The sequence below is a fragment of the Nomascus leucogenys genome, chromosome 2, assembly GCF_006542625.1.
Source record: "Nomascus leucogenys isolate Asia chromosome 2, Asia_NLE_v1, whole genome shotgun sequence".
Lineage (NCBI taxonomy): Eukaryota > Metazoa > Chordata > Mammalia > Primates > Hylobatidae > Nomascus > Nomascus leucogenys.
In genome coordinates this window covers 123,044,774-123,182,584 of record NC_044382.1, presented here as the reverse complement: position 1 = coordinate 123,182,584, position 137,811 = coordinate 123,044,774, and the positions used below count along the sequence as shown (strand labels likewise).

General features: G+C 40.5%; 1 protein-coding gene across 5 annotated transcripts; it reads left to right on the top strand.

The window, feature by feature from the left end:
* Positions 1-17,174: 17,174 nt before the first annotated feature.
* On the top strand, positions 17,175-73,973 carry TRIM36 (tripartite motif containing 36). 5 transcript variants are annotated; one of them, XM_003259846.2, is made up of 10 exons: positions 17,620-17,734; positions 34,124-34,358; positions 51,565-51,890; positions 54,316-54,462; positions 57,672-57,767; positions 61,426-61,679; positions 61,918-62,042; positions 64,910-65,197; positions 68,164-68,461; positions 71,877-73,973. In XM_003259846.2, the coding sequence occupies exons 1-10, from the start codon at positions 17,672-17,674 to the stop codon at positions 72,226-72,228; spliced, it is 2,184 nt and encodes a 727-aa protein (XP_003259894.1). In that variant the 5' UTR covers positions 17,620-17,671; the 3' UTR covers positions 72,229-73,973. The 5 variants fall into 5 exon arrangements, with proteins under 5 accessions (XP_012361034.1, XP_012361035.1, XP_003259894.1 ...); XM_003259845.3 differs by lacking the exon at positions 17,620-17,734 and adding an exon at positions 27,893-28,252; XM_030817830.1 differs by lacking the exon at positions 17,620-17,734 and adding an exon at positions 28,788-28,903.
* The last annotated feature ends 63,838 nt before the right edge of the window (positions 73,974-137,811 follow it).

Genomic DNA, 137,811 nt, shown 5'->3' with positions numbered 1-137,811 from the left:
ATTTGTTTCAAGATTTAGAGCTCCTTTTTGCAGTTCTTTTAGTGGTGGCTTGGTAGTGGCAAATTCTCTCAGCATTTGTTTGTCTAAAAAAGACTGTATCTTTCCATCATATATGATGTTTAGTTTAGTTCGCTGGATACAAAATTCTTGGCTGATAATTGTTATGTTCGAGGAGGCTGAAGATAGGGCCCCAATCCCTTCTAGCTTGCAGGGTTTCTGCTGAGAAATCTGCTATTAATCTGATAGGTTTTCCTTTGTAGGTTACCTGATACTTTTGTCTCATAGCTCTTAAGATTCTTTCCTTCATTTTAACTTTGGATAACTTGATGACAACATGCCTAGGCAATGATCTTTTGCAATGAATTTCCCAGGTCTTCTTTGTGCTGCTTATATTTGGATGTCTAGGTCTCTAGCAAGGCTGGGGAAGTTTTCCTCAATTATTCCCCCAAATATGTTTTCCCAAATTTTAGATTTCTCTTCTTCCTCAGGAACACCAATTATTCTTAGGTTTAGTCATTTAACATAATCCCAGACTTCTTGGGAGCCTTGTTCATATTTTCTTATTCTTTTCTTCTGTGTCTTTGTTGGATTGGGTTAATTCTAAGATCTTGTCTTCAAGCTCTGAATTTGTTTCTTCTTCTTTTTCAATTCTATTGCTGAGACTTTTTAGAGCATTTTGCATTTTTATGTGTGTCCAACATTTCCTAAAGTTTTTATTACATTTTTCTTTATGCTGAGTATTTCCTTGAACATTTCTTCCTTCACTTCTTGTATCGTTTTTTGGATTTCCTTGCATTGGGCTTTGCCTTTATCTCATGACTCCCTGATTAGCTTAATAACTAAGCTCCTGAATTCTTTTTCAGGTAAATTTTTGGTTTGGAGCCATTGCTGATGAGCTAGTGTTATTTTGGGGGGATATTAAAAAGCCTTGTTTTGCCATATTACCAGAGTTGGTTTTCTGGTTCCTTCTAATTTTGATAGGCTCTGTCAGAGGGAAAGTCTAGAACTGAAGGCTGTTCAGATTCTTTTGTCCCATGGGGTGTTCCCTTGATGTAGTACTCTTCCCCTTTTCCTATGGATGCAGCTTCCTGTGAGCTGAGCTGCAGTGATTGTTATCTCTCTTCTGAGTCTAGCCATGCCGCAAGTGTACCTGGCTCCCGGCTGGTACTTCAGGTTGTCTTCACAGAGTCCTGCGATGTGAACCGTCTAGAGGTCTCTCAGCCATGGATTCCAGCACAGTATTTGGGTGTCTCCTGGGTCCTGCAGTAGCAGTCCACTTTCTTCAGATGTTTTGTGGGTCCTCTCTGGATTGCTGGTTTGTTCTTGCAGTCGTTCTGGAGCAAAATTCACGATGAGAGCCTCTGCATGCTGCTCTGAGTTGGAGATGCAATTTAGTCCTACCTCCCGTGTGCCATCTATTTTCACTGCAATTTATTAAGATGAAATTTTATGTAAGTCATAGGAGATTGCAGACTGGGTTATGACTGTTGAATGTTTAATACTCAGTATTTGTGGAAGATAATGCTTCTATGCTTATAAATTTATAATAGCATAATGGAAGTTATCCATTAAATGTTGCTAGTCTATACAACATGTATCTGGAATGTGCTTTCTTTCAGCATTCTATGATACTATAGTTGGCGGGAGAGAGAAGGTGGAGAGAGGGGCATCAATGAAGATGCTTGACTGCATTAAAAACAAATGTTTTTCCCTCCAATTCTTTTCGTTTTGTAGTGCTGCATCTCATTTTATGTTTCACCATTGTCTGAAGAGAGGGCAAAAATCATCAACTGAGAAAACAATTGAAAAAAATTCTTGCGGGGAATTTTTTTATTTCAAAATTTGGTTTCCTTACTAACAAACTTTAGGTAATTTAGTTTAAACTGGGCTTAAACTGCAGGACCTAAAGGCATTAATCTTTTCTCCTTAAACACCGTACAAAAAGAGTTGCAATACTAGATGACCCAGACCTGCAAGACTTTACTACATGGCGTATACGCAAACCTGCAAGTATTATCATACTTTTCAGTCATTGAGACAGTTCCTTCTTTTGTATTTTTAAGCGATCATATTAGAAAAAAATTTAAAACAGAATAAAAGAAGTACTATTGCCCAAAAGATCTCACAGAGCTGACCCTTCTCCCATTCCCCACTTCTCTCCAGAGGCAACACCTGTGAACAGTTGCTTTTCTAGAAATTGACCTGCAGGTACAATCTCATATGCGTGACTATGTTCCTACACACATACTTATATACAATGTTAACCTAAAGAACAACTGACTCCACAGAAATTCACATTTCTTTCATTTGATACAGTCTGACATTTTCCTATTCCAAATATCTACTATAGGTTATTAGGAAAAGTGACCAAGTTAATAATTGTTGTCACAGTTTGAAAAAGGGCTAAGGAGTGACTTGGCAAAATTACTGATAATCTCATAAAAATAATTAAGCAATAATAACTGAAAGGTCATAGAACAAGAGTTTTATGTTTTAATTCTACTCCTCGTTTGTTGCCACTGCATGACAGAATCTTTGGACTTTGAGCCTTGGCAGAGTTGGGCTGCTGCAGAAACCACCACAGTCTGGCATGAATTAAGTCCCACTGCAGAGGTGAACTGGAGCCAAGATTTCAATCTCCAAATGATTACTGCTGGGGGAAAAAGGCCCTGGGCCATGCTGACAATGAATATCAGCTGCTTTGGGTAACTGGGACTGTTCGAACTCCTCTCCCCACAGCCAAAAAAGCCAAATTGTGGTTCTTATAGTACTGACTGGATTATTTGTGCTACCTTGCTTCCCCACTGTCTTCACATCATAGAACATGTAGAAAAAAATTATTGCATTTGTAGGGCACCCGCAGTAAACCTAGGAGGTATCTTATAGGCAGAATTCACCATCCTGGAAGCTCTAGTTGAATCATGTCCCAGTTCCTCTCAAGGGCTGAAGGTATGTCTTAGTACATAGAATTCATTCCAGGTAATAGAATTTGTAATTTGTAAATATTTGCTACTTAACACATGGTCTGTAGACCAACTTTATTGTAGCAGCACATCATCTGGGGCATTTTAGAAAAGCTGACGCTCAGGCCCCACCTGAGACCTATCTATGCTACCCAGGCTGGAGTGCAGTGGCTGTTCACAGGCATGATCATAGTGTAATAGGGCCTTGAACTCCTGGGCTCAAGCACTCCTCCTGCCTCAGCCTCCTGAGTAGCTGGGACTACAGGAGCAAGCCACTGTGCCCAGCTAGCATCTATATTTTAACAAGGTCCCCAAATGAGTCCTATGAGCATTAAAATTTAAGAAGTGTGGGTCTACAGGGTAATGTCTACCTCCGTGGCATGCTTTCAAAGGCCTTGGAGATCTACTCCCTACCTACTCTTCCAGCCTGGTCTTTGGTAACTGCCTCTCTCCAACCCAATGATAGTAAACTATCTAACACCTGAAGGCACTGTACTCTCTACCCTCGTGCCTTTGCACAGGTGGTTCTTAGCCTAGAATTAATTCTGTTTACCTGCCCTTTTGAACTCTTACTTATCGTTCAACTCTCAATTTAAAAGCCAAGCTTCACCTGCCCCAGCAGATCTAGGCAGAGAGAGCGACCAGCCTATTATAAAGCCTTCCTTCGTCTTGCTTCCTAGTTCTGACTACGTGCTTTTATTACGGTACTTACCACATTGTACCATAATTCTGTTTATTCTCTATTTTCCCAAGCAGTCTCTGAGCTCTTGGTGTCAGTATCTTTGATTTACTCATTTTTTAATTTCTAGGAGGTAAACACAGCACATGATAGGTAGGCAATTCATGCTTATTGGAGAAATCAGGTAATATTGTTGGCCATTTCTGCTGGAAAATTACTTCCTCTTAAAAACAATAATGTATATAATATTTATAAGTCATTTCAAAATAATTGTTGGTAGTCCTCTGATTTGTGGCCAGTTTCACAGAATGCCGGAGAGCATATAAATCCATTTCTTATCACTCAGACCAGATATAAAATCAAGGTCCATCTTTTCAAGGTTTAATGTATTTTAACGGTCAGTTTATATAATAAAGTGATAGCAATGAGGAACTAAACCATGTCAAAATAAGTTATGGAAGAAGTCATCTTCTGATGTGAACACCGTCTAATAAATTGTTGTTCACTGCTTTTTACCCGCCAAAAATGTAGATATTGGTCACTGTCTTTTTTTTTTTTTAGATACCAAGAAGTTCTTTCTAATTCCTAGCTGGTCTATGTCCACTTTAAAAATCATGTTCTTGGCCGGGCACGGTGGCTCACACCTGTAATCCCAGCACTTTGGGAGGCCGAGGCAGGCAGATCACCTGAGGTCGGGGGTTCGAGACCAGCCTGACCAACATGGAGAAACCCCATTTCTACTAAAAATACAAAAAAATTAACCAGGTGTGGTGGCACATGTCTGTAATCCCAGCTACTCGGGAGGCTGAGGCAGGATAATCGCTTGATCCCGGGAGGCGGAGGTTGCAGTGAGCCGAGATTGTGCCATTGCACTCCAGCCTGGGCAACAAGAGCAAAACTCCATCTCAAAAAAGAAAAAAGAGGGGCATCCTACAAAATACCTGACCAGTACTCCTTAAAACTGTCACAGTCATCAAGAACAAGGAAAGCCTGAGAAAGTGTCACCGCCAAGAAGAGATATGAGAATTACTTGTAACGTAGTATCCTGGATGGGATCCTGGAAAGAAAAAGGACACCAGGTAAAACCTAAGGAAATCAGAATATAGTTAATAATAATGCATCAGTATTGGCTCATTAACTGTGGGAAATTTACCATGCTAATGTAAGATGTCAACGAAAGGGGAAACTGGTGCAGAATAGTTGGGAACTCTGTACTATATTTGCAATTTTTCTGTAAATCTAAAACTTTTCTAAAGATGATTTTTTTTTAAAAAGTATACACCATGTAGTAAAGTCCTGTCCTATTTGTGAGATTCTACTGGGCTGGCTAATATACCGTCTTCTTTATAGAAACCTTGAACCAAACACATCCTTCCCTCCTTTGAAGAGCTTAGGGCACTTTATAGACAGGGATATATGTTTTTATTGTTTATACTTATCCAGGTGGCAACTTTTATGATTCCTGGGTTATACAGTAATGATATCTGCCATAGGGAAGGGCTTACTAAAGGTCACCAGAATGGCAGCACAGCTGGGAGTGGAGCCTTGTATGGTACTTGTTCCAGTGCCATTCCAGGCTGGGCAGGAAAACTGGCCAGATGAATTCAATTCCATTCAATTCAACAAATATTAACTAGCACCTACTATGTATTGTAAGCACTGGGAAGCTATTAAGTTGGTGCAAAAGTAATTGCAGTGCAAAACCGCAATTACTTTTGCACCAACCTAATAAAACTGAAAAAGATTCTGTTTCCTGCTTAAGGACAGTGTGGTGTAATTGGGGAAAGACTAAATGTATCAACAGACAATTTCAGTACAAGGAGTTATGTATCATGGCAGATGTGTAAAAGGTGTTGAGGGAGCTTGGGAGGAAAGATACCTCACCAGGCAGGAGGTGAGTATTGAGCCCTAGGAAAAAAGTCTCAGCCTGAAGTGCAGGTGAATCCTGGTTATGGTGAAATGTGTTTTAGTTCTGTAGGGGCTCTGCTATGTCTGATTTCTTAAGCCTTGAGGGCTCTTCTGAAGGGTTTAGTCAATAGCAGTAGTGGGACTACTTTAAAGCCAGTTTTCCTGGCAGGGCATAAATCTTACTTTCGGGGACTCAAGTTTTGTGAGAACATGAAAGCGCTTTGATATATACGAATAGCAAAATCATAGTTCAAATAGCTTGGCTTACTCTTGTGTCTCTGAAGCATGAATGGGGAAGGGAGAATTGCGCCGGATTTTGTGGACTGTAAAATATGCTGGCACTCCTAGGAGGGTGGTAACTTACCTGAATTTTATGTTTATACCTTTAGGAGTGATTAATCAGGACAATGGAGATTAATGCTATTTTCTTCTACCCTTTGATAGTAAGGCATAGGCATTTTTTCCTTAGGCTGTGAACCAGATCTGGGAGACACTTCCTGGGCCCCTTTCCTCCCTGTGAGAAATTTAATAAGCCACATTCTCATTAGACCTCTAGGTCTCAGTGTGAGGCACTGTACAAAGCCCGTTCTGCAAACATGAGAGACTTTTTTCTTTCTTTTCAGTAGTAAGTCAGTGCAATAGAGAAGCACTGTTTGTGCCTCAGGGTGATTACCTCTAAAAGGCAAATACAATAGTACCTTGCAGAGTTTTGTGAGGATTAAGTAGGATGATATGAGTAAGCACTTAAAATGGTGCCTCACCTATAATGAGTGCTTAAAAAATATTAGCTATTATCATTATTATATTAAGATGTGAACGGAGCTCACTGGGGAGTCATCCTAAAGTTAAGACCCAAAGGCTCAGAAGGCTTTTAAGTAAATTACCTGGGGGAAAAAATAGATTTCTTGAAAAAATTCAGGAAATTTCCCTTTAAAAAAACAAACAAAAAGGCTTAGTTACAACCCCCACACACCTGCTGGCAGGTGGAGCCAGTCACAGCAGGAGAAGGAAGATGCCTGGAGTTTCTCAGGAGCATAGCTCAGACCTCCTCATGTCTTCTCCCACACAATTTAAATTTAGAATCCTATTCACAGGACAATTAACCAAAGCTAAGTATACTGTAGTGTCTAGGGTCATGAACTAGAACCAAGCCAACTTGGCCTTTATTGGAACAGTGAACTTGGGGCTCCAGCTCTTGAGCCAGCAAGCAAATGACCTGTTGACTCAAGCAAGTTTCAACTTTCACCCTCATCTCAGAGCTCTGGTAAGGATTAGAACAACTGGAGTATCTTTACAGAATGACTTGTAATCTGCAAAGTGTTTTTTTTTTTTTTTTTTTTTTGAGACGGAGTCTCGCTCTGTCGCCCAGGCTGGAGTGCAGTGGCGCAGTCTCAGCTCACTGCAAGCTCCGCCTCCCAGGTTCACGCCATTCTCCTGCCTCAGCCTCTCTGAGTAGCTGGGACTACAGGCGCCTGCCACCACGCCCGGCTAATTTTTTGTATTTTTAGTAGAGACGGGGTTTCACTGTGGTCTCGATCTCCTGACCTCGTGATCTGCCCGCCTCGGCCTCCCGAAGTGCTGGGATTACAAGCGTGAGCCACCGCGCCCGGCCCAAAGTGTTTTTAATTGAGAAGTATGATGTATTATGTGTTCCGTTATGCTCTTTACCCAGGTCTTTCATCTCTGAAGAAGACGGTGGGAAACAAATGTGATTTCTCCTCTTCATACTCCTTTTCTCATTTATTCTTCAGGTATTATATTACAGGTGGTACAAGTGAATAATAACAATAGAGGATTCATTGAGCCTTTAGTCTGTGTGGGCTACAATTCTAAGCTCTTTACATATATTAACTCATTTAATCCTTATAACAGTCCTCCAAGTCAATACTGTTATTGGGTCCATTTTTACAGATGAGTAAACTGAGGTATAGAGAAATGAGTTGCTAAAAGTCTCATAGCTATAACATGGCTATATTGGTTGTGACTAGGCTTGGTTGTATGTAAGAGAAAACTCAAGTAACATGGTTTAATCAATTAATCAAGTTATAGTTTAATTGTCTCTGGAGTAAATGAAGATAGAAGGTACGTGGTCAACAGTTGGAATGGAAGCTCCACCATCCTTAGATTCAGGCTCCTCCCTCTTTCCTCTCCAGCCATTTTAGTGAATGACTTCTATCCTCAGGTTCTCCTCAGTAGTCCAAGATGGTGGTTGGATGCCAGGTATCAGAACTGTATTTCAGTTAGAAGGAAAGGAAAGAGAGGGCAAAAGGGCTCTCCCAGAAGCTGGACATAAAAACTCCGATTGATACCTCATTGGTCAACCCATTCTGCAAAGAAAGCTGCAAAATGAGTTTTCCTTTTTTTTTTTTTTTTAAGTTGGGCACATTTCTCAAAGTTCTGTTACAAAGAAGGAGGAAAAGTGAATATTGAACCCATATACCATAAAATACAGTTTCTTGGACTATAACTGTGGTGTTGGTTGGCAGGTGAAGGCATAACTGTATCACTGTGTTTATTTCCCACTTGGAATAGTCATTTAGAAAATATAAATAAGGTGGTGCACATAATTTTAAAAATTAGAACCTTACTAAAGCTCCCAGGTTTCCCTTAAGCACAATTTATTTATAATTAAGAAAATTCTCTAACTTCGTAGTATTTAAATGGTTATTTGAGACTCTTGAATTTAAGAGTAAAGGAAAGGCAAAGTGGTGTTGGGGTAAAATTATTTTTCTCCTTATTTTTATTCTGAAATTTTAATCTGAAGCTTTTCTCCCCACAAGGCATTATTCTCGGGTTTGTTTCTCTTTCAAAATGTTCCGTACTAAAACTTTCATTTGTCTTCTAGATAAAACAAGGGAAAACAATATTCGAAGTAGATGGTTAGATAGTTTTTAGTTGGATTATAGTATACTAGACTGTGGCTAACACTTTTCTTTTGACCTCAGTTTCTCCCATTGTAAAGTAAGTATATTTATTCATTTGCTCATTTATTCATTGAGTAAACACTTTTTGGACTCAAATATGTGTTAGATATTAATACTTTATATATTTGATAGTCATTTTTGTTTCATTATTAACCAAAAAATGGGATAATATGTAACAAATTATTTAAAGCTTGTTACTCTTACTCAGTGAGTACTTTTACAGTTAAATAAAAAGTGTTTCTTTTCATTAGGGTAAACCAAATTTGTCTTAATAGAATACTGAAAAAGAAAGGTAAAATTCCTTTTGGAATTATAGGAAATTCAAATAGTTCAAATAAATACTTATCACACAGAGAATATTTTATATTATAAATCTTTAAAGATAAGCATATTGGAAAGAAAATGTCAACAATTTTCCTTTTGAAGAGTAAACAAATGCCTTGTGAAACACAAAGTTCTCCCCTAGCAAGCTGGTGAAATGCTGAAATAGATATATTTGCAGAAAATATGCTTCTCACTTATGTTAATGTATCCATATCATTTCTCTAAGGAAATATTTATAAATATTGCTACTGCATTCCAGAAATGTGTTGAGAAGAAAATCATACTAGAAGATTCTTCTGCAATGGAAAATATAATAAAAATGTTTCCCCTGATAGCGTTCAAAACCATGCATGTCACAGTAAATGAAGAGGTATATATTCAGAAAAAGAGCCTCAGGCTGTGGCTGGGCTGTTGTGGGTTATATTCAGTCTGTTATTAATTCCGATTACCTTCTGACCCTAGACAAGCCATTCAAACTATTGAGCTCTTCATCTTTGTTCGCCAGAGTGCACAGCCGACAGAGCTTCAGAACACCTAGGAGCTGCAGAGCACCAGTCAGAGATGTGCTTAAATGTTGTGGACATTGGGGAAACGAGCCACAAAAGTGGTTTGAGTCTTTAAAATAGAGTATATTCACTTAAAATTACAAAAGACACAGAAGCCTCCATTTCAAATATGGATTCAGAAAAGAAATTAATGAAGTAAAGCAGAGTCTGTGAGAAGGGAAGCATCAAGAACAGCAAGACTTGGAAAAAGATAGTTCTCTAGGAGGACCATATGGTGGTTATTTTTTTTAGGCAGAAAATCAGTTAATAAATACAATTCCCAACATACTTTCCCCTTTGTGCCCTTGATTTTACTCAGAAAAAAAGTGATTTAAAAACAAACAAATGGCCGGGCGCGGTGGCTCACGCTTGTAATCCCAGCACTTTGGGAGGCTGAGGTGGGCAGATCACGAGGTCAGGAGTTCGAGACCAGCCTCACCAACATGGTGAAACCCTGTCGCTACTAAAAATACAAAAATTAGCCAGGCATGGTGGCATGCACCTGTAATCCCAGCTACTCAGGAGGCTGAGACAGGAGAATCTCTTGAACCTGGGAGGCAGAGTTTGCAGTGAGCTGAGTTCACGCCACTGCACTCCAGCCCAGGTGACACAGTGAGACTCCATTTCAAAAAAACAAAAATCATAGCTCCCCACCTTACATTGGCTGATCAGTGTGTAATTTAGGGACAGATGAAAAGACGCCGGCCTCTCTGCCAAGAACTTGTCCTTCCTGCTTCTCAAAGTCAATGTTATTTTGATGGTGTGATGTGTATAGAATCTTTTCTTAGCACTTTTTTTCTATTCTGTGAATTTCTTCCCAGATATTTTCCTCTTTTTGGTAGAGCTAGAACAACAATGCTCAAGCTCTACCAAATACTCAGTTTAATCAATAAGTCAGTAGCATATACTGGTGTTATTAACATTTTAAATTTCAATTTAATGGAGATAAGAGCTGTGCCTTTTATTGAGGAACCCTGGCACAACAAGAAGATTTTTAAAATATGTGTGAGTGGCAAAATAGAAAAATAGACATGATTTATCATTTTGCTGGAGCCAATGAACTCCGTGTTTGTCCATCAGACAGTAGCCAACCGTATACTAATTACTACCTCCTAATATACCTATCTCCTCACTCATTGCCCCTAAAAGGAATACTCGAACTGAATCTGAGATCCTATAAATTATCCGTCTTCCTCTCTCTAGCTTGCCTCCGTCTACACCCACATAACAAGCAATCTCCTAAAATAAATAAAGAACAACAGGATGATAGCTCTTAGGGTTAGCCTGATAAGAAACTTCATTTATTTCTGGTTTAGAACATTTCAAAGCCACGCCCGGGAAGCTTCAGAATGGTAAAAAACATTGATGCTTAGCTATGAGGCATGAGGGAGGAGGAGTAATACAAAGTGGGCCTTTGCCCCAGGATGATGACTGAGGTATGACTAGAAGGTTCTTCATCCTCTCAAAGAGCAAACTTTTGTGGCAGTAACACAACCAGGTATGATGAGAGAAGCAGATCAAAGAAACTAAAAACAGAGTAAGTGGTTAAATTATTTATGATGATGCCGCAACTGTATTGATCAGAGGCAGATTTCTCTCTTAACCCTACTTTCCTTGTACTTGTAGAAGTTGTCATCGCCCAAAGAATTTTTAACCTAATGTGAAAGTGTGGGGGTTGATGGAGAGAGAAGTGGAGGGAGGGAGTGGGTGAATAGCTAGTCAGGACCTTAGTTAAGAGAACACTAGTTATCCAATATAGTTCTACCATATCTAATGACAAACAACCTGATGATCTCCACATATCTCATTTCCTAGGAAAGAAATGGTATATCATTTCACTGTGTACCCTGCAGGGAAATAAAGGTTCTGCCCTACCTACCAAGATCATATTGCCTTAGCATCAAAAAGCCCAATACAAAATAAAAGCTTTCAAAACACAGCATGGTATTAAAAGCACATTTGTATTTTAAAAGTCTCCTTTATTTTGTTTACTGCTGAATCTCCATTGCCAGACACTGCCAGGCACACAGTAGGTGGTGACTTATATTTAATGGACTATTTAATGAATGAATACTATTGGCACATTGGGATTCCATAGATCTAGTTGAGATTCAGGCACAGAGGGCCATTAAGGCCATGTGCTCAACAGCATGTATTAGGAGGCCACTGGCTCCTGTGATAGCCTGGGCTGGCCATCCTAGGCTTCTTCCTGGGCAAAGTCTTGCTTGCTAGAGAAGTATCATCCCCTGAGAATGAGGATAGCTTTAGGATATATGCACACTGTTCTAATTCTACCATTTGAGCAACTCTACGACAAGGAGTGATCCATTGTTGTGACACAAACAATCCCAAGGAATTTTGTTGCTCTCTTTGGGCCACAGATTGTGTGTAATAAATTTCTGGAGAAAACACACTGTTAAGGCTGGGCATGGAGGCTCATGCCTTTGATCCCAGCACTTTGGGAGGCCAAGGCTGGAGGATTGCTTGAGCCCAGGGGTTCAAGACCGGCCTAAGCACTATAGTGAGACCCCCTATGTCTACAAAAAAAAAAAGAAAAACTAGCTGGGTGTGGTGGCATGCACCTGTAGTCCCAGCTACTCAGGAAGCTGAGGTGGGAGGATGGCTTGAGCCCAGGAAGTGGAGGTTACAGTAAGCTGTTATTGCACCACCACACTCAACCTGGGCAATAGAGCAAGACCCTGTCACAAAAAGAGAGAGAGAAATAATCAGCTTTACCTGACATTTGTAGAATACTTCATCCAACAACAGCAGAATATATACTCTTTTTAAGCACACATGGAATATCATCCAAAATAGGTGATATTCCAGGCCATGGGTTAGTAAATTACAGCCCAAGGGCCAGCTGCCTAGTTTTTTGTTAAACCATTTTTAAGTGTTCAATTGAGTGACATTAATTATATTCAAAACTTTGTACAACCATTACCACTATCTATACCCAAAACTTTTTCGTCACTCTCAATGTAAACTCTGTCCATTAAATAATCCATTCCAGACTCTCTCCAGCTCCTCTACTTTCTGTCTCTATGAGTTTGTCTATTCTAGATATTTCATATAAGTGAAACTATATAATAATTATCCTTTTATTTCTGGCTTATTTCACTTAGCATAATGTTTTCAATGTTCATCCATATTGTAGCATATGTTAAAACTTCATTACCTGTTATGGCTGAAAAATATTCCATTACATGTATATATATTTTGTTTATCCATCTGTTGACAGATACTTGAGTTGTTTCTACCTTTTGGTTATTGTGAAAAATGTAGCAATGAACCCTGGTGTACCAGTATCTGTTTGAGTCCCTGTTACCAAGTTGTTTGGGTATATAACTAGGAGTGGAATTGCTGAGTCATAAGTTAATTCTAACTTCTAAGAATTCTAAGAGCGTTCCAATTTCTCCACATTGTCATTAATACTTGTTATTCTCTCTGTTTTTGATTCTAGCCATTCTAGTGAGTATGAGGTAGTATCTTATTGTGGTTTTGATTTGCATTTTCCTCATGACTAGTAACGTTGAGCATCTTTTCATGTGCTTATTCAGCTGCCTATTTTCATAAATAAACGTTTATTGAAACATGTCCACATTCATTTGTGTACCTATTTGTGGACCTATTGTCATTTGTGGACCTATTGTCAATGGTCCCTTTCATCCTGTAACAGCAGAGTTGAGCGGTGATATAGTTTGGATATATGTCCCCAGCAAATTTACTGTTAAAATTTGATCCCCAGTGTTGGAGGTGGGGTCTAGTGGGAGCTATTCTGGTAATGGAGGTTGATCCTTCATTAATATCTTGGTATTGTCCTTGTGGTAATGAGTTAAGTTCTTGTTCTATTAGTTCTCATGAGAACGGATTGTTAAAATGAGCATGACACCCCCCTCCTTTCTTTCTTGCTCCCTCTTGCCATGTGACATGCCAGCTTCCCTTCACCTTCTGCCATAAGTGGAATCTTCTTGAAGCCTTACTGGAAGCATATGCTGGCACCATGCTTCCTGTAAAGTCTGCAGAACCATGAACCAAATAAACCTCTTTTCCTTATAAATTATCCAGTCCCAGGTAATCTTTTGTAGCAAAACAGACTAAGACAAGTAGTAATAGAAATTATATGGCTTCAAGTCTAAAATGTTCATTAATATCTTACCCTTTAAGAAAAAGTTGCTGACTTCCACATTAGACCATTAACAAGCCTGAATATATTTAAAAACATTAAAATCATTCAAAGGATGATCTTTGCTCAAAACAGAATTGGATTAGAAATCAACACACACAAAAATAGAAAATCTACACTATTTGGAAATTTGAAATAATTTGGAAATTAACACATTTGTAAATAACCCATGGGTCAAAAAAATCACAATAGGAAATTTTAAAAATATTTCTAATTTAATTTAAAAAATTATCAAAAGTCATGAAATGTAGCCAAACCAATCAGTACTTAATGGTGAAAGAATGAATGCTTTTTCCCCAAGAATGGGAATAAGGCAAGGATGCCCACACTTGCTGCATGCATTCAATGGAGGTTTTACTGGAGGTTCTAACCAGAGCAATAAGGCAAGAAAAATAAAGGCATACAGACTGGAAAGGAAGAAATAAAATTGTCTTTAATTACAGATGATATTATAAGGAATCTGAAAATAAAATCTGGAATTGATAAGTGAATTTTGCCCCCTTGTAAAACACAACCTTATGCAAAAATCAGTTGTGTTTCTATATAACAGTAATTAACAATCCAAAAAATGACACTAAGAAATCAATTTTATTCACAATAATATTAAAAGGAGTACCTTGCAATATGTAATACAATAAGTACAGTATCTGAACACTAAAAGTGATAGAACTTTGCTTGGAAAAATTAAAGAAAATCTCAATAAATGAATATTCCAATATTGTAAAACCAGATTATGAGATGGTTTTACAAATCCATAATTTAATAAAAATAACTAAGCAGTACACTGACAATTAGTGAATTTTATGGTATATAAATTGTACCTCAATAAAGCTTATTCAAAAAATAAGATTTTTTTTTAAATGACCTTTTTGAGTACAGGTATCAGTCAAATTTTAGGTTTACATTTTTGAAATAAAAACTAAGAAAATGTGAGTTTCTTAAAAGTAAGATATTTTAGGTTTCTTCAGTCTCTAACTCTTAAAAAGCTGAACATTCTTCACAGATTTTAAATTCAAAACCTTCAAAAATCCAACTTATGTGTCACCATTAAAAAGAAAACTTGGGATTGTGTATCTTGTTGATGTTATTTGTTAAAGCTATTGTGTATTATGCTGGTTACCATCAGAAGGAGAAAATAGAATGTTGTAAATCTCTATAAGTTATACTTATTTCAATAATTGGCATGGCAATAGAGCAGTTGAAGAATCTTCTCCATTTGATGAAAGTTGGCAATTAGCAGATTTTCCACAAGAAGGGACCCTTTAATATTGCTGGTCTTCTCAGTGTGAAAAATTCACATGTCATATAATCCCTCTATTAAATATCTTCCTCTTAGGTGGGGAAGTCCCCTGTGAAGCAGCGTCTGTCATTAATTTCATTCTTATTTTTAGAGAAATATGAATTAACATTTTTCTTAATTTTGGTTCTTTTAGGGAGTGAAGTTTTAAATTTATGTGATTTTAATCTTTTTTTTCAGCAGAAAGGGAAATAATAAAGCAACTTTTATTTGGTACCTATTGACAGTCTGACCCTGTGTCTTTGAAGTGCATGCATAGAATTTAAGAAGAAATTTCAATGTGGTCTTCACTTTTGTATGCCTATCTTCTTTGAAAGGTCTTTAATGTTCCAGAGTGTTCTTCACACAAGGAAAATAAAGACTGGTAAATACCACCAGGCATTGGAGTAAATAAATCCTCAGGACCCAACTTATGTTCTCTAAAACTCTTGCCTCCACCACTTTCTTGGTCTTGGGTAGGAATCTAGGCAAACTGATAAGGATATTTTGCCTGTAGTATTTTCTAGTAGCAAGTGATCAGGTGGACCGCCCTTTTTTAACAGCAATTTTTTCAGGAAGGAGAATGGCAGCTAATGCTGCCAAACGGCAAAGGGATCCTCAGATCAGAGATCTTAGGGTTAAGAACAGGAAGGGGTTAGAGACCATTTAGTCAAAACCAGTCATTTTATAGAAGAGAAAACTGAAACTCTGAAAGTTGAATGGACTTACTCAATGTTAATAGAAACTAACAACTTTCTACCCGATACCTGTCTCCTCTTCTTCCTTACTAACAAATCCTTGATTTTGTTTAGAGTGGCAATCTTCCCAGAACAAAATAATCACCTCCCCAGCCTTCCTTGGAGCTAGGGGATGCATATTACCCGTTTCTCACAAAGGTGTAAGTGGAGGTCACTGCATGGGGTTGAGGGAAGCTTTTTAAGGGGAAACAAATGCCCTGTGTGCTTTTTTGTCTCTACCTTCCTCCCTCCTGCTTGTAATGCAGACATAAGATTAGTTGTTCAGCTCTAACACTGTGGTTTTTAATCAGGTGCCAGAATCCATTCTGGGTGTGAAAAAACTGTTCACTTTTAGAGCAATATGTCTTTCTGGTAATCCATCAAGTGTTGCTAATAGTAGGCAAGAACCCATTTATGGATGCTACAGACCTTAGTTGAATTCTACTAGCTTTCCTATGGACGCAAAGAGTATACATGAAGTTCTACAGAACTTAAGAGGGACAAGAAGCTTCTAGCTGTACATCCAAGAAGCATTATGATTGTGTCTTGCCTCCTACAGACCCCTAACTGTGAACATCAGCATGTTAACTTTTGCTGCTTGTTCTAAGAGGTTTTCAGCACCAGCACATACAGGAAAGTAAAACACTGAAGAAGCAAAGTTCTGGTAGAACAACAGTTACAGAGCAACACTATTGGAGCTTTACGGAGAGGTGTGCTGAAAAAAGAAAGAAATGTGTATGCTTCTGGATTTCTGGACCAAAGTGGAGAAATTAGAAAATGACAAAAGGAAGAGGCAAAGAAGGAAAATCCCCACGTCTCATTAAGCCTGCAAAACTCTTATACACCTGTAAAATAGGTCATTTCGACACATCACCCTGCCCACTGGTGCTGAGCGCAACGCAAACTCCGCCAACTTGCTTAAGGAAAGTGGTTTCACGAACCTTGTAGTAAATCTTATTCGTGTCTAATCTAGTGATTGCTGGCAGCTTTTTTCTTTTCTTTTTTTTTTTTTAATAAAAGAAAAAACATCAAGCCTTTAATCGCAAAGACTGCGTAGAGCAGAGTGATGGCCTGGGACTGACTTTGTTCAGCCAAGTTTTCTTTTGAAGAGAAGCAAAGATTGTCAGGTATGGTCTGAGGCCACTTCAGCTGTAGCCTCCTAGGGAAGCTGCTGTTATAAAAAGAAGTATAGAAATGTGAGAAGCCTGCACTGAATGCTTTAACTCAACAAACGAAACAAATAATTAGAAAAGTGGACTTGTGGTAACTAACGGTGAGAGTGTCCAGGAACCTGGCTGGCATTTTTTTTTTATTTTCTTTTCTCTTCTTTTTTTTTTTTTTTTGTTGTTGTTAAAGGAAAGTTGAGTATCAAAAGGATATGGAGATACAATAGACCTTACACAACTAAGAGTGTTTAAAATACAATCCCTGTATTTGTTCTCATCTCCGAAGCGCGGGGCTTGGTCTTTATTACCTATTGGATTTCAGGAAGGCTGACTTGAGATGCGCCGTTGCCATTTCCTGGCCTTCGCTTATGTATTTATTTATTTATTTTCCGGCTCTGGCAGCCAGCCCCTTTGTTGCGCCTCCTCTGTATTCATTTCTGTCTGCCCTCGCACCTCCAGACAGTGCGATGGGGCTTTTTTCCAGATCTTCGCGCCGAGAGCCGGGGACGGCCAACCTGCCGGCATGCGATAAAGGCCGGGGAATGTCCAGCTGAGGCTGCGCCGCACTCGGCGGACCCGCTTTGTGTGCGCGTTTGTTTGTCTCCGCTGCGGTCCGACCGCGGCCGCGACCCCCGAGGAGGCGGAGCCTCCGCGCGCCCGGCTCCGCCTGGTGAGGGTTTCACGGCCGCCGCCGCCGCCCTCGTTTGTTCCGTTAGATCGCGCAGCCCGGACCGCTGCACCCAGATCCTAGCAAGCCGGGCGAGGCTGCCCGGGAGCCCTCGATGGCCTTCATTCCACCCAAGCCCGCTTCTTGCTTTCCTCGGCGCTTCCTCACTTTTCCTGGTTAACAGCTTATGGGCGGGGAGCTCGGCAAAACTCAGACTAAAAACAGAAAAAGAGAAAAGAAAGGACAAATTCGATACACCCCCGTCGGTCCTCCAGAGTTTGTGAAGGGGCGTAAACATGTCGGAGTCTGGGGAGATGAGTGAATTTGGCTACATCATGGAATTGCTAGCTAAAGGCAAGGTAAGTGATGAGGCGCGGGGCGCCGCGGCCTGGGTCCCCGACTCCGGCACTACCTGGCCCGCCACTGTGGGCGTCCGTGTCCATTCCAGCGCCAGGGAAGGGCGGGAGGCTGGAATCCAGGAGCCGCGCTCGCAGCCCGGGCGTCCCAGCAGCTGCGGAATGCAAAGTAGCCGCCTTTTCTTTATTGCGTGGCATCTCCGAAACAAGCCAAGAGGGGACTTTCGGACGCTTTTGGGGCCAGCTGGGCAGCAATAGGGTCTCCCGGACACCGAAGGGCGAGAGCCCAGCGTCCGAAGATGGAGAGGAGGGCGGGGCGTTGGCCAAGGGGGCGCTCCCCCACCAACCAGGGCTACTCCAGCGTGGTGACTTCGAGTGGGTGACCTCTTTCTGCCTGGGCGCGGAGCGTGGAGGCAGGGTCCGCCCAGCGAGTGAATAGGCTCGGAGTGTGGGATTGGGGTCAGCCGGCAGTCAGAGCATGTGGCGGGTAAATAGGGACAGCACCTCCGTTCGCCCTGCCCTGGCCTTTTCAGGCCTCTTTCCACGTCCTTAGCTGCTGCTGCTCCAGGCCGGGAATATTTAAAGCAGCCTTATTTGGTAGGGAGGGGAAGATGCTGGAGGAGCGGGATTTCTGCCCCACACCTGTCCCGGAGCCTTTAGGAACCCAGGCTGGCGCCGTCGGTGGCGCCCGCGACCACGCCCTCAGCGGGCGGGGTGGTGCCGGGCCTGAGTCAGTGCGGGAGGCTGGGCTCCGCGCTGTATCCGAGAAATTGCCGGCAGAAGCTCCTAAGTGGTTTGCAGGCGGAACGTGTCGGGAAATACGGAGGCTGCACAGTGCACTGCCCTCCGGGACTCACAGACGGAGAGAAGGCGGGAAAGGGCGTCAGCGTTTGCCCTCTGCGCCTGGAGCTTCGAGAAGAGGTGATGGCACAAAGGAACACTCGACTCCCTGTGTGCGGTTAACAGGAAGGAGGATGATTCTGTAGCTCTAATGTGAGCACCTGAAACCCTGCAGTCCCACACCCCACTAACTCCAACGCCGCCGATATAGCATATAGAGTAGTTCTAGCTTCATGCCCGACAGTCCTATGGCCCCAGGGCTGGGGAGCTGGTTTAATGCACTCTTAGCCTACAAAGTCCCAAATGAACCAACCCTACGCCTCTCTGAATTCTCTTGTTCTACAGGCACTGAATACATTCATCAGAAACAGAATATTCATTAACGTTTCGAAAGTGGAGCTGTGTCTTGGGCCTCCCCTACCATTTACAACCCCGGGCCAGAAGTACAAATGGAGAACCCTCCTTCCACTTTTCTTCCAAGCCCAGGCACCATCCTGAACCTCAAGGGGCCTTCAGCACCCACTGTCCAGTATATCCGAGCTCTTTGTCGCCCCAGCAGCAGCCCCTTGACCACCCTTCGGGCCTAGGGTGCATATTGCGGCCCACCCTTCCCTCTGAAGAATGGACCCTGGGGAGAGAAGACCCCGAGAAAGGGCTGGCTCTGAGCAAAGAGGCAGGCAACCAGAGGAGGGCCAGAACCACGGCCTCTAAAGAGCAAGAGGTGCAGCAGCACCCCGACTGCTCAGGTCTAGGGGAATGCCTAACAGGGGCATCTATTTGGGAACGATGAGGGGCTAGGGGGGCAGGGAGGAAAAAGAATGCCTTTGGTTGAACAAAAGAAATGGACTACTCTTGATAGGATGGAGAATAAGATGATTGATAGGTCAATTTTGTCCTATGGCGCTCAGATATTCTTCAAAGTAAGCCAGAATTGTATTAGTTGGCTATGTTTTCCTTCAATAGCAGACAAATCCTGAAATTCTGAGGGAATAATTTCGGGGTAGGACCCAGGGATTTGCATGTGAAGAACAGCCCAGGTGACCATGAAGCCGACTGATGGATGTCCCATGAACATGAAATGGGGAAGTAGGGCAGAACCATTAAAACTCCTTATAATCAAGTCAGGTAAACAAAAACAAAACCCTCAGAATAGCAATGGGTTCATCACAGTATGCTCACTATAATGAAAAAACACTTTCTGGCTTCATTTACTGGATTTCTCTGCTCTCTCTCTCTCTGTCTCTCTCTTCACTAGGCTTCAGCAATGGGCCTGCAGCAAACCCATGAGCATTCCCGGTTGACTTCTAAAGATGGAGAGGCCTGCTGTCCCTTTGAAATCTCTGAGGTTGGAAAGCAGTCTCTCCCAAGAAGAACTTAGGACAGTTCCTCTCTCTGTTTTGTGGGGGTTGGAGGGGGAGAGTTGGTCAGGAGTAGCCTCCTAACCATTTCAACGTAAGCTTATTTCCTACCCACTCTCCTCAGGCTCAAATCCTGCTCCGCCCCGCAGCCCCAGCACTAGCCCATTTAAGACCCCTGTTTTGTGTGTGATTATACAGGATTTGAACACTGAATATTAACTATGGAATAGCAGACCTTTGAGACTGACTTGCTTTATTTTCCTCTGTGGGGTTAGGTTCCACTTTGTAGTTGGGGTTTGTAATGTAAAGAATAATGGGAAACTGGTCTAATTATGAGAGTTAAGAGAGCAGAGGCCTGTAGTTGGCCTGCCCTCCGCCCCACCATCCCTCAAAGTTGAGACCACTGAGTTCACCATCTTCTTAATTTCTCTCACTTTTCTCCCAGATTTGTTTCATCCTTGTACTGGACTTCTCAAACTCTGTACATAATTAAAAATACATAGGTTTATATTTTTACAAACTTAATACCTGAATATATGCTTGTTGTAAAATATTCAAACTTCACAGAAAGTTTTACAGAGTAAAAAGTCTAAGTTCATGCCTACCTCCAATCTCACTCCTTCCCCAGTGGCAGCAGTTTGTGTGGCTATTTCAAATTAAGTTAGCATACCACATGTTCTCTGAAATGTGGGAAGTGAGCCTTTTTTCTTAGGGTAACCTAAAACCTGCAGGACAAACTGGATCAGCTTATTTACTCTATTGTGATGGCTACTTTAATATTTAAAGTACACAGTGATATCTGCCATTGTGACCTTTCTGCTCATCAAACAGTACTGCGAAAGTGTAGTTAATACTTACGATCATTCTCGAGGCTTAAAAATGAAAATGTATTTCCTTATATTTCACTAGCAGTGAAACTTTTACCATTTCTGAAAGCTGTCTTTTTGTTTCTTTTGCAGCTAATCTCTTTGGATTAAAAGAGAGGTTTCCAAATCTGTGGTCAATATCTAAGGTTACTCAAAGCAGTATTTTCCAACTGTTTTGGTCTCTTGGAAGATTTGCCTCACTAATTTTTTTATCACCATCATACACTCTTCTGGAATCATATTAATGAAGATTTGATGACAAGGAATATAGAATACAAATTTTAGTATATCTCTTTGTATTTTGTGTATTTAGCATATTTACATTTATGTGTAAATAGCCAGAAGTTACATTCAGTTCCCATAATTTAATAATTACTGTTCAGGCACATCTAAGGAGTATAATGGTTTCAGCAAAATGAGAGGCTTTGTAAATCTTTAATTTTGATAGATAAATAGGCAATGATACCATTACTTGGTGAATTATTTTAACTGTGAACATCTTTGAGGCACAAAAAATTCAAGAATTTTTACAAACACAAACTTTACCTTAAAAAAAGAAGACACTGAGGCAGGAGAATGGCATGAACCCGGGAGGCGGAGCTTGCAGTGAGCCGAGATTGCGCCACTGCACTCCAGCCTGGGCGACGGAGCGAGACTCCGTCTCAAAAAAAAAAGAAGACACACTCTGAAAGAATTAGTCTTGGAAAGTCCTCAAATCTAGACTAATAAAAGGTCTTAAACATCTCCTGGGACCGAAACAAAAATACCACCAAATGATCTGTTTCAGAAGGATGAATAGATAGTTGCTCACATGACTAAAATCTAAACTGGGGTGATAATGGTAAGGTTGTGCCCACTGCATAAGTATTTTTATTTTTATTTTTATTTTTTCTGAGACACAGTTTTACTCTGTTGCCCAGGCTGGCGTGCAGTGGTGCAATCTCAGGCTCACTGCAACCTTCACTTCCGAGCTCAGGCAATTCTCCTACCTCAGCCTCCCTAGTAGCTGGGACTACAGGCACACGCCACCATGCCCGGCTAATTTTTTGTATTATTAGTAGAGACAGGGTTTCGCCCTGTTGGCCAGGCTGGTCTCGAGCTCTGACCTCAAGTGATCTACCCGCCTTAGCCTCCCAAAGTGCTGGGATTACAGGGGTGAGCCACCGCGTCTGGCTTACAAAGTATTTTTTAAAGGTTTTTAAAATATATATATTGAAATTGGGTGAAATGTATGTGCTGTGGGGAGTAGGGAAGGCAGGCAGAAGATTTAGATTTTTGTAATATCATTTGAAAAGAGCTACTTTCATAAATATCATAATTTTCCTCTGATTTTTTACTATATTGTGCTAAAGATAATTTGAAAAAAAAAAAGGTGTCTCCTAAACTACTTTGTAAAAGGATGTTTAAATCAGATTTTTAGTGAAATTATAAATTCTGTATTGTATACTTACCTGTGGGCAGTGCAATAAGGATGCTAGACTGAGACCCAGGTTTGAATCCTGGCTTTTTAGTATATAGCTATGTAGTACATAGCCTATAGATTAAGCATATTACTTAATCTATGGGCGGAGGTGGAGAGGAATTTTAGTTGTTACATGTCTTCTCTGAAAAGAATTATACCTATTTCACAGGGTTACTGCAAGGGTTAAATGAATCTTTTATGCAGGTTTCCTAATACTGACACATTATCAGTGTTATCGATATGATGTTATCGACACATCATAGGCCATAAATAAATGAAAGCTATTACTTCTAGCTTTTATGACAACAGGGTTGGGCCTTAAGGCACCTTATATCCACATTGTGATCATTAAGAAGTGGAGGTAAGGCTGACAGATAAAATACAGGACGTAGAGTTGAATTTGAATTTGAGACAAATACTTTTTTTTTTTAGAATATGTACAATGTGATATTTGGAACATATACTAAAAAATTATCATGTATCTGAAATTCCAATTTAACTGGGTGTATTGTGTTCTTATTTACTAAATCTAGTAACCCTACGGGGACGAACAATAAGATGTGGTCAACAGAGAGGGACCTGCTAGAGTGCCTCAAAATATTACCAATTTTGTTTACCTCAAGTTGGCCAGAAAACTTCTTTGCCCACTGGTTATGCAGCCAATACGCTCATCATTAATGGAAAAATGTCCGTGAGAGCAACACTGGGTTCCTCTTATCTTCCTAATTGCAAATTGTTGCTCTGGTGCTACTGTTTAGTAGATAGATGCTTACTAGATTTTGTCTTAAAAAAAAAGCTTAAATGGTGGAGAAGACAAAACATCAAACATCAGTGTACAAAGACTAGGTAGTTGTGTTAAACTGAGTGCTAAAAGAGTTCAGAATAAAGGGAGATAATCAATGAAATCAAAACTAATAAAGGAGGCTCCAGAAGTGCAACTTGAAAGATGAGGAGGATTTGGCCAGGTAGTGGAAATCCAAACTTGCTGGCTCTCTGGACTCCTCTCCCCTGACTTTGTTCCCACAGAAACACTTTATGACTGGTAAGCTTGGCCTGTCAGTAGCTTGAGTCAATAATTGATAGACAATGCCATTCATTATCCCTTCACTGGTAACCTCCTCATACCCAGTAGTATAGGTGGTCTGTGTGCCAATCTACTGGAAAACCCTGTAATTTACTTTATTTCCATACTTTTTATTTTCTATAAGTCCAGGGGCTCTCTTGATTTTATACCTATGGTTGCTTAATTATTAGGGGTTCCCAAAAGGGGGCAGAGTTTAGGGAATACGTGGCCATATTACCTTGTTTCTATTTCTTGTTTAGTATATACTAATAGAATGGTGGTACCCTGCCTGTCTGATCTCAGAGCAAACCAATTAATATGCACCATAGTCATTAGGACTTGACCCAGCCAGGAATTAAATCTCTTGTTGGGTATTAGGAATCAATATGGAAAGAGACCAAGTCAGCTTATGGAGTAGTATATGATTTATAGGGTAAGGGGTTTATATTTTAAATATCAAGCAATGAACATTGATTGAGACTCTGTTTTATCAAAGCCTGAATTGTGTGTGTTTGGAGAGGGGAAACTTGACCTTTTGGACTACATGAAGTAGATGGATGTGAAAAAGCTCATGCCCCTGTGATAGAAGAGCAATTAAGTAATACCAGAAGTAGAAAATTAGATATCACAATGAAGGCAAGAGTATTGAAGGTCTGTGGACTTAGGGGGATAAGAATGGGATAGGTTTTCTTGTTTTGCATTTTAACCCAGATTTTAAAATAAACTATTGAAAAAGGAGGTGCTAGGATACTCCAGACTGGGGAGGAGTAGGCACCAAGGGATAGCATATACAATGTAAAATAGGGGAATAATGATTTTTTTAAAGTTCAGATATTTCATGCCATTCCTGCTAAAAAGCCTTCAAAAGCTGCTCAACATCTACAAAACCATAGAGGCCTTCCATACTTTACCAAACTTATTTTGTTACCACAAGTTTACCACCCTCTAACTCCTGCTCTCCAACACATGCGCGCGCACACACACATACACGCACTCAAATACACATGTCCACACACCCCCTACCCCCTTATGTTCCAATACCAAGCCGCCTGTGGTCCAGGACTGTAGCTTATTCTGCTCCTTGTGCAAACAGAGGCATGAGGACAGGGCTACACATATGGAAAGTCATCTGTAAATACTGAATTTATAGGCTACTGTTGTAATCTAGGTATGTGGAGAGGGGGCTTAGAGTGGGCACGGGAATTGGCTGTGAGGATGAGAAAGAACAGAATCTGACAACAAACTATGATTTAAGGCTGACCAGAGATAGACAGGGAAGAAGAAAGGAAGATAAAAAGGAAGCAAACAAAACCCACCAGGATTTTAACTTGAGGAACTGGGAAGGGTCTTGGTATCCTGGGAGGCTGGAATATTTGGATGTGGAAACAGAGAAGTTGATGACTTGACACAAAGCACGGCAGCCCAGGGAGACAGAAATGATCAGGGAACTGGGAAAGCAGTGGTTTAAAATGGCAGTTTTCCTATTTGTCTTCTTCCCCTCACCTTTTGTTCTTAAAAGTTTATGGATAGAAAGGATTTTTAACATTAAAACGTTTTAGAAGTATAACATGTACGTATAAGATGCAAAGATAATACAGTGTGTGTGAAGAGTTAAATCTTGTTTACCTGACTCCATCCCTTACTTCTCCACAAACTTCTCCACAAACTTCTCCACAATGGTTATCATTTTTTGTGCTATATTCCAGATGCTTATTTTTGTTTGCCTATAATCAGATATACCTAGTCTTTTGGCCAGAGTGGCAGCATTCAGAATCCATATGGTTTTGTACTTTTTTTTTTTTGAGACAGTCTCGCTCTGTCGCCAAGGCTGGAGTGCAGTGGCACGATCTTGGCTCACTGCAACCTCTGCCTCCTGGTTTCAAGTGATTCTCCTGCCTCAGCCTCCTGAGTAGGCGTGTGACACCACGCTGGGCTAATTTTTGTATTTTTAGTAAAGAGGGGGTTTCACCATGTTGGCCAGGCTGGTCTCGAACTCCCGACCTCAGGTGATCCACCCGCCTCAGCCTCCCAAAGTGCTGGGATTACAGGTGTGGGCCACTGCACACATTATATTTTAGAAATCCTTTTTCATCAGTATATTGATTTTAACTGCTGCATAGTATTCCATGGTATGAATGTGTATTATGGATGATGTTTAGTTATAAATAAGGTCTCAATAACCTCTTTGTACATGTTTTTGTGCACACATGCAAGTATTACAGTAGGAACATTCTTTGATGTGGAATTGGTTAGTCAAAAGGTAAAAATATTTAAAATTTTTGATAGGATTTGTAAAATGTCCCTTCAGATAAGCTGTACCAACATACGATATCACAAAAAGGTTTGACCAAAATAAGAGAGGCTTTGTAAATCTTATATTTTTGATAGAGAACTAGGCAATGATACCATTACTTGGTGAATTATTATTTTAACTTTGAACATCTTTGAGGCACAAAAATACTCAAAAATTTTTACAAACACAAAATTAAAACAAGAAGACACTTATACTCTGAAAGAGTATAATTCTGAAAGAATTAGGCTTAGAAAGTCCTCAAATCTAGACTAATATAAGGTCTTAAACATCTCACGGGACCAAAACAAAAATACCACCAAATGATCTGCTTCAGAAGGATGAATAGACAGTTGCTCACACAACTAAAACCTATGCTGGGGTGATAATGGTAAGGTTGTGCCCACTGCATAAGTATTTTTATTTTTTTGGAGACACAGTTTTGCCAAGTGTATTAACACTTGCCAAGTGTATTAACATCATGTTTGAATTTTGTGGATCAGGTAGAAAATGATAGCTCAGTGAAGTCTGACTTGCAAAATGGAAGGCCATAGCAATGTATTTTCACCAAAATATTGTCTATACAGATTTTATCTTTAATTCCTGTTAATGGAGCCTTCTAATCGCTTTTACTGTGTCAACTAATAAGTTTTGGATCAAAGCAGGTGTGCTCATATGAAATTACACACCAAGGGGAATTATTTAGCTCAAAGGCCAGTATGAGAAAGACTTATAATGCTTTCTAATGGTTGAGCCGTTAAAGATATATATATAGGCACCTAATTCACGCAGGCATTTGTTAGTCTCCTCCTGATTAGCACTTTTCAGAACCTGTGGAAAGGAAGCCTTCGCAAGTCTAGCACCTGCGGCCACGCAACGGGCATTAATCCGGATCAGAACAGCCCAGGCATTATTACCTGGCAAAGCTTTCGTCCTCTGTTCACCTCATCTGTAAATGGAGGGTATTCCATTAGAGAAAATTGCTATAGTCCCTCAACGTTCTTAATTCTACACTCCTTATTTAGATGCCGGAATGGAGACGAGGCTACCGCTGCAGACAGGGCTGTGGGAAGACGGCGGAACTTGCCACAGCGAGCGACTTCTCCCAAACAGGAAATAAAAGTGGGAAGCATTTTAAAACCTAAACGAGACGTCTTGCTACAGCTCTGTAGTCCCTACTTAACCAGCAATTTAGGGCATCTGTTCCTAAAGCCTAATACATAGGAATGAATTGTTTAGCTAGCCAGGAAGGCAGTGGCGTGATCTAATAATCCTAAGTTAATTTGTTCTCCGTGTGTCCTGAAAACAACACAAGAAACACACTTGCGCCGTGGCAGGTGAAATGTACGCCGCCAGTCCTTGAGCTGGCGCGCGCCTTAACGTTCAGCAGCACTCCCCGCGGGGGTGCGGGGATGCCGGAGCCGCTCAGGACCCTCTGTCCTGGTCCTCAGGAAGGAAAGCGTAGGCCCGGGTGGCGGGGGGTCGCTCCCTTGCCGCGGCCTTTTAATTTCTGTCCCTGGCCAGCATCCAGCAGAGGAATCCCCACCCTGGAGGCGGTCCCCGCGCCACTGGGCAAGAACGTGCGGTGACATCGCGACTTGAGGGTATAGAAGCAGAAAGCGGGATACGACTGCTCGGTGCCCAGTCAGGGACTATTGAGTTCACCCAGCAAGTGAAGCCAGGAGAGAACGGGGACCAGCCGGGCGGGGACAGGGAACCCCAGGCCGCGCCTGGCTGGGGACGGCGGAGGGGGCGGGCGGGGTCTCACTCTGGTCGCCTCGCGCAGCTCTGCCGTGCTCGCCGCGGCCATTCAGGGAAGGTGGCTTAGGCTCGCCCTCGTCCGCACCGTCCTGTGCTGAGCCTGGAAGCGGGGCTTCGAACCGCGAGTGAAGAAAGCGCAGTGAGAGCAAACTGAAGGGCGGAGTGGCAGCGCGGGGGCCAGGGGCCAGGGCTGCAGCCGGCTGCTCTGCCGCAGCGGAGACTCCCCGCCCCGGCGCCGCCCTCGGCACCCGCCCACCGCTCCCCGCTGCCCTCACTTCCGCTCCTCAGAGACCCCTCCCAGCCTGGCATAGGGCGGCGGGCGGCTACCCGGGTGGGAGTGAGGGGCTGATGCGTAGGGGGAAGGTGGCGGCTGAGGGCGCCGAGTCCCAGCAGCGTGCCACACCCACGCCCAGCCGAGTCCCGCTCAGCCCACCGCTTAGACACCGGGCCTACCAGCCCCAGGCGGCCCCGCCTCTTTTGTGCGGCTGGCGCTGTTGCCTGGGCAACGCCCAGGCCACGCCCTGGCCACGCCCGGCGGTGCCCCGCCTAGGTCTCTGCGAGGCGCCCTTCCCAGCCGCAGTCCGCGGGAGCCGCTGCCGCAGCCGGCAGCTGGGGGGGATTCCCGGGGCAGTCGCTGGGAGCAAAGCTCGCTTCTCCCGCGCCTGTGCTTTTGCCTGCCCCGGCTTACTTCTCCCCGCGTCGGTCCGCTGGCCAGGTACAGCTGACCAGCTCGTCTTCCAGCTTCGGACCCAGGCTCCACGGCCGCCGCAGGGACCCGCCCACCAGACCCTGCGCGAGGTAGCCGGTGTGTTTGAGTGGAACGTGCCGCTGATGACACCTGGCAGAAGGCAGCCATGGAGGGCGATGGCTCAGACTCGCCGGTGAGTGCGGAGGTGACCGCCGCCCCCACCTCGAGGGCGGTGTGCCGACCGCGGCTCTTTCTCTTTCCTCGACAAGGAGCTCGGAGGGAGCCTCCTCCCGGGAGAGCAAAGGCAGGCGTGTGGGGATCCCGCTTCCTCTTCGCCTTCTCCCGCCCGGGGCTAGGTTCTGCAACCCGGGGCGTCCCCTTTCTATCCCCGAGAGCCGGACGTGGGTCCCCTGGGCCGGAGAAGAGCGCATATCCGATGGTTGCCCACCTGAGCACCTCGGGGAATCATGTAGGGTCTCTCTAATGAAGCTTAGGCTGTAGAATTAATTAGCGTTAGGGAGTTGGGTGCGGGCAGAAAGCTGGGGCGCGTGCCTCGCGCTTGCGGGGCCGCCCTTTGTCTAGGCGTCTTGACCCCCGCGGGCCCGGCCGGCTGCCACCGCCTGGGCCAGAGGCTCCTCCCCGGCTTCGCCTGCCTGCGGGGGGCGGGCCGGGGCGCCCCCCCCCTCCACCCCCGGCAGCTGTCAGCCTGCAAGTGTTTTTGTTTAAAGGTGTCGAATGTGCAATTCTTCCGAAGTTTCCTGAGGAACTGCTTAATTGAGGGAGCCGCCACATCACACTTAATCAGTTTGTCCCTCAATGACAGATGAACTAAATTTTCTCTTGGGTAAGAAATACTTTATGTCCGTTGTGATTAAAAAGTCAGATTCAAGACACTGCTTTATGTACAAGAAAATGGAAATGATTTTAGATCCTTCCCCAGTGAGAAGTAAACTTTAACTGACCATATTTATACATAAAATGGACTGTAAGAACCTATTTTGGATATCCTGGACTGGATTTTATTTTGAATTAGGTGCCAAACCCTTTGTGAAATGAGATAGGATGTGAATATTCTGTATTCTTTGATGTGAATTGTGAGGTTTGGTTATCTTATTTCCAAATCTGTGAACAGTTGGGAGGTGATATGGCTCTTCATCACGTATTTGAGTGATGCAGCAAGAGACTGCATCGAAACACCCACTGACAATGATAAAACCAGTTGGCTCTAATGCAGTTAAATTGTCCGATTATTGAAGCACTTTGTGTCACTTTAGAGAGAATAGGTTAGCATACATTTTAAAATTTCATTACATTTAGTTAAGTTAATTTTAATTTTCTATGTATTTCTAGTAGCTGAAATGATTGTCCAAGGTTATAAGTACTTTGAAGTTGGGCTGTCTTTAAAATTGCAGGGTTGCTGACTATAGGATTCATAGATATGAAGTCTGGGATACATGGAAAAAACTACATAGAGAAATGATGGGGAAACTAGTATGAGGTCATCAAACTTTTTTAGTTGTGATGAGTCTAAAATGCTTCTCACTTAAAATAATGAAAGCCTGTAGTATTGAGAGCATTTGTAGTGGTGCTTATACACCTTTTTAAAGGGTCCCCTACACTCTTTTAATATTCTGTTAGGCTTTGTGTCCACACCCAAATCTCATCTTGAATTGTAATCCGCACGTGTTGAGGGAGAGACCTGGTGGGAGGTGATTGGATCATGGGAGTGGTTTCCCCCATGCTGTTTTCGTGATAATGAATTCTCCCAATATCTGATGGTTTTATAAGGTAGTGTTCTCTGTTCTTACTCTCTCTCGCCTGCTGCCATGTAAAACGTGCTTGCTTCCCTTTCTGCCATGTTTTAAGTTTCCTGAGGCCTCTACAGCCATGCAGAACTGAGTCAATTAAATCTCTTTTGTTTGTAAATTAGCCACTCTTGGGTATTTCTTTGTAACACTGTGAAAATGGACTAACACAGAGAATTGGTACCAAGGTAGTGGGCACTGCTGTAAAGATACCCAACAATGTGGAAGCAACTTTGGAACTGAATCACAGGCAGAGGTTGGAACAGTTTGGAGGGCTCAGAAGAAGATAGGAAGATGTGGGAAAGTTTGGAACTTCCTAGAGACTTGTTGAATGGTTTTGACTGAAATTCTACTGGTGATATGGACAAAGAAGTCCAGGCCAAGGTGGTCTCAGATGGAGATGAGGAACTTGTTGGAAACTGGAGTAAAGGTGACTCTTGCTATGCTTTAGCAAAGAGACTGGCAGTGTTTTGCCCCTGTCCTAGAGATTTCTGAAGCTTTGAACTTGAGAGAGATGATCTGAAATTGCAACTTACGTTTAAAAGGGAAGCGGAGCATTAAAGTTTGGAAAATTTGCAGACTTACCATGGAGTAGAAAAGAAAAACCTATTTCCTAGGGAGGGATTCAAGCTAGCTGCAGAAATTTGCTTAAGTAAAAAAGACTCAAATGTTAATCACCAAGACTATGGGTAAAATGTCTCCAGGACATGTCAGAGATCTTGGCAGCAGTCCCTCCATTTGGCAGGGCCAAACGAATGCATTAATGAAGAGAGCCCCATCACAGGCCTGGAGGCCTAGGAGAGAAAAATGGTTTAGTGGAGTGGGCCCAGGGCCCTGCTACTGTATGCAGCCTTGGTATCACAGGATCCTTAGGGTGTCGCTTCGCCAGCCAGAAACCTCTGTGGCAAGTGTTGCCTTTGCCCAAGTTTTGCTCAGGCCCACTGGGCTTGTTCTGCCCACTTGGCCCGGCAGGCTGTGCTTGGCTTTCGCTACTGGCCCAGATCCCATGGCTGCCAAGGGCAAGCCAGGTGCAGAGCAGCAAGGGGTCCATGAGTGAGCGAGCATGGGGTACGGTGTGCACAGCCAGGCATGCTGGCTGTGGCGGGGCAGGCAGGTCCAGGTGCCAGTATGGGCGCCGGCTCCTTGCTGTGGCTGCAACAGCTGTACCACAAGTGGCTCCCACTACAAGCACTGTGGAACATGGTGGCACCCAGAAACTTGGAGATGCCAGGAACTGCAGAGCCACAAAGAGGATGTCACAGCCCTGGCTTGGGGAGCTCCTAAGTCCAGGCTCCCTGAAGGGCTGCAGTTCTTCTCTCCTCTCTTGTCTCCTCCTCGTCACCCACAACATGGTGAGCAGCAGGGTGTATTTTAGCCCTGTTTGTGTTGCAGCTTGTTTAGTCCTGCCGTTTGGCAGGTCCAGAGTTCCTGTACTGTGTCCAGGAAGAATGAGCTATATGGACAACTGGAGGGGGAACAAGGTGAAGCGGTGCTTTATTGAGCAAAAGAATAGCTCTCAGGAGACCCGTAGTGGGTAGCTGCTTTCTGCAGGCATTTCCTCCCAACGACTGCAGCTCTCAGCAGAGAAGAGACCCGGAGTGGGTACCTCCTCTCTACAGGCAGGTCATTTTGTCGAGTGTGCAGCCCTCAGTGGAGAGGAGACCCGAGTGGGTAGCTCTTATCTGTCGGCAGGTCGTCCCATCATCTGCCAGAGTCTGGCTGAGTTTGTGGTTTTTATGGGCTTCAGAGGGGAGGAAGTGTATGCTGATTGGCCCATGGGTGGCCATGGGTGGGCCTGGAAAATTCACTGTAAGTTCTCACTCCAGTCAGTGGAACTGGCAGCCTGGACCCTAGATTCAGGCTATCCCTGGCTTGAAGGTGGAGTTTCAGCAGGGACCTGTCGTTTTCCTCCCAGGAGCCTATCTCCCTCCCTCTGCCGTTCATGGTGCCCAGAGTGTTTTAGCTGAGGGATGCCTGCAGTACCACGTTGAGTCACCCTCAGCCCTGCCCTTGGCCTCCCTCCCACATTCATCAGCACCCAAAGTCCAGAGGGGGCTGAAGTGGCAGGGGGCTGGTGTGTCAGCATCTCCTCAAGCACACACACACCTGGCCAGGTCATGTCAGTGCCTGGGATTGGCCACAGCTTTTCTCCAAAATCAGAGTGGGCACTGGGAATGGGGAGAGGCCAAGCGGTAGGAGCAGGCACTTCTGAGCATGTGGGGGAAGATGGGCATCCTGGGCCCCCGAGAGCATAGGAATGCCCTAGTCCACAGCTGGGTGGCTGCAATTGCACCCAGGAGCATGGGGCTCCCTCCACACCAACTCTGAAGGGAGAAGGGCTCCTGCCTGTTGCTGCGTCCTGCTGGCTCTGTAGAGCAAGCAGGTCCGCCTGTGCCTTCCCAACTGCAGCCAGCATCTTTGCTGCAGCTGTGATCACTGGGACTTGGTGCCTTATGTCCCAGCTGTTCCAGTACCAGTTGTGGCTAAAAGGAGCCAAGGTACAGTTCAGACCATTGCCTCAGAGGGTGAAAGCCTTGGTGGCTTACACATGGTGTTGGGCCTACCAGTGCACAAAAGTCAAGAGTTGAGGTTTGGAAACCTCTGCCTAGATTTCAGAGGATGTACAGAAACACCTGGATGTCCAAGCAGAAGTCTGCTGCAGGGGCGAAGCTCTCATGGAGAACCTCTGCTAGGGCAGTGCAAAGGGGAAATGTGAGGTATAAGCTGCCACACAGAGTCCCCACTGGGGTACTCCCTAGTGGAGCTCTGAGAAGAGGGCCATGGTCCTCCAGACCCCAGAATGGTAGATCCACCAACAGCTTTCATCATGCGCCTGGGAAACCTGCAGACACTCAACGCGAGCCATGAAAGCAGGTGGTGTGGGGGCTGTACCCTGCAAAGCCACGGGGGTGGGGCTGCCCAAGGCCATGGCGGCCCACCCTTTGGATCAGTATACCCTGAATGAGAGACATAGAGTCAAAGGAGATCTCACTTGTAAGCTTTATGACTTAATAACTGCCCTTTTTGGTTTCAGACTTTCCTGGGGCCTGTAACCCCTTTGTTTTGGCCAATTTTTCCCATTTAGAATGGGAGCATTTATCCAATGCCTGTACCCCCGTTGCATCCTGGAAGTAACTAACTTGCTTTTGAGTCTCCAGGCTCCTAGGCAGAAGGGACTTGCCTTGTCTCGGATGAGACTTTGGACTTGGACTTTTGAGTTAATGCTGAAATGAGTTAAGACTTCAGGGGACTGTTTGGAAGGCATGATTGGTTTTGAAATGTGAGGACATGAGATTTGGGAGAGGCCAGGGCCAGAATGATTTGATTAGGTTCAAATCTTATCTTGAATTGTAATCCCAAGGTGTTGAGGGAGAGACCTGGTGGGAGGCGATTGAATCACAGGGGTAGATTTTCCCCATGCTGTTCTTGTGATAGTGAATTCTCATAAGATCCGATGGTTTTATAAGGCAGTTTCCCTTCTCTTGCTCTCTCTCACCTGCCACCACGTAACACAGATCTGCTTCCCCTTCTGCCATGATTGTAAGTTTCTTGAGGACTCCCTAGCCATGTGGAACTGTGAGTCAGTTAAATCTCTTTTCTTTATAAATTAACCAGCCTCAGGTATTTCTTTATAGCAGTGTGAAAATGGACTAATACATATTCATAACGTGCTTTTAAGATAATTGCTTTGATATACAGCATGAGAACCTCAGGCATTAATGAAAAATGGTCGCATTTAATGTAGAAAATTGCTGATAATTCAGCTTGTAAATAGATACCAACTAGGGTTCCATGAACATACCGACTCAGCTAGTGTTTAATAGCTCCTGTTATTTGTCAGTCACGGTGTTAATTCACTAAATAAGAATATAGTCTTACCCTTAGTGCTATATTCAAAATTTGTATTGACATGATCTACTTTTAGGATTTCACCGAAGTCCTAAATCAGTGCACTGGTGATGGAGATTCGAATGATGGCTTTATAATTTTTGATAAAATATCATGGTCCCCTAATATTTTACGTAATGTTTCTCTTCATTTTTGCCTTTTACTATCTCATGTTCCTTCAGTTCTGGGTTATGGGTGTTGAGGGCAGTTGATGGTATCGAATTTTATTGCAGAAAAGAAATTTAAAATTTAAAAAATCATTTTCTTAATTCTTTTTGGAAAAATAAACACATGTACTTATTCAAGAGGTATAAGAATGTTAATATATTTACCCACTAAGAGCCTTTAACTTGGATTCTTTTACTCTCAAGGTTACCATTAAGAATATCGAAAGGGAGCTCATTTGCCCAGCATGCAAGGAGCTGTTTACCCACCCATTGATTCTCCCTTGCCAACATAGTATCTGTCATAAATGTGTAAAAGAACTCCTGCTGACTCTTGATGATTCATTCAACGATGTGGGATCAGACAACTCCAATCAAAGCAGTCCTCGACTTCGGCTCCCCTCCCCTAGTATGGATAAAATTGACCGAATTAACAGACCAGGTATGTGTTAGAACTGTGGGCTGGGATGGTAGTGGGGGTAAGCTTATAGATATATATTCAGTGGTAGCTGGAAGGAAAATTATTTTTGTCATCTTGACAGTTAATTTTTCCAGGTGAATAAATTAAAACTATAGTTATAAAGGGTCCTCCCCCACTGTTAAAATGTCAAAATGAAGTCTCGTCTTTTGATACATACTGGAAGTAGATATTGGATATTGAACATAAACTATGTGTTAAACTCCTTATTAACTGTGTTTGTAAAGCTGGGCACAGTGGCTCACACCTGTAATCCCAGCACTTTGGGAGGCCGAGTCGGGTGGATCACCTGAGGTCAGGAGTTCAAGACCAGCCTGACCAACATGGAGAAACCCCATCTCTACTAAAAATACAAAATGAGCTGGGCATGGTGCTTCATGCCTGTAATCCCAGCTACTTGGGAGGCTGAGTCAGGAGAATTGCTTGAACCTGGGTGGTGGAGGTTACGGTGAGACGAGATCGCACTATTGCATTCCAGCCTAGGCAACAAGAGTGAAACTCTGTCTCAAACAAACAAACAAACAAAAACCTATGTTTGTCTTTAGGAATTATTCTGACTGTGCGATGTACTTGATACATAAAATAATAGACTCCTGAAATACTAACTAGGAAAACATTCATATATGGTAATAGGTAAATAAATACTGCAGAGTTAAGGAGTGGGACTACCTAATGGCTAGTCCTAGATAACTTTTAAGGGAATTATTTTTTGTCATTTTGTCCCATCTGGTCCCATTTGAGGGTTTTATTTTCTTTATCCCTCATCTTTTTTTTTTTTTTTTTTTGAGACAGAGTCTCTCCCTGTCTCTCAGGCTGAAGTGCAGTGGTCCAATACTGGCTTACTGCAGCCTCCCTCTCCTGGGCTCAAGTGATCCTCCCACCTCAGCCTCCTGAGTAGCTGCGACTACAAGTGGGTGCCACCATGCCCAGTTAATTTTTGTATATTTTTGTTTCATTATGTTGTCCAGGCTGGTCTTAAACTCCTGGGCTGAAGCAGTCTGCCCACCTTGGCTCCCTAAAGTGCCGGGATTATGGGCATGAGCCACTGCGTCCATCTTCTGTCCATTTTTGTCTGTTTTTAAAAGAAGGATTTTGAACATCATAAATAGTAGTAGAATTCTGTGGTAATGTATAGAAAATGAAATTGATGTACAACACATATATCTTTATTACATGGCCAATGTTTAAATTGTTTCTTGTTGAGATAATGTTACTTTTTCTTCTGGACAGACATTGCAGGATTCATGTAGAACAAAATTAATTTGAAATCACTGGAGACACTGAAATTCAGGGCCAAATACTAGTACAGAAGTCAGCTGCAAGGACCAAAGTGAGTGGAAGCAACACAGTCTCATGTTAGCCATGTCCTTATGGAGGAGAGTCAGTGGTGGTCCTAAGTATCACACTTCAGCGTGGTGCTTCCCATTTTGGGCTTTGAGGTTTCAAGTTTAATCTTTTTGTCCACTCTGTCAGTTTCTCCCTCTTAAAGTATAGGAGTAAGTTTTTAATCTTGTAAAAAAAAACTTTTCAGAAAGAAATCTAAGTTATATTTTAGAAAATGTTATCTTCTTTTGGTCTGTCTGTAACAGGGAGACTCCTTGGGTGATGCTTATGTGGACTCCATCAGAGAGTGGAGAAGAGTAGATATGCTGTTTTTAAAACATGGTTTTTTTTTTCTTTAAATGGCAAAATGGCAATCACTAGTTACATGGATGATGTTTGCACATATGGAAATTGTATGTATATACGAAAAAACAAGCAGCATCACATCAGGCAAATAGAAAGCTCAGAGAGTATGAAGTTATAAAGGGTCATGATCATTGTGAAGTCATCACCTTTATGTTTCCTCCCTTGCTACCAATCTGGTGCATTGACTAGGGAAAGACAGCATCGCTTGAAATCAGTCCTACTAGGTAAAACTTGGTATTCTGTTGGTAGATCTTCATTGGCTAATTGGGAACCCCTGCTTGATTGACCAAAGAAAACTTTTTGTATATTAATATTTAGCACAAACAAATAAAATTTTAGTTATGTACTAGATATTTCTCCTTAGAATTAGATTGCACTTATATACATATTTCACAAAATTCTGTGGGCTTTTAATGTTAAGATTTGGCTAGTTTTTTATGTGATTCATATGAAGAACAAGATGAATGATTTTCTGTTTTCAGGAATTTACCTAGCATGGTACTCTGTAGATGCTTAATATTTGTTGAATGGATGTTGAATGAGAAACCTCTGCCACAGGATTTGTACAGGGCGTGCCACAATGGCTTATATTCAGTAATAATGGCATTTGTCTTTTGCAATATGAGCTCCATTACACCATACATTTCACTGTCTAGATCTGAAATAGAATTACTGTGATGTTTCTCCCTCTTCTTTCGGAAGAACCCTATGAAGTTAGTTTATGTCCTGAGAGGGGAAACTTAGAATGGTGGAGTGTGAAAACTTTTCTCTGTAAAGAACAATTACAGGAGATGAGAAGGGATGACTGCAGAATATGATAGCTTTCTTATGGATAGAACGAGTATGCTGGATATCTCTAGCAGAGGTTCCAGGTCAATGAGTAGATGGAATAGGAAAGCAGATTTAACTTAGCATGAAAGAAGACACACACACACACACACACACCCCACTAAGGCTGTCCAGAAATGAAATGGGCTAAGTATATCAGACTCCTGCCACTCAAAGTGTTTACATCAGGTGTCAAATTTAGATGCTGCAGGGCCAAACGGGTGCATTAATGAAGAGAGCCCCGGGCATAATAAATATAGGACTCTCCTTCATTTTAGTTTTTTGCTGTAAATATGGAGACAATAAATATTTGATTTTCCCTTTAGCTCAACTACTATAAGAAAACCATCAGCCCAAAGTGACGGCAGCCAGCTGATTTTAGGACTCCCTATTGGAGAAGTAGGGTGTGGTTTGGGACAGTGGAGACTGAAACGGATGCCTTGTTAAAGGGGGCAGTAACCACTTGGCGCTATCAGGGTTGAAGATGCCAGATTGTCAGAGTTACTGGTTTTTCACAAAAACTTGATAGTGGTTTCCATGTGAAATCTGTTTTTTTAAATATTTTCAATTCAGATTATTTAAAAATACTACACCAGCTCAATAGGGCAGGACAGCCAAAACATATCTTTGGCTGTGACCCATGCAGCATTTGGCCATCAGTATCTGAAGACTTTGTTTAAAACAATGGGTGGGTGGCCACTGTCTGCAGTATTGTGGAGGGTATTTCTGCTATGGGTGGTAGGTGGGGCCAGTTCTGTCACATGCCTTATCTCCAGCACTGAAGTTCTATGCCTTATTAAATACCAGTGACATTCATTCATTCAACAAATATTTGAGCACCTTCTGGCTACCAGATATGGCTAAATGGTTAAGAACAATGAACAAGATAGACCTACCTTTTTTTTTTTAAAGACACACACCCCTTAGCATTGTGCAAAGCTTTATAACAGATGTAATTACTAGAGCATAGTCCTTTATCAAGAACACATACAGAGCAAGTTAACAGAGAGAGCACCCAAAGGGTGAGAATGCTGCAAGTATGGAAATCATTCGTGGAGGTTTTAATGCAAATTTTAGGATTGTCCTTTACCAGTTTTAAACTAGTAGAAGTCACTGCAGTGCAAATGTGATGTTACTTGCCATCTATTTATTGGGCATTTGCGTATAATTCTTTTTTTGGTAGATTCATGAGTACTATTCCTTTTTTTCTGACAGCTTTCTTTTTAAATTTTTATCCTTTAGACATTTATTTGAGACAGGGTCTCACTCTGTTACCTGGGCTGGAGTGCAATGGCTTGATCATAGCTCACTGGGTAACTCTGAGGCTCAAGTGATCCTCTTGCCTCAGCCTCCTAAGTACCTGAGACTAGAGGTGCGTGCCACTCACTCACACCCTGCTAATTAAAAAATTTTTTTTGTGGAGATGAAGGTCTCACTTTGTTGCCTAGGCTGGTTTCAGACTCCTGGCTTCAAGCAGTCTTTGTGCCTTGGCCTTCCAAAGTGCTTGGATTACAGTCTTTAGTCACTGCACCCATTCTAGTTTTGCCACTGGTCTAATAAAGAGATTAATTAAACCTGGATTGTCCAGTATAGTAGCCACTAGCCACATGTGGCTATTGAGTGGTTGAAATGTGGCTAGTATGAATTGAGATATGCTGTGAGTTAAAATACACAGAATAAAAAAGACTGTGAAATGATCTTTAATAATTGTTATATTGTTTATATTTTGAAATCATAGTATTTTGGATATAGTGGGTTAAATAACGTTATTAAAATTAATTTCAATTTTTTTAATATGGCTACTGGAAAATTTAAACTTAAGTATATTGTAGTTTTGGCTCATATATTTCTTTTGGATTATTTTGCATTAGATTTTTGACAGTTTTTTTTAAAGGGTAACTTGAAAGGAGAGTAAGATTTGTGTGCATAACACAGTAGCATATTAAATTATGTACAAACAAAAGCCATATTACTGTATACTTTTGATCATATATATGTAAGCTTTCCCCGCATTTTGTATTTTCTGGTTGTCTAAACTGAATATGTTCAGTTTTAGGTTTTTTTTTTTTTTTTTTTTTTTTTAACAGTTATTAGGTCAGTAAAAAGTCAAAAGATGTTTGATTTCAGTTTGTATTTGCAACATTTACTGTAAGTATGATTGTTTAAAAATACCAATCTATATAGGACAAAGTATTGTCTCTTAAGTGCTATACCCACAATGATTATAATAAGATTGCTTGATGGATGTTTTATACTACTGGCTTCATAAATACTATGTGTACCAGGAAAAACACATTTTTACTGTTAATTCAATAATTGTATTATTTTCAGGACACAGTTACCGCTTTCTCTTTTGTTAACAAGTTGTGAATCTTCTCTTTGAAATTAAATTCTAAATCCAGCTTTCTGTTCATTGTTCACAGCATCACAACGGAGATCTGTGGGGTGGAGAGGTAGAAAATGTTTTATTGCTTTTGTGGCCGCAGGCAATATAGTGTTAGATTTAAATTAAATAATCTTGTGTAAGGTTCTTAAACATCAGTGGTCAAGTCTTCAAAATTGTGTAGAGAGTGAACAAATTGGGTTGAAACGACTTAAAGGTCAACAGGACTAAATTTCCAAGCAAGTTCTGATGTTTTTAAAAGAAAACACTGATTACTGGTGCTTGCATTTTGTCAATATACATGACAAGATATTTTTGAAGAAAATGATTTATACTGCTTTTGTTTTTTTGTGTAAGATATCTTTAAAAATCCTTTGCATTTACTTAGTGAACAGGGCTTGATATTGCTACATTTAAATGGTTAAATAAGCTAATGCTTTCTTATGTATTGAAAAATTTGATTAAAGGTATTGATTATTTTTCTATTTAATGATATCTTTGCTCGTTTTGTACATATAGAGTCTTTTCTTTGTTGATGTTTTAAAGTACTTGGCATCAGAGTTTTAGCATTGAGGTCTTACCGACTTGTGGTTAAATGTACACTCCTTTTTTAGACTTTCTGAAATATTTGATTCTATGTAAAAGGTGGGGCGACCTATCTTACTAAATTTATTTTTACTCCAGTTGACCTTTAAAAATAACATTGACTGCTTTTTAATGGAATGCTGGTGATACCACCATCTATTTCATGGGAGAATACTTAACACCTGAAATTTATCCCCTTTCTGTCTTTCTCTCTTTCTTCTGCATTTCTTGATTTAAAAATCTTATAGCCACGATTAGAAGCCACGTATAATTCTTTTTCTTACAGGCTTTTGAGAATATAAATTTTAAGTGTTGAAATTTAGTAATTAGAAAGAGAGATAGGAGCAGTTTGCTTTAAAAAAGCTACTACCCATTTTTGATTCAGAGGATAGTTGAGAGCAATAAATTTTACAGGGTGAAGAATGCCGATATAATACCCAAAAGGTAAATATAACTCATAGGCATCAAATAGTCAGAATGTACCAAAAGAAGCATTAAGGTGGCAGCATAAGGTATCAGGCCACTGCCAAACACCAAAGCCCAACAGTAGTGTCCACCATTGGGATAGGTAGTTCATGAACTGTCCAGGGATAGCGATGGGGGAAGTCGCAGCCAGAATATGGGAGAGGATGCAACGGGCAGAGGTTTGGAACCTGTTAGTTATGAACTGACTCTCTTCTCTTTGTTTTGAAATACTTTATTTTCTCTTTGATCTTTAAATGGTTAAACGAATGACTGAAAGCTGACTTTTTTAGGGGATTTGCTATAAACTGATTTGAAAATTTTTAGAGTATTTTAAAATTATGCTGACTTTTTAATCTACCTTCGAAGGAAAGATTTGTGGGAAAAAGAATAGATTCTGTAAGGTGCTGGTATTCACATAATTTGCAAATATTATTGTCTCCACAGATTCAGTTTGATATATAAAATTGCATTTCTTGGTCTGCATTACTTCCTTACCTTTCCAAGCCATCGTTACTTTTCTTTCTTTCTTTTATTTTTTAAATTTTTTATGTCCATAGTTTATTGGGGTACAGGTGGTGTTTGGTTACATGAGTAAGTTCTTCAGTGGTGATTTGTGAGATTTTGGTGCACCCCTCACCCGAGCAGTATGCACTGCACTCTATTTGTAGTCTTTTGTCCCTCACCCCCTTCCCACCCTTTCTGCCTGAGTCCCCAGAGTCCATTGTGTTATTCTTATGCCTTTGCATCCTCATAGCTTAGCTCCCACTTATGAGTGAGACCATATGATGTTTGGTTTTCCATTCCTGAGTTACTTCACTAAGAATAATAGTGTCCAATCTCATTGAGGTCACTGTGAATGTCGTTAATTCATTCCGTTTTATGGCTGAGTAGTATTCCGTCTTGTATATATACCACAGTTTCTTTATCCAGTCAATTGATAGGCATTTGGGTTTTTTCCACGTTTTTGCAACTGCTAACTGTGCTGCCATAAACATATGTATGCAAGTATCTTTTTTTGTATAATGACTTCTTTTCCTCTGGGTAGTACCCACTAGTGGGATTGCTGGATCAAATGGTAGTTCCATTTTTGGTACTTTTTTTTTTTGAGATAGAGTTTTGCTGTTGTCGCTCAGGCTGGAGTGCGATGGCATGATCTCGGCTCACTGCAACCTCCGCCCACCAGATTCAAGCAATTCTCCTGCCTCAGCCACTTAAGTAGCTGGGATTACAAGTGAGCACCACCACACCTGGCTAATTTTTCTATTTTTAGTAGAGACGGGGGTTTCACCATGTCAGTCAGGCTGGTCTCGAACTCCTGACCTCAGGTGATCCACCCACCCTGGCCTCCCAAAATGTTGGGATTACAAGTGTGATCCGCCGTGCCTGGTCTCTACTTTTAGTTCTTTAAGGAATCTCCACACTCTTTTCTGTAGTGGTTGTACTAGTTTACAGTCCCACCAGCAGTGTAGAAGTGTTCCCTGTTCACTGCATCTACGCCAACATCTACTTTTTTTTTTTTTTTTTTTTTTTTTTTTTTTTTTTTTTTATGGCCATTCTTGCAGGAGTAAGGTGGTATCACATTGTGGTTTGGATTTGCATCTCCTTGATCATATAGTGATATTGAGCATTTTGAAATATGTTTGTTGACCATTTGTATATCTTCTTTTGAGAATTGTCTATTCATGTCCTTAGCCCACTTTTTGATGGGATTGTTTTTTCTTGTTGATTTGTTTGAGTTCATTGTAGATTCTGGATATTAGTCCTTTGTCAGATGTATAGATTTTGAAGATTTTTTCCCACTCTGTGGGTTGTCTGTTTACTCTGCTGACTATTCCTTTTGCCATGGAAAAGCTCTTTAGTTTAATTAAGTCGCAGCAATTTATCTTTGTTTTTATTGCATTTGCTTTTGGCTTCTTGGTCATGAACTCCTTGCCTAAGCCAAAGTCAGGAGTGGTTTCTTCAGTGTTATCTTTAGAATTTTTATAGTTTCAGGTCTTAGGTTTAAGTCTTTAATCCGTCTTGAGTTGATTTTTGTATGAGGTGAGAGATGAGGATCCAGTTTCATTCTCCTACATGCGGCTAGCCAATTATCCCAGCACCATTTGTTGAAAAAGATGTCTTTTACCCACTTTTATGTTTTTGTTTGCTTTGTTGAAGATCAGTTGGCTGTAAGTATTTGGGTTATTTCTGGGTTCTCTATTCTGTTCCATTGGTCTATGTGCCTATTTTTATACCAGTACCATACTGTTTCAGTGACTGTGGCCTTACAGTATAGTTTGAAATTAGGTAATGTGATGCCTTCAGATTTGTTCTTTTTGCTTATTAATCTTGCTTTGGGTATGTGGGCTCTTTTTTGGTTCCATATGAATTTTAGAAATTTTTTTTTTAATCTGTGATGAATGATGGTGGTATTTTGATGGGGATTGCATGGAATTTGTAGATTGCTCATGGCAGTATGGTCATTTTCACAATATTGATTCTACCTATCCATGAGCATAGGATGTGTTTCCATTTTTTTGTGTCTTCTATGATTTCTTTCAGCAGTGTTTTGTAGTTTTCCTTCTAGAGGTCCTTCACTTCCTTGGTTGAGTACATTCCTAAGTTTCTTGGTTCTTTTTTTGGTTTTTGGGTTTTTTTTGCAGCTATTGTAAAAGTGGTTATTGATTTGATTCTCAGCTTGGTCGCTGTTGGTGTACAGAAGAGCTACTGATTTGTGTACATTAATATTGTATCCTGAAACTTTCCTGAATTTTTTAAATCCGTTTTAGGAGCTTTCTGGAGGAGTCTTTAGGGTTTTCGAGGTAAACAATCATATCATCAGCAAACAGTGATAGTTTGACTTCCTCTTTACCAATTTGGTTGCCCTTTATGTCTGATTGCTCCGGCTAGGACTTCCAGTACTATGCTGAAGAAGGGTGGTGAGAGTGGGCATCCTTGTCTTGTTTCAGTTATCAGAGGAAATGCTTTCAATTCTTCCCCATTCAGTATTATATTGGCTGTGGGTTTGTCATAGATGGGTTTTATTATATTGAGGCATGTTCCCTGTATGCTGATTTTGCTGAGAGTTTTAATCATAAAGGGATGCTAGATTTTGTCAAATGCCTTTTTAGCATCTATTGAGATGATCATGTGATTTTTGTTTTTAATTCTGTTTATGTGGTGTGTCATATTTATTGACTTGCATATGTTAAACCATCCCTGCATCCCTGGTATGAAACCCACTTGATCATGGTGGATTGATTATCTTTTTGATATGTTGTTGGATTTAGTTAGCTAGTATTTTGTTAAGGATTTTAGCTTCTGTGTTCATCAGGGATATTGGTCTGTAGTTTATTTTTATTTTTGAGACAGAGTTTCGCTCTTTGTTGCCCAGGCTGGGGTGCAGTGGTGCGATCTCGGCTCACTGCAACCTGTGCCTCCCCGGTTCAAGCGATTCTCCTGTCTCAGCCTCCTGAGTAGCTGAGATTACAGGTTCACGCCACCACACCTGCTAATTATTTTTTTAAACAGTGTTTTTCTCTCGTTGCCCAGGCTGAATTGCAACGGCACGATCTTGGCTCACCGCAACCTTCGCCTCCCAGGTTCAAGCGATCCTCCTGCCTCAGCCTCCCGAGTAGCTGGGATTACAGGCGTGCACTACCATGCCTGGCTAATTTTTTTTTTGTATTTTTAGTAGAGACGATTTTTCTTCCATGTTGGTCAGGCTGGTGTCCAACTCCTGACCTCAGGTGATCTGCCCGCCTCAGCCTTCCAAAGTGTTGGGATTACAATCGTGAGCCACCACGCCCAGCCTGGTCTGTAGTTTTCTTTTGTTATGTCCTTTCCTGGTTTTGGTATTAGGGTGATAGTGGCTTCATAGAATGAGTTCGGGAGGGTTCCTCTTTCTCTGTCTCAATGAATAGTGTTAATATGATTAGTACCAGTTGTTCTTTGAATGTCTGGTCGAATTCTGCTGTGAATCCATCTGGTCCTGGACTTTTTTTGTTGATAATTTTTAAATTACCATTTCAATCTTGGTGCTTGTTACTAGCCTGTTCAGGGTATCTAATTCTTCCTGATTTAAGCTAAGAAGGTTGTATCTTTCCAATAATTTATCTGTCTCTTCTAGGTTTTCTAGTTTATGCACGTAAAGGTAGTCATAGCAGCCTTGAATGATCTTTTGTATTTCTGTGGTGTCAGTTGTAATATCTCCTGATTCATTTCTTATTGAGCTTATTTGGATTATCTCTCCTCTTAGTTAATTTTGCTAATGGTGTATCAATTTTATTTATCTTCGAAGAATCAGCTTTTTGTTTGATTTATCTTTTGTGGGTTTTTTTTCATTTGTTTCAATTTCATTTAGTTCTGCTCTGATCTTGCTTATTTCCTTTCTTCTGCTAGGTTTGGGTATGGTTTGTACTTGTTTTTCTGGTTTCTAGAGGGGTGTCGTTAGATTGTCTCTTGGTGCTCTTTCAGACTTTTTGATGTAGGTGTTTGGGGCTGTGAACTTTCCTCTTATCACTGTCTTTGCTGTGTTCCAGAAGTTTTGATAGGTTGTGTCACTATTGTCATGCAGCTTGAAGAATTTTTAAATTTCATCTTGATTTCATTTTTTTTTTGACACTGTGCTCATTCAGGAGCAGGTTATTTAATTTCCATGTATTTGCACGGTTTTGAAGGTTCCTTGTGGAGTTGATTTCCAGTTTTATTCCACTGTGGTCTCAGAGAGTGCTTGATATAATTTCAATATTTTTAAATTTATTGAGGCTCATTTTGTGGCCTGTCATATGGTCTATCTTGGAGAAAGTTCCATGTGCTGTTGAATAGAATGTATATTCTGTGGTTGTTGGATGGAATGTTGTGCATGTAACTGTTAGGTCCATTTGTTCCAAGGAATAGTTTAAATCCATTGTTTCTGGCCGGGTATGGTGGCCTGGCACTTTGGGAGGCCAAGGTGGGAGGGTCACCTGAGGTCAGGAGTTCGAGACCAGCCTGGATAACATCGTGAAACCCTGTCTCTGCTAAAAGTACAAAAATTAGCTGGGCCTGGTGTCACCCACCTGTAATCCCAGCTACTCGGGAGGCTGAGGCAGGAGAATCTCTTGAACCCACGAGGTGGAGATTGCAGTGAGCTGAGATCATGCCCCTGCACTCCAGCCTGGGTGATAGAGCATAACTCCATCTCAAAGAAAAAAAATTCATTGTTTCTTTGTTGGCTTTCTGTCTTGATGACATGTGTAGGGCTGTCAGTGGTGTATTGACACCTCCCACTATTACTGTGTTGCTGTCTATCTCATTTCTTAGGTCTGTTAGTAATTGTTTTATACATTTGGGAGCCCCTGTGTTAGGTGTGTATATGTTTAGGATTGTGATATTTTCCTGTTGGGCAAGGCCTTTTATCATTATATAATGTCCTTCTTTGTCTTTTTAAACTGCTTTAAAGTTTGTTTTGTCTGGTATAAGAATAGCTACTTCTGCTGGCTTTTGGTGTCCATTCACATGAAATGTCTTTTTCCACCACTTTACCTTAAGTTTTTGTGAATCCTTATGTGTTAGGTGAGTCTCTTGAAGTTGGTTGGTGAATTCTTACCTGTTCTGCAATTCTTTATCTTTTTTTAAGTGGAGCATTTAAGCCATTTACATTCAGTTGGTATTGAGAATATGAGGTACCATTTCATTCATTGTGCTATTTTTTGCCTGTATACATTGTTTTTTTTTTTAATCTTATTTTTGTTTTATAGGTCCTGTGTGTTTTATGCTTTAAAGAGGTTCTGTTTTGATGTGTTTCCAGGATTTGTTTCAAGATATAGAGCTCCTTTTAGCAGTTGTTTTAGAAGAGGCTTGGTAGTGGTGACTTCTCTCAGCATTTGTTTGTCTGAAAAAGACTTATCTTTCCTTCATAAATGAAGCTTAGTTTCGCTGCATATAAAATTCTTGGCTGATGATTTTTTTTAGGAGGCTGAAGATAGGGCCCCAGTCCTTTCTAGCCTATAGGGTATCTGCTGAGAAATCTGCTGTTAATCTGATAGGTTTTCCCTAGGTTACCTGGTATTTGGTGTCACGGCTCTTAAGATTCTTTCCTTTATCTTAACTGATAACCTGACGACAGTGTTCCTAGGCAGTGATCTTTTTGCGATGAATTTCCCAGGTGTTCTTTGTGCTTTTTGTATTTGGATATCTAGGTCTCTAGCAAGGCTGGGGAAGTTTTCCTCGATTATTCCCCCAAATATGTTTTCCAAACTTTTAGATTTCTCTTCTTCCTCAGGAACACTGATTATTCTTAGGGTGGGTCATTTAACGTAGTTGCAGGCTTCTTGGAGGCTTTGTTCATATTTTCTTATTCTTTCTTCTTTGTCTTTGTTGGATTGGGTTAGTTTGAAGACTTTGTCTTCGAGCTCTGAATTTCTTTCTTCTGCTTGTTCAATTCTGTTACTAAGACTTGCCAGAGCATTTTGCATTTCTATTAGTGTGTCCATTGTTTCTTGAAGTTTTCATTGTTTTTTATGTACGCTATCTATTTCCTTGAACATTTCTTCCTTCACTTGTATCATTTTTTTGGATTGCCTTACACTGGGCTTTGCCTTTTTCTGGCATCTCCTTGATTAGCTTAGTAACCTCCTGGATTCTTTTTCAGGTAAATCAAGGATTTCTTCTTGTTTGGGTCCCTTGCTGGTGAGCTAGTGTGATTTTTGCTGGTGTTAACCTTGTTTTGTCATATTACCAGAGGTGATTTCCCAGTTTCTTCTCATTTCGGTAGGCTCGGTCAGAGGAAATGTTAGGGCTCAAGGTTGCTGTTCAGTTCCTTTTGTCCCACGGGTTGTTTTTGATGTAGTACTCTTCACCATTTCCTATGGATGTGCCTTCCTGGGAGCCGAGTTGTAGTGATTGTTCTCTCTTCTGGATCTATCCACCCAGCAGGTATACCAGGCTCTGGGCTGGTATTGGGTGTTGTCTGCCAGAGTCCTGTGATGTGAACCATCTTTGGGTCTTTCAGCCATGGATACCACCAGCACCTGTTCTGATGGAGGTGGCAGGTAGTGAAATGGACTCTTTGAGGCTTCTTAGCTTTGGTGGTTTAATGTACTATTTTTGTGCTGGTTGGCCTCCTACCAGGAGGTGGCACTTTCCAGAGAGTATGGGGAGGAACAGGCAGGGGGCAGGGCCCTAGAACTCCCAAGATTATATGCCCTTTGTCTTCAGTTACCAGGGTAGGTAGGGAAAGACCACTGGGTGGGGGCAGGGCTAGGCGTGTCTGAGCTCCGACTCTCCTTGAGCAGCTCTTGCTGCAGCTGCTGTGGGGATTGGGGGATGAGGTTTCCAGGTCAGTGGAGTTATGTTCCTAGGAGGATTATGGCCACCTCTCCTGTGTCATGCAGGTTGTCAGCGAAGTGAGGGAAAGCCGGCAGTCACAGGCCTCACCTAGCTCCCACACAGTCCGAAGGGCCAGTCCCACTTCCACTGTGCCCCCAACAACAGTACCAAGTTTGTTTCCAGGCAGTGGGTGAGCAGGGCTGAGAACTTGCCCCAGTCTACCCGCCTCCCAGCTGCAAAAGCAAGTATGGCTTTCCTTCTCCCACCTGTGGAGTCTGCACACTGGATTTACACCCTCCCCCAAGTTCTGGCCAGGAGGCTTCTCCATCAGTTCAAATTGTTACAAACTTCATCTGGAGGTTTCCTTCTCCCTGTGGCCATTTCCCAGAGCCTCTGGCCATTCTCCGGAAGGACCCCTGTGAGTTCAGGCAAAAACGACTTGATGGAGGCCCAGTGAGCTTCCAGGGGTTTTCCCACTGCTTCCTCTACGCTTGTATTTCACTCAGCTCTCTAAATTGACTCAGCTCCAGGTAAGGTCAAAATCTCCCGTTATCCAGGCCTTCAGTTTCCCCAGTAGAGGTGTGTTCGGGGGCAGACAATCTCCCTTTCCCACTTCCACAGTTTGGGCCCTTGCAGTATTTAGGGTGTCTCCCAGGTCCTGTAGGAGCAATCTGCTACCTTCAGGGGGTCTGTGGGTCCTCTCAGCTTTCCTAATTTATTTCTGTAGTCGTTCTGGAGCAAAATTTCACAATGCTAGCCTCCACATGCTGCTCTGTCAGAGCTGCAATCTAGTCCTTCCTCTAGTTATAGTCCTTCAGTCTAGTTTGTGATGATGCCTCTATTTTTCTTTTTCATTGTCTAATGCAATTGAGCAATACTATGCGATAGAACTTTCTACTATAATAGAAATGTTCAACCCTCTGTCATATAATATGGTAGCCATTAGCTACATGTGTCTCTTGAGAATTTGAAATATGGCTATGGTAACCAAATAAGTGAATATTAAATTTTATTTAATTTTAATTAAATTTTAAAAGTCACATGTGGCTAATGGGTACTGTATCAGATGGCACAGCCATGGAAAGTAGAAAGTTGACTCTTCCATTTTGTTCTTAATTCCATTGCCTTGATTTTTTCATTAAAGATATTATTTCCCAGAATATCCTAAGATTCTCATTTTCTTTATTGCTCTGAACATCTACTGTTTGTTTTTATGAAAACAATGAAAGAAGTATGATACAGATGAAATAAAAGTTCTTTAGCATTTGTAAGAAATATATAAGAGCATTCGGCCAGGCGCGGTGGCTCACGCCTGTAATCCCAGACTTTGGCAGGCCGAGGCAGGTGGATCACGAGGTCAGGAGATCGAGACTATCCTGGCTAACATGGTGAAACCCCATCTCTACTAAAAAATACAAAAAATTAGCTGGGCGTGGTGGCGGGCGTCTGTAGTTCCATTTTCTCGGGAGGCTGAGGCAGGAGAATGGTGTGAACCCAGGAGGCGGAGCTTGGAGTGAGCCGAGATCACGCCACTGCAATCCAGCCTGGGTGACAGAGCGAGACTCCCCCTCAAAAAAAAAGAGCTTTCAAGATCTGTTTAGAAAGATAGCCAAGATATCTATTTGAATGAGTTGTGAAAAATTACATGTCTTAATTTAATGTCTGATTTAAGAAGTTTAGTGTTTCACACCTTTTTTTTTTTTAACTGTGAAAATACATTAGCAGAGGTATACAGAAAAGGGATGAAACTTTTTTTTTTTTTTTCTCAAATTTCTGAGGACCCAATTCTGGGTGTCACCAGCATACATGTTAAAGCTTGATTTTGTTGTCATTATTTACTTTTCATTATCCCATTACTTTAATTGGTCATAATCTTCATAAAACCAAAAATAACTCATTTTTTAACATTTTTGAGATTATTTTTCTATTTATCTAAATTTTCATCACCTATTTCATGTGTGGAAACCTGCAATTATATATGAATTTCCATCTGTTTAAACTTGACCACTGCGCCATACCATTTCCAGAATTGTTTGGCTTGTTTTCTTTCCTAAATGAAATTTTCATTGGCATGTGATTTAAAAGTAGCTTTGCTGCTTATTTCATGATATGCCTGCTGTGGTGTGAAAGATTTTGGATTGTATTGCATGTTTTTAGAATTATTACCTGAATATATTTTAGGATTTTCAAATTTTTATGGGGCAGCTTTTTTGTATGCATTAATGTTTAAAAATGTAAAGGTGTTAAAATTTCTTTAAATGAAGGTATTAAAAATATTCTGCATGTTTGTTGTATAAGTAGATTTTGGGGCCCAATGCCATATAGCATGCTATTAACATCACTTCCAATAAGTAATATTATGGGCTGATTGCTAAATTTTACCTGAACTGATATCATGTCAGACATCTTTTAAGATATTCTTTTGAGTGATGACAGTTATATGCAAAGGGTATATTGATGTAGCTGTTTAAAGACCTTTTGTAATGTGGTATACCAAATTCAGCCATTCATTTTTGGTGTTGGATACATGGTGGTATGAAAGAAGGTGTAGGTTAGGAAGTTATGTTAAGGGAGTTATTTTTTGGGCAACTAAGACTACGTACTCTTAAGAACAGATTTACGGCCGGGTGCGGTGGCTCACGCCTGTAATCCCAGCACTTTGGGAGGCTGAGGCAGGTAGATCACGAGGTCAGGAGTTCCAGAACAGCCTGGCCAAGGTGGTGAAACCCCATCTGTACTAAAAATATAAAAATTAGCTAGGCGTGGTGGTGGGCGCCTGTAATCCCAGCTACTCGGCAGGCTGAGGCAGAGAATTGCTTGAACCCGGGAGGCGGAGGTTGCAGTGAGCTGAGATCACACTCCAGCCTGGGCGACAGAGTGAGACTCCGTCTAAAAAAAAAAAGAACAGATTTACAAATGGGGGAATGTGGTATGCATGGTATGCATGCACCTGTGGTAAATGGACAACCTGGATTCTTGTGAACCAGTGGGTAAGGACTGTCATGCATTGGTTTCTTGATTTATTAAAATTGGGATAATACTGAACAAAAATGTGATGTTTAAGGTCATTCATTGTTTTATATATGTTGTAAAATTATTTGTAGTGTTTTTGGGGTAACTTTTGGCTTACTGAATTAAGTAATCTTAATGATTCTTTGTTTCAGGTCATAAGAAGATATTAAATGGTTGGTCCCTCTTAAAAATCACTAAATTATAGGTCTATGAATGAATTTTTCACTCTTCTATAGATTGCACTCAATTAACTAATGATCTTCCCTGCTGAATTTTTCCAGATAAAACAATACTACGTGGGAAACCTTCTGTTGTAGTGTTGTTAAAAATTTTGTGGTCACATCACATATTCTTTTGAAAATCTGATAAAAGCTGCGGATTTTTAGCAGTAAATATGCGTATGTATATAGATGGAATATTTTGTGCAGAATTTCAAATAGTTCATGAATCTGCCTGGGTCTCTTCATGGGCTTTGTGCTAGGGACCCCTGCTCTTTTATGTATCGATTCATTTCCTGTCAGTCAGCAAAGATTGTTCTTTTAAATGCCTTTGGATATGGTATATAATACTAACTATAAATGCTAATTATATAATTTTAAAAGATCTTAACCCCATGTAGTATTGTATTATGTGTTTTATCTTTATATCTATGTTTGATTTAATGTGGGTTTTATGTGGGTTTACTATAGAATATTTTCCTTTTTGATTTGATAACTATTTAATAACTTGGGCTTGTCTTTTGTATACTAAGGAAAAATTTTTAAAAACATTTTCACAATACAAGTTTCACGTGGAGCCACTTCGGATACTATTTTTGTGATACATTTGTAGATGTGTCTCTAAGGCGTGACTCCTCTTTTCTTCATTCTAATCATTTTCCCACAGCTGTAACTAAACAAAGACTTACTAATTACACAGGCTGGAAGCGCAATTCATTGACCCCGAGGACAACTATTTTCCCTTGCCCTGGCTGTGAGCATGATGTGGATCTTGGAGAACGAGGAATCAATGGTCTGTTTCGAAACTTCACTTTGGAAACTATTGTGGAAAGATATCGTCAGGCAGCTAGGGCAGCCACAGCCATTATGTGTGACCTTTGTAAACCACCACCTCAAGAATCCACAAAAAGCTGCATGGACTGTAGTGCAAGTTACTGCAATGAATGCTTCAAAATTCATCATCCTTGGGGTACTATAAAAGCTCAACATGAGTATGTTGGTCCAACGACTAACTTTAGACCCAAGGTAAGTGACGTTTTTATTAAGTTAGAATATTATTTTAACTTAATGTTATGAAACTTATGTACTTAATGTTATGAAATAAATTATTAAGTCTAGAACTTGACAGAAAGGAAATAACTTTAAAAGCAGGTATAAGAACTTAAGGCCTAGTTGGCTGGAGTTACTATGGGGCTAAACATCCCCACCAAAGGAGGGCAATATTGTGGTTTATTCTATTACAATCCAGTGTGATATAATACAATAAATGAATGTTTGTAATGATAACTGTGATTAAAGAAAGGTTATCTCAGATATACTCTTTAAGATTGAAATGATTAAAGTTAAAAAGCATTTTTGTGCTTCAGTTTCATAAATCCATAATTGCTTAAAAGGTTTGACTGCGAAACATATTTTTGTTTTAGTTAGCTAAAATTGTACAGTGAATAAAAGTAATTGCAGCCTAATATTTTGTAGCTTGTGATATAATGGTTATATGTTATCTAAAGTAGAGTTTGCATTTCTTAAACATTCTGAGTAATTTCTTTAATATTGCTCAAAAGAAGTTTATGTATTGTTTTCCCTGCTGTGTGCCTGGAAAGAAACTGATCTTTTGATATCTTCACTTCCTTCTGATGTATATAGATTTTAAAAACCTATGGTTGAGTTTTTCAAAGTTCTTACTGCTTATAACTTAGTGACTTGTGTATGAAAATCTACTTGCATTCTTAAGTGTAAAACCTTTAATTTGTAATAAAAAATGGGGAAAAAAATCTCAAAAGTGTTTTTGAAACTATGAGCTATTTCTTATATTAAATAGTGAAGGATTGGTAGATTAAGGCAAAAGCAATCTATGCTATCACATTTTGAATGTCCTTTCTCAAACTGTGTCAGTCTGGCAGTAGATTCATCAGATAGCTTTTAATCCTATATTATGTTCCTCATTTTAAATGCTCAAGGCCATCAATTTTTAAAAATTTGTGACTTCAACCTCATGTTTTAATGTTTCTTTTAAATGATTACATTGATTTCTACCATGAGATAACCTTTGATTAAATGAATTTTATTAGGCTTGGGTCTTTGTGAATTAAAGATTTAAGGAAATTTTGAGCATAGCCTTACAGTTTCTATTTATAAATATAATAAAAGATTGATAAGAGAAGACCAAAGAAAGATGGATAGGTTATACTGAGAAACATTTCATTTTTCCGGTAGTTAGTGCTACTCAATATAGTAAAATTTTAAAACGGTGTCCAAAATGGTGTCCCTTATTGCTATGGAATATTTGCCTATAACTTTGAGTTCTTTTGATCATTTCTTGCAGATGGACAAACTTTGTATTTTATTTTAAATGTAATGGCTTTGGGGATGTAGAAACTTGGACATGCTGAAAACCTTGAAACCTTTTCCAATTGTTTTTCTCCTGAACTTATATATTGGTATTAGGACTTTCTATATTGTACTTTTTGTTTGTTCCTTTTAAATGTCTATAAGTTACAAAAATAGCTGGGCATGGTGGCACATGCCTGTGATCCCAGCTTCTTGGGAGGCTGAGGCAGGAAAATTGCTTGAACCCAGGAGGTGGAGGTTGCAGTGAGCGGAGGTTGCAGTGAGCCAAGATCGCACCACTGCACTCTAGCCTGGGCGACAGAGCGAAACTCTGTCTCATAAAGAAAGAAAGAAAAAAATGTCTATAAGTTATCAGACAAGTTACAATTGCTTAAAATCTAATCTATTGGAATCTTTAACAACTTTTGATTTTATTAACATACTAACTTAAAGGAATCTCCCCTTTCTTTCAAATGAAAAGTTATTTTACATAAAATTTTATGTTATTCGATAGATTTTAATCCTCTATGATAATAGTTTACAAAGTAAATAAAAAGGTAGACAATCAAATCAGGAAAACAGTTCCAAATTTGGTCAGTGCATTTGTAATTAATTTGTAAAAGGAAACACATCTAGAAGCTTATAAAGTTTTCAGAGACTCTTTTAGCAACAGATTTCTGTTACTGAGGCCATGAGTCTCATAAATTGCTATGGTACTTCATTAAAAATATTGACTATGATCATTAAGAATTGCCTTATCAGTGTGGTCAGATGGCCTTTCTAACTTGGTTAAGTGTTCATTCCATTTGAATCTGATAGGAATGAAACTCTTAACAAGTTTTGGAGAAATAACATCTACATATTATGACGAGATCGGGCATGTTCAGAGGGGTATGGCCGTAGACAACATCTACATATTAATCATTTGAACCCTCAACTGAAAAATAGTAATTCCGATATAGAGAATTTTCATGTGGTATATCAACCATTCTTCTTTTTACATTCATATTCATTTAAATGGCTTTATTTAGTGATTTTATAAAGCAAATCTTTGTATTTTGATAATTTGTCAGATTACTCGAAACCTAGATCTTTAATCACACTTTTATTCTTTACTCAATAGATTTTAATGTGCCCAGAACATGAAACAGAGAGAATAAACATGTACTGTGAATTATGTAGGAGGCCAGTTTGCCATCTGTGTAAGTTGGGTGGTAATCATGCCAACCACCGTGTAACCACTATGAGCAGTGCCTACAAAACCTTAAAGGTAGGACTTATTTTTGGAACAGAATTTTGATTCTTCGTAACTTTACTTTATGCCTTTAACTTTTCATTTATAAAATCATGGTGTGTTATATGGTGTCTTTTGTACTAAAATGAGTTAAAGTGTTACTTAGTGACCTACTAATAGTAGGTTGTTAGTATTTCTGATCAACAATTATTTGTGGTACTGATAAGGCCCAGCATATATTGACACGTACGTTGTATTAGCTCTGAATTCTGGGGGAAGAGAGAACGATGAAGGACACTTCATCATGATACCCAAATGAGCCCAATGTCTATGATAATGGATGTATACGTAGGATTGACATACTTTAAAGGGTTGTGGCTGTATTAAGACACTTGATTCTTATTTCTTGCCTATAGAATTAGTATTTTGTTCATTCTGGTGGCACGCTTACCATTTAAAACTGAATTACTTCCGTGGCTCACACCTGTAATCCCAGCTCTTTGGGAGGCTGAGGCCAGCGGATCACGAGGTCAGGAGATCGAGACCATCCTGGCTAACACGGTGAAACCCCATCTCTACTAAAAATACACACAAAAAAATTAGCTGGGCATGGTGGCGGGCGCCTGTAGTCCCAGCTACTCAAGAGGCTGAGGCAGGAGAATGGTGTGAACCCAGGAGGCGGAGCTTGCAGTGAGCCGAGATTGCGCCACTGCACTCCAGCCTGGGCAACAGTGTGACTCTGTCTCAAAAAAAAAAAAAAAAAAAAGAAACCTGAATTACTTCCTTTGTGTTAGCTTTATTGATGATGTTTAAAACTTGCAAATTTCATAATCAACAGCAAAGCAGGCAGCGGTACACTACTATCTTTTTGTTTTATTCTTTTTCCGTTTAAACAATATTTTTAAAAGAAATCATCTATGTACCTACTACCCATTTTGTTTCTTTCCTCTCTTTAACAATATGTGTATGCATTTTTTGCCTCTGCCTTATTGCATATATGGAAACTGTTTTGTGTTTTGCATTTTATTTTTATGTTGTGCTCTACTCTGCACATACAGAATACAGGTATAATTATATAATTGTTCTTAGCTACTAATTCTTTCATCTGTTTCACTACTAGGTCAGTTTTGATTTTTTTTTTTTAATTAGAGTTTATATTTCTCTGCTACCTTGCATGCCTGGTAATTTTTGATTGACTGCCAGTTATTGGATAGTTTTGTATTCCTACAAATGCTATCTTCTTTGAGTATGTGATTAAGTTACTTGGAAATGTTTGGGTCTTTTGTGAGGCAGGACAGAACTGCATTTAATTCTAAGGGCTAATTTTATCTGATTATTGAAGTTAAAGCCTTTGATTACTCTTTTCAATGCCCTGTGAATTTTGAGATTTTTTTTTTTTTTTTTTTTTTTTTTTGTCTGGCTGATGGGGAACAGGCACTCTTCCCAGCCTTGTGTAAGCTCCTAGGATTGTTTCCTTGAACCTTAGGGTGATTCTTTGCCTGGGCTTGGACAGTTTCCTCACACACAAGAGTTGATGAGGACTGCTGAATATATAAGGGAGACTGTGTCTCTGGAGTTCTTTCTCTTTACAACAGTGTCAGGGACATGCCTTACAACCTATGGTACATGCCTTACAACTGGCCTCCTTGGACTCAGCTGCGTCTCCTCAGGGTTCTTGGTTTGCCCTCAGGAGACTCTGATATACACTAGTGTTTGAGAGCCACTGATCCAGAGGAAAGCTTCTGAGCAGTTTTGAAGTCCCTGAGAAATTAGCTTCTGATTAGTTCCTAAAGAACTGGGGTCGTGATTTATCTAAAGGAGTTAGAGGTAGCCTTGTCTTTTTACATTTTAATTTCAGTGCCTGTTTTCAGTGTGTGGTACATATACTTTTTGGAGACCTGTGAATAAATGGACATTCTGATTCTTGGTTAAAACTGATCTAGTCTTTTAAAACAAACTGGCTAGATTTGAGGGGACTATTATGACTGGAGCTGTCTCAGAGAAAAGCTATTCTCTGATAAACGTATAGTTGGCCAGATACTTTGAGCATTAAAACTCAGAGTGTGTGGTGCTTTTACATCATGCGCCTGAATTCTGCCATCTATTCTTCTCTGGTCCTTACCTCTTTGAGTCAACTAACTTATCTTTTCCTATCTTGTAGTTCTAATTTAAGCTGCTATCATACAGCTAAGCCTTACTTCAATTTAAATGGCCAAATTTATCTTATTGCTACCCTAGTTAAAAAAGAGTACCCCCACGTTGCACCTAGTACTTCTGATCTCCACATAGGCCTGTTAGGGATGGTATTATCAGAATTGCCATTTTGCTTTCAGCTTGGTGCTGAGACATACCTCTCAGCCTGTGGAATAGTGTTTAGTGTTTAATAGTGCCCTCTTGTTGAGCACCCTTTTCGTTTCAAGTCATCGGTGGTAACTGAGCCTGAAATGCTGAGATTGGCCTTTAAGGGCTACAGCTTGAAAGGCGTTTTCTGGATGTTCTTATTCTTATTTAGACTCTCAATACATTTTTCTGTTACAACTTTTTACCCCATGGTGTTTCGGGGCTTTTGTGTTTTGGTTTTTGTGTATTTCAGAGTAGGTTTTCTGGGCAAGACCAGGGATCTCACCAAAACCTCTGATGGTATTTCTGTGGGAAAGAAACTATACTTATTTAAAAAGGTCTGCCTTACAGAGAGATTATTCAATGAGCTCTGGAAATTGCCTATTTTTATAAAACTGTATTTTCATTATTGTGTAATTATTTAATAGGCTGGGATGGACTGTCAGTATTATTTTGGAAGTCTCTTTGTTGCTACTATTGTGTATAGGTGTGTGTGTGTGTGCACGTGGGTGTTTGTGAGAGTAAATTATAAAATCTGAAGACAAAACTATTTGAATTGCTGCTCTTCCATTTACTTAGAAGCCTTAGGAGCAGGAGCTCTAGGAATGATAACGAAACAATAAAAATGTACTATTTTTATATTCAGAAGTTTTGACTAATTTAACCATTATTGCCTTGTTCTTTTTTCCAACTGATTCTAATCTTTCATACATCCTTTGACCCTCTGTGCCTAAGGCCATTAACTGTTTACTCTGGGTTAATAATGATAATTGCCATAGTTGATTTTATTATCTGTTTATCAGAGGCTGTAGAAGAGGAGTCCTGTGTAATTAAAAAAAAAAATTCTGCAAAGTCTTTGCTAAACTCCCATTTTGTCCATTTGTGTTATGAATATGTTTCAACAGGAAAAGCTTTCAAAGGATATTGATTACCTTATTGGTAAGGAAAGCCAGGTGAAGAGTCAAATATCTGAACTAAACTTGTTAATGAAAGAAACAGAGGTAAGTGATAAACTAGCTTGCATATTTTAAATTATTGTTATTTTATCTAGACATTCATTTATTTGTTCATAAAATCCTGAGTGTATTATATGAGCTGGGAATACAAAGTTGTGTTAGATTTCACCCCTGCTTTTCTGGGGCTATGGAAACAAATGTAAAAAATGAATTATAATGTTGTGTGGTCACTTCTGTGATAGAGGTGGTGATTAAATGATACTGGAACACAGAGGGAAAAAATGACGATTTGTGTGGCAACTAACAGGATCTCAAAAGTATTTAATAGTAACATAAGGGAAATGATAGGTTTTACTTATTTTTATTATATTTTTAAAAATGAATAGATCACTATTGGAAAATGCACTGTATGCAGATTGGGCCAGGTTTATTTAAATTCCGGTATTCCTGAGTGTATACCCTATATATGTTCCCCAAAAGACATATATTAGAATGTTGGTGGCTGCTTTGTTTGTAATTGTCACAAAGTGGGATCTACCCACATGCCCATTAACAGTAGAATAAAAATAGCAATAAGAATGAATGATCTGCAGCCGCACACAGCAGTGTAGATTAATCTTGCAATAATGTTGAAAGGAAGGTGCCAGATACAAAGGAATACATGCTATGTGATTACATTTCTAAAAAGTACCAAAAAAGGTGAAACTAGAGGATGATGTTAGAGTTGAGGAGGGGTAGGTTAGTGTCTGGAAAGGTTATATGGATGCTTCTGCGATACTGGTAATATTCTTTTATCTAATCTGGATTTTCTCTTGGATGCTGGTTATATTGAGTGTGTAGGTAAAGATTCATTAGTCTTTATACTTACATGTACATTTTTCCATTTGTGTGTTATGTTTCAATAAAAAAGTAGAAAAGATAACAGCATTTTAAAAATAATAGTAAAAGGGGATTGGATTGGGTTGTTTTAAAAGTCCAGATATTCTTCATTGACTTTGTTGTACACTTTTCTTCTCCATTTGAAACAAAGTTGAGCCATTACTCCTGATTTTTAGTAATTAAATATAAAAATATCCCAGCTAGTGTGACACTGTTACTTGAAGAAATTTTTTTCCAATATAGGTTAAAATTATTGAGAAATCACATAAATTAACACCACTACCAGCAGTGCTTTTGTTTTTAATATTATTTTCCTGATCTTTACTGATTCACCACCCTAAGTCAGTCATTTTTCCATGCAGTTTGGGGTTTTCTTTTTCATATTTTTGTTGGATTAAGTGACAGACTGTCTCAACACAAAGCAGATGATCACCTTAGCAGGTCGCTTCAAGTGTTGCATCTGTGGTCATTTTATTAATAGCCTTGTTTGTTGGTCCTCTCAGTCCTGCTGCCCTTCACTTCTGAAATAAAGACCCAGAGTCTGTTTTGGGGTTTGTCATCAATAGGTTAAAAATTGAGGAACTTAGGTGTCAAGTATTCACGTAGACACTGATTCCTTGGGATAGTGGGGACATTATTGAGTTGTTTTGTATCATTTGCCTGAGCTGTATCTGTAGGCTTATCAATAAGAATTTTTTTTAAGCTATATAACTTGCCTCCGTTCTCAACATTTACTTAGTGATAATGGTGACACTGTCTTTTTTATCTGTAATTATACTTAGATGGAAAAAAATCTATAATGATATTTCTGAGTTGAATGTTGTGATTTGTCAGTGAAATACTATCAAAATGCCACTACCTTCTGCTCCTTCTCTTTTAAAAATATGTGGCTGTCGGGGTTAGGAAACAGGAGATCTGGAAAAAATTTCCTTTCATTATAGGTGTTGGCTGGAAGCCAATGGAAAATGCACAGTACACTTCTGCCATATATTGTCAGCTTTTAAGAATGTTCTTAGCCAGGCACAATGGCTCATGCCTGTAATCCCAGCACTTTGGGAGGCCGAGGCAGGCGGATCACAAGGTCAGGAGTTCGAGACCAGCCTGGCCAACATGGTGAAACCCTGTCTGTACTAAAGATACAAAAAAATTAGCCTGTTGTGGTGGTGTGCACCTGTAATCCCAGCTACTCAGGATGCTGAGGCAGGAGAATTGCTTGAACCCGGGAGGCGGAGGTTGCAGTGAGCCAAGATCACTCCATTGCACTCTAGCCTGGGTGACAGGGCGAGACTCTGTTTCAAAAAAAAAAAAAAAAAAAGGCCGGGCAAGGTGGCTCACGCCTGTAATCCCAGCACTTTGAGAGGCCGAGGCAGGCAGATCACGAGGTCAGGAGATCGAGACCATCCTGGCTAACGGTGAAACCCTGCCTCTACTAAAAAAATAAAAAAAAATTAGTAGGGTGTGGTGGCGGGCGTCTGTAGTCCCAGCTACTGGGGAGGCTGAGGTAGGAGAATGGCATGAACCTGGGAGGCGGAGCTTGCAGTGAGCCGAGGTCGCGCCACTGCACTCCGGCCTGGGCGAGAGAGAGAGAGACTGTCTCAAAAAAAAAAAAAGAGTGTTCTTGAAGACTTTTTTTCTGTTGGCTGCTGTCTGTGAGTCTGTTATAATAAGTGCTTAGGAGTGTTTGCCAGTCTTCTCAAAATCATGAGCTCTGATTTTATAGGAATTCAGAATGTTTGGCAAACACTAGGGTCATTTTATGACAGTTTGTATGAATGTTTATTTACAGTATGTGACATTATGGTGTATACTTTATGTAAAGAACCTTTTAAAATCTCTTCACAAAAACCTAAATGGTTTTTCTTATCCCCTATTTTCAGAAGAGAAAAACAGAAAGAAAAGTGAAATGATTAGCATATGGTGACACAGCTAAGTCAGGATTTAATTATAATTAAATTATATTAATGTGAAGAGGATACTTTTATTTTTGTATCTTAGTAAAGAATGTCATATTTTAGAGTTTTGTGGCTGAAAACTTTTTTAGGCCAGGCGTGGTGGGGATTACGCCTGTAATCCCAACACTTTGGGAGGCCGAGGGGGGTTGATCACGATGTCAGGAGATTGAGACCATCCTAGCTAACTCTGTGAAAGCCCATCTCTACTGAAAATAAGGAAAAAAAGCCGGGCGTGGTGGCACGTGCCTGTAGTCCCAGCTACTTGGGAGGCTGAGACAGGAGAATCACTTGAACCCAGGAGGCGGAGGTTACAGTGAGCTGAGATTGCGCCACTGCACTCCAGCCTGTGCAACAGAGCAAGATTCTGTCTCAAAAAAGCAAAAACAACTTTTTAAAAAGTTGGAGTAGCGTAGAAAGGGTGAAAACATTTCTGAGTTTGAAATGAATTCAAAGCTCTGTAATTGTGTTTTCCTGTTTTTGTTTAAATTAGTTCATTTTTCCTTCATATTCCCTTATATACCACTGAAAGATTGTTCTCTTATTTAATTGACTAAATTGTTTATAGCCAGACTTTGGAGATGAAAAGCTTAAGGAAGTACAATGTTATAAAATTACAAAGTAAATCTGAATAAAAGTTGTCAGTTGTTCTTTGCTAAGTGTTTTTGATGCCAAAATATTGTTCTGAAAATTTTGGAGTCAGATGAAACTTTTTTCTTTATAATATCTAGGTTGGTTTTATCGAATTTTGATAATGTTGTCATCACATAGATGAAATGTAATTATGCAGAACTTTGTGGAAAGCCATTTGGGTTTAGCAGAAGAGGCGATTCTTTGTTTTATCTTAGTGTAATGGAGGTACTGTTTTTTCATAGTGTAATGGAGAGAGGGCTAAAGAAGACGCAATTACACATTTTGAAAAGCTCTTTGAAGTTCTGGAAGAGAGGAAATCATCTGTTTTGAAAGCAATTGACTCATCTAAGAAACTAAGATTAGACAAATTTCAGATTCAAATGGAAGAGTACCAGGGACTTCTAGAGAACAGTGGACTTGTGGGATATGCTCAAGAAGTGCTAAAGGAGACGGATCAGTCTTGCTTTGTGCAGACAGCAAAGCAGCTCCACCTCAGGTATTCTCTTTTACTTCTAACTTTAGAACCTATTGAGCAATGTTATTAAATGCTGCTGTGTATTCTCACTTTAGCTCTGAGTGGTCCATAATGCTGTGTTAATGTGAGGTACATCTTGCCTCATTCTTAACTTTAATTTTGAGTGAAGTGTGGGTTTTATTTTGTTAATCATGTTGCAGATATTTAGTCTGATTTGCCTTCTTAAAGAATCATTTTCATATAAAATATCTGTCTGCAGAATACAGAAAGCCACAGAATCTTTGAAGAGCTTTAGACCTGCAGCTCAGACTTCTTTTGAAGACTATGTTGTTAATACCTCTAAACAAACAGAACTTCTTGGAGAATTATCCTTTTTCTCTAGTGGTAAGTTTTAATGAAGGCAAAAACCTCATTCTTTTGTCTGAATTTGTGTGGAAGAAAACACAAGTTCTCTTAAATTTGACATTATAAAGCAGCATCTCACTTGCCCAGGACTATTATAGCATCCTGAAATCATATCCTATGTATGTTTTTAAAACTCTATTTTTATGCACAAAAACCATGTTCCATTAGTTTGTGTGTTTTTAAACATTGCATAAATAGCATTATGTTGTATGTATTTTTGTAAATTGCTTTTTAGAAAATTAACATAAATATTTGTTAATATATGAAATTTTGGTTTAAAGCAATATTTTAACTGTTTACAGTATTTCATAAGTAAATAAATCATTTTCCTACTGAGAGACTTTTTTTTCCATTTTTTTCCTCTTTTATAAGCAATGCCGTATCGCACATCCTTGTCAGAATTTTTTGGGCAAGTGTATGTGAGTTTCTCGGACAGAAGCCTAGGGATGGAATCTGCAGGCTGTTTACATTGCTGTATTAGTTTGCTTGGGCTGCAGTGACAAAAGTACCATAGACTGAGTGACTCAAACAAATTCATTTTCTTACATTTCTGGAGAGTAGAAGTCGGACATCAAGGTGTTGGCAGGGTTGGTTTCTTCTGAACCTTTCTTCTTGTTTGATAAATGATAAATGGCTGTCTTCTCCCTGTGTCTTCACATGGTCCTCCGTGTGTGTGTGTGTGTGTGTGTGATCTAATCTCCTCTTTTTATAAGGACACTGGTCATACTGGAGTAGGGCCCATTCTAATGACCTGATTTTAATTTAATTTCCTCTTTAAAGACCCTGTTTTAAAATACAGTCACATTCTGAGGTACGTACTGGGGGTTAGGACTTCAACATGTGAATTTCCAGGGGCGAGGGGTGGGCTCTGGGGGACTGGGGAAGGATGCAGTTCAGCCCATAACACTTGCTTATGTTTGTATCTTGCTACTCCCTAGCAGGGAGGTCTTCCTTGCCTTTTTTTCTTCTCTCACCTCATTCCTCTCCCTAAGATTTCTCTTCTAGTGATGGTGAGCATTAGAAAGATATATTTATAGTATAATTACTTTATAGGTGCAGATTTGTAGATTTGTACATTAATACAAGGAAATTTGTCTTGTTAAAAGTTTAAAACTCTGAAGGATTACTGTGACCTCATTTTCAAATCTGTACCTGAATCTGATACTTATTTATTATGACTATCTTATTTTTTCAAATAGATATTTGTCATCACTTAAAATGCTGATTGTATTTCATACACTATACTGTGTTTCCAAAATGTGTGCTTGAATAGTGTACATACAAATAGATATTTGCTTACTTGTGAGTCCTAGGTCCTCCCTCCCTGTGGATCCCAAAATGGTTGCTGGAAAGGTGAGGCTGAGGGTGGGTGATCCTGGGTTGTACCATTGTATAGCAAGGAACCACTAAAACAGATGGATGAGAATGGGATAGTAGTCACCTAGCTTCTGGCTGATGAATCTTCCCCTCATTTTTTGCTACATGCGTTTTTTTTTTTTTTAGTAAGCTACGTTTCAAAAAAAGAGAAAAAGAGTATGGGGTTGGGGGCATACTATTTGTTATTCTGTGACTTTTTTTTTTTAATTTTAAAATGTATTTTGGATAACTTTCCAGATCTCATTATGGCTGCATAACATTCAGTTGTATAAATGCAGCATACACAGACATGCTTATACATTGGGGAATAAGGAGAGGATAGAGATTTCTGCTTCTTATTCATGTCCTTCTCTGTGATTTGTCATAAATGTGTGCGTGTAGCTTTTATAGTGTATTGTTCTTAGCATATGCTTCCAGCAGTTAATCTTAGGAATTAGCTCTACAGAAAGGACTATGCATATGAACAAAGATTTAGAATCATTTTATTTTTAGTGAAAAACCAGAAACCTGTTTCCAAAACTAAACAGTGAAATGTTGATATATCCATGTAGGTAGTATACCTTTGAGGGGGAAAATACTGGCAAGATCTATACAAAAAGTTATAGTAATTACCTTTGAGTTAGTTAAAATCTTTTAATGTGTATTTTTTAGTTTCTGATTTACTTACAAAAATATGTACCATGATTTTATTTAGAAAAATTAATTTGCTTTGCAACGCTACAGAATAAACTATGCAAAGAAATGATAAAATATTCACTGAGAGGCCAGGCACGGTGGCTCATGCCTGTAATCCCAGCACTTTGGGAGACCAAGGCAGGCAGATCACGAGGTCAGGAGATCGAGAAGATCGTGGCTAACATGGTGAAACCCTGTTTCTACTAAAAATACAAAAAATTAGCCAAGTGTGGTAGCACACACATGTAATCCCAGCTACTTGGGAGGCTGAGGCGGGAGAATCACTTGAACCTGGGAGGCGGAGGTTGGAGTGAGCTGAGATCATGCCACTGTACTCCAGCCTTGGCAACAGAGCAACACTCCGTCTTAAAAAAAAAAAAAAATTCATTGAGAGTTAGATATTCTTACCAGACTTAGGTTTTAAAATATTAAAATAATAGTTTGTTTGGGGGGGACATAGGTAAAAAAATTCCAAGTCCTGGGCTGTTATTCAGCAGGTAGAAAGCATGTGGTTAAAAAAAATTTACTTGTGGCTTTGAGTCAGTTTTTTTCTTTTTTCCTCTTCTTTCTCCTTTCGGTTACAAATACAGATATACCTTTTAAATATAAAATATATAAAAAATTTTAATATATTTAATTTTTGTGCTTTCTTATATATAGTATCATAAATTTAGAAAATTATTGGACAGTATAGAAATCATTAAATATTGTTTATATGTCATTTTATTGAGGAAAAACACTGGTTTTCAAATGCCAATATTTTAATGTTGTTTTCTATTTCATAATTCTTTCAGGCATAGATGTGCCAGAGATCAATGAGGAACAGAGCAAAGTTTATAACAATGCCTTGATAAATTGGCACCATCCAGAAAAGGATAAAGCTGATAGCTATGTTCTTGAATATCGGAAAATCAGTAGAGATGATGAAATGTCATGGAATGAGATAGAAGTGTGTGGAACAAGTAAAATAATTCAAGACTTGGAAAATAGTAGTGCCTATGCTTTCAGAGTAAGAGCTTACAAGGGTTCGGTCTGTAGTCCTTGCAGCAGAGAATTGATTCTTCATACTCCTCCAGCTCCAGGTATGGTGAATATCAGGAATAAAAAAAGCACAGAGTTGCAAGAGACCTTGATAAAATAAACTAGTCAGTATCTCCATGTAGACCTGCACTGAAAGCAGCTCTTGTTTTTAAAGACTCCAGAAAAGTAGCTTCTATCCCAGCTGGGCTTTAGAAATGAACTGAGTACTTGAATTTTTACCTTGTAGGCTGAGAACAGGATTAGGTTTTAACTGATGTCAGATAGAGAAAAACATGGAAGGAAGAAATTTGGGTGAGCAGAGCTATTAAGTTGGGATTTAAATAGCAAAAATGCTACTTTAAAAGTTTTAAATATATAATTCTATATTTTTGGTTAGTTTATGGAAATCTCTAAAACATAATATTTAAAATTTATTGGTCTAATATCCTAAAATATAATTTTGATTTAACCTAATTCTGATTTGTCTGGATTTTTTATCTAACTTGGCACTTCTCAGCTAATAGGGATGGAAGCCGTATATTAGAATCACATGAATAGCTTTTCCTCCCGCGCTAAAAGCTCCTTATGCCCAGTCATCGCCCCCTCCCTTCCCAAGTTAAAAACCACTGATACCACATATAGAACATCTAAAGATTTTTATAGAATGAGAATGACTTTAAAGGTTCTTTGATGTTCACTATGATGTCTCCATGAACAAGGGATATTTAGAACCAAAGTTGTGCTCAGCCTGGTTAGCAGGAAAACATTTTCCCCTTTCAGTCACTGCCTCAGAGATACCTTTAATTGGATTTTAGGTCCACTGCCCCCTGCCTGTTTTTAGTGTCTTATGTACCCATATTTTCTGCACTCTCCCCTTTCTTCCTTCTTTGTTCAAAATAGAAAAGCACAGTTTGTTTTTGATGCACGTTGTAGCTTTTAAAAAATTGGAATACAAACATATAAGATTGGCTAAAATTGTATTTCTTAAATTTTAATCAAATCCAATAGAGAGTTTTGGGATGAATTTGCAAGTATTAAGTAAGTATTTTATGGTTTATGCTATTTCCGCTTCCTTTTCTAGTCTTTCTGCCTGAAAGTGGAAGAAAAACCTGGACATAACTGCTGTTTTCAGTCACATAATGGAGGGGAAGGGAGGAGAGGAAGTGTTAACAGTTGTCTTCCTTTTTATGAGAGAAGATACATGACTAGGGTGACCTTTTAAATTTATTTTGCAAACTGGGAGACTTTTGAGATTGAGAGCAAGCACAAATAATCATGCCGGGAAAATAGGCATTACTAGGAAGAATGGTCAGCTCGCATGTGGGTAATGGCTGTAGTTTGCTAGCAGCCTTTTTTTTTTTTTTTTTTTTGGAGGTGGAGTCTGGCTCTGTCACCCAGGCTGGAGTGCAGTGGCACCATCTCAGCTCACTAGCTCACTGCAACCTCTGTCTCCTGGGTTCAAGCAATTTTTCTGCCTCAGCTTCCTGAGTAGTAGCTGGGATTACAGATGCAGACCAGCATGCCTGACTAATTTTTGTATTTTTAGTAGAGCCAGTTTTCACCGTGTTGACCAGGCTGGTCTTGAACTCCTGACCTCAAGTGATCCACCCACCTCAGCCTCCCAAAGTGCTGGAATTATAGGTGTGAGTCACCATGCCCAGCTACTAGCAGCCTGTTTAAAAAAAAAAAAAAAAATATATATATATATATATAGAGAGAGAGAGAGAGAGAGGGAGAGAGAGAGAGATGGGGTCTCACTCTGTTGCCTTTGCTGGCCTCAAACTCCTGAACTCAAGCAATCCTCCTATCTCCCATGTAGCTAGGACTAAAGATATGCACTATGATGCCTGGGGGTCATTTTTTAAATTGTGGTGTAATAAAGATAGAATGTATGATCTTAACAGTTTTTAAGTATACAGCTCATTGGCATTAAGTACATTTACAGTATTGTTTAACTATCACTTTTATCTCCTTAACTTTCATTCTAAACTGAAACCGTGTACCCATTAAACAGTTACTCCTATTTCCCCTGTCCCCAGAGGCTAGTAACTTCGATTCTAATTTCTGTCTCTATGAATGTGCCTATTCTAGGTATCTCATATAACTGGAATAATGCAATATTTGTCCTTTTACATCTGGCTTATTTATCCATGTTGTAGCATGTATCCAAATTTATCCATGTTGTAGCATGTATCCAGATTTATCCATACATGTTGTAGCATGTATCCAAATGTATGTATCCAAATTTATCCATGTTGTAGCATGTATCCAAATCTTTCCTTGTTAAGGCTGAATAATATTCCATTGTATGTATATACCACATTTTCTTTATTCATCTGTTGATGGACTTTCGGTTGTTTCCTCATTGGCTAGCAGCCAATGTTATGCTTAATATATTTGAGTTGATACAGACTTATGGGAGTGGTATGATCATTCTGCAGATGAAGAAATTAAAGTTTGGATCAAACTCTAGTTGAATGCTTGAGCAGGATTCAAACCCAGGTCTCTCTCAACCCAAAAGCTGTGTTTTTGTTTTTGTTTTTTTACACTGTCCCATGTTTCTTATGTCTGCCATGTTAGTTGACACAGAAAAAGCTTTATTAAAATAGCTAAAATGTCCCAAATTAACAAAACTTACAATAAGAAAATATAGAGCTATTTATGAAAATATACAACTGTTGATTATTTTTTATCTTTAATAAAGATAGAAGAACAAATTCAATAGTGTGAAATACCTGTGATAGATTTGCTATCTCTATTTCAAAGAGCTGTTTGTATAAATTTTCACATATATTTAAAATATTTTCATCTGCGTTTTGAGATTTCTGAAAATTTTTAGGTAGAGAATATACTGGGTAAGATATATTGCTAAGTTGGGTTTTGGCTTGTCATAGTTGTCTGGGGTAGTGTGACACCTCCTTCCCACTTCCTGTCTCTTTTCAGTAATTTCTGTAAGAAAACCTATCAGATTTAACAAACTAGAGCAATGATAATTTTTAGCCTGATATTAATTTTAAGCTTCATTTAGTTTTCAGCTTTCTCTTTGATGAAAAATGTGGCTATAATAATGAACACCTCCTGCTGAACTTGAAGAGAGACCGTGTCGAGAGTAGAGCTGGATTTAACCTTCTGCTTGCTGCAGAACGCATCCAAGTGGGTTATTACACAAGCTTAGACTACATCATTGGAGATACTGGCATTACAAAAGGAAAACACTTCTGGGCCTTCCGTGTGGAACCGTATTCATACCTGGTAAAAGTGGGAGTTGCTTCTAGCGATAAACTACAAGAATGGCTCCGTTCTCCCCGGGATGCAGTTAGTCCAAGGTAGGTTTTTGTATTGATCTAGAATTTGATAATTTTTTAAAAGTAAGCCTGAAAATAGATTCGGCTTTGTTACATTTGGAGTATACATTTCTTATTTCTTAGATTCTAGTATTTTGGCTGTGGCTTGATTGAGAAAAGGAGCTGGGTATTCTTGTAATCAGAATAAGGAGAGTTAGCAGTAACTTTTTAATATCATGAGGAAATCTGTTTTGGATATCTCTTGATTATGATATGGCTTCACAGTTTTAAATTTTGAAAGTCTTTCACATGTTACCTAAATTATGTCATAAAAATTACCCACGTATATAATACAATGCCTCTGATTGTCATACTTCACAATTAAGTTGTTCTTTTCTTATGGGACACAGTTTCTTTAAACTTTCCTGTAAGTCCTTTTCAAAATTGGGTCATGGTAGACATATTTCCACAGCAAAAGACTTCCAGGTTCTTAAGAGATTGACTAATGAAGATTGTACAGTTCAGTTCTTTCAGATGGAGTAAGGTCAACTAGCTTTGAAAAATAATTTTTGACCACTCATGTGAACAGTATCCCAGCTTATAACAATCTGAATGATAGGAAAAGCTTTTTGTAGAGAGATGAAAAATTTATATAATGCTGAAAATTGTAACAGTAAAACATAGTGACATGTCCACTTGATAGAAAATTAGTATTAATGTTTAAAAAGTTCATAACATGAGAAATAGAAGTGGAGAAACCTAATAAACATTGTTGATGCAGTATTATCCCAAATATTTAAAAGCAACATAGGCATATTGAAAAAAATGGGGAACATGTTTCAAAATTTTATGTGTTTTTTATTGTTTTATGATAAAGCTGAAAAAGCTTCATAATTGTTTGTTTCATACATCCATGTTGAAATCCCAACCAGGAAATAGAGTTCTTTGGATGAGAATGAACTTTTTTTCTCTTGCATTATTTTACTGTGCTCATATATTTCACTTAGCCTGGTAATTCCTTGGTTTAGGGCATACATCTTATCTTTGTATTTTCTTCTCTTTTTTGAGACGGAGTTTTGCTCTTGTTGCCCAGGCTAGAGTGCAGTGGCGTGATCTTGGCTCACCGCAACCTCTGCCTTCCGAGTTCAAGCGATTCTTCTGCCTCAGCCTCCCAAATAGCTGGGATTATAGGCATGCACCATCACACCCAGCTGATTTTTTTTAGTAGAGACGGGGTTTCTCCATGTTGGTCAGGCTGGTCTCGAATTCCTGACCTCAGGTGATCCACCTGCCTCAGCCTCCCAAAGTGCTGGGATTACAGGCGTGAGCCACCGCGCCCGGCCTGTATTTTCTTATACAGTTATGTATTAGCTTAGCAACAGGAATATGTTCTGAGAAATATATTGCAAGGCAATTTCATTGTTGCGAGAACATCATAGAGTGTTCTTACACAAACTTAGATGGAATAGTCTGCTACTCACTTGGGCTATGTGGAACAATCTTTTGGTCCTAGAATACAAACCTGTACAGCACGTACTGTAATACTGTAGGCAGTTTTAATGCAACAGTAAGTATTTGTGTATCTAAACATAGAAAAGGTACAATAAAAATGTTGTTATAAAAGATAAAAAACTGTATACTTGGATAGGGTACTTACCATGAATGGAGCTTGCAGGAGTGGAAGTTCTCTGGGTGCACCCGTGAGTGAATTTGAAGGCCTAGGACATTGCTGCACACTACTGTAAACTTTATAAACACACTATACACTTAGGCTGCACTAAATTTATTTAAATATATTCTTCTTTAAGAAATTAACCTTAGCTTTATAAACTTTCAATTTTTTAAAAAACTTTTTAACTCTCTTGTAGGAACACTTAGCTTAAAACACAAAGACATTGTACATCGATACACATTTTTTTTTTTTTTTTTTTTTGAGATGGAGTTTCGCTCTTGTTGCCCAGGCTGGAGTGCAATGGCGTGATCTCGGCTCACCACAACCTCCACCTCCTGGGTTTAAGCAATTCTCCTGCCTCAGCCTCCCAACTAGCTGGGATTACAGGCATGTGCCACCACGCCCAGCTAGTTTTGTATTTTTGTATTTTTAGTAGAGATGAGGTTTCCCCATGTTGGTCAGGCTGGTCCCGACCTCAGGTGATCCGCCCTCCTCAGCCTCCCAAAGTGCTGGGATTACAGACGTGAGCTACCACTCCTGGCCCCCCAGTTTTTTTTTTATAGCCTTGTTTTACAAGTTTTTTTTTAAATTTTTTAAATTTTTAACATTTTAAGCATTTTTGTTAAAAATGAAGACACAAACATAATAGCCTATCCAGGTCAACATCATCAATATCATTGTCTTCCACTTCCACGTCTTGTCCCACTGGAAGGTCTTCTGGGGCAGTAACATGCATGGAGCTGTCATTTCCTAGGATAACAGTGCCGCCTGCTGGAAAACCTCCTTAAAGGGCCTGCCTGAGGCTGTTTTACAGTTAACATTTTTTTAAATAAGTAGAAGGAGTAAGTCTACAATAACAATAAAAGCATTGTATAATAAATACATGAGCCAGTAACAGTCACTTATTAAATATTACATAATGTACATAATTGTATGTGTTACACTTTTGTGTAACAACTTTAAGCACTGTTTACACCAGTATCACCACAAACATGTAATGGGTTACACTACAGCCTTATAGTGGCTACCACGTCACTAAGCTATAGGAATGAATGACTGAATGAATGAATGAATGTATTTATTTAAGACAGGGTCTCGCTCTGTTGCCGGGACTGCAGTGCAGTGGTGCTATCTCGGTCCACTGCAACTTCCGCTTCCTGGGTTCAAGTGATTCTTATGCCTCAGCCTCCCGAGTAGCTGAGACTACAAGCGTACACCACCATGCCTGGCTACTTTTTGGATTTTTAGTAGAGATAGGGTTTTGTCATGTTGGCCAGGTTGGTCTGGAACTCCTGGCCTCAAGTGGTCCTCCTGCCTTGGCCTCCCAGCTGGTATTACAGGCATGAGCCACTGCGTCCAACTGAAATATTTTAGTTTCATTATAATCTCATGGGACCACTGTGGTATATGAGGTCTGTTGTTGACTGAAATGTTATGTGGTGCATCATTGTACATGATTGTGTGCTATAAAAATTGAACATTTGACCAGTTCCTTCACTGCCTGCTCTCTCACTTTTTGGAAGGCTAAAATTATCAGTGATTTTCTAGGGTTTCACTTGTATATGTGACTAAAGCAGTGTTTAATGACAGGGAATTTGGGGCTGAGTCTGTGGTATAATTCTAAATTGCAATGTGTCATTTTTATGTTTTTGATTTTGTTTTAATAGAAAGCTTTTGATGTAAAAATTATTTTAACTTTACATCAATGTATATTATCCTGTGAAAATGTTTTGAAGATAATTAGATCTATGGTTGAAGATACAGATACTTTGTATTATGTTTCAGATATGAGCAAGACAGTGGGCATGACAGTGGAAGTGAGGATGCCTGTTTTGATTCTTCACAACCATTTACCTTAGTTACTATAGGCATGAAGAAATTTTTTATACCCAAGTCACCTTCTTCTAATGAACCTGAAAATAGAGTTCTCCCTATGCCAACAAGTATTGGGATTTTCCTTGACTATGATAAAGGTAAAGTAAATTTCTATGATATGGATCAGATGAAATGCCTTTATGAGCGCCAAGTGGACTGTTCACATACACTGTATCCAGCGTTTGCATTAATGGGCAGTGGAGGAATTCAGCTTGAAGAACCCATCACAGCAAAATATCTGGAATACCAAGAGGACATGTAGTTGAAACATCTGATGTCACTCAGGATAAAAACTGTAAACAAAGCAATGCCTTAGCATTAACCTTCGTAACTAATTACATATCGCTGAGTGTTCTGTCACCCCACTTGTGTTTGAGTATGATTCTTCTTGAAATACAGAAAATCTAAACAGCCTTGTGTCTTCCATGTCATTGTTCTGCCTTTCACAAATGATGAAAGTGAAGATGTTCTTTCCAAGTTAATACTGAAGTGGTTAACTTTGCAACGGGATTGTCTTTTACTTTATGTACAGGATATCTAATTTATTTCTGTCAGCTGGTGTTGCTGACACTTTCCTTATGGTGGGGGGGATAGAAAAGTATTTATTATGATTGTGTTGTGTTTGATTTTTCATTTTTATATCATGTTTATGTCCTAAGAGAAGATATTTTTTAAAAGCCTTATGGATAGGAATTAGTACTAAGCACTGTGTCTTGCATTTGTTTTCAATAGGAAAACAAAGTTCTAGATAGGTAAAAAGAAAAACACCATAAAAGTGGTAGTATATTTAAGTGGAAAATTATGTATTTTAAAGTGTGTAACTATTAAAAATATATTGCCTGGAAAAGGAATACTACTGTTTTGTTTTGTTAAGACCACAAACTGTATTGTTAAGGACATTTTAAGAGTCTGCTTAGCTGTAACACTCATTTAACAGTGTGGGTAGTAAGCATGGTTTCTTGCAGAAAACACAAAGTTCTCAGCTAACACATTAAACTCACTTTATATACTTTTTTTCAGTGAAATTTATCTTCAGTTTTTCTTATTCTGTGAAAATATTTGTTCTTATATCAAAGAATTATTTTTCAGATATATTGGTAAAGATGGACTGATACTAAAGTCATATTTATTCTTTTACCCACTTACTGTGTTTTGTGATTTTCATGTTTGGCCCAGTTATTACATATCAGGTTTTCCTGGTTTATATTTACATGTTTGAAAAGTTCATTATATATTTTAGTAGCGTTACATATATTATAAATTTTTATAACATTTAATTGTTCATTTATGTGGCATTTTCTATTTCTCATTGGTAATAAGCATTTCTAATATAAGCCAGTAAAAATACAAATTTAATTACTTAGAAATGATAACTAAGATCACAATGACTGTGTACCCTTTAAAATATCTTTTAATTTGAGGAATTACATTCTATCTAAATTGTGTGTCTGTTTTTGAAAGGTGTTGCTTTCAAGTAGTTGGTTTTTATTTAAAGTACTTTTTTTTTGAGTACTGTGTTCAAAATGTTCAGAAACTACTTTTATGCATTGTAGCAGTAATCATTTATGGAATGCTTTTGACATGTATTAACAGGGTAATCAAAACTTTTAGGCCTGTTTTTTTTGGTTGTCCTTGTTGTTATATTTTTAATGGAAATCTGTTACTCAGGCTGGTAGCATTAAATTAGCTTTTTACCCTCAACTCAAGTAGCACATATCATGGAGAACTTCAGTGTTTAGCAGGCTGTTAATTTCCCATCTATGAATAGCACTTTATGATGTAGGCTAAACCAAGCAAATAATGCAGCGTTATGTGGATCATTGTGCAATAAAGCTGCTAAAGTCACATTTGTGGTTAAGTTTGATACTCAAGCCTTGTACAAGCACATATCATGTAGACATTTTTAAATATGAAGCTTTAACAGGAATAGGATAGCCGTTTCAAACCTTGTACATTGTAAACAGTTTAGCTGTGTTTCTTTCATTTTTAATAAAAAATTAAAAAGAATTCATGTGTAATTATTCAAATCTGCATTCCAGGAATTTTTAGTATGTTTACATGAAAAGTTGAAACAAACTGATTATTAAAACATGATTAGCTGTACATATTAACTCAGAGCTACAGTTTTATATGAAATCATTTTGAACATTTATTTATTAGCTTAATTTCTGTGAAAGTGATTATTAGAGAAGCTTAACATAAAACTTCAATTTCCATATATTTTTAAATATAAAACAATATAAAATTTTATTTTTATTACATAAGCTAATAATACTGCAGGTTTGTTCTTTTATCCTCAAAGGAAAAATATGGTAAAAGTTATATCTTGACTAAGGATCTGAGGGTCAACATTTTAATAGTTAGCAAAATGCTGTGTTTATAATTAATATATTCAAAATATCTTTAAACCAAATGGTATATACTATAAGACATCAGAAAGTATCTACTAAATAGTACAATATAGTAACCACCTTATAACACTGTACTTAATATAGCTCAGTTTTATAAAATATTGTAAATAGTTCTACTGTCTAAGCAATTCTAGATTTTATTTTTTCCTTAGTGCAACAAATCAGAATGCATGATTATAGAATGCTAAAAGCTCTTGGAGATACTTTGCCAGGCATCTTTGAGGAGAAATTTTAGAGAATCAACGACACTTGATTAAGCATTTATGAACCGTAAGTTTTTTCCTCTGCTCTCCTGTGGAAAAAAACAAACATAAAATAAAACAACAAACCATATTGGCAATCGCATATGTTTATAAACATTCCATTAATTTTTTTTCTGTTTTAATTATCTTTTAAGATGAAATAATCTGTCCATAGGCTAGAGCAGCAAGTTTATGCAAGAGAATATGAAAACAGCCTTCCTTCTGGTAGAATATGTATCCATAGTGCATGATGTCCACTGAAGTTTGTAATATTTTTACATGCAATGTTACTATTGCAATTATTGACAACCTGTAATGTTTTGCACATAGTAGGCTTTCAAATGCTGTTAGGATTCAACATGGGACATAAAGCCTAAGAATGGAACCAGATTCCCTAGGGTTTCAGTATTTGATTTCTAGACGACTAGAAGACTGCCCTGGTATAATCTATGTTTTGGGTATTTTTTATGGTGATGAACAAAGTAAACATTTGGCCTGGAAATCACTGGAAATATTCGAACCAAGCAAAAGGGTAATAAAAAGTAAACCTATCCTTAACTTTAAAACCAAGCGTGGGTTCTACTGGTTGATGGGTGTATAGTTGAGAAAGCATTTTTCTCCAGAACTATTCAGTTTCACTGACAGGGAAGTCCTTTTTGGCCCAATAACCAATTATTGAATTTTTTTTTTATTATACTTTAAGTTCTATGGTACATGTACACAACATGCAGGTTTGTTACATATGTTTACATGTGCCATGTTGGTGTGCTGCACCCATTAACTCGTCATTTACATTATGTATATCTCCTAATGCTATCCCTCCCCCATCCCCCCACCCCACAACAGGCCCTGGTATGTGATGTTCCCCACCCTGTGTCCAAGTGTTCTCATTGTGCACTTCCCACCTATGAGTGAGAACGTGCAGTGTTTGGTTTTCTGTCCTTGCAATAGTTTGCTCAGAATGGTGGATTCCAGCTTCATTCATGTCCCTACAAAGGACATGAACTCATCCTTTTTTATGGCTGCATAGTATTCCATGGTGTATATGTACCACATTTTCTTTATCCAGTCTGTCATTGATGGACATTTGGGTTGGTTCCAAGTCCTTGCTATTGTGAATACTGCCACAATAAACATATGTGTGCATATGTCTTTATAGTAGCATGATTTATAATCCTTTGGGTTTATGCCCAGTAATGGGATGGCTGGGTCAAATGGTATTTCTAGTTCTAGATCCTTGAGGAATCGCCACACTGTCTTCCACAGTGGTTGAACTAGTTTACACTCCCACCAACAGTGTAAAAGTGTTCCTATTTCTCCACATCCTCTCCAGCACCTGTTGTTTCCTGGCTTTTTAGTGATCACCATTCTAACTGGTGTGAGATGGTATCTCATTGTGGTTTTGATTTGCATTTCTCTGATGGCCAGTGATGATGAGCATTTTTTCATGTGTCTGTTGGCTGCATAAATGTCTTCTTTTGAGAAGTGCCTTTTCATATCCTTTGCCCACTTTTTGATGGGGTTGTTTGATTTTTTCTTCTAAATTTGTTTAAGTTCTTTGTAGATTCTGGATATTAACCCTTTGTCAGATGGGTAGATTGTAAAACTTTTCTCCCATTCTGTAGGTTGCCTGTTCACTCTGATGGTAGTTTCTTTTGCTGTGCAGAAGCTCTTTAGTTTAATTAGATCCCATTTGTCAATTTTGGCTTTTGTTGCCATTGCTTTTGGTGTTTAAGTCATGAAGTCCTTACCCATGCCTACATCCTGAATGGTATTGCCTAGGTTTTCTTTTAGGGTTTTTATGGTTTTAGGTCTAACATTTAAGTCTTTAATCCATCTTAAATTAATTTTTGTATAAGGTGTAAGGAAGGGATCCAGTTTCAGCTTTCTACATATGGCTGGCCAGTTTTCCCAGCACCATTTTTTAATAGGGAATCCTTTCCCCATTTCTTGTTTTTGTCAGGTTTGTCAAAGATCACATAGTTGTAGATGTGTGGTATTATTTCCAAGGACTCTATTCTGTTCCATTGGTCTATGTCTCTGTTTTGGTACCGGTACCATGCTGTTTTGGTTACTGTAGCCTTGTAGTATAGTTTGAAGTCAGGTAGCGTGATGCCTCCAGCTTTGTTCTTTTGGCTTAGGATTGTCTTGGCAATGTGGGCTCTATTTTAGTTCCATATGAACTCTAAAGTAGTTTTTTCCAATTCTGTGAAGAAAGTCATTGGTAGCTTGATGGGGATGGCATTGAATCTATAAATTACCTTGGGCAGTATGGCCATTTTCACAATATTGATTCTTCCTACCCATGAGCATGGAATGTTCTTCCATTTGTTTGTATCCTCTTTTATTTCATTGAGCAGTGGTTTGTAGTTCTCCTTGAAGAGGTCCTTCACATCCCTTGTAAGTTGGATTCCTAGGTATTTTATTCTCTTTGAAGCAATTGTGAATGGGAGTTCACTCCTGATTTGGCTGTTTGTCTGTTAATGGTGTATAGGAATGCTTGTGATTTTTGCACATTGATTTTGTATCCTGAGAGTTTGCTGAAGTTGCTTATCAGCTTAAGGAGATTTTGGGCTGAGATGATGGGGTTTTCTAAATATACAATCATGTCATCTGCAAACAGGGACAATTTGACTTCCTCTTTTCCTAATTGAATACCCTTTATTTCTTTCTCCTGCCTGATTGCCCTGGCCAGAACTTCCAACACTATGTTGAATAGGAGTGGTGAGAGAGGGCATCCCTGTCTTGTGCCGGGTTTCCAAGGGAATGCTTTCCGTTTTTGCCCATTCAGTATGATACTGGTTGTGGATTTGTCATAAATAGCTCTTATTGTTTTGAGATATGTCCCATCGATACCTAGTTTAGTGAGAGTTTTTAGCATGAAGGGCTGTTGAGTTTTGTAAAAGGCCTTTTCTATTGAGATAATCATGTGGTTTTTGTCTTTGGTTCTGTTTATACAATGGATTATGTTGATTGATTTACATATGTTGAACTGGCCTTGCATCCCAGGGATGAAGCTAGCTTGACCGTGGTGGGTAGGCTTTTTGATGTGTTGCTGGATTCGGTTTGCCAGTATTTTACTGAGGACTTTTGCATTGATGTTCATCAGGGATATTGGTCTAAAATTCTCTTTTTTTGTTGTGTTTCTGCCAGGCTTTGGTATCAGGATGATGCTGGCCTCATAAAATGAATTAGGGAGGATTCACTCTTTTTCTATTGATTGGAACAGTTTCAGAAGGAATGGTACCAGCTCCTCTTTGTACCTCTGGTAGAATTCGGCTGTGAATCCGTCTGGTTCTGGACTTTTTTTGGTTGGTAGGCTATTAATTATTGCCTCAATTTCAGAACCTGTTATTAGTCTATTTAGAGATTCAACTTCTTCCTGGTTTAGTCTTGGGAGGGTGTATGTGTCCAGGAATTCATCAATTTCTTCTAGATTTTCTAGTTTATTTGCATAGAGGTGTTTATAGTATTCTCTGATGGAAGTTTGTATTTCTGTGGGATCAGTGGTGATATCCCCTTTATCATTTTTTATTGTGTCTATTTGATTCTTCTCTCTATTCTTCTTTATTAGTCTTGCTAGTGGTCTATCAATTTTGTAGATCTTTTCAAAAAACCAGCTCGTGGAGTCATTGATTTTTTGAAGGGTTTTTTGTGTCTCCATCTCCTTCAGTTCTGCTCTGATCTTACTTATTTCTCGCCTTCTGCTAGCTTTTCAATGTGTTTTCTCTTCCTTCTCTAGTTCTTTTAATTGTGACGTTAGGGTGTCAATTTTAGATCTTTCCTGCTTTCTCTTGTGGGCATTTAGTGCTATAAATTTCCCTCTACACACTGCTTTGAATGTGTCCCAGAGATGATGGTATGTTGTGTCTTTGTTCTCATTGGTTTTGAAGAACGTCTTTATTTCTGCCTTCATTTCATTATGTACCCAGTAGTCATTCAGGAGCAGGTTGTTCAGTTTCCATGTAGTTGAGCCGTTTTGAGTGAGTTTCTCAATCTTGAGTTCTAGTTTGATTGCACTGTGGTCTGAGAGACAGTTTGTTATAATTTCTGTTCTTTTACATTTGCTGAGGAGAGCTTTACTTCCAACTATGTGATCAATTTTGGAATAAGTGGGATGTGGTGCTGAGAAGAATTTATATTCTGTTGATTTGGGGTGAAGAGTCCTGTAGATGTCTATTAGGCCCTCTTGGTGCAGAGTTGAGTTCAATTCCTGGATATCCTTGTTAACTTTCTGTCTCATTGATCTGTCTAATGTTGACAGTGGGGTGTTAAAGTCTCCCATTCTGATTGTGTGGGAGTCTAAGTCTCTTTGTAGGTCTTTAAGGGCTTGCTTTATGAATCTGGGTGCTCCTGTATTGGGTGCATATATATTTAGGATAGTTAGCTCTTCTTGTTGAATTGATCCCTTTACCATTATGTAATGGCCTTCTTTGTCTCTTTTATCTTTGTTGGTTTAAAGTCTGTTTTATCAGAGACTAGGATTGCAACCCCTGCCTTTTTTTGTTTTCCATTTGCTTGGTAGATCTTCCTCCATCCCTTTATTTTGAGCCTGTGTGTCTGTCTGCATGTGAGATAGGTCTCCTGAATACAGCACACTGATGGGTCTTGACTCTTTATCCAATTTGCCAGTCTGTGTCTTTTAATTGGGGCATTTAGCCCATTTACATTTAAGGTTAATATTGTTATGTGTGAATTTGATCCTGTCATTATGATGTTAGCTGGTTATTTCACTCATTAGTTGATGCAGTTTCTTTCTAGCATTGATGGTCTTTACAATTTGGCATGTTTTTGCAGTGGCTGGTACCGGTTGTTGCTTTCCATGTTTAGTGCTTCCTTCAGGAGCTCTTGTAAGGCAGGCCTGGTGGCAGCAAAATCTCTCAGCATTTGCTTGTCTGTAAAGGATTTTATTTCTCCTTCACTTATGAAGCTTAGTTTGGCTGGATATGAAATTCTGGGCTGAAAATTCTTTTCTTTAAGAATGTTGAATATTGGCCCCCACTTTCTTCTGGCTTGTAGAGTTTCTGCTGAGAGATCTTCTTTTAGTTTGATGGGCTTCCCTTTGTGGGTAACCCAACCTTTCTCTCTGGCTGCCCTTAACATTTTTTCCTTCATTTCAACTTTGGAATCTGACAATTATGTGTCTTGGAGTTGCTCTTCTCGAGGAGTATCTTTGTGGCGTTCTCTGTATTTCCTGAATTTGAATGTTGGCCTGCCTCGCTACATTGTGGAAGTTCTCCTAGATAATATCCTGAAGAGTGTTTTCCAGCTGGGTTCCATTCTCCCCATCACTTTCAGTTACATCAATCAGACGTAGATTTGGTCTTTTCACATATTCCCATATTTCTTGGAGGCTTTATTCATTTCTTTTTACTTTTTTTCTCTAAACTTATCTTCTCGCTTCATTTCATTCATTTGCTCTTCAATCACTGATACCCTTTCTTCCGCTTGATCGAATTGGTTACTGAAGCTTGTGCATCCATCACGTAGTTCTTGTGCCATGGTTTTCAGCTCTATCGGGTCATTTAAAGACTTCTCTACACTGTTTATTCTAGTTAGCCATTCGTCTACTCTTTTTTCAAGGTTTTTAGCTTCTTTGCGATGGGTTCAAACATCCTCCTTTAGCTCGGAGAAGTTTGTTATTACCAATTGTCTGAAGCCATCTTCTCCGAACTCATCAAAGTCATTGTCGGTCCAGCTTTGTTACATTGCTGGCAAGGATCTGCGTTACTTTGGAGGTGAAGAGGCACTCTGATTTTTAGAATTGTCAGCTTTTCTGCTCTGGTTTCTCCCCATCTTTGTGGTTTTATCTACCTTTGGGCTTTGATGGTGGTGACGTACAGATGGGGTTTTGGTGTGGATATCCTTTCTGTTTGTTAGTTTTCCTTCTAACAGTCAGGACCCTCAGCTGCAGGTCTGTTGGAGTTTTCTGGCAGTCCACTCCAGACCCTGTTTTCCTGGGTATCACCAGCAGAGGCTGCAGAATGGCAAACGTTGCTATCTGACCCTTCCCCTGGAAGCTTTTATCTCAGAGGGGCACCCTGCCATATGCAGTGTCAGTCGTCCCCTACTGGGAGGTTTCTCCCAGTTAGGCTACTCAGGGGTCAGGGACCCACTTGAGGAGGCAGTCTGTCCATTCTCATAGCTCAAACTGCATGCTGGGAGAACCTCTACTCTCTTCAAAGCTGTCAGACAGGGACGTTGAAGAAGTTTCTACTGCCTTTCGTTCAGCTATGCCCTGCCCCCAGAGGTGGAGTCTACAGAGGCAGGAAGGCCTCCTTGAGCTGTGGTGGGCTCCACTCAGTTTGAGCTTCCTGGCCACTTTGTTTACCTACTCAAGTATCAGCAATGGCGGACGCCTCTCCCCCAGCCTCGCTGCCACCTCGCAGTTCAAACTCAGACTGCTGTGCTAGCAGTGAGCGAGGCTCTGTCGGTGTGGGAACCTCTGAGCCAGGCACAGGATATAATCTCCTGGTGTGCCATTTGCTAAGGCCATTGGAAAAGTGCAGTATTAGGGTGGGAGTGTCCCGTTTTTCCAGGTGCTGTCTGTCACGGCTTCCCTTTGCTAGAAAAGGGAATTCCCCCACCCCTTGCACTTTCGTGGTGAGGCGATGCCCCGCTCTGCTCCATGGGCTGCGCCCACTGTCTGACAAGCCCCTGTGAGATGAACCCAGTACCTCAGTTGGAAATGCAGAAATCACCCGTCTTCTTCATCGCTCAGGCTGGGAGCTGCAGACTGGAGCAGTTCCTATTTGGCCATCTTGGAACCTCCCTGGTTTATTCTATTGAATTGTTTAATATTTCTTTTCTGATACATAATAGATCAGGTTTTAACCAGATGAGCCGTCCTTTGTTCATATTCATACTCTTTGATCTGGGTTGTGGATCACAGTGAATCTTTACTAATGCTTGATGGGTCTTAAAAGTTTTTTCTTTCAAGGCTATCCCTGTGATTCTTGATAATAACTTAATTGTCATGTGCACAGTTGCTCTCTTGAAAATAGTATGAGTCAGAGCTATCTCCTTTTGGGGACTGAACACAATCTGGGCCTGTTAAATCTTTTGCCACAGCCCATAATCTGATTAGGCCCTGGAAGTGTGTCTCATGTGGAAATATAATCAATTGTATTGCTACAGTATTATAGGCAAGAATACTCTTAAGAAAGAAATTATGTTCTACCAGAGAGATTTGCATTCATTTTAAAGGAGTTTTGTCTGCTTGTTTATGGGAATATCCTAAAATTAGAGTTTTTGTTGAGACTCTTTTGCTTTAAAAATAAACTTGAAGATATTTAATTTTGTTAAGTTTAATTTGGAACTATTTCATTCACTTCACAAAAAGTTTTTAACTGCTGCTGTCTATAAAGTATAGTGCTGTGTAGTGGGCACAAAGTGAACAAGACAGCCCTGCTAGGTTCCTGTTTTCATGGAGTTTGCCTTCTAGCAAGGAGAGATGATAAAAACAGGGAAGGGGCTACAGACTGCTGGAGGTGGGAATTGGCATTAGATATGGTGGTGAGGGTAACTCCTCTAAGGAAGACGTTGTAAATTTGACACCTGATCGCTAAGGAACTGCCGTGCAAAATATGTGTGAAAAAGTCTTTAGGCTGGTGAATTGTTCAGGGTTCTGGCAGGAAATAGAATTCACCAGATACGGTTCAAAGGAAAAGTTCATGAAAGAATTGCCTAACAGTATGGGCAGCGGTAAAGAAGCAGCGAGCACTGGTGAGACACTTAAGACTAGCAACAGCCTGGAGCCATTATTGCCTCTGTAGCAGTGATGCGGGAAGAAGGACAAGAGGAAAATATCGTGTTTCTTGGATCTGAGAGTTAGAAGATTAAGAAAAGATTTCCTGGCAGGAGCTGAGGTCACCATGAAAGGCAGCTATTGCCAGAGATGTGATGCCATCCTCCACCTGTTCTACTGGTGCTGTTTATTGGCCAAACCCAACTGGAAGCTAGCCAAAAAGGGCTCTCTAGGGATGCAGACAGCAGGATTTATCTTCCTGGGGGAGAGAAGGGGAAGAATATATGTGGTGGTCGCTGAGGGGGTGTTATAAATTGGAAAATGGACATTGTGCTGACTGCTTAAATAAGGGTATTTATAATGTTCCAAGATGTTAGAACAACTCAAAAGGAACTTTTGAAGACTTGGAAAGCTTTTGCAGCTTTTTGTTTCAGCTTTCTGACATTTCTGTTCCCAGTTGGCCATTCCATGCTGACATAATCTGTGACTAATGGAGTTGCTGCTTCTCTTGAGTTTATACCTGTTATCTGTGGTCTTCTCTTTGCAATAGAGAACAATAATTGTTACAGTAAAAAAAAAAGAGTATCCTTAAAGTTCTGGCTAGACTCTGACCTGAAAGATTGTACAATATTGTCAAAATACAAATAAGTTGAAATAGGCCATATGTGAAGTATAGACTATAGTCTGAATACCTATGGATAACTTAAAAATCCTTCAGAATAAAATTCTTCTTTTTCCCTAGATTCCTTTTTTTAACCTATCTGAACTCAGTAGTTGGCTTATTTCTTTTTATTTATTTTTGTAATTTCAACTTTTATTTGCAATTTGGGGGTAGGTGTAAAAGTTTGTTACATGGGTATGTCGTGTGATGCTAAGGTTTGTGATATGATCTCGTCACCCAGACAGTGAGCATAGTACCCAACAATTTTCATCCATTGTCCCCTCCCTCCCTCTCTTCTTTATTAGTCCCCAGTGTCTGTTGTTGCTATCTTTATGTCCATGAGTACCCAATATTTAGCTCCCACTTTTGAGAACACGCAGTAGTTTTTTGTTCTTGTGTTATTTCACTTATGATAATGGCTTCCAGCTGCATCCATGTTGCTGCAAAGGGAATGATTTTATTCTTTTTTATGGTTGCATAGTATTCCATGGTGTATATGTACCATATTTTCTTCAATCCACTGTTGATTGGCATCTATGTTGATTCCATGTCTTTGCTGTTAGGAATAGTGCTGTGGTCAACATATGTGTGCATGTGACTTTTTAATAGAATCATATATTTTCTTTTGACTATATATCCAGTAATGAGATTACTGAGTCAAATGTAGCTAAGTTCTTTGAGAAATCTCTAAACTATTTACTTCAGTGGCTGAACTAATTTACATTCCTACCAACAGTGTTTAAGCATTTCCTTTTCTCCGCAGACTCGCCAGCGTCTGTTATTTTTGGACTTTTTAATAGCCATTCTGACTGCTTTGAAATGGTATCTCATCATGGTTTCTGATTTGCGTTTCTCTGATGAATAGTGATGTTGAGCCTTTTTTCATATGTTTATTGGCTGCTTGTATGTCTTCTTTTGAGAAGTATCTGTTCATGTCTTTTGCCCATGTTTTTAATGAGGTTATTTGTTTTTTGCTTGTTCAATTATGTTTCTTATAGATTCTGGATATTAGAACTTTATCAGATGCATAGTTTGGAGATATTTTCTTCCAACCTGTAGGTTTTCTGTTGACTCTTTTGATAGTTTCTCTTGCTGTGCAGAAGCTCTTTATTAGGTCCTGTTTATCAACTTTTGTTTTTGTTGCAATTGCTTTGGAGAATACAGTCATAATTTTTTTCCCAAGGCCAGTATCCAGAGTGGTGTTTCCTAGGTTTTCTTCTATAGTTCTTACTGTTTGAGGTCTTACATTTAAATCTTGAATCCATCTTGAGTTAATTTTTGTATATGGTAAAAGGGAAATGGTTTCATTATTTGCATATAGCTAGTTATCCCAGCACCATTTATTGAATAGGGAGTCCTTTCCTTGTTGATAATTTCTGTAAACTCTGTCAAAGATCAGATGGCTGTAGGTGTGTGGCTTTATTTCTGGATTCTCTATTCTGTTCCATTGGCCTGTGTGTCTAGTTTTGTACCAGTACCATGCTGTTTTGGTTACTGAAGGTCTATAGTATAGTAAGAGGTCAGGTAATATGATGCCTCTGGCTTTATTTTTGCCTAGGATTGCTTTGACTGTTTGGGCTCTTTTTGGTTCCATATGAATTTTACTTTATTTTATTTGCAGTTGCAAGATTTAATAGAGTGAAGACAAAGATCCCATACAAAGGGAGGGGACCAAAGAGGGTAGCCGTTGCTGGCTCGAATGCCTGGGTTTATATCCCGATCATTGTCCCTCCTGCTGTGCTCTCAGGTAATAGATGATGGCTATTTCTTTACCTCCTGTTTTTGCCTAATTAGCATTTTAGTGAGCTCTCTGATTGGTCGGGTGTGAGCTAAGTTGCAAGCCCCGTGTTTAAAGGTAGATGTGATCACCTTCCTGGCTAGGCTTAGGGATTCTTAGTCGGCCTAGGAAATCCAGCTAGTCCTGTCTCTCAGTCCCCCAACTTAACAGTAAAACCCAAGTGCTGTTGGGGAGGTTGGCCGACAACCACTCTAAGTGCTTCCTGCTGAACTGGGGCATAGTAGGGGTTGTGCAGTTGAGATTTCCTTGGGATGCGTGCCTTCCGCGATAGATCTTAGTCAGGGACTGCATCTGGGGTTCCATTTGAAGAACGATTTGTAATTTTACAGCTTTGATTCTGGAAGAGACAAACTTAACAAGGAGGTTAAAAATACAGGGTCCAAAGAGGAGTAGCAATATTATAGCTGCTAGAGATCCTAAGAAGGGGAGAATCCAGGGCATCCATTGGCTGAGGAGGCCCCAGGGTCCAGTGTTTTGAAGCTCCTCTGCTCTAAGTTATATTCAATCCCGAATTTCTTTAACTTTCTCGGTGACAATTCCAGATTGATTAACATAATAACAGCATTCTTCCCCCAAAAATAAACAGGTTCCTCCTCTTTCGGCAGTTAGCAAGTCTAAAGTTCTTCGATTTTGAAGGACTACTGCTGCTAGGGAGTTAAGTTGGTCTTGCAAGGTGTCTAGGGAGTTGGCGACCCGTTCCATATCACCATTTAGTTCTTGAGATAGTTTGTAGTAGAACTGAGTAGAGGTTGTGATAGCACCAGTGCCAGTACCTAGTCTGTCTAGCACTCCTGCTCCGATAACAAAAGGAAGAATGGGTACTCTTTTGTTGCGGGGCTTAGGTACAGCATGATTGTATAAATCTTGTTCAGTGTAGATGGTGATAAGGGGCACTAAGAATGAGAGGAAGCACATAGATTCTGAAGAGCCTTTCAAACAACGATAGGCTGAGGTACCACAGACAAAAAATATTCCTGAGGGTAAACAGACTATTCGTGTGGGAGGAGTTACCCACCTGATGCATTGGGAGTTGGTCGTGTCTATACTATTGCTAAATTTTACACAGGTGAGGTTTGAGGTATGGGTTATTTCCAGATTGGAAACGAGGTCCTACTAAAATGGAAGTGGTGTTTATTTCTGTGCTGAAGTTGTTCCATTGTTCAGGTACAGGGATTGAAATGTATGGCCTGAAGTGCAGGGGCAGGCACATCCAACAGTTAGTAGGGTTTTGGGACAAGACCTCATGGAGCCCAGTGAGGGTGGTATTAAATACGCTTACCAGGCAAGAATGGGTACAGAGAGTTTCATGTAGTTTTGAGAGATCTAGTCCTTTGTATGGGGTAGGGGTGCTATGTACCCAGGTCAGTTGGGAGATTATTTCCTTTACTTGTTTTTCTCTTACTTGATCTTGAACTCCACCCCCATCAGACATACTGGTATGGGTGAAGTAAGTCCAACAGACAGTGGCTCCAAGTCCTCCAGGACAAGTAGGTTTAATCATTTTCCCTGTCCAATAATGAGTATTTGCATGCCTGCAAAACGTGGCAGAGTTATAGCAGTTGCGGGGCTTATGGGTGTTGGCAGTGAAGGTGGGGGTTCTCTTAGATAAACTCCTATATGATGAGGCATCAATATTTCCAGGAAGCCACATTCTCCATAGAAAGTCTTGATAAGGGGAGCTACTGGTCGTACAGCAGCATGGAGGGGGTGCAGTGAGAGTGAAAGAGGGTAAGAGAACAATAAAGAGAAAAATATGATAAGGGAGGGCCATGGGGATTTATGATTTTAGTTACTTTCCTCACGGTTGTCTGACAGCCACAAGTCTCCTTTAGCAGTGAGTATGCCATTCTCATCATGAGATGTCCATACAGTAAGATCTCTTCCCTGTATCATTTTAACTGCTTCAGATACTAAGACTGCTATTGCTGCCACTACCCGTAAACAATGAGGCCAACCCTTTGCCACTACATCAGTTTCCTTACTCAGGTATGCCAAGGGTTGCAAGCTTGTCCCTCGGACCTGTGTAAGGACTCGTAGAGCTATTCTTGTTTTTTCTGTGACATATAAAGAAAAGTCTTGTCCTGTTGGCAAGCTTAACACTGGGGCTTGGGTTAGGGCCTTCTTTAGGGCCTGGAAAGCTGCTTCTGCTTCAGTTGTCCATGTTACTAAACGGGTATTGGCTTTCTGAGTTTCTTTAATTAGTGTATATAATGGTCTAGCTATTTCGCTGTATCTGGGAATCCATACTCGGCCGAAACCTGTTATGCCAAGGAACCCTCTTAGTTGTTTTAGGGTTTTGGGATGAGGATAAACCAGTATAGGCTGGATACATTCCTCACTGAGGGCCCTGGTGCCTTTGGATAATTTTAGCCCTAAGTATTTAACCTGCTGTGAGCAGAGCTGAGCCTTTTGTTTGGAAACCTTGTAGCCACAGGTGGCGAGGAAATTTAAGAGCTCTTGGGTGGCTTGATGGCACAAGGTTTCTGAACGGGTGGCTAAAAGTAAGTCATCCATGTACCAAAGGACAAGAGTGTCCAGGTATGAGAATTGGCTCAAGTCTTGGGCTAATGCCTGGCCAAATAGATGGGGGCTATCCCTGAACCCTTGGGGTAAAACATTCCAGGTAAATTGAGACGTTGGGTTAGAAGTATCCTCAAAAGCAAACAAGAATTGAGAGTCAGGATGTACAGGGATGCAGAAAAAGGCATCCTTAAGGTCCAGGACTATAAACCACTCTGCTTCCTCTGGTATTTGGGAAAGCAGAGTATAAGGGTTAGGTACAGCTGGGTATAGAGGAAAAACAGCCTCATTGATAATCCTGAGATCTTGCACTATCCTCCACTCTCTGTTGGGTTTCTGTACTTCTAAAATTGGAGGATTTCAGGGGCTATTGCATGGTTTTACTAGGCCTTGGGCTTTTAGGTCCTTAACAATCTTTTGGAGTCCTTGTTGGGCCTTGGGTCTAAGGGGGTACTGCCTTTGGCAGGGAAAGGAGGCAGAATCCTTTAATTTAACTTGAATAGGATGGGCATTCTTTGCTCATTCATATTGTCCTTCTGTTGCCCAGACTTCAGGATTAATTCCTTCCTCAAGCAGGGGACAACAAATGGGTGTTCCTTCTCTTACGTTCAGGTGTATTATGGCCCCTGCTTTTGCTAGAATGTCTCTCCCTAACAAAGACATGGGGCTTTCAGGCATAATTAGAAAAGCATGTGAAAAGAGTAAAGCTCCCCAGTCACAACTTAGTGGCTAGGAGAAGTATCTGTTGACTGGCTGTCCTAGGACACCTTGGATAGTGACAGATCTGGAGGACAGTTGTCCAAGACAGAAGAGTAAGACTAAGAAGGCCACGCCAGTGTCCAGGAGACAGTTAACCTCCTGGCCCTCAATGTTCGAGCATACCCGGGGCTCTGTGAGGGTGATGGCATGCGCTGGCGCTTGCACTGGGCACCCTCAGTCCTGCTGCTGGATCACTAGGTTAGTGGCTTCTGACTCAGAGGACCTTTGTCCCCTGGATCAGTGGGCCTTCCAGTGATTCCCTTGACATAAGGGGCATGGACGAGGGGGCGGCTTACTTCTACTTGGACAATCTTTTTTAAAGTGTCCTTGTAGACTGCACTGGAAGCAAGCCCTATTAGGCATTCAATTTGCCCAGCTTTTCCCTTTTCCAGAGCCTCAGAAGTCCACTTGCCTGAGGGCCATGACTGAAGTGGTGGCCTTTTTTTAATCCTGTTTGTCCCATTCCACCTGCTCCTCCTGATCTCTATTATAAAAAAACAAGGTTGCTAAATTTAATAGGGTTTCTAAGTTTTGCTCTGGGCCTAAGGCAGACTTCTGAAGTTTTTTCTAATGTCTGCAGCTGACTGAGTGATAAACTTATCCTTTAAGAGTAGTTGGCCTTCACTAGAGTCAGGTGACAGAGAGGTATGCTTCCTCAGTGCCTCCCTTAGTCTCTCCAGGAAGGCAGTAGGATTTTCTTCCTTTCCCTGTGTTATAGTGCACAACTCTGAATTATTTATAGGCTTCTTCCTTGTTTTCCTTACTCCTTCTAGAATGCAAGTTAGCAAATGTCTGTAGCACAAATCTCCATGTTCTGATTCTGTGTTCCAGTGAGGGTCTACACTGGGAACTGCCTGCTGGCCTGTGGGGAATTGTTCTTTCCTCTGTTGTCATCCTATCATTGACCTGACTGAGATACCAGAGATTGCCAAACTCTCGGGCTGCAGTTATGGTGGCACTTTTCCCATTTGGGGTTATTGTCTGATTTAGCAGTAACGTATCTCTTCATGTCAGATCAAAGGATTGTCCTAACCCTTGTGAAACATCAATATAGCCATCAGGGTTATCTGAGAATTTACCTAAGTCTGTTTTAATTTGTTTCAAGTCTGACAGGGAAAAATGTACATAAACTCTAACTGGACTGAATTTTCCAGAATACGTCTTAGGGGCGTTTTTGCCTTGGGGAGAATGTTTCCCATCTGAAAAAAAGAGCAAATGGATGCCAGCACCCCTAGTCATTTTCCGATGAGCATTAGTCATAGAGAGTCCTCTATGGTCCTAATGCTTATTCCTTTCCAGAGTGCGTAACCACCCATGGACATCTGTTTATCAGATTAGTTATGCTTACTGATGTAGCAGTCCTGCACCCCTTTTCCTGCCTTTCTTGACCACAAAGAAAGGGGTCTGGGCTACTGGATTCTAGTGGTCCTTTACCAGCACGCCCAACATTGTCTTTGTGCTCAGGGGTGAGTCTTAGAGCTGGGCTGGGTTCCCGAGTGTTTCATAACAACCCAGCTGCTCCATCAAGATGCATTCCCACAAACAACAGTTCTTATGCAAATTCATTTCAGAGAGGGTGTAGGTAAACTTTTGAGTCAGGACTGAGAGTATTTTTTGATTCTGTAAGTACTTTAAGGCTTGGCTGAGTGCAAACAACTCCTGTATATGAGCAGAGCAATTAGTAGGCAATTTTTCTAACTCTGCTTCCACAAAATTCTCCCTATCAATTACTGAATACCCATTGTGGTTTTTTCCTCAATCACCTGGGAGGAACCATCTATCCTGTCCTGAAGGAAGTTCCTCCTAGGTCTGGTCAGACCTTTGTATGGTAATTAATATTTAAATCCCCTGTTAGGAAATCTGCTGGGTTAAGGGAATTATCAGTGGTTGCCATTAAATTACCTTCTTCTAACAGAATAGCCCCATACTTTAAGATTTTTGAGTTAGTAAGCTTCCTTTTTCTTTTTTTGACTTCGGGTAGTTCTGAACTGGTGAGAGTGCTCACAATAAGGTTTCCTCTATAGGCTAATTGTCTACTTTCTTCTGTTAGCAAAGCAGTTGCTGATAAAGATTTAATGCATTTGGGCCACCCGCAGGTTTCTGGCTTTAGGATTTTTGATAGGAAGGCTACTGGTTGTTAGTGGCCTCAGTGCTTTCAGGTTACGCCCTTGTTTACATTGACAACAAGGTAGTACTGGAGTGTTATAGGGTCACAGAGAAGACCTTCAATTATCAATTATAGGTTTTAAATTTACCCTGGCTTTTAAAGGAATAGGGCACACTTTTTTTTTTACTATTTCTATCTTTCTCTTTCTTTTTCTCTTTGACCCCATCTTTGTCTCTCTCTCTCCATCTCTCTGTCTTCCATCTCTCTTTCTCTCCTCTGTCTCTCTCTCCTCCATCTCTCTCTCCTTCATCTCTCCTCCATCTCTCTCTCTCCTCCATCTCTCTCCTCCATCTCTCTCTCCTTCATCTCTCCCTCTCTCCTCCATCTCTCTCTCTCTCCTCCATCTCTCTCTCCTCCATCTCTCTCTCTCTCCTCCATCTCTCTCTCTCCTCCATCTCTCTCTCTCCTCCATCTCTCTCTCCTCTCTCTTCATCTCTCTCTCTCTCCTCTATCTCTCTCTCTCTCCTCCATCTCTCTCTCTCTCCTCCGTCTCTCTGTCTCTCCTTCTCTTAGCCATTACAAACTTGGGTCCCTGGCGGGGGTTGTGGGGAACGGGTCCCACATAACTGCCCATGTCAGGAGCTGTATACCTAAATCAGGAGGGTCACCAGGGAAAAGGCTTCCTGGGTTTATAGCCTAGATGTCTAAGGATGCAGCATAGAGCTTCCTTAGATCCCTTTGGAGATACAACTTGCTAGAGGAAATGAAAGTGTGAACCGTTAGTACCTAGGAGGCAGGGATCAGAGGAAGTAGATTCAGAGGTAAGGAGAATTCTGGGGCTACACTTTCAAGAAAGTCATGGTCAGGACCCCGGAGGTATGGGTCAGAAGGAAAGGTAGGGGCGCATGCATGGGTGACTGTTGAGTAGAGACTTCTGGCTGCGCCATGATCTCAACCGGCTAATGCTGGGAGTTCGGGATGACAGCTTTCTGCCTCTAGTCTGCCGTTGGCCTCCCCAAGAAAACTGAAAGTGGAACCTGGCTCCAGGCAGACCAATATCGCCAACCCAGAAGGGTTGGGGGTTGTTAGAAAGCCCTTCCCCAGATAGCCTCACACCTGAGTCTTAAGTCCAGTGGCCACGCTTGTCATTTTTAACCAGCCGACAGGTGCCTGATATTTTCCTCCAATTCTAAGGAAGGATAGGACAGACTAGCAAGTGAAAGTGGTCCAATATCACTGCTTTGGAGGTCCCTTCATGGTTGCCAAATGTTACCTGGGGGTCCTTGCCCCCAGAGCTCCCAAGATGTTGGCAGGCCACTTCCAAAATGGTGGCAAGCATTGTGTTCTCTGACCTGGGGTTCTTGGCCTCATGGATTCCAAGGAATGGAATCTTGGGCCATGTGGTAAGTGTTATAGCTCTATTAGAAGCCGTGGGTCAAGGAAGAGGACCATGGAACCCAGTGACTAGTGTTCATCTTGATTAGGACGAACCCGGGCACTTAACCATGCAGGAACAATGGCAAGCCTTTAGCCCAATCAGGAGCGGCAATGGGTGCCTCGCTGGATCAGGAGCACAGCAGACACCCTGCTGGATCCAGAGGGATGGAAGTCAGTGGCGGGTCTGCAAGGGCGGCAAACAGCAGTGGTGGATAGCGAGTGAAAGCTCAGCTCGAGCCATAACAAACACGGACCAAAAGAGAGTGCAGTTGTGAGATTTAATAGAGTGAAGACAGAGCTCCCCTACAAAGGGAGGGGACCCAAAGGGGGTAGCCCTCCATATGAATTTTAAATGCCACCACTGCGTGCTTTGGGAGGACCTTAAAAATTTCCTTGGTAGTTATGTTGACATATGGTTCAAATGCAATCTGAGTTTATGCAGATTGGGCAGATTATATGACTACTTATGGATATCTGCATGCTTTTCCTTTTAATCATTCAAGTCTTGATCTCCTAAGATAAGAATCTTCTAAGTGCAAAGATAATATCCTTCAGAATACTGTGCCTGTCTTATGATCTTAAGACAATTGAAGTAACTCTGTTTTTCTTTCCTTGTAGGGTGATGAACACTGTTAGCCACTATAAAAGTATTTTATAATCTCTTAAAAATATTAATAATATGTACATACATCTGCAAATCTCCAAGATAATAAATGCAAGAGTTTATGAAGTCAAATAAGACTCATAAAAACAGATTTCTAGTCCCCCATCTCTGCCCCCAACAAGCCCCTCAGTCAGCAACATTGTTCTCCTGCATTGACATCTATATTAATACTATTCATTTTCTACTAAATATTAGTTATTATTTATCAACATTATGTAATGTTAGATGAGGATTTTAGCATCTAAGTATTGTTTGATATTCAGCCAGGTAGGTGTATAATGATTACATTTCTTTCTATCTATTTTTTTTTCTTTCTTGAAGTTAATGAATACCTATTTCACTTACTGAGTTTTCTTTGAATCTCTAAGTGGCTCTATGCTTTCTAAAAGCTCTGTAAATGCCTCTAATAAGGCATTTCTACAGGGTCAAACATACTTCTATTTGTTTTTCCTGGGGAATCTCTCTTATAACTGTCATCCTACTTCAGTATGACTGGTTGGTTCCTGGGCCTGCTACATAGCTCTTGGGGCTTTCTTTTGCTTTTATTCTAGGAATAACCCTTCCTTCTCTTCCAAATTAAATCCTATTTCCTGGACCCCATGCCTGTGTTTTATTTAGTTTATGTCCTTGTCTTAGTAAAGCATATTCTCCAGTGAGTGTTTTGAGAGAAGATTCAGAGAAGGTAGAATTTTTGAAATTTTGCATGTTCTAAAAATTCTTTGCTCTAACTTCCATTTAACAGGTCAAAATTCTTTCCTTATTTTTTAAGGCATTGTTCTGTTATCTACTAGCACCCAGTCTTGCTAGTGAATTCTGATGCCATTTTAATTATTGATTCTTTGGATGTGAACTATATTCTACTCTGGAAACTTTTAGCTTCTATTTTTATCTCTGGTGTTTTGAAATTTTATAATATTTCTTAGTGTGAGTTATTTTTCTGCATTCTATGTTTTGGGCATTTGGTCCTTCCCTTCAGTTCTAGGAAGTTTTCTTATATTATTTCTTTGGGGATTTCTTTCCCTCAAGTCCACTACCTTGTTGAAACTGTCTTACTAGTTAGATATTAGACTGCTGCATGTCCTTACCATTTTGAAGCACGCTGTTTTTGTTTCATTGATGCCACATTTTTTCTTACCACTCCTAGACTTTATTATATTTCTTTGATTTTTTTTCTCCCTATATTTCCGTTAAGTATTCCTGTAGGTTTTCCATTGTTCTGTTTTTGCCTTTGATGTTAGAGAATTTTCTCAAGTGCTTAGGCTGTTTTTTAAAAAAGAGATTTTATTTTTTAAGAGAAGGTTTAGGTTCACAGCAAAGTAGAACAGATGGTGTAGAGATTTCTCATATATCCCCTAGCCTCATTCATGCCTCCCCCATTATCAACATCCCCCACCAGAGTAATATACTTGTCACAGTGTCCTACATTGACCCATCATTATCTCTCAGAGTCCATAGTTTACATTAGGGTTCACTCTTATACATTCTATGAGTTTGGACAAATGTAAAATCATATGCACATATGCATTCACAGTAGTACCTCACAGTAGTTTCACTGCCCTAAAAATCCTCTGTTCTCACACTGCAAATAAAGACATACCACCGGCCAGGCACGGTGGCTCATGCCTGTAATCCCAGCACTTTGGGAGGCAGACGTGGGTGGATCACGAGGTCAGGAGATTGAGACCATCCTGGCTAACATGGTGAAACCCTGTATCTACTAAAAATACAAAAAATTAGCCAGGCATGGTGGCAGTCACCTGTAGTCCCAGCTACTCAGAAGGCTGAGGCAGGAGAATGGCATGAACCCAGGAGGCGGAGCTTGCAGTGAGCCAAGATGACACCACTGCACTCCAGCCTGGGTGACAGAGCAAGATTCTACCTCAAAAAAAAAAAAAAGACATACCAGAGACTGGATAATTTATAAAGGAAAGAGATTTAATTGACTCACTATTCCACATGGCTGGGGAGGCCTCACAATAATGTCAGAAGGCAGATGAGGAGCCAAATGATATGGTTTGGGGACAGAGCCAAACCATATCATTCCACCCCTGGCCCCTCCCAAATCTCATGTCCTCACATTTCAAAACAAATCATGCTTTCCCAACAGTCCCCCGAAGTCTTAACTCATTTTAGCATTAACTCAAAAGTCCACAATCCAAAGTCTCATCTGAGACAAAGCAAGTCCCTTCTGCTGATGAGCCTATAAAATGAAAGTTACTGCCTAGATACAATGGGGGTACAGGTATTGGGTAAATACACGCATTCCAAATAGGAGACGTTTGCCAAAACGAAAGGGCTACAGGCCCCATGCAATTCCAAAATCCAGTGGAGGAGTCAAATCTTAAAGCTCCAAAATGATCTCCTTTGACTCCATGTCTCACAGGTCATGCTGATGTAAGAGGTGGGCTCCTACAGCCTTGGGAAGCTCTGTCCCTGTGGCTTTCCATGGTACAGCACCCCACCCCAGCTGCTTTCATGGCTGGCATTGTCTGTGGCTCCTCCAGGCACATGATGTAAGGGGTCAGTGGATCTACAATTCTGGGGTTTGGAGGACAGTAGCCCTCTTCCCACAGCTCCATTTGGCAGTGCCCCTGTGGGGGCCTTAACCTTACATTTCCCTTCCGCACTGCCCTAGCAGAGTTTCTCCATGAGGACACTGCAACTGTAGCAAACCTTTGCCTGGACATCCAGGTGTTTTCATACATCCTCTGAAATCTAGGCAGAGGTTTCCAAACCTCAATTCTTGTCTTCTGTGCACCCACAGGCCCAACACCATGTGTAAACTGCCAAGGCTTTGGGATTGCACTCTCTGAAGCAATGGCCTGCACTGTATGTTGGCCCCTTTTAGCCATAGCTGGAGCAGAAGCAGTTGGGACACAAGGCCAAATGTTACCAGACTGCATAGAGCACAGGGCCCTGGGCCTGGCCCATGAAACCATTTTTCCCTCCTAGGCCTTCATGCCTGTGATAGGAGGGGCTGGTGTGAAGGTCTCTGACATGCCCTGGAGACATTTTCCCTATTGTCTTGGTGACTAACATTTGGCTCCTTGTTACCTATGCAAATTTCTGCAGTCAGCTTGAATTTCTCCCCAGAAAATGGGTTTTTCTTTTCTATCACATCATCAGGCTGCAAATTTTCCAAACTTTTATGTTCTGCTTCCTTTTGAATGCCTTGCCAATTAGAAATTTCTTCCACCAGATACCCTAAATCATCTATCTCAAGTTCAAAGTTCCATAAATCTCTAGGACAGGGGCAAAATGCTGCCATTCTCTTTATTCTAGTTCCCAACAAGCTGTTCATCTCCATGTGAGACCACCTCAGCCTGGACTTTATTGTTGATAATCACTATAAGCATTTTGGTCAAAGCCATTCAACAAGTCTCTAGGAAGTTCCAAACTTTCCCATCTTCTTCTGAGCCCTCCAAACTGTTCCAACCTCTGCCTTTTACCCAGTTCCAAAGTCGCTTCCACATTTTCAGGTATCTTTACAGCAGCACCCCACTACCTGGTACCAATTTAATGTATTAGTCTGTTCTCATGCTGCTAATAAAGGCATACCCAAGACTGGGCAATTTATAAAGGAAAGAGGTTTAATTAACTCACAGTTCCACATGGTTGGGGGGGCCTCACAATCATGGTGGAAGGCAAATGAGGAGCCAAGTTATGTCTTATGTGGTGGCAGGTGAGAGAGCTTGTGCAGGGAAACTCCCCTTTATAAAACCATAAGATCTTGTGAGATTTATTCTCTACCATGAGAACAGTATGGGGGAAACACTCCCACGATTCAATTATCTCCACCTGGCCCTGCCCTTGACACTTGGGAATGATTATAATTCAAGGTGACATTTGGATGAGGACACAGCCAAACTCTATCAGTGTGCTCCCTATTTATCCTGCCTCCCCCAACCTCTGGCAACCTCTGATCTTTTACTGTCTGCATACAGCATGTAGCCTTTTCAGATTGAATTTTGTATTAGTCTGTTCTCACACTGCTATAAGGAACTACCTGAGAGTGAGTACTTTATGAAGAAAAGAGGTTTAATTTACTCACAGTTCTGCAGGTGTACAGGAAGCCCGGCTGGGAGACCTCTGGAAAATTACAATCATGGCAGAAGGGTGAAGGGGAAGCAGGCACCTTCACATGACGGGAGTAGAGAGAGAGCAAAGGGTGCAGTGCTACACACTTTTAAACAACCAGATCTTGTGATAATTCACTATCCCAAGAACAGCAAGGGGGAAATCCGCCCCCAGGATCCAATCACCTCCCACCAGGTCCCTCCCCCAACATTGGGGATTACATCTCAACATGAGGTTTCAGTGGGGACACAGAGCCAACCATATCAGATTCTTTCATGTAGTAATACACATTTAAATTCTGTCTTTTGTGGCTTGATAGCTCATTTCTTTTTAGCACTGAGTAATATTCATTTGTCAGAGTGTACCAGTTTATCCATTCACCTACTGAAGGACATTTTGGTGGCTTCTGGGTTTTGACAATTATGAATAAAGCTGCAGGAAACATCCATATGCATGTTTTTGGGTGGATTTAAGTTTTCACCTCCTTTGGGTACAGTACCAAGGAGCTCAAACTGGTGGATTATATGTATTTGTTTTTTGCCAAGTTGTCTTCCAAGTTGGCTGTATTTTCAGAATATATCCAGAGTTCAACTTCTCCCACCTGTGATGTTATTACCAACATTCCAATCTGATCATTGTAATAGCTTCCTAACAAGTCTCCTTTTTTCTTCCCTGTAGTAGCTGTATAGCTAACTTCTGTTAACATACCCTGAAACCTGCGGACATAACCAAAATGTATTTCTTACTCTCACAAAATCTATTGTAGATCAGTAAAGGCTGCTCCACCAGCGATGAAGGTATCCAGACTCCCAACATTTTGTGACAGCACCTTAGCACATGGTTTTTAAAGTTACTACAACAGAAAAAGTACAGAGGAGTCCCAATAGCTGTTAATACCTATTAGTGCCTCAGCACATCTTTTCTATCCACATTTCACTGGCTAAGACTAATCACCTGAGGCTAACTCACAGGCATTGGAATGTTACCTTGTGAGTACCCAGGAAGAAAAGAACTATATATGGTTGAACAGTAACAATTGCTACCTCAAGCCCTTGCACTATTAATTTCCATTTTCAGTTCGAAAGCCAGAGTGATCCTTCTATAAATATGTAAGTCCCTTCATATCACCCCGGCTACTCCAGATAGCCACATAATCCCTTACCATCTTTGTGTTTTTTAGATGGCACTTTCTCAATGAGAACCATCTAACTACTGGTTTGTTTGTTTGTTTTGAGATGGAACCTCCATCTGCCACCCAGGCTGGAGTGCAATGGCATGACCTTGGCTCACTGCAAATTCCACCTCCCTGGCTAAGTGATTCTCCCACCTCAGCCTCCCAAGTAGGTGGGACTACAGGCACTGACCACCATGCCCAGCTAATTTTTGTATTTCTAGTAGAGACGGGGTTTCACCATGTCGGCCAGGCTGGTCTCGAACTCCTAACCTCAAGTAATCCACCCACCTCAGCCTCCCAAAGTGCTGGGATTACAGGCATGAGCCACCATGCCACCCAGGCCATAACTACTGTATTTAAATTACATCTTCCTGCCACCAACATACTCTCCATTTCCTCCTTTTTTTTCCATAGGACTTCTAAATTTCACTGTTGTCTGCATCCTCTAAAATGCAAGCTCTACAACAGCAGAATTTTTACCTAGTTTTTGTCACTGCTGGATCCCAGCATCTTGAATTTCCCTTGGTTACCAGCCTGTGACTTACCTCTGCCTTTGCTGGTACTTGAGTACCTGCAGTTCCTGAGACTGACAGACGATCTGTGTTGCTAAACTGATTTGCTTCTCCTGGGTTTCTTCCTCTGCAAGCTTTTGGATTTGACTTTTCCTTACTAAATCTTTTGCCATTCCCCCATATGCTCCCTTTTCGTTATAGTTTACTGTTACAGATGTCTCCTAGTTGCACTGTAGTTGGAGTTTTGGTTTTTTGTTCAATTTGTTTTAGGATGATTTTCAAGAAGAGGAAAAAGTTGGATAGAATTTTGCCATCTTGAAGCTGAACAAAGTAGTTTTGGAATGATTATTTTAGCTAGAGGAAATGACATTTAATATTTATTCATTAGATTCATAATTAGTATCTTTTCTAGATCTTCATTTTATAACACCCTAGGAAATAGTTCTTTGACTCTTCAAAACAATATCAATTTTTTTATAGTTATTTTTTAAATGATGGATATAGTACAGAGTGTAGATGTTCCTTATGTTTGGCAGATATACTTTCTTGGATAATCAATGATAAAAAGGAATTCTATTTGTGAAAATAAATAAAATTGAAAAGCTGCTGAAACCACCTCAAATGCTTTAAGCCTTGAGAGAGATGTGATTGTGATCTGAGTCACATATGGTTACAACTTCTGTTCTCAGATTACAGATTAACTTGCCTTCTTATTTTTCTGGTTCTGTACAATGGCGAGAGAGAATTAAATGATGTCAGGGACAAAAACTTCCTGCCTTTTTAATGACTGTTATAGAACCCCTTTATTGTCCTTTGTTTAGACCAGATGACAGAAATCTCATGACTATTATACCCTCTGTAAAAAATGCTAAGTGTACCCTTCCCAAAAAGAAACACTGCCTGTAACCAAATATTCCTGTAACTATGCACCAACCTTGTATAAATATTCCTGTAACTATGCACCAACCTTGTATAAATAATGTAATAATCCTGCTAAAAACTCCTCTGTCTCTGCCTACATAAATGAACCTTAACTTCTCTACTGTAGATCGCTGACTCCATTCCTTTGGAGTTGGTGTTTCCAGATGAGTCATCCTCGTACATTTTGCTTGAATAAACCTTTAAATTAGATTTTCACCCTTTTGATTATTTTAGGTTAACATATTTGGTCAGGGGATTTAATATTGGATAAAATTTGAGAGTTTCAAGGTGCTGCATAACACTCTGTTATTTGGATTATTTATACCCTAGATTGTCCTTGCATTTCTTAAGCAAAGCATATCTGTACTATGTGGAAATATTTGTAGTCCAGAAATTACTTTCCTACTAGAATTTCTTGTGTTACCAATTCTGCCTGTGGCTTTTATATGCAAGTATTTAAATTCCTTTTTGGAGTACATCTTAAGTGCCTTAAAGTCGTTGGGTGATAGGGAATTCTAAAAACTTCTTAAAAAGTTGGGAAGGTGGCCAGGCATGGTGGCTCATATATGTAATCCCAGCACTTTAGGAGGCCGAGGTGGGTGGATCACTGGAGGTCAGGAGTTCGAGACCAGCCTGGCCAAGATGGTGAAACCCCATCTCTACTAAAAATACAAAAATTAGCCAGGCGTGGTGGTGTGCGCCTGTAATCCCAGCTACTTGGGAGGCCGAGGCAGGAGAATCGCTTGAACCCGGGAGACAGAGGTTGCAGTGAGCTGAGATTGTGCCACTGCATTCCAGGCTAGGCGACAGAGGGAGACCGTCTCAAAAAAAAAAAAAAAAAGCTTTTGAAAGTTAGTACATTGTAGTATATGTCTAAACGGTTGATCTCAGTAGTATACAGGTTTTAAGAAAGGGAGAGGATTCCATGAGCAAATAAGTTTGGGATGATATTCAGCTAGGCAAACTAGATATTTCTTTTAGTTTTGACTGCAGGAATTCTTACAGCATTTAGTGCCCATTTGGCTTTAAATCTAACAGAACAGTCCGTGGAACACATTGTGGAAATATAACAGTAGTAGTGGTTACTACACTGGTAGTTAGGCATCCAAGACCCCAGCGGATGCTTGAAACTGTGAATAGCACTGCCATCAGTTGGAAAACATTCAAATGATATGTCTGAATGTCCGATGTGAATTCATACCTAAGTGTTTTGAATTTATATCTGAGCTTTGTTTCTTAATAATTGTGGGATCTCACACATGTTATTAACCTCTGAGCTCCATCTTAACTGTAAAATAGTTCTAGTGCTATATACTTTAGGTAAATTAGATAATGTGTACAAAGCATTGTGTTGTGGATACTAGGTAGTCACTATACAGTGGCTTCACATAAATATTCTGTTTTCAAATAGCATTTCTGGAGCTGGGTGCAGTAGTACCTGCCTGTAATCCTTGCTACTCAGGAGGCTAAGGTGGGAGGATTCCTTGAGCCCAGGAATTTGAGACCAGCCTAGGCAACATAGAAAGACCCTGTTTCAAAAATAAACAGCATTTCTGAAAATGGAATGTAACCCCTATAAGATAGCTTTTTACAAATTATTATATATTTGAATAGAAAGTTGGGCTAGGGAAATCGTCAGTATATTCAAAGGCTATTATTAGTTTATCATGACCAAAACCAAAATGGAGTGATATGAATAATTAATTTGAGGTATAATTTAATCCATCAGATAAAAATTAAATCCTGTTTTCGCAGAGATGAAGATACTATGATCCAGGTGTGTTTTTAATATTACATAACAATGAACAAGAGCTCATAAAATGCAAAAGAAAAGGATTTATAGAATCTGTGTCAAGTATTAGTATCTAAAGTAAACTTAGCTCATGACAGATTTCTCTAGTGGCTCCTAGAAACTGCAGATAGTCTTGATAGTTAAAAAGCGGCACGTACTACAGAGCAGTGCTTTTCAAACATTAACATGCATAGAGATCAGCTGGGATTCTTGTTAAAATGCAAATATGATTCAGTTGGCCTGAGGCAGGCTCGAGAGTCTGCATTTCTAACGAGCTCCATCCAGGTGAAGCTGGGCTTTATAAACCAGAAATGTTGCTCTGCGCATGTGTGAAGGGGGAGCCAGAATAGGAGGTATACGAACATACGCATTAGTTTACTCGGAAGAAAAATTTTTTTGGAGACGGAGTTTCGCTCTTGTTGCCCAGGCTGGAGTGCAATGGCGAGATCTCGGCTCACCGCAACCTCCGCCTCCTGGGTTCAAGCGATTCTCCTGCCTCAGCCTCTTCAGTAGCTCGGATTATAGCCATGCACAACCACGCCCAGCTAATTTTTGTATTTTTAATAGAGTCGGGTTTCTCCATATTGGTCAGGCTGGTCTTGAACTCCCGACCTCAGGTGATCTGCCTGCCTCAGCCTCCCAAAGTGCTGGGATTACAGGCGTGAGCCACCGCGCCTGGCCTACTCGGAAAATTAAGTGGATCAACTGAAATGAAAACTGTCATCTGAGGTAGCCCTCGTGATATTTATAGGTAAGGCCAAAGTTGTTTCTTAAGCTTTGAATCGGCTTGGATTTTTGGACAAACATTTAATTGACTCTCCTAAGGTACATACATACAGCATAAAGGAGAGAGTTTGGACTTCTCAAATTAAGTGCAGCGATTATAAATCACCTCAACTGTGTAAAACAAATCAAGCAATCTCGGCATGGATCTTCCAGAATATGTCTGAATAGAATTTAAGTGATTCTGACCCTTTGTCTTTGATGATACTAGAATGAGTCAATTGCAGAATACATCCACAATTAGCTGAAAGATTTGTTAGAGTTTTTTATTTTGGTTGTTGTTTTTTAAAGGTAGGGTCTTAAAAAAACTCTTTGCCCAAGCGGGAGTGCAATGGCTATTCACAAGTGCTATCATGGCGTCCTTCAATCTCAAACTTCTGGGCTTAAGCGATCCTCCTCTCTCAGTCTGTAGCTGTGCCATTGTGTCATTGTGCCCAGTTTAGGATTTATTATTTCAAAAGTTTACTATTTGTTGAGTGCTGTATTCCAGGAGCTATGCAAATTGCTTTTTGTAGATCTTATTTTAATTCTCATATCTTAAGTGTATCATTTTACCCATTTTACACGTGAGGAGACTGAGGATCAAAGGGGTTAATAACCTGTCTAGGGCCTCAAAGATTATAAGTGGGATTTGAATCCGAAATTTATTCCAAAATCTAAACTTTGAACAATTATCCAACCTTCCTATTAAAACCATTTAAATATTGAGGAATGTTTGCTAAATATAACAGTAATAATATTTGGAAAAATTGTTTGTACCATTAACTCTTAGAAGAAAAGGTTTAAATGACTGCATGGGATTTCATTGTTGGATAATTAGGTTTTTTAGAATTTGTTCTTATAAATAATACTTTAAAGAATGTTCTTGGTATAGGAGTTTCAAAGTGGCTACTCTAGGAGGAATATATCTGTATATGTTTTGTTTCCTCAACCTGTAAATGGGAAAAATACTTAACCTTGTTAAAAAAAAAAAAAAAATGCGTGAATTTGAATGCCTTTCTACTTTCCGGCAGGACATGCCCTCTTCAGCATCAGGCTCACGTCATGCCTTTGTTACTTGCTCTGCCTCTGAAAGCCTGAGTTTGAAACTCACATAGAGTTTGAAGAGATGTGCCGTAGTTCCCCCTTATCCTCAGGACGAGACGGTCTGAGACCCCCAGTGTTTGCCTGAAACTACGAATAGCACTGCCATCAGTTGGAAAACATTTCTGTTCACATCTTCCACAAACTTACTGCCTTTTTCATGTTAACTAAGCACTTATTACTCACTGTGGCTGTAACTTCTGCAGTTTGAACTGCAACAGCAAAACTAGCATGATTTTGTTTTTCCTTCTTCACAGCATCATGGATTTGTTCTTATTGTAGATCTTAGCAACCTCAGCATACAATTTTTTTCTTTCCTTATAAAATCGAGAGCTGTCACCTTTATACTTAAGGGAAGCACTTTGTGACTTTTCTCTGGCATATCTGAATTGCCAATATCACTAATCTTGCTCTTTAGAGCCATTATTATGTAAAATAAGGGTTACTTGAATATAAACACTGTAATACCTCAACAGTTGATCTGATTACAGAGATGGCTCCTAAATGACTAAGGGTGTGTAGTGTCTACAGAGTGGAAATGCTCGACAAAGGGATGATTCAGTCCTGGGTGGGACAAAGAGGAATGACCCAAGATTTCATCTCGCTACTCAGAATGGCAAGCAATTTAAAACGTATGAATTTTTTATTTCTGGATTTTTCCACTTATTTTCAGACTGAAGACCGTGAGTAACCTCAGTTGTGGAAAGTGAAACCACAGATAATGGGAACTACTCTATAGCTAACTGGGAAAATGAGAAATTCTCCATCTTTTCAGTAGCTTTAGTAGACTTAAGCATTTTCAAAGGAAACTTGTAAAGTGGTAATGCAGATGAATTGACAAGGAGGGTGGTGATCAGAAGTCATCTTCATGGGCCATTTTCAGATTTAGATGATTCATTCTAAAATGGGTGGAGTTACTGGATTCTAGCTAGGAAAAACCCCATTATCTACAAGGTGTAGAATTGTTCTCAGTACCACCTTGTCCACCATTAGTAGAGATATGCAGCACTTTGGTGACAGTGCCCTCAAATCTGTCATAGTTATCACCTTAGTTTATTACACTCTTCACTGTTTTCTTTTGCACTAACATAGAAATTAATTAAGAATGGATTTTATTGTGTGAGTAGTCGCATTTGAAGTCTGTTTGAGATAATTTTCCCAAGTTCCTGAAAGATATTTTGCTATATCAGTTTGGTTTGGTTTTTTTTTTTTTTTGAAATAAGATCTCACTTTGTCACCCAGGCTGGAGTGCAGTGGCATGATCTCATTTCACTGCAGCCTTGACCTCCTGGGCTTAAGCGATCCTACTACCCTAGTCCTCCGAATAGCTGGGACTATAAGCAGGCACCACCACGCTCAGCTAGTATTTTTGTATTTTTTGTAGAGATGGGGTTTCGCCACGTTGCCCAGGCTGGTCTGGAACTCTTGAGGTCAAGTGATCTGCATGCCTGGGCCTCCCAAAGTGCTGGGATTAAAGGTGTGAGCCACCATGCCTGGCCTGCTTTGTCAGTTTTAATTTAACCAAGAGCCACAATAATCTCTCTTCAGAATTATTAATTATTTTACTTCCAGAATCCAGGTAAGAAAGAGAGAATTAAGTAGACATAAAAGCCTTCAAGGCAGGTTTGAGCCTGTCCACAATTTGTGTAGTTTGAGAAGTAAAATTATGTAATGCTTTAAAAGGTGTTTATGAAACTACAAAGGTTTTCAGTGTATACTGACCTTCTTATTTCCGTATCCCAGCATTCCACTTCATTCCATTTCTATTGATTTAGGGTCAATAAAAATGCAAGAAGCATTGATTTCAAAGAAGAAATCACATTGAACATTGTCCAAACTACTTTGTTAATGGAGATAAGTGAAATAAAGTTTAATTATGTAAATGAATTATGTTAGTTCCTAAATTAATCTAGAAATTAAATTCACTCATTTAGGCTCAATGTATGCCTTTTTACCATTCTTACATTATTATAATCAATTACTTGGCCCTTTTTCCCCAACTGACAATTTTGCTGAAGATATTTTTAAGTATTTGCAACCTAGAATCCCTGTGAATAAGGTCATTAGATGACCTTTGACATTTGGATGGTTGTTAACTTGGCTCTAGACCTCTGAGGAATCTAAAGTAGCATTAATAGAAAAGATGGATGCAGTATGACAGGGTAACTCAGACTGAAGGATTAGGTTCCTACATGTGCTGTTAACATATTAACTGAAATTAGGCTGGCTATCCTCATCTCCTTTACTAAGAGATTAGATTGCAAATATGAGGAAATCTGATATTTAAAGATCAGATCTCTTATAAACAGATGACAGATGAGTTAAGTCTTTAGAGGAAGATTAGAGAATCTGGATCATGGCATTTTTCTCATCTTGAAATTCTGTGAGAGAGTTTTAGTCATTTCACACCATCTGTGTTTTAGTTTTAGGATTTCATAATTCCAGTATATTAACTAATGCTACCAACATTGTGGACCCCTCACTCTTGGATGATCCCACTCCCTTGGGTGCTCTTACCTTTGCACTTGCCTTCACCTATTTGCCAATTGCTCTATAATTTAATGTTTCCAGCCTTGGCCTTTCCTCTGAGCCCCAAGGCCATTTATGTAACCACCAACTTTGCATGGACACTTGGATGTCTCAATGGTTCCTCAAAATTAAACTTATTTCCGAGGGCTCTTGACCTTTCCTCTCAGCCAGGCAATTCATTTAAAAGAAAATTTTATTTCAATAGCTTTTGGGGTACAAGTGGTTTTTGGTTACATGGATGACTTATATAGTGGTACATTCTAAGATTTTAGTGTACCTGTCACCTGAGTTGAGTATGTTGTACCCAAGATGTAGTTTTTTATTTCACACCCTACTTCCCACTCTTCTCCTTCTGAGTCTCCAAAGTCCATTGTATCACTGTATACCATTGCATATTCATAGCTTAGCTGCCACTTGTGAAAATATATGCTATATGGTTTCCATTTCTGAGTTATTTCACTTAGAACAATGGCCTCCAGCTCCATCCAAACTGCTTTAAAAGATATTATTTCATTCCTTTTTATGGATGAGTAATGTTCCATTGTGTGCATATTGTATGTGTGTGTGTATTGTATATAACACATATTTTCTTTATCTACTTATTGGTTGATTGGTATTTAGGTTGGTTCCATATCTTTGCAATTGTGAATTGGGCTGCAATATACATAAATGTATACGTGTAATTTTCATATAATGACTTCTTTTGCTTTGGGCTGATATCCAGCAGTGAAGTTGCTGGATCGAATGGTAGATCTACTTTTAGTCCTTTAAGGAATCTCTATATGGTTTTTCATAGAGTTCATACTAATTTACATTCTCCCTAGCAGTGTGTTTCCCTTTCACCACATTCATGCCAACATCTATTGTTTTTTGACTTTTTAATGCCATTCTTGGAGGAGTAAGGTCATATCGAATGGTGGTTTTAATTTTCAGGCAATTTGTTGTTAAAAGAAGAGCTATTAAAAATCTTCTAAGAGTTAGAATAGTGGGGTGAAAAGATAATTTTGATAGAGTGTCATTTTGGTATCCTCAGTCGCTCATCAAAGTACATCAGAAAATTGTGTCAGCAATTTGCCATACCACTTCTGAAAGTCTAAAGAAAACAGTTTCTATGGTAGATTATCTGCCTTCCCCCAACTTATCAGTGTCATTTAAATTCTGGCTTAACTGCTCCCTAGATTTTGCCAGCTTTGCATTTGGCACTCTTTTTGAATCCACTCTCTAGGGATTGTGGTGCAACATACAGAACTTTGACACAAGCTAGACTTGAACTCAAATCGCAGCTCCACTATTTATTAAGGAATAACCTTGGCAGCTTCATAACTCCTCAGAGCCTTGGTTTCCTCTTTTGTAAAATGGGAAAAATACCTTTCTTGTGGGATTTCTGCAGATTAGATTAAATAATGTATGCCTGGCATATAAGTACTCAATGAATGTTAATTCCCTCCCACCTTTTCTTTTCTTTTTTTTTCCCTCACCAAGGCTGGAATGCAGTGGTACAATCTTGGCTCACTGCAACCTCCACCTCCTGGGTTCAAGCAATTCTCATGCCTCAGCCTCCCTAGTAGCTGGAACTACAGGAATGTACCACCACACCCAGCTAATTTTTTTTTGTATTTTAGTAGAGACGGGATTTCACCATGTTGCCCAGGCTGGTCTCGAACTCCTGAGCTCAGGCAATCCACCCACCTCTGCCTCCCAAAGTGGTAGGATTACAGGCGTGAGCCACTGCACCCAACCCCCCCTCCCGCCTGCCTTTTCAAACTGAGAATAAACTTCACAAGGCTGCAATTCCTCTAGAAGCCCTTGAGTTTCTTTATAATTCTCTCACAGGATGGAATTTACTTGTTGGTGCCTACCAATAATATGAACATTTCCTTTGACTTTGTTAGATTTGAAGAATGTTGCCCTGTTTTTTTGTTTTTTTGTTCTCTGGTGGTAAGTGTTCTGTTAATATGAATTACGCCCAAAGCAATGACAAAAAAATACATTTTTCTAGTAATTTAACAATTTTATTTTTTGAACTACACCAATATATTAGATTAGATGATTAAAAAGTTGCCCTTAGATTCTTGTGTTGCTTCTATTGACAATTACCTTGGAGGTGCTTTTTCAGGTAAATGCTCTTGATAGCTTGCTTGGCATGGTTTCTGGCATATAATAATTGCTCAGCAAATGCCAGGTCGGATTAGCCTATGGTACAACTATCGTCACGTCAATATTAATGACTAAATTATAATGACTCTTAACCATAGATTGGGAGTCCCTAGAATTATCAGACATATCCTCAGGATTGGATTTGCTTGTGTCTTTGCACTGTCACCCCAATGACCTATGTTGTCAGTGACACCAGAAAAATGCTGCATTCCTTGCTGGGCTCAGCTACTCTGCACTCACTGTAGCTTTTAGTAGAGTGCAGTCGGTCCTCTCTCCAGCTATTGTCATATTTGACTATCTGGGTCCTGAGTCATTGCTGCTTGTGTCCAGGCTTAAAACAATCCTTCAGTTGGGGTTAGCAGGGAAGGAAATAGAAGAAATCTATTATATATTCCTCTTTCTCCTCCGCCCACCCTCAAGCCAACCATCCATTTACTTCCCTCCTTAGATTTTCAAAAGTCTAAAAGCCTCTGTATTCATTTCTTAGGGCTACTATAATAAAGTACCACAAATTGGGTGGCTTAAAATGACAGAAATTTGTCAAAATCAGGGTGTCAGCAGAGCCATATTCTCCCTGAAATCTGTAGGGGAAGGATTCTTTTTTGCTTCTTCTGGCTTCTGGTAGCCCCAGGTGTTATTTAGCTTGAGGCAACATCACTCCAGTCACATGGCCCTCTTTTCTCTGTGTCTCTACATCATCTTCCCTCTGTGTACATCTATATCAGTGTCCATATTTCCCCCACCTTTTTTATAAGGACACCAGTCAGTGGATTAGGGCCCTCTCTAATGAACTCATTTAACTTGTTTACCTTGGTAAAGGTCCTATTTCTAAATAAGGTCACATTCTCTGGTACTAGGGGTTAGGACCTCATTGTATCTTTTGTGGGGATCCATTATTCAACCCACAATAGCCCTCTATCTTTTAACTGAGGGGTTCCTGACAACCACATTCTCTAACATCTATATTTGGAATCTTTATTTGAGCTCTGTAGGGATATTTGCATGGACAGGTAGAAGACTAAAACAATGATAAAGTGTTAACAGATTTTTTTAAACGATGACTCTCATTAAGACTTAGGCAGCTTAACAGCGGGGCGTGATGGCTTATGCTTGTAATCCCAGCACTTTGGGAGGATGAGGTGGGCAGATCACCTGAGGTCAGGAGTTAAGAGACCAGCCTGGCTATCCTGGTGAAACCCTATTTCTGCTAAAAATACAAAAAATTAGCCAAACATGGTGGCACACACCAGTAATCGCAGCTTCTTGGGAGGCTGAGGCAGGAGAATAGCTTGAACCTGGGAGGCAGAGGTTGCAGTGATCTGAGATGGTGCCATTGCACTCCAGCTCAGGCGACAAGAGTGAAACTCCATCTCAAAAAAAAAAAAAAAAAAAAAAAAAAAAGACTTAGGCAGCTTAAATTTTTCTAATAATCTGTCTTCCTCCAGAAGTCTCGTAAGAATCCCAAAATGAGTTACTTTGGCTTGAAAACCAATACTAGTTCACTCATGTAAATGCCACTGCATTTAACAGACTAAAAGAGTACACAGAATTTACATGTGTAAATCATCTTGGAACATACCATGGCTTTCTGATCTAAGTTCATATTACCAGGTAAGTTTCAAATGTTTCTAAAGTCATAAGTAGGAATACACTATCTTGAAAGACATTGTCTTGCTCCATGAGTAGAATGCTAGGAGGTCACTCCAAATCCTTATTCCTTCAGTGTAGATGATTCTTCCTCGTAGTAGTTTGTGTCTAGAGTGGTGAGGGTCCAAGCAACCATGCCTTTCCAGTTACTAAGTGAGGAAGTGGAAATCTCAGCATTTACTACCCTTTGAAATCTTGAGAAGGATTTTGTTTTCAAATAAAATAGCTGAATATTCTTTGAAAATGATATTGTCAAGTTTAGAGTGACTTCACCTCACTTCATCCAACTCAGGGGAGAAACCTGAGCCTAGTGGAAAAATTGCAGTACAAAAATATACATTAAATTGATTTGTAGGGAAAAAGTCACACTGAAGAGGTAGAGCATTTCTTTTGGCTGGTAAACATATTTTGTATACCATGTATCAAAGCTGTAAACATAGTAAGACAACTCATACAATAAAGAACAAAAGACTTGAGTATATCACAAAAGAGGAAATTCAAAAGACCAATAAACATTCAGAGATATGCAAAATAAGATCACATTGAGATAGCAACACACCAGAGTGGCAAAAATTTTAAAGTCAGACAGTGCCAAGTATTTGGAAGAATTTGGATCAATAGGAACTCATACATTGCTGATAGGAGTATAGACTGACACAGCCATTTTTGGAAAATAGTTTATTACCTTGTAAATTTGAAGATGTGCACACCCAGTGTGGTGGTTAATACTAAATATCAACTTGATTGAAGGATGCAAAGTATTGATCCTGGGTATGTCTTTGAGGGTGTTGTCAAAGGAGATTAACATTTGAGTCAGTGGGCTGGGAAAGACAGAACCATCCTTAATCTGGGTGGACACCATCTAATCAACTGCCAGCAAATCTAATAAGGTAGGCAGAAAAATGCGAAAAGGCAAGACTGGCCTAGCCTCCCAGCCTACATCTTTCTCCCATGCTGGATGCTTCCTGCCCTCGAACATCAGACTCTAAGTTCTTCAGTTTTGGGACTCGAACTGGCTTCTTTGCTCCTCAGCTTGCAGACGGCCTATTGTTGGACCTTGTGATCGTGTTAGTTAATACTGTGTAATAAACTCCCCTTTATATCTATATATCTATCCTATTAGTTTTGTCCCTGTAGGGAACCCTGACTGATACATCCAGTGACCCAACAATTCTACTCAAATGTATATGTGCCGGGGAATTTCATACTATATTATTTAGAAATGTATTTGTAGGTACAAAAAATATTTGAAAAGCCCCATTACCATAAAAGTCAAAATCGTGTGGCTGGGCATGGTGGCACAAGCCTGTAATCCCAGCTACTCAGGAGGCTGAGGCAGGAGTATCGCTTGAACCCGAGAGGCAAAGTCACGGTGAGTTGAGATGGCGCCATTGCACTCCAGCCTGGGCAACAAGAACAAAACTCCATCTCAAAAAAAAAAAAAAAAAGAAAAGAAAAGTCAAAATAGTCTTATTTCTAGGGACGAGAAAGAAAGCTTTGTCTGGGAAGCAATTAACTGGGGAGTATCTTCTGAGATGCTGGTAATTTCTTAATCTGGGTGATGATTATAGGAGTGTTCACTGTAATTTATTCCTTAAAGTATGTATTTGTTTTTGTGTGTTTTCCTCTGTGTAATATTTCATAAAAAATAGCTAATGCAATAGACTTTTAGTTTACTTTTTAATTTAATTTTATTTTTTTCTGAGATGGAGTCTTGCTCTGTCATCCAGGCTGGAGTGCAATGGCATGATCTCAGCTCACTGCAACCTCCGCCTCCTGGGTTGAAACAATTCTTCTTTCTCAGCCTCCCGAGTAGCTGGGATACAGGTGCCTGCCACCATGCCGGGCTAATTGTTGTATTTTTAGTAGAGATGGGGTTTCACCATGTTGGCCAGGCTGGTCTTGAACTCCTGACCTTGTGATATGCCCGCCTCAGCCTCACAAAGTACTGGGATTACAGGCATGAGCCACAGCACCTGGCCACTTGATTTTATTTTTATATGCTTATTCTGGAGCATAAGTGAGAGGAAGGTGCCTATGGGACTTTGGAACGATTATATGGCAACCGTTCTCACTGGGACTGTATGTGCACATGTGACATTGGTAACCACAGGGCTGTTCATTGTACCAGGACTTCCTGGTAGTGGCTTAGGCAATAAAGACATCTGGGTTCAGTTTCTCCTTTTTTTCCCTTTACTACTATATAACATGGGAAACCTAGAATTAGGCAGTTTCCCCAACTGTGAAATAGGGCTCAGATGAGCCACCTCCTAGGACTGTAGTGATTAAATGAGGACTAAAATCAGATAATGCATGAAAGGCATTTTTACCACCAGGGCCTCAGTCTGCACCTGTAGTGCTTTTGTGTGAATTAGAGAGGCACCTCCTCCTGCAAGACACTGTGGGCTTGAAGGTACACAGCTTGGAAAACAGACAAAGCCACTGTCAATTTAAAAAGGTACACCTTCTAGGCAGAGGCAATAGCTGAGTTTTGGGTCCCTGTCTCATTCTGCTGAGCTGAATACTGCTGTGTGGTAAATTGCAGAACCATGTAGCAGCCTTCACATTAGGCATTTAGAAAATGTTAATGTAATTGCCATGATATGGATCCAAATTCCTATCCACTCAAAAGATGAGCTATGTCCTAGGAAGCAGATGAGCTTAACATATACAGAGCCTCAATTTTTCCTGTTGGAGAAGTTTGACTTTTTATACCAGCCTGAGGAATCATTTTCTGTTGATTCTATTTTGTTTTTAAATACAACGTGACTGGAAAGAGCAGTTTCCTCATCTTCAAAACAGGAGTTGAGCTGGAACTACAGTTTATGTAACTTGCTGGCAGGAAGCCCAGGGATGCTTCAGGGTTAGCAGAACAAAATGATTGGGAAACGGGGGTAGGGTGGGGCTGCTGCTGAATGGGTCAGGCCAGAGGTCTCCTCTCTCACCGGCTCCAGCTAAGAACATTACCTTTTAAGTTTTTTTTAAAATTTGAGATTCTGCGTGAGAGTTCATTTGAAGATGAAATTTCACTAGACCCTGCTTTCGGAAGTCCCTGTGCTGTAGCATTCTCTGTCTCTTAAGACTTCTGGATGACAGCATAATATAGAGATTAACATGTGAGTTTTGGTGTCAAACTCTGTTCCACTCACTTATCCATTCAACTGAAATGACCTTGAGCAAGTTATTGCCTCACGGAATTTACATTGCTGTGAAGGTAAAATGAGTAACATGTTTAGCAGAAAAACAAGTGCTCTGGTATTGATGCAAAAACAGACACATAAACCAATGGAACAAATAGAGAGCCCAGAAATAAAGCTGCATCCCTACCACCAGGTAATCTTCTACAAAGTCGACAAAACAAGTAATGAGAAAAAGACTCTCTGTTCTATAAATGGTGCTGGGATAACTGGCTAGCCATGTGCAGAAGATTGAAGCTGGACCCCTTCCTTACACTATATACAAAAATCCACTAAAGATGGATGAAATACTTAAATGTAAAACCAAAAATTATAAAAACCCTGGATGATAACCTGGGAAATACCATTCCGGACAAAGGCCCTGGCAAAGAATTCATGACAAAGATGACAGAAGCAATTGCAACAAAACCAAAGATTGACAAATGGACCTAGTTAAACTAAAGAGTTTCTGCACAGCAAAAGAAACTATTAACAGAGTAAATAAACAGACAACCTACAGAATGGGAGAAAGCATTTGTGAAATATGCATCTGACAAAGGTCTAATATCCAGAATCTATGTGGAACTTAAACAAATTAAGAAAAAAAAACATTAAAAAGTGGACAAAGGACACGAACAAAAGACATACGTGGCCAATAAGCATATGAAAAAATGCTCAACATGACTAATCATTAGGGAAATGCAAATTGAAGCCACAATGAGATACCATTTCATACCAGCCGTTTTTAATAATGGGTATTATTAAAAAGTAAAAAGAAAATAACAGATGCTAGTAAAGTTACAGAGAAAAGGGATCACTTACAAACTGCTGGTGGGAATGTAAATTAGTTCAACCATTATGGAAAGCAGTGTGGGCTATTCTTCAAAGTACTTGGAATTACCATTTACTGCTAATGGAATTATCATTAGCAGTTCCCTCACTGGGTATATACCCAAAGGAATACAAATCGTTCTACCATAAAGACACATGCACATGTATGTTCATCACAGCACTAAGATCATGTCCTTTGCAGCAACATGGATGGAGCTGGACACGATTATCCTAAGTGAATTTAGGAACAGAAAACCAAATGCTACATGTTCTCACTTATAAGTGGGAGCTAAACATCGAGTACACATAGACGCAAAGAAGGGACAACGGGCACCAGGGCCTACTTGAGGGTGGAGGGTGGGAGGAGAGAGGATAAAAAAACTACCACTGGGTCCTGTGCCTACTACCTGAGTGACTAAATAATCTGTGCACCAAATCTCCATGACACACAATTTATTTATATAACAAACCTGCACGTATACCCCTGAACCTATAATAAAAGTTTTTTAAAAAAGAAAAATGCTCAAAAAATGTTAATTTTGAGAAGTGGACAAATCCCTCTATCATAAACTATGACTTTCCATAAACCTCATAATTACTGTCCCAAGACAGGTTTCCCAAAGAGCAGTCTGACTTTGTTCAGTGGTTTGTTAGGTAACCTGTATATATGCAATTTTAGATATGAGAGAGGGCCTTTAACTCTGGAAAAATATACAGTCTTTCCCAAGCATTTGGGAAGTAGAAAGACTGTTTTCATGCTTTTCCCTATGAAGCTTAATTAACAAATTCTCCATCCTCCCCCATTCCCTACCACTGAATTAGTCCATGTCTAATCAAGTCTAGAAATGTCAAGGAAATTACCTCTCCCTTTTTAAATTCAGCATCTGAGTGAAATTAACTCTTGAAAAAAAATAGTTTTGATTTGATGGCTGGTTGATAGGCAATGACAACAGAGGCTATGAGAGTTTTGGGCTCTGCTTGCAGAATCATTCACATGGAAAATGACAAGCTATAACTGCCCAGGTAAAAATCAGAATTCAGCAACTACCGATGAGAGTTTTCAAAAATAATTGGAGAGCAGGTTTTCCACAGCCCCCAAGTGAATTTCGGATGGCATTTTATTTTACGTACTCTTTGGATTCTTTAACTGAGAAATCCCCTAGTTGGGAGGAAAAAAGCAACAACAAAAATGTGTTAGGTATGTGCAAGTGGAGAGTAGATTCTAAGTGAAGATATTGCCCCCTAGTGCTGAAATGTAGCCCAACCAGGAGCACCCCCACAAAGCCCAGCTGAATACGGTTATGCAAAAGACTCAGATTATTCATCTGATTTGACTTATTTGTGGATGCTCAAAAGAATTAACATATTAGACAATGTTAGGCAATCTGCAGCTAACAATAACTTTTGCCCTTTTGAGTACCAGTTGGAAAACTTCCAGGGACTGTGATCTTAAGTAAATATAAGGTAGAGGTGATGACACTTTTAGAAGTAGCAGCTCATTTTTTGAAGAGTTTTGGTTCATGAAGATTTTCTTTCACATTTGTGGTAAGTGGTTAATAATTTTACGGTTTGAATCTTGCCAATAGGATTTACAGCCAATTGTCTTTCATGAAAGATAAGCTTGTTATACTTTTTATATAACTCGTATTAAGTATTGCTAGTATTAAATTCTGTATACAACGTCAGGATATTGAATTCAGTTTTTTAAATTTGGCCAACATGTGAGTTTGTCCTAGGTATCAGGCAAAAGGCTTATTTGGGTTTTGTTATCAGGGAAAGAAAGTTAAAATGGCTTCTTCACCTCACAACCTGTGTTGGTCAGGGGCCAACCAGGAGACAAAAACCACACAGTAATTTGAAAAGGGAAAGCTAAAGTATTAACTATGACCAAGGATTCGAATAACAGGGAATTGGCTGGTAAGAAGTAAAGAGAATGTTAAAGGATACAGAAATAGCAGTTACAGGGAACAGCCACTGTCCCTGGCACTGAGAGATTGCACCAACAAAGGTGCAAATTTCAAGAAAACTTTCCCAAACCCCACCACCTCTACTGCCTGTCAGGTCTCCTGGCTGAGATCCAGACCTCAATGGAGAGGGTGTGGGTGTGGGTTTGGCCATGGTGCTAAGATGCCAGGATGGTGGCACTCCTTAGAAATGCTAAGGGAGGCTGGGTGCCATGTATCATGCCTGTAATCCCAGCACTTTCTGAGGCCAAGGCAGGTGGACCACTTGAGGTGAGAAGTTCAAGACTAGCCTGGCCAAAATGGCAAAACCTTGTCTCTACTAAAAGTACAAAAATTGGGCCGGGCGCAGTGGCTCCTGCTTGTAATCCCAGCACTTTGGGAGGCCAAGACAGGCGGATCATGAGGTCAGGAGTTCGAGACCAGCCTGACCAACATGGTGAAACCCCGTCTCTACTAAAAAAATACAAAAATTAGCCAGGCGTGGTGGTGTGCACCTGTAATCACAGCTATTCAGGAGGCTGAGGCAGAAGAATCGCTTGATGAACCTGTGGGGCAGAGGTTTCAGTTAGCTGAGATCACACCACTACACTCAAGCCTGGGTGACAGAGCAAGACTCTGTCTCAAAAAAAAAAAAAAAAAAAAGGAACTAAAAGTACAAAAATTAGCTGAGCGTATTGGCCGGTGCCTGTGATTCCAGCTTCTCAGGACTCCGAGGCAGGAGAGTTGCTTGAACGCAGGAGTTGGAGGTTGCAGTGAGCCGAAATTTTGCCACTTCACTCCAGCCTAAGTGACAGAGCAAGGCTCCATCTCAAAAAAAGAGAAGAAAAAAAAGAAAAGAAAGAAATGCTAAGGAAGCTGTTCAGAGGGAGGTATTGTGCCTTAGGGCCAAAGTGGGTGTCAGAGAAAGCTGCCTACAGGGAACTGCTATAGACTGTGCGCTGCCAGTTGCCTGCTGCCACATGCTGTATGAGCCAAGAGTGGTGGAAGCTGTGTGCTTCAGAAGCCTGCGGAGAGGAGCACACCAGAATCTGAAAAGCCATGCTTTTCCCTCCTCCTGTGTTCCTTCCATGTGCTCTACTGACAAAGCTTAACAAGGTGCCAGCTGGCAAAAGGAAGATACAGGTTCTTTCTCTTTTATTATGGAGCAGGCAATGAAGAATGGATTTGGACGCCAGTCAATAAATGAATAACTGTACAGGATATTTTAAATATTTTTCAGTATTGGAAACATGCCCTTTTTTTTTTTTTTTTTTTTTTTTTGACACAGGGGCTTGCTCTATTGCCCAGGCTAGAGTGCAGTGGCATGATCATGACTCATTGCAGCCTTGATCTCCTAGGCTCAAGCCATTCTCCCACTTAAGCCTCCTGAATAGCTGGGGATGCAGGGATGCACCACCAAATCCAGCTAATTTTTGTTGTTTTTGCAGAGATGGGGTTGCGCCATTTTTCCCAGGCTATTCTTTTCTAATTCACAACTTAACGCTATAAATTTCTCTAAGCACTGCTTTAGCTACATCCCACACATTTTAACATGTTGAGTTTGATTTTCACTCAGTTAAAAATGTTTTCTAATTTTCCTTGTAATTTCTTTTTACCCGTGTGCTATTTAGAAGTGATTTCCTTAATTACGAACTACTTGAAGATTTTCCAGTATCTTTCTTTTATTGTTTCTAGTTTATTTCTGTTGCGGTAAGAGAGTAGACTCTATATGACTCTACTCTTACGTATACTGAGACTTGTTTTATCATGCTGAATATGATTTGTCTTGATGAGTGTTTCATGTCCATTTAAAAAGAATGTTGTTGGGTGAAGTGTACTATAAATTTCAACTAGGTCGGGATAGTTGATGATGGTGTTCATGTCCTTATACCCTTGCTGAGTTTTTATCTACTTATTCTGTGAATTACTGAGAGGGGAACATTGAAATCTTCAAGTTATGATTTGGATTAGTTTATTTTTCCTTCCAATATTCTCAGCACTGTGCAACCTCAGAAAATGCAAGTTCCGATTCAGGAGGTTTAGGGTGGATTCTAATAGTCTGCATTTCCAACAAGCTTCTTGGTAATGCTGTGCTGTTGCTGATTCCCTGATTACATTTTGAGTAGCAACATTCAAGTCTACTATTTTACAGTTTCCTTGATGAGAAGAACTGCTTGGTTATTAAAATACAAATTATCGGGCCTCATTGAGGGCAGGCCAAATCAGCATTTCCAGGGAAGGGCCCTGGAAAGCTGGATGTCTGATCAATATCTGTCAATTTATATCAGGTAAGTTTTGGGTGGGTGGGAAAATTGAGTGTGTAGGGGGATAACTATCAGCTTAGTTCTTACAAGCTTAGTTATTTTCTTGATCATTCGGCTACCACCTTTCCTTTGGCACAGAAATATTCTCAGTTAAGCACACATTTTCTTTGCTTTGGATGTTCTAAAATTCATCTATTTTTCTGTGATGTATTTGTGTAGACCATGAAGGTAGGTAGGCAAGGCCAAACTTAACTTAGGTTTAGTCTGCCCATCTGAAATTTGGAGTCCAAACAATTCTCCTTGTGCTCTAATAGTGTATGTAATTGTGACACGAGTCAGAGAAATCCAATTGCCCACATCAACAGTTGTCAAAGTACAGTCCTTAGAGGCTGGTTGGGCTACTCGGGAAATCAGGATGCACGAGGCCCAATTGACTTTAAAACTGCTTTTGTCTCTGGCAAATAATGAGTGTTCCTGTAAGATTTTAATTGAATAGGCTCTTCTATTAAAACCATACACCAACAAAAATAACAATTGGTAAAACTTTTAAGACCTGTGCCCTAGCTGATTAAAATACAATTTCTGATGAACCTCCCATTCTCTCTGATGTCCACACGAGATTAGAATGTAAGGCAGGCACCAGGAGAAACTCTTGAGATACAGGTTCTTTGTTGATGCTTAGTGGCATTTGGTCTATTTTCCAAGCTCCCAACTCCCTTACTATAAATCATGGAAAACTCCAGAAGATGTGAAAACCAAAGATCTCATATTCCAGAACAACTGATAATAACTATTCTATGTGAAAGTGACCATGAGTCATGTAATATACCCTGTTAAACACAAAATAAACGTATCCCCAACTCAACTTGCCCTTAGCCAGATTCCAAAAGTGCCCTTGGCCACACCAGTGCCTTTTAACAGAAGGGAAGTCAAAGTGAAAAGAGAAATTTAATAGAAGTCTTTGTTTTACTTTTATAAATTTTACAAAAACATATGAACATGTGAATATCTTGCTAGTGCCCTTTCTGGAAATTTTGATTCTCCTGTGTAAGTGAGGGGCCTTGAAATTAAGCTTAATTAGCCTTATGGTAAATCCAGCTCTGGCCACTAATTCACCAAAATGTTTTCAGGTGCAGGTTGCCAATTCCAGTGGTCACCTCTTGGTACTCCTCTTACTCCAACTCTATCAGCATTGGGTTATGACCTGCTTATGGAAACACCTTTTCTTTGATTTCCACAGCTTCCTATTCTCCTGGGTTTTTCCTATTTCATAGGCTGTTCCTTCTCTGTGTACTCTGTGTGCCTCAGGGCTCAGTATTTGGGCCAAGACAGAGTGAGCATTTGCACTCACTCTCTCATGATCTCATCTAGCCCTATTATTGTACATATTGGTTATAAAAATATACCTTTCAAATTTATACCTCTGTCCTGGACATCTCCCAAGGCTTGAGACATGTAAGTTATCTGCCCACTCACTACCCCACTTGGATGACTAATGGGAATCTCAAAGTAATTGTGTTCAAAATGAAACCCAACTCCAAACCTATATTCTCATTTTAGCAAATGCTTCCACTCAGTAGGAACTCAACTCTTGATTTCTCTTTGCCTCTCATGTCACATAGGTCCATGAACAAGTGCATCAGTACTACTTTCAGAAAGTCTGAGTCTGACCATTTCCCCACTTTCCAGCACAGCTGCTCTCATTCTAGACCATCACTATTTCTTGCCTGAACTCTTGTAATGGCTTCCATTCTGGTTCCGTGTTTCTACCCTTGCCCCATTATAACTTTTCTTCATCCTCTGCTCAGAATCTTCCAATGATTCCAGTCACATTTAGAACATAATTCAAAGTCTTATTGGAAGCCTCCCATACTGTGGTCCCCAGGCCAGCAGGCACAGTATCACTTGGGAACTTGTTAGAAATGCAAATTCCCAAGCCCCACCTATTGAGGCAGAAACTCTAGGGGTAGCCAGCAAAATGAGTTTTCACACACAGGGTATGCTAGTGAGACTGAGACAGGCTAAAATTTGAGAAACACAGTCCTATTACCTGTCCCATAGCTGGTTTTCTGACCTCCTCTCCTACCAGTCTTCCTCACTCATGGAACTCCTGGCTCACTGGCCTGTTTGTTCCTGGAACAGGTCAGATGAACTCCTCAGAGCTTCTGCACTTATGGTGCCTCAGCCTAAACTCTTCCCTCAGCCCTGTGGATGGCTGACTCCTTTGCTTCAGGTAGGCCTCTTGCTCAAGTGTCATCTCCTCAGAAAGGCTTTCCCTGGCCACCCTTTCCAAAATCACACCACTTTTCCTTGTTCTTCTTCATAGCCCATGCTGCTGTTACCGGGGTGTCCTTGTTCTTAGAGCTCCCAAGATGGTGGCGGGCTGCTTCCAAGATGGTGGCAAGCCTCTTGTTCTCTGACCTGTGGTTCTTGGCCTCATGGATTCCAAGGAATGGAATCTTGGGCCATGCAGTGAGTGTTATAGCTCTATTCAGCTCGATTAGGACAAACCCTGGGCAGGAACAATGGCGAGCTCTAGCCCAATTGGGAGTGGCAGTGGGTGCCGTGTCGCTGGATCAGAAGTGCAGCAGACACCCTGCCAGATCCTGAGGGGTGGAAGTCAGTGGCAGCATCTGTGACGATGGCAATCAGCAGTGGCGGAAGGCAAGCGAAAACTTAGTTTGAACCGGAACAAACATGGACCAGGGAGTGTGCAGTTGCAAGATTTAATAGAGTGAAAACAGAGCTCCCATACAATGGGAGGGGACCCAAAGGGGATTGCCATTACCGTTGCTGGCTGGAATGCCTGGGTTTATATCCTGATCATTGTCCCTCCCCCTGTGCTGTCAGGCGATAGATGATTGGCTATTTCTTTACCTCCTGCTTTAGTTTAGCCTTTTAGTGAGCTGTCTTTACTACCCGATTGGTCGGGTGTGAGCTAAGTTGCAAGCCCTGTGTTTCAAGGTAGATGTGGTCACCTTCCTAGCTAGGCTTAGGGATTCTTAGTTGGCCTAGGAAATCCAGCTAGTCCTGTCTCTCAGTGCCCCCTCTCAACAGGAAAACCCAAGTGCCGTTGGGGAGATTGGCTGTTGACCACTCTAAGCACTTCCTGCTGAATTGGGGCATAGTAGGGGTCGTGCAGTTGAGATTTCCTTGGGAGGGGTGCCTTCGATGTCATCAACACTGGAGCATGGGCTAGGAGGCTGGTCCAAGGGTCCATGGTAAATTTTACTCATGGACTGCATCTGGGGCTCCATTTGAAGAACATCTGTAGCTTTACAGCTTTGATTCTGGAAGAGACAAACTTAACAAGGAGGTTAAAAATGCAGGGCCCAAAGAGAAGTAATAATCTTATAGCTGCTAGAAGTCCTAAGAAGGGGAGAATGCAGGACATCCATTGGCTGAGGAGGCCCCAGGTTCTGGTGTTTTGAAGCTCCTCTGCTCTACGTTGTATTCTATCTTTAATTTCTTTAACTTTCTTGGTGATGATTCCAGATTGATTAACATAATGAAAGCTTTCTTCCCTAAAAATAAACAGGTTCCCCCTCTTTCAGCAGTTAGCAAGTCTAAAGCTCTTTGATTTTGAAGGACTACTGCTGCTGGGGAGTTTAGTTGATCTTGCAAGGTGACCAGTGAGTTGGTGACCCATTCCATGTCACCATTTAGTTCTTGAGATAGTTTACAGTAGAACTGAATAGAGGTTGTGATACTGCCAATGCCAGTACCTAGTCCACCTAGCACTCCTGCTCCGATAACAAAAGGAAGAATGGGTACTCTTTTGTTTTGGGGCTTAGGTATGACACAATTGTATAAATCTTGTTCAGTGTAGATGGTCATAGGGAGCACTAAGGATGAGAGGAAGCACATAGATTCCGAAAAGCCATTTAAACAATGATAGGCTGAGGTACTACAGACAAAAAAGTATTCCTGAAGATAGGCAGACCATTTGTGTGGGAGGAGTTACCCACCTGATGCATTGGGAGTTGGTTGTGTCTATAGTATTGCTAAATTTTACACAGGTGAGGTTTGAGGTATGGGTTATTTCCAGATTGGAAACAAGAGGTCCTACTAAAATGGAAGTGGTGTTTATTTCTGTGCTGAAGTTTTTCCATTGTTCAGGTACAGGGATTGAAATGTATGGCCTGAAGTGCAGGGGCAGGCACATCCAACAGTTAGTAGGGTTTTGGGATGAGGGTAAGCCAGTATAGGCCGGCTTTGTCCCTCACTGAGGGCCTTGGTGACTTTGGATAATGTTAGCCCTAAGTATTTAACCTGCTGTGAGCAGAGCTGAGCTTTTGGTTTGGAAACCTTGTAGCCACAGGTGGCGAGGAAGTTTAAGAGTGCTTGGGTGGCTCGATGGCACAAGGTTTCTGAATGGGCGGCTAAAAGCAAATCATCCACATACTGAAGGACAAGAGTGTCCAGGTATAAGAACTGGCTCAAATCTTGGGCTAATAATGGCTGGCCAAATAGATGGGGGTATCTCTGAACCCTTAGGGTAAAACAGTCCGGGTGAGTTGAGACATTGTGTTCGAAGGATCCTGAAAAGCAAACAAGAATTGAGAGTCAGGATGTACAGGGATGCAGAAAAAGGCATCCTTAAGGTCCAGGACTGTAAACCATTCTGCTTCCTCTGGTATTCGGAAAAGCAGAGTATAAGAGTTAGGTACAGCTGGGTATAGAGGGACAATGGCCTCACTGGTAATCCTGAGATCTTGCTCTAGCCTTCACTGTCTGTCGGGTTTCTGTACTCCTAAAATTGGAGTATTGCAGGGGCTACTGCATGGTTTTACTAGGCCTTGGGCTTTTAGGTCCTTAATCTTTTGGTGTCCTTGTTGGACCTCGGGTGTAAGGGGGTACTGCCTTTGGCAGGGAAAGGAGGTGGAATTCTTTAGTTTAACTTGAACAGGACAGGCATTCTTTGCTTGTCCATATTGTCCTTCTGTTGCCCAGACTTAATTCCTTCTTCAAGCTGGGGACAACAAACAGGTGTTCCTTCTCCTACAGGTGTATAATGGCTCCTGCTTTTGCTAGAATGTCTCTCCATAACAAAGAAGGGGGGTTTTCAGGCATAATTAGAAAAGCATGTGAAAAGAGTAAAGTTCCCCAGTGGCTGGGAGAAGTATCTAGTGACTGGCTGTCCTAGGACCCCTCGGATAGTGACAGATCTGGAGGACAGTTGTCTGGGACAGAAGAATAAGACTGAGAAGGCTGTGCCAGTGTCCAGGAGACAGTTAACCTCCTGGCCCTCAATAGTCAAGCATACCCAGGGCTCGGTGAGGCTGATGGCATGGGCTGGCGCTTGCCCCAGGCACCCTCAGTCCTGCTGCTGGATCTCACTAGGTTAGTGGCTTCTGACTCAGAGGACCTTTGTCCCCTGGGACAGTGGGCCTTCCAGTGATTCCCTTGACATAACCGTAAGGAGCATGGATGAGGGGGTGCCTTACTTCTACTTGGACAATCTTTTTTAAAGTGTCCTTGTAGACCACACTAGAAGCAAGCCCTATTAGGCATTCAATTTGCCCAGCTTTTCCCTTTTCCAGAGCCTCCAAAGTCCACTTGCCTGAGGACCATGACTAAAGTGGTGGCCTTTTTTTCTTTTTTATCCCTTTTATCCCATTCCACCTGCTCCTCCTGATCTCTATTATAAAAAACCGAGGTTGCCAAGTTCAATAGGTTTTCTAAGTTTTGCTCTGGGCCTAAGGCAGACTTTTGAAGTTTTTTCCTAATGTCTGCAGCTGACTGAGTGATAAACTTATTCCTTAAGATTAGTTGGCCTTCACTAGAGTCAGGTGACAGAGAGGTATGCTTTTTCAGTGCCTCCCGTAGTCTCTCGAGAAAGGTAGTAGGATCTTCTTCCTTTCCCTATGTTATAGTTGACATCATTGAATAATTCTTAGGCTTCTTCCTAGTTTTCCTTAGTCCTTCTATCACTCAAGTTAGCAAATGTCTGTGGCACCAATCTCCATGTTCTGATTCTGTGTCCCAAAGAGAGTCTACACTGGGAACTGCCTGCTGGCCCGTGGGGAATCGTTCTCTTTCCTCTGTTGTCATCCTATCATTGACCTGACTGAGATACCAGAGATCACCAAACTCTCGGGCTGCAGTTATGGTAGCACTTCTCTCATTTGGGGTTAGTGTCTGATTTAGCAGTAACATCATATTTCTCCGTGTCAGATCAAAGGATTGTCCTAACCCTTGTAAAACATCAGTATAACAATCAGGGTTATCTGAGAATTTACCTAGGTCTATTTTAAGTTGCTTCAATTCTGAGAGAGAAAAAATTACATGCACTCTGGGCTGAATTCTCCTCCCTCTACTTGGAGGTGGCATAATTGGGGAATATTGGCATGCTTTGGTTCATTGTTTACCCCTTTGTCTATCTCCTTTTGGATGATTTGGGTTGAAGGGGGGGTCCTTATTAGTTGGGAAGGAGTTGGGGGGATGCTTGGGTAGGGAGGTAGACTCTGAGGGCTTCCTGTAGGACATAAATCACACTTTTTACATAATTGCGAGTTGTCCTCTTAATGAAAAGAAAGTTTGTACTTATGGCACTTTATTCCATTTGCCTTCTTTTTTACAAAAGGGGTCTAGCTGTAAGATGGTGTTATAATTTATACTTCCCTCAGAAGGCCAGGTTTCTCCCACCTGAAGAGGATATCATGGCCAGACGGTACTGCGGAAGAATATAAGTCATTTCTTTCTCAGCGTCTGAGGGTCAAATTGGTCCTAATTCTCTGGAATACATCTTAGGGGCATTTTTGCCTTGAGGGGGATGTTTCCCATCTGAAAAAAGAACATAGGGATGCCAGCACCCCTAATCATTTTCCAGTGAGCATTAGTCCTAGAGCATCCTCTATGGTCCTAATGCTTATTCCTTTCCAGGGGGCGTAGCCACCCATGGACCTCTGCTTATCGGATTACTTATGCTCACTGATGTAGTAGTCCTGCACCCCTTTTCCTGCCTTTCTTGACCACAAAGAAAACGGTCTGGGCTGCTGGATTCTAGTGGTCCTTTGCCAGCATGCCCAATGTTGTCTTTGCACTCAAGGGTGAGTCCTAGAGCTGGGCTGTGTTCCTGAGTATTTCATAACAACCCAGTTGCCTCATCAAGATGCATTCCCACAAACAACAGTTCTTATGCAAATTCATTTCAGAGAAGGTGTGGGTAACATTTTGAGTCAGAATTGAGATAGAGTTTTTTGATTCTGTCTGTACTTTAAGGCTTGGTTGAGTGCAAACAGCTCGCATGTTTGAGCAGACCAATTATTAGGCAGTTATCCTAACTCTGCTTCTACAAGAGTTTCCCTCAATTACTGAATACCCATTGTGTTTGTTTTTTTTTTTCAATCACCTGGGAGGAACCATCTATCATCCTGTCCTGAAGGGGGTTCCTCCTAGCTCTGGTCAGACCTTTGTATGGTAATCAAGATTTAAATCCCCTGTTAGGAAATCTGCTGGGTTAAGGGAATTTTCAGTGGTTAATGTTAAATTATCTTTTTTCTTTTTTTTTTTTTTAAAAGAATAGCTCTATACTTTAAGATTTTTGAGTTAGTGAGCTGCCCTTTTTGCTTTTTTTGACTTAGGATAGTTCTGAACTGTGAGGTGTGCTCACAATGAGGTTTCCTCCAAAGACTAATTTTCTACTGTCTTCTGTTAGCAAAGCAGTTGCTACTACTAGGATCTCTCTCTTTCTCTCTTTGACGTTCTCTCTCTCTTTGACTCCCTCTTTTTCTCTCTCTCTCTCTTCTCTGTCTCTCTCTCTCCTTCCCTTTTGTTTGTAGATGGATTTTGGGAACACAGCGGAAGGACGTTCACTCATTGTCTCCATTTACCACTATAGGAATATGCGCCTCCTTTTTAATTTACTCAATTTGCTTTCATCCTGATCTATTATGTTGTCAATAACCCAGTTCCAGTTGTTAAAGTACTGGGTTGCCAGTTCTAAGGCCCTGGCCAGCAAGCCAATGCTTGGAGATTGTATTGTGCAGGGGGGAGTGTGGGGTAAGTTGGGTAGAAAATGGGGGAGGGGAGCATCTACACAAAGGGAGAGCAATCCTCCCAGCCATTTACAAACTTGGAGCCCTGGCAAGGGTGGTGGGGAATGGGTCTCACATAACTGCCCATGTCGAGAGCTGTATACCTAAATTGGGAGAGGCACCAGGGACAAGACTCCCTGGGTTCATAGCCTAGATCCCTAAGGATGCAGCATCGAGCTTCCCTAGATCCCTTTGGAGATACAACTTGCTCTAGTGTTTGGGAGAGCAAGTGAAAGTCTGAAGCATTAGTACCTAGGAGGCAGGGATCAGAGGAAGTAGATTCAGAGGTAAGGAGAATTTTGGGGCTACACTTTCAAGAAAGTCATGTTCGGGACCCAGGAGGTATGAGTCAGAAGGAAAGGTAGGGGCACACGCATGGGTGACTGTTGAGTAGAGACTTCTGGTTGTGCCATGATTTCAATGGACTAATGCTGGGAGTTTGGGATGAGAGCTTTCTGCCTCTAGTCAGCCCTCGGTTTCCCCAGGAAAATTGAAAGCAGAAGCTGGTTCCAGGCAGATCAACACTCCCAACCCAGAAGGGTTGGGGGTTGTTAGAAAGCCCTTTCCCAGACAGCCTCACACCTGAGTCTTAAGTCTGGTGGCCCACTAATCATTTTTTTAACTGGACAACAGGTGCCTGGTATTTTCCTCCATTCTAAAGAAGGATAGGAAGAATAGCAAGTGAAAGTGGTCCAGTATTACTCACCACTTTGGACAGTCCCTTCATGGTCGCCAAAATGTTACTGGGGTGTCCTTGCTCCTAGATCTCCCAAGATGTTGGTGGGCCACTTCCAAGATGGCAGCAAGCCTCTTGTTCTCTGACCTGGGGTTCTTGGCCTCACGGATTTCAAGGAATGGAATCTTGGGCCATGTGGTGGCTATTATAGCTCTATTCAGCTCGATTAGGATGAACCCTGGGTGCTTGGCCCATGCAGGAGCAATGATGAGCCTCTAGCCCAGTTGGGAGTGGCAGTGGGTGCTGCCTTGCTGGATCAGAAGTGCAGCAGGACACCCTGCCAGTTCCAGAGGGGTGGAAGTCAGCAGTGGTGTCTGTGACGACAGCAATCAGCAGTGGTGGATGGCGAGCAAAAGCTCAGTTCAAACTGGAACAAACACGGACCAGAGAGTGTGCAGTTGCAAGACTTAATAGAGTGAAAACAGAGCTCCCATACAATGGGAGGGGACCCAAAGGGGGTTGACATTGCTGGCTGGAATGCCTGGGTTTATATTCCGATCATTGTCCCTCCCCCTCTGCTCTCAGGTGATAGATGATTGGCTGTTTCTTTACCTCCTGTTTTAGCCCAATTAGCCTTTTAGTGAGCTGTCTGTACTACCTGATTGGTCAGGTGTGAGACAAGTTGCAAGCCCTGTGTTTCAAGGTAGATGTGGTCACTTTCCCAGCTAGACTTAGGGATTCTTAGTTGGCCTAGGAAATCCAGCTAGTCCTGTCTCTCACTGCCAGCTGCCATGTTGTATGTCTTCATCATCAATCTAAACTCCATGAGCTTAGGGATTTGATTTGTCCCCTTCTAGTCCATCTCCTGTGCTCAGAACACTGTCTAGCACATAGCATGAGCTCAGTAAGTACCTGTTGCATGAATTACTGTACTGAGGATATTTAAGTAGTGGAGGAGCCACTTTTTACTTCCCTCTCCCCTTTCCCCAGTAAAGCTTGCCCAAGTGTTTCTAGCTCCTTTATTCAATAGACCTTTGTAGATCTTGGCCAAGTTTAGCTGCATTTTTTCCCCATATTTGTGAATCTGAGAGTACAGTGCAGAAGGGAAAGGGCTCCAGCTGTAGTGTCAGCAGGCTTTTCTTTTTACTTTGCTGTCTGGCTCTGCCCCAGTTGCTGACTTTGGGCATAGGTTTGAGTTCTATAAGTATCAGCTCCTACATTTGCAAAACAGGGATAATTATCCTCATACCCAAAATAGGGTGAATTGAGGATTAAATGCATGAAAGTCACTTTCATAGTGCCTGACATTGGTAAGTGCTAAAGGAATGTTAGTTTTCTTTGGAACTTAGTGACCTTATGGCTAGGCATGGGGGCTCATGCCTGTAATCTCAGCATTTTGGGAGGCTGATACAGGAGGATCTCTTGAGTCCAAGAGTTTGAGACCAGCCTGGGCAACACAGGGAGAGTCCCATCTCTATTAAAAAAAAATTAGCCAGGCACGGTGGCATGCCTGTAGTCTCAGCTTCTCAGGAGGGTGAGATGGAAGAATCGCTTGAGCCTGGGAGCCTGAGGCAGCAGTGAGTGGTGATCCTGCCACTGTACTCCAGCCTGGGCAACAGAGCTCCCTGTCTCAGAAAAAAAAAAAAAAAATTGTCATCTTGCTTTCTAAACTATGGAGATATCCCCAGAAGGTAATGAGAATGACCTGAATATCTGGTTTGCTGGGAGATGGTTTAGAATGAGGGAGAACCTCATCTGCTTAGAAAGCTCATTTCAAAGCAGTATTACAAAACAATTCTTTTTCTGAGGTATTCAGCATCTGGTGGCTTTGCAAGCTTTTAGCTTTTCATTTATTTTATTTTCTCAGAAAAACATTTTCACTTTTCTTGAGCTGCTGATTCACCTGTGACCAACTCTTTGTTGTGAAAACCCAGCGAGATATGCAAATGCAGAGAAGGCAGGCAGTGGCTGCAGGGAAGTTGGAAGCCCACCGCTGGGGCAGTTATTCATCTTGGGGGAAACTTCTTTGAAATGGTGCATTTGTGGCCAGGCGCGGTGGCTCAAGTCTGTAATCCTGGCACTTTGGGAGGCTGAGGCAGGTGGATAACCAGAGGTCAGGAGTTCCAGACCAGCCTGGCCAACATGGTGAAACCCTGTCTCTACTAAAAATACAAAAATTAGCCAGGCATGGTGGTGGGCCCCTGTAATCCCGGCTACTTGGGAGGCTGAAGCAGGAGAATTATTTGAACCTGTGAGGCGGAGGTTGCAGTGAGCTGAGCCAGAGCCATTGCACTCCACCCTGGGCAACAGAGTGAAACTCCGTCTCAACAACAACAACAACAACAACAACAACAACGGTGCATTTGTGAAATTCTGAAGAAGCCCTGAAGGCTGAGGCGGTGAGTGGGAGGAGATCTGCTAAGAAGTTGATGTCTGCAACCCTGTGTCTTTGCCAGTACTTTCTAAGCCAGCAAGTTACACCTTAGCGAGTACCTGCTCTAGAATCTATGCAGGTTTCCCTGTCAGTTATCTCCCTTTCAGATGTGCCTGTGTGATGTGTGTGTCTGGGAAATATGCTGACCATGGTACAACTAGAATGGTTAGAAATGTGTATTTGCCTCCTCCCAGGTTTCCCCTTTTTAGGGTTCTCACCTCATTTTCTAGTCTCAATTCTCTTTCCACTGGGCCTTGAAAGGGTGATAGTTGGAAATGACTTTAGGCTGATATCCTTGTCCTTATTAGCATAAGAAACCAAAGGCGTTTGAGATCTTAACGAATTAAATTTCAAAGGCTGAATTTCAGAGGAGGAAATGAGAGGAATTATCTCCACTGTAGCCTTTCCAGGGCCTCTCAAATTACAGTATTGTAGCTATCTCCTTCTGTGTAGCTATCAGGCCTTGAGAAATGCAAGGTATTGAATTGATTTCCTTTGCTCTTAGTTCAATCTGTTTTTGTTGTTTTTATTTTTATCATAATAATGCTTTCATATTATATTTTGTGATTACTTCTGAGCTTACCACAAACCAAAAACCATACAAACCTCATAAAATTGTCAAAACATTAGCTTTATTAAAGACAGAGCTCTTATTGAATGATTCTCCTATTATTTCCCCTGTAGCTTGCTAGATCTCTGTTAACTTTCAGGAAGCCCCAGAACACAAGGTTGTAAGTTGTTCTACATTTTAAATGTGCCAGTTCAGCCCCAATATAACACTTTCCTTTCCTCATTTTGCTCAGTGTAAAAACATGGAAATGAAGCCATGCTTTTCCTGGATTTCTCTACAGTTTTTAGCAATTCTACTGCCACTGACAAATGCTGACTACTTTTTACCAGTAGAGCATTGCTGCAGTGGGCTGCTGGATTTGGTTTGCCAGTATTTTATTGAGGATTTTCACATCAGTGTTCATCAGGGATCTTGGCTTGAGATTTTCTTTTTTTGTTGAGCCTCTGCCAGGTTTTGGTGTCAGGATGATGCTGGCCTCATAAAATGAGGTAGGGAGGAATTACTCTTTTTCTATTGTTTGGAATAGTTTCAGAAAGAATGGTACCAGCTCCTCTTTGTACCTCTGGTAGATTTCAGCTATGAATTTGTTTGGTACCGGGCTTTTTTCGGTTAGTAGGCTATTAATTACTGCCTCAATTTCAGGACTTTTTATTGGCCTATTCAGGGATTTGAGTTCTTCCTGGTTTGGTCTTGGGAGTGTGTATGTGTCCAGGAATTTATCCATTTCTTCTAGATTTGCTAGTTTATTTGCACAGAGGTATTTATAGTATTCTCTGATGGTAGTTTGTATTTCTGTAGGATCAGTGGTGATATCCCTTTTATTATTTTTTATTGTGTCTATTTGATTCTTTTCTTCTTTATTAGTCTGGCTAGCCATGTATCTATTTTGTTAACCTTTCCAAAAAGATGTTCCCTGTCTCTAGCTCCTTCACTTCTGCTCTGATCTTAGTTAGTTTTTGTCTTCTGCTAACTTTTGAATTTGTTTGCTCTCACATCTCTAGTTTTTTTAATTGTGAGGTTAGGGTGTCATTTTTAGATCTTTGCTGCTTTCTCCTGTGGGTGTTTATTGCTATAAAGTTCCCTCTAAATGACTTATTATTTTTAAATTCTACTGAGATGGCAGCATCCTCTGGGGACATCCCTATCTTAGGTTCTTTTCTAGAAACTGCACTATCTTGAATACACTGGACAAAGATCTATCATTTCTATGCCCTCATATGAAGATCTAGCTGAAAGGGAAGACTGGGGAGGGCATGCACATCGCAATCCCGTCTTAGAAAAACCATGGGTGGGAAATTCTATAGCCAGAAGTCTATTCTGGTTTGCTGGCATTCCTCTCCTTAAAAGACTGGTACTTAATATTTCTATTATGATGCAACAAGGTTGGAAGGCAACTGTAGGAGCCAGAGTCACAACAGTAATCTATAGACGCTTTAGCTTCAGTAGTAGTACCAAATAGACAAGCCTTAGATGTTCTTACGGCTGAAGTAGGAGGTATCTGTGCACTTTTAAATGAAACATGCTGCTTCTGGATTAACAACTCTAGTCAAGTAGAGGAAAACCTACAGCTACTTACAGATCACATCAAAATCATTGACAGGCTAAGAGAAAACGTGGGCTTCAGCCCGGGGTGGCTACAGTCCCTCTTTAATGAATTCCGGTCTTCTTCATGGAATTGGTTAGCTCCTTTATTAAGCCCCCTCTTGCTTACATGTCTTGTATTAATATTTGGACCTTGTATACTCAAATTGTTTCCTCTTGCCTAGAAGCAATCAAACTACAAGTGGTGCTGCAAACAGAACCATGCATGGACAAGCCATTCTTTTGAGGACCCTTAGATCAACCCCAGGAGCAACTGTAGCTGTTTTTTCCCACTTGACGCAACTTTTCAGCAGGAAGTAGCCAGAAAGAGTTGCCGTTCAAAACCCCATAACAGCAGTTAGGCTGACATCTCCTGAGGGAGGAAATATTACAGGAGTTATTAAGAGATTATTTTAGGCAGCTAGAGAGAGTAAGAGAGTCCTTGGTAAGGCTTTTTGTTTAATAAAAACAGTGCCAAAAAGATTTCTTTTCTAACAGAAAACAGGCTGAAAAACCAGACCTGCAAGCATTGATATGGAAATGCTGGTGGCTAAAAGCCAGGTACAGCCAATATGGTGGTTCCCTCCAGTTTTTCTTTGTTGCCACGTATGCAGGACATCATGGTGACCAGCCAAGTAGAGGCCACATATGCAGGACATCATGGTGACCAGTCAGGTAGCCACATTTACATATTAAAAGGCTGGGGTGGGAGGGCCAGTTCTTTCACAGGCTATGTGAATGACACACCTGTGCAAACCAATCCCCTGGGCCCTATGTAAATCAGACACTACTTCCTCCAGCGTCCCAATATAACCGAGTGTTTTCTGCCACATGGAGTTTTTTGTCCAGAGCCCTCCTCCCTCTGTACGGGAGTGCTGTTTTCTTCTTTCTTGCCTATTAAACTTTCTGCTCTTTAATCCACTCCACGTGTGTTCTCATCGCCAAGGACCCTGGGTGTTTCTCCAGACAATGGAGCTGTATCAGTAGCGTTTCCCTTGTGCTGGGCATTTATGTTGTGGCTGCCTGACATTGGCATTTAGTGATCTAGCCATACCCAGCTTCTGAATGGGTAGCCCTGGTCACGTGGTCTTGTGTTTTTTCTGCAATCCACCATTTAGTCTCTAGCAACATGTTAGAAGCTCCTTCTCAAATGATGAATAATTTGTGTTGCTGTGATGTTTTTTTCTCCCACTGGGCTTTTTGGGAGACTCCATATAACAAGTTGTTTATTTGAGAGGTGGTTGCCAGAAGTACTGAGAGAGTCAGGGAGTAAGGCAAGGAAAACCATTAATGAATGATAGCCAACCAGACCTCCATCCTGCTGACATTGTATTTGGGACATAGCTGTAATTGTCCCATTGAGGGGCAGGAAGTTTAGGGTGTTTATCTACCAACTCTCCTCCTTCATTGGGTCATTAACTCCTTGGCCCTTTGGCCTGTTGTACGCAATAGGCAGACACACCTCTATGGCCAGATGACCTCCTCAGGCATAGAGATGCCAGCAATCAACAGGAGGAGTAGGAACAACCTATGTGTGAACTTTGGGTGGGCTGAGGTCATAAGCACGGGTCACCCATAGCATCTGCTTTATACTTCTGTATTTCTACAAACTCTTACTGCTTTTAATAATGAATAAACAGTTCTGCCTCAGAAGGGAGTTAGAAAAGGCACAGGTCATGTTACAGTAGAAACAACAGAACCAAAATGTTTCTTGGACACCTACAGTATGGAAACTAAATTTCACGGTGTTCCCCGAATTCCCAGAAATACCTGTAGTATTGAGATTTTTCTCAGGTCAGGATACTAAGGAAATTAGTTGGCAGTGTTATTAGGTGATTTGGAGATAAGTGCTTTGGTGTGCATGTAAAATTCCATAGTAAGGTGCTCTATCATGTACTTGATTTTTTTGGTCTTATGTAGTATTTTTCTAGAAAGCATGTTTTTGGTGTGTGAGATATGGAGGTTCATCAAAACCAAAAGGTTGCCCCTGTGTAGGGAATAAATGTCTTAAAGATGAGCTCTGAAACTAGCAGAAGAAAGTGGTCAATGCTACGTACATATCTCTCTTCTAAGCTCCTGAGTCTCTTTATGAATTGTCTTGTTTGGTACTGCTAGGTGGTTTGCAAATCTGAGCATTTTCCTCAGGCAGGAGTTTTTTCATTGGTTTAAGCTAGAGAAAGGTGAGTAAAGCTGAAGTGTAATTGCTTCTGGATGGCAGAAGCAAGAGAATTATAAAATATTGGGCTGTTGATCAACTCCCCCCACTTCTGCTCATGCCCTTGTCTTCCCTGCCAAGCATCAAACTGTCAGATGCTCTTCTTTAAGGGTGACATATTGTCAGAGAAGGCATTGTTTTCCCTACAAAGTCATTGGTTGTAGATTTCATTTCTGGCTCTGTAGGAATGGGTTACGCTTGGGTTCCAACTACTCTGTCTCTAGACCTTCAGCCAGTTCTTTTTTCTCCAGCCACTCCCCCTACCCCTGCCTTTGATGTCAGATGCCTTTAGATGAACAGGGTCTCAGGGACTTGTTTCACATGCTTCTTAGCAGCACTGCTCTCTGTGGGCAGTGAGGTAAAAATGCCATCACTCTGTAAAGTCTACCCTTACTCAATTTTCTGCAAATGAGTTTAAATCCCTTGCCTGCTGTTGTGTCCTCTCACATTCTCTTTGTCCTTGTGAGTAATATATTTTTTATTTTGTTGTTGTCATTTTGAGTGTCAGGAGGGGAAGTAAATGATTATGTGCGGTCAATATGTTATGATTAACTTGAAATTCATCTGCACTTTAAACAGAGAAAAGGTCATACAATGTAAAATTTTTCTAAAACCCATCAGGCATTTTTTTTCCAATTTCTGACAAGTGAGAAGGAAGGAAAATGAGAAGGACTGGTCAGTTTTTCTTCCTTATTGTCATCTTTTCTCAAGATGTAGAGAAAACTGGGGCACAAAATTAAAGCTTGAAAAACAGTCATTTTGGAAGGGATTGCTATTTGTGAGATGTTTATGATGTGAGGATGTGGATATAAGACATTGAAATCAAACTTGCATGACATGCTTTTGATATGTTTAATATTTTTAGAAATTATAATTTTATATGAGCTAGGTAAAGATATCATTTTGTAGAAAATATTTCAGTGTGAAGGTCAGTAAAAATGTTAACATAAGGTTTTAGTTTAGGCTTTTACATTTGATTGGTGTTCATTCAGTTGGGCTCACAGATTCAAGTTCTAGGGAAAGAGAAGGAAGCTGCTTTATCGTGCACTTTGTCCACAGCCCTACCGCTGTGGGCCCTGTGTTCTTGACGATGTCTGCTGAGGGACTGAGCTGGGAAACTCCTCCTTGGCTGTCTTTAGGAATTTTCTCTGGGAAGTTCAAATTTCTCCTTCTCTCTGATGCTATTCTTTTTTGTGCAGTTTCTTCTTTTTTTTTCTTAAAAAATCCAAAACTCTTCTATTCTGCCAGCTTTATTGAGGTATGATTGACAAATAAACATTGTATATATTTAAGGTATACAAGGTGATATCTGATATACACATACATTGTGAAAAGATTACCACAATTGAGCTAATTAACATATCCATCACCTCAGTGGTGTGTGTGTGTGTGTGTGTGTGTGTGTGTGGTGAGAACACTTGAGATCTACTCATTTAGCAAATTTCAAGTATACAAAACTGTATTATTAACTATAGTCACTATGCTGTACATTAGGTCTCTAGAACTTACTCATCCTGTAGTTTCTTAACAGAAGGAGATCTTCTGCCAATGAGGGACATAAAGACCATTGATTTGTTCATACTCTGTTTTCAAGAAGACACAGATGTTAACAGTGGCTTAGAGGAGAAAGCCTCTTTGACTGCTTCTAATCTTTCTGTAGGTGTCTGGAGGATCTGGGCCTTGAAAGATCTAAAACTAGAATCTAAGGACTAGAATATTTAGCAGAGGCATCGTGTTCAATTCTTGTCATTCCTTTTCTGTCCTTGCTCCTGGATTCTTGCTCCTGTTTCTTGCCAGTAGGTGGCAAGCTAGGCCTGGGAAAAACAGCAAGAACTTGAGGGTTTTGTGGAGTTGGTTTTGATGTTGCAGGGTTATTGTACGGACTGTGAGGAATTCCCTGAAGGAAGCAAAGAGTTTCCTTGTAGGAATCTCCTCAGGCTAGATAGAGGGTCATCTTAGTATTAATTTAAAAAAATGGTATGTGCATATTTATGCCTAACACATATATAAACATACACTAATACACCTTTATTATGAAAATGTTATTAGCTCATGCATGTTAACTGTTCCAGGCATCCAGTTCATGACATGGGGTTCCAGACACATCTACAAAAGGGAGGTTTGATCTGGTTGCTGGAGTTCCAGACTAATGGAACTGTGGAAGGGTTGACTGGGCTCAAATCAGAGACAAGGACTTAGGATAGTGCAGACCTCCCCAAATAGAAAATGTGGTAAAAAACAAAGATATTGGAGTCAGTTTGAGGGACTAAGTGTGTAAGTTGGCTGGACTTCCTGGGTCAATAGGGAGTTCCCTAAGGGGACTTTCCCCTAAGCCAAAATGAGTCATAGCTGCAAGCTAAGGGATTGAAACTTCATCCAATCAAAGGCGACTTTCCCCTCTGCAAAAATGAGTCACAGCTGTAAGCTAAGGGATTGAAACTTCAACCAATCATATAGGGAGTTTAAGCTCTAGCTGCAGCCTGATGTTTTTAACCAATCAGGCCCGCCAACCCACAAGCGGATAGAAATAGCTAATTCTATGAGACAGAAAAAAGAGAAGAGGAGGGGTCATAAGGGGATATAAGCATAAGACACCCAAGCCAGAAACGGCAACCCTTCCGGGTCCCCTCCACTGCGTGGAAGCTTTACTTTCGCTTTTTCTTTAATAAATCTTGCCACTGCACACTCTTTGGGTCCCCGTGTTTCTCTAATTTAGCTGTGACACTTGCCGCTGCGGTCCACGGCTTCATTCCTTGAAGCTCGTGAGACCATGAATCCTTCAATGGAGAAAAACCTTTGATTGGAAGAAGACTTCTCCTCTCAAGTTCACCAAGTCAAAGCCAGGGACTGTGGTTAATGAAGGCAGCTTAGCTGAGCCAGAAGTAGCAGACAGAGAGAAACATGGCAGTATGGACGCATGAGCTGGGCATGTCTGGGCAGGAAGGGCTGTATCTGGTGTGTCCCTGATGCTATAATCCTATCTGCCCTGGGCCTGCTGGTTTGGTTCTTGGCAGATGTCTAGTGAGATGGTTAAGAGCATAGGTTTTGAAGTTGGAGTGACTTGGGCTTGATTTCCAGCTCTGCCACCTCGTAGGATCGTGACATGGGGCACACTACACAACATCTCTGAGCCTTTGGTTCTCATCTTCCAGGTGTGATAATTGACAGAGTAGGAGCACCATCATCTCAGACAAACACTGCCACTTTAAGTTCCAGGTGCCTCTCCAGCTTCATGCGTTTCAAGGAAATCCATTCTAACTGCAAGCAGCCAGAAAAGAGCAGACACTGAAACACAGATAAGACAGCTCAGGCACAGAGGAAGGCAGAAGGGAAGTCTCTTGGGTAACTGCCAAACTTCACCCTCATACATTGGGGTTACAGTAAAACAGTGGGCCTTAAACACATTCATTTCCCTTCAGGTGCACTAAGATAGGGAAGCTAAAGGCAAACTCGGGGGATATGCCAGCAGCTGCAGAAAGATGTGTGGGAACAGACACACAACTCTCCCTCCCAGATAAGCACAACAAAGAAACACAGAAGCAGTCCAAGCCTCTGATAAACTCTCCCATCCTGAGTCCTTAAAAACTCTTAGTCTATAAGAAAGTGCACCTTCTGACTAACTCTGTCAGAAGTCCCTCCATGGTTGGAAATAAACCCGTTGACTGTTGAGCCGCCCTTCTTGTTTCTCTCCTCTTTCTTTAATTCTTACAATAATAGCACTTAGTTCAAGGGTTGTTTTCAAAGTTAAATGAAAAGGGCATATTACTGTTCCTGGAATCATTGAGGTGGTTAACAAATGGTACCTTCTAGTATAATTATTCATTTAATAAAGGATAATGAAAAAGGAAAAAGGAGAGGCATCTCATAAATCTAATTTTTGGTCATGAGGGGAAATCTTTATAAATACAGATTATGAGACTTCTCATAAATATAATGTTTAGTTACAAGTGGGAAGGCAACACTCCAAGTGCCTGTCCTGCCCTAGGAGGGTAGGTCACATCTTCCTATAGACAGCACAGTATCTTCTTTTTTTGGTTTGTGATGGTTGGGAATACTCAGAGCACATCCCAGTAGCACACCAGGTCCATCATCTAGGTTGATGAATGCAGACAGCCTGAGCACAGAATACCTTAAAGGTAGCATTAAAATGCCGTTTAGCTTATACGGAGGTACGCATTCTTTGATATTCACTATTTATTTTTGTTTTATTTCTATTAGCAATTATTTTCTAGCACAGTCATATTTAGCCTCGTTTAGGAATCAAAGAAATGCTCAGAACATTCGCAGATATACTTTTAAATAAAATGATGATACAGAGTGTAGGGCAGACCCTAGGAAGAGGGCAGGGCATTATTCCTCCTCCTTCTCAGCTTCCCACTCAAACCGTCTCTTCTGGGATGAACAGTCTCACCCCTTAGACCCACACACCAGCCTTCACAGTGGAAAGTTTTGGATATCTCAGTGGATGGAATTTCTTTTGTGTCCAAGTGTGTTGAGTGTCATGGCTAGCTTTTAAATCACTGAGTTAGAATATAGACATTCTGATTTTTAAATCTCACACTTCTAATGTTACTGTGGTTCAACTTGTTAGCGCTGTTCAACTGAGAGCAGACAATTATGGTAAGCCTGTAAGATTATGTGTGTAAGGGGCACCTGTGGTCTTCTCCTTCCAAGTTTTTTGTTGAAGCTCTGATGGATAGAACAAGTAGGTAGCCTACTTCTGACACCAGCCAGTTATGCCCCACAGAGGTAAGGTCTGTTCCACAGCCTCAAGAGCCTCCTGAATGCAGACAACAAAGGTGTGAAGTTTGATCAGAGGGAGACATAAAGATGAACAGCAGGGGAGGTGAACCAAGGGCTTATTAAAAGTAACTGCTAGAACCACCATCGCATTCAAGGTATGTCAGTTGGGTTATTTATTTATACAAAGTCTAGCATCCTCAGTTAAAATACACAATTTTACATTTTCTATTTATTTTAAAAATGTGATCTAATCAAACCAGTTCTGTGAAAATGTCCCTTCACATTTAACAGTATTTTTTTTTTTGAGACAGAGTTTTGCCTAAATATGCAGTTAAATAGCAAAAAACATTA

Coding starts and splice junctions, on each gene's coding strand:
- TRIM36 (XM_003259846.2), top strand. CDS start 17,672: ATGTCGGAGTCTGGGGAGATGAGTGAATTTGGCTACATCATGGAATTG. Junction 54,463..57,671: donor GTGCCTACAAAACCTTAAAG/GTAGGACTTATT, acceptor ATGTTTCAACAG/GAAAAGCTTTCAAAGGATAT. Junction 61,680..61,917: donor GCAAAGCAGCTCCACCTCAG/GTATTCTCTTTT, acceptor ATCTGTCTGCAG/AATACAGAAAGCCACAGAAT.